Genomic DNA, 144,179 nt, shown 5'->3' on the forward strand with positions numbered 1-144,179 from the left:
TCTGGCTCTAGGTCAGTGATCACACCATCGTGATTATCTGGGTCGTGAAGATCTTTTTTGTACAGTTCTTCTGTGTATTCTTGCCATCTCTTCTTAATATCTTCTGCTTCTCTTAGGTCCATACCATTTCTGTCCTTTATTGTGCCCACCTTTGCATGAAATGTTCCTTTGGTATCTCTGATTTTCTTGAAGAGATTTCTAGTCTTTCCCATTCTGTTGTTTTCCTCTATTTCTTTGCATTGATCGCTGAAGAGGCTTTCTTATCTCTTCTTGCTATTCTTTGGAACTCTGCATTCAGATGCTTATATCTTTCCTTTCTCCTTTGCTTTTCACTTCTCTTCTTTTCACAGCCATTTGTAAGGCCTCCCCAGACAGCCATTTTGCTTTTTGCATTTCTTTTCCACGGGGATGATCTTGATCCCTGTCTCCTCTACAATGTCATGAACCTCATTCCATAGTTCATCAGGCACTCTATCTATCAGATCTAGGCCCTTAAATCTATTTCTCACTTCCACTGTATAATCATAAGGGATTTGATTTAGGTCATACCTGTATGGTCTAGAGGTTTTCCCTACTTTCTTCAATTTAAGTCTGAATTTGGCAATAAGGAGTTCATGATCTGAGCCACAGTTGGCTTCTGGTCTTATTTTTGCTGACTGTATAGAGCTTCTCCATCTTTGGCTGCAAAGAATATAATCAATCTGATTTCGGTGTTGACCATCTGGTGATGTCCATGTGTAGAATCTTCTCTTGTGTTGTTGGAAGAGGGTGTTTGTTATGATCAGTGCATTTTCTTGGCAAAACTCTATTAGTCTTTGCCCTGCTTCATTCCGTATTCCAAGGCCAAATTTGCCTGTTACTCCAGGTGTTTCTTGACTTCCTACTTTTGCATTCCAGTCCCCTACAATGAAAAGGACATCTTTTTTGGGTGTTAGTTCTAAAAGGTCTTGTAGATCTTTATAGAACCGTTCAACTTCAGCATCTTCAGCATTACTGGTTGGGGCATAGACTTGGATTACTGTGATATTGAATGGTTTGCCTTGGAAACGAACAGAGATCGTTCTGTCGTTTTTGAGATTGCATCCAAGTACTGCATTTTGGACTCTTTTGTTGACCATGATGGCTACTCCATTTCTTCTGAGGGATTCCTGCCCACACTAGTAGATATAATGGTCATCTGAGTTAAATTCACCCATTCCAGTCCATTTCAGTTCACTGATTCCTAGAATGTTGACATTCACTCTTGCCATCTCTTGTTTGACCACTTCCAATTTGCCTTGATTCATGGACCTGACATTCCAGGTTCCTATGCAATATTGCTCTTTACAGCATCATACCTTGCTTCTATCACCAGTCACATCCATTGCTGGGTACTGTTTTTGCTTTGGCTCCATCTCTTCATTCTTTCTGGAGTTATTTCTCCACTGATCTCCAGTAGCACATTGGGCACCTACTGACCTGGGGAGTTCCTCTTTCAGTATCCTATCATTTTGCCTTTTCATACTGTTCATTCCCCACACCCAAGGTAAGAAAAACCCAAGTAAGACGGTAGGTGTTGCAAGAGGGCATCAGAGGGCAGACACACTGAAACCATAATCACAGAAAACTAGTCAATCTAATCTCACTAGGACCACAGCCTTGTCTAACTCAATGAAACTAAGCCATGCCCATGGGGCAACCCAAGATGTGCGGGTCATGGTGGAGAAATCTGACAGAATTTGGTCCGCTGGAGAAGGGAATGGCAAACCACTTCAGTATTCTTGCCTTGAGAACCCCATGAACAGTATGAAAAGCCAAAAAGCTAGTACAAAGGATGAAAGATAAAAGTTATAAAAATAAACTATTACCACAATAAATAGTTAAAGAGTTACAGATAAAGATTCAATATATTACATCAAAAATATAAGATGTGGGGTGGTTTATATTATGATAAACATGTAGAGCTTTTAGAATGTGTTTGAATTTAATTTCAATCACTGTAAGATAAATGTAGTTAAATATTAGATATATCTGTATGGAGCTTCCCGGGTGGCTCAAGTGGTAAAAAATCTGCCTGCAATGCAGAAGACCCAGGTTCCATCCCTAGGTCAGGAAGATCCCATGGAGAAGGAAATGGCAACCCACTCCAGTATTCTTGCCTGGAGAATCCCAGGGACAGAGGAGCCTGGCAGGCTACAGTCCATGGGGATCACAAAGAGTCAAACAGGACTAAGCGACTAACATACACACACACACACACACACACACACACACATAAATACTATGGTAACTTAAAAAAAATAATAATGTACTATAGAACAACAACAAAAAAAAAACCACAAAAAACATAGGAGCACAAATATAACACTAAAGAAAATCATCAAGCCACAGTGGAAAAGACTAAAAGGAGAAGAAAAAGAATAGAAAACAACTATAGTAACAAGAAGAAAGCAAGTAACAAAATAGCAATAAATGCATAATTATCAATAATCACTTTAAATGTAGATGGACTAAATACTCAAATCAAGAGACCTATAGTGGCTGATTGGATAAAAATCAAGACCCACCCATATGCTGCCTATGAGAGATTCACTTAACTAAAGAAACACACAAGCTGAAAATGAGGGGATACAAAAAGATATTCTACGCAAGTGAAAATAAAGTTGGGGTAGCAATGTTCATATCAGACAAAATGGACTTTAAAGTAAAGTCCATAACAAAAGACAAGAAGGGCATTATATAATGAAAATGGGTTCAATCCGAGAGGACTGGGTTCAATTCAAATGGAATGGAAGGGCAGCACAGAGATGGAGGGGAAAGGAAGAAAGAAAAAAGTAGGCATCCCTTCACACAGCCCTGGGATATGGCTCCCTAGTATAGATGAGATGTAAATAAAATGGTATGGGGACCCAGGGAAATGCAGAGGAGGTGAAAGCTGATCAAGTAGAAGAATAAGCAAGCAAACCTGTTCTCTGTTTCGCCAAAGGACAAAACTTGGACCAGTAGTTAAGAAAGTACAATGAAGCAGACTTTGGGCTCAATACAAAGGGATTTTTTAACAGCTACCATTGTCCCAAAATAGACTAAACCAGCTGTCTGGAAAAAGTAGCAGGTCTGAATCACAGACCTGTGATTTATTCAGAGGCTGCACAATGGAGATCTGTCAGAGTACATCACAATAAGTGGTATGAAAAATGAAAAACACATGATTTACAAGGTCTCTTCCCTCCCCCAAATTCTGCTTTCTACTTCTAAGTTCTGTGTGCTTGTCCAAATCTGTCTTGTTACTTTATATTCATACTTTATAGATAGCTAAAATTCAGAGTATAGAACCCGCTGATGTTGATCAATTTTGGCTTCTGTGTAGAAGTAAATGAGATCAGATCAGTCACTCAGTCGTGTCCGACTCTTTGCGACCCCATGAATCGCAGCACGCCAGACCTCCTTGTTCATCACCAACTCCCCGGAGTTCACTCAGACTCACGTCCATCGAGTCAGTGATGCCATCCATCCATCTCATCCTCTGTCGTCCCCTTCTCCTCTTGCCCCCAATCCCTCCCAGCATCAGAGTTTTCCAATGAGTCAAGTCTTCGCATGAGGTGGCCAAAGTACTGGAGTTTCAGCTTCAGCATCATTCCTTCCAAAGAAATCCCAGAACTGATCTCCTTTAGAATGGACTGGTTGGATTTCCTTGCAGTCCAAGGGACTCTCAAGAGTCTTCTCCAACACCACAGTTCAAAAGCATCAATTCTTCAGCGCTCAGCCTTCTTCACAGTCCAACTCTCACATCCATACATGACCACAGGAAAAACCATAGCCTTGACTAGACGAACCTTTGTTGGCAAAATAATGTCTCTGCTTTTGAATATGCTATCTAGGTTGGTCATAACCTTCCTTCCAAGGAGTAAGCGTCTTTTAATTTCATGGCTGCAGTCACGATCTGTAGTGATTTTGGAGCCCAGAAAAATAAAGTCTGACACTGTTTCCACCGTTTCCCCATCTCTTTCCCGTGAAGTGATGGGACCAGATGCCATGATCTTCGTTTTCTGAATGTTGAGCTTTAAGCCAACTTTTTCACTCTCCACTTTCACCTTCCTCAAGAGGCTTTTGAGTTCCTCTTCACTTTCTGCCTTAAGGGTGGTGTCATCTGCATATCTGAGGTTATTGATATTTCTCCCAGCAATCTTGATTCCAGCTTCTGTTTCTTCCAGTCCAGCATTTCTCATGACGTACTCTGCATATAAGTTAAATAAACAGGGTGACAATATACAGCCTTGACCTACTCCTTTTCCTATTTGGAACCAGTCTGTTGCTCCATGTCCAGTTCTAACTGTTGCTTCCTGACCTGCACATAGATTTCTCAAGAGGCAGATCAGGTGGTCTGGTATTCCCATCTCTTTCAGAATTTTCCACAGTTTATTGTGATCCACACAGTCAAAGGCTTTGGTATAGTCAATAAAGCAGAAATAGATGTTTTTCTGGAACTCTCTTGCTTTTTCCATGCAGAGTTCCAAAGAATAGCAAGAAGAGATAAGAAAGCCTTCTTCAGCGATCAATGCAAAGAAATAGAGGAAAACAACAGAATGGGAAAGACTAGAAATCTCTTCAAGAAAATCAGAGATACCAAAGGAACATTTCATGCAAAGATGGGCTCAATAAAGGACAGAAATGGTATGGACCTAAGAGAAGCAGAAGATATTAAGAAGAGATGGCAAGAATACACAGAAGAACTGTACAAAATGATCTTCACGACCCAGATAATCACAATGGTGTGATCACTGACCTAGAGCCAGACATCCTGGAATGTGAAGTCAAGTGGGCCTTAGAAAGCATCACCACGAACAAAGCTAGTGGAGGTGATGGAATTCCAGTTGAGCTATTCCAAATCCTGAAAGATGATGCTGTGAAAGTGCTGCACTCAATATGCCAGCAAATTTGGAAAACTCAGCAGTGGTCACAGGACTGGAAAAGGATTGGATTTTCATTCCAATCCCAAAGAAAGGCAATGCCAAAGAATGCTCAAAGTACTGCACATTTGCACTCATCTTACATGCTAGTAAAGTAATGCTCAAAATTCTCCAAGCCAGGCTTCAGCAATATGTGAACCATGAACTTCCTGATGTTCAAGCTGGTTTTAGAAAAGGCAGAGGAACCAGAGATCAAATTGCCAACATCCGCTGGATCATGGAAGTAAATGAGATGAACATAAAAATGTCTGATAGAGCACTCAACAATTGTTCGTTGAATTTTGTAACATTTACTTATTTATTTGGCTGCATCAGGTCTCAGTTTCAGCATGCGGGATGGTTCGTTGCGGCACACGGACTCTCTTGCTGTGGTGCACAGGCTCAGTAGCTGCCGCACGTGGACTTGGTTGCTCTGAGGCTGATGCGTGTGGGATCTTAGTTCCCCAACCAGGGATCAGACCCGTGTCCCCGTATTGCAAGGTGAAATCTTAAACACTGGACCCACAGGGAAGTCCCACCAATTGTTAATTGAACTTGAATCAGTAAAAAATAAGCAAGGAAAAAGAAAAGCTTTGATGCCTTTTGGAAAGGCAGGGCATAGCAAATATCCGACCATCCAAATCTCATTCCTGTTTCCAGGCTTAATGGAGGGCTGAGAAATGAACTTAAATTTGTTTGCAAGAGATACTGTTTGAGGTGACTACCACCAAGCTTTCCATACCCTGGGCAGAGAAAATCCATAGTCCACTCAATAAAGTTACAATGTCTCCCTTAAAGAGTGATCACAGGCTCATTCAGAGAAATATGGGTAATTCAAGGAGGCCTGTGGAATGTGAAAGTTAATTTATAGACTTCCCTTGCATTAGTTAGCAATTTGACCAAGAGGGAAAGAAGATGATTCTGTTATTGACCAATTTAATTTTTGATACTGGCTTTGATTAAAGAATCCACTGGAAATCTAGGTAGAGATATTATTTTAAATGATACTTTTACTTATTACTCAGAAGTTTCATGATCCTTGCCTGCAGTCACAGCATTATTTATTGGTTAATAAAGACTTTGCTTTATAAAAGAAGTATAAGTGCTAATAAGGAATAAAACTAAGGAATAATAGTTATATTAATTAAGCACCTTCTATGTAATTTACTTATATTGTCTTTAACAAGATAGATTCTAACATTTCCACTACGCAGATTATCACCAAGATTCCATAGTTTGTAAATAACTCAGAACACATTTAAATCCAGGCAAGTTGGTAGGTTCAGAACTGGTCTAGAGATTCTCAGTGAGCTCTGAGGGGAGGTGGCTGGCTCCAACTGCAGGTGGCAATATGGTCTTAGACCATGGGGTACTTACCATCCTTTGTCATCAGTTTTGGGTTTATCTACAATTCTAGGAAGAAAGGAAAAATCTCATTTGACATAAGATTACACGTTGTCTGACATCCTTCCTTATATGAAAGTTTTAAACTGTCTTAATATGGTTAGCTTCATCAACCTTTTCCTTATGGCTTATCCTTTTAACTTCCCTGTAAGGATGATCCATTGTCCCAGAGTTATTTTTTGAGTAGTCTTTTCTTTCCCACTGATTTGTATTACTGCCTTTCAAGCTGCTTTTGACTGATAAACATTTGTTTTTTCTTTTTATAAGAATATACGTACATTGTCCCCTAAACTTAATTACATACCTGATATGTTGACGCGTCATAGTGAATTGTTCTGGTGAAGTTTCTTTGGAGCAGTGATTGTGTTCAGTGTTGCATGCTCAGTGTCTAGTATGGCACCTGGCACAGAGCTAACTATTTGGTGAATGAATGAATGAGTCTTGGATAAGATCTACCCAGCCATGAGTCTGTCCTGAGGTTCCGACTCCACACAACTCAACACAGTTTTTAATATATTTTATTATGACTGACAATATGGGTTTTTCTTTCTTGATAGCATGGGCTCCCTCTCGACTTACCTGAGGCAGACATTTCGAATTATCCTGCATCTCTCCTTTTTACTTGACCTTGGCATCTAGTGGGTCACTTCAGTTCATAATTTTTACTTTCTTAAAACTGAAGTATATTTTTCACCCTCACTATATCTGCATTTCAATTCAGACTTTTTTACTTCATTATCTTCTTAATGTCATGTATGGCATATGCACAAGAATGTGTGCAACACATGATCAATTATGACGTGATCAATTACACACATACCTAGGAATCCACCACCTCCCACGAGAGAAAACCGAGTCTGTCTGTTGCCTCTGCTTGGCTGCTGCTCCTGAAGCCACACTCTTGCCGCCACCTAAGGGGTAATCCCTATCCTGAAATTTGGGTTTCTTACCCTCTTGCTTTGGTTTTCTTTTCAAATATAGGTTTATTAAATATATGTTGTTTAGTTACTAAGTTGTGTCTGATTCTTTGCGCCTGCCAGGCTCCTCTGTCCTTGGAATTCTCCAGGCAAGAACACTGGCGTGGGTTGCCATTTCCTTCTCCAGGGGATTTTCGCAACCCAGGGATCAAACCCTAGTCTCTGGCATTAGCAGGTGGATTCTTTACCTCTTTAACACTGAGCCACCAGGGAAACCCTAATACATATGTATACAGTCCGAAAAATGCACCATGTAGATTTACTTGTTATTGGGTAAGCTTTATGAGAATATAATTTCATATTTAGTGAAGTCTGCAACTTCAATTTTTTATTCAACATTTATGCTTCTAAGACTCATCCATACTGTTGTGTGTGGCTCTGGTTCATTACATTCACTAATTAAGTTCATTGGTGAGGACAATGACATTACACTGTGTGATATGCCATGATTCGTCTATTTGGTATTTGTTTGGATTGTTTCCAGGTTTTCTGTGTCTCAGACAAGGTTTCTATAAACCTTGTCTATGTCTGTCTTGGTCCACACATGCAGTTTCTCTAGGCCTTGTACCAAAGAGTGGACTTTCTGGGTGACAGGATATGTAAGTGTTTTGCTTTAAAAGATAATGCCAAATCGATAAGGGATTAAGAGGTACAAACTACTATGTATAAAATAAGCTCAAAGATATATTGTATGGCACAGGGAAAGAGAGCCATTTCTTAATAACCAATTTTAAGTCACTGCATTGTACACCTGAAGCCAGTAGAATATTGTAAATTGACTGTATTTCAGGAAAAAAGAGAATGCCAAATTGCTTTTCAAAATGATCTTATACCCATGCCAGTAAAGTACAAAAGTGCCACTGATTCACATCCTTGCCAACACTTGGCATTGTAAGATCTATTAATTTTCCCCTTTTTAGATATAAAATTATATCACTTTTTGTATTTTTTCCAGTTTCGGGTTGCGAAAATCCCTTGGAGAAGGAAATGGTAACCCACGTCAGTGTTCTTGCCTGGAGATAATCATCATGAAGTGATTATCATAGTAAGTTCAATGAACATCCATGCTCTCATACAGATATAAAATTAAAGAAATAGAAAAAAAATTTCTTTCTTGGGATAAGAACTCTTTAGATTTACTCCTTTACCAACTTTCATATATAATGTACTGGAGCATTAATCATATTTATTGTGTTGTATATCACGTCTGTTGTACTTACTTATCTTATAACTGGAAGTTTGTACCATTTGACTGCCGTCATCCAAGTCTCCTTTCCACCACCCCCCTGTATCTCTTTTAATTGTAATTTGATTTCCCCAAGAAAGCATTTTGAGACTGTTTCCTATGCTTGTTGACCATTCACAATTCCATTTCAGTGACATGCCTGTTTGTTTTTCTCCCATTTTCCTGTTGGAGTTTTTCTCAATAAAGCTCTTCGAATATCTTGGATCCAAATTCTTTACAGGTTATAAGTATCATCAATATTTTCTCCCAGTGTGTAGCTTGCTTTCTTTCTGGTATCTTTATAAACAGAAGTTTTAATTGTAATGAAGCTGTGTTTATCAATCTTTTCTACTATATTAGAATTTTTAATATTGTTTGAAAAACATCCAGTTATATCAGTTGTATACTGACTTTACATTATTCTGTACTTTCTTTAAATGATTTAAAAGCTCTGTCTTTCATCTTTAAGATGCACATGGGATTTACTTTTGTGTGCTTCTATGAAATAAGGCTCCAATTTAATATTTTCTGTATGGATAAACAATTATCTTATAACAGCACTTATTTAATTTGAAATATATTCAGTATATATTGCTGTGAGAGGAAAACATAATATAACAATATGTGGTATTTAGAAAACATAATGCATACAGTGATTAGTATATATACAAAATTTTATAAAGATGTTGGAAAAGCATACACCTAAATAACAACGATAATTATCCTTGGCTGCTGGAATAATTGATAAGCTTTATTTATTTTTTGTTCTCATTATTCTCCAAATTCTTTCTCTGTATTGAGCATAAGTTCACAGATTTTTTAAACAGTGAGAAATATAGTAGTATCTATAGACAATAAGTTTCTATAGATGACCTAACAGAAACAGAAGATATTAAGAAGAGGTGGCAAGAATACACAGAAGAACTGTACAAAAAAGATCTTCACGACCAAGATAATCACTATGGTGTGATCACTCACCTAGAGCCACACATCCTGGAACGTGAAGTCAAGTGGGCCTTAGGAAGCATCACTACAAACAAAGCTACTGGAGGTGATGGAATTCCAGTTGAGCTATTTCACATCCTAAAAGATGATGCTGTGAAAGTGCTGCAGTCAATATGCCAGCAAATTTGGAAAACTCAGCAGTGGCCACAGGACTGGAAAATATCAGTTTTCATTCCAATCCCAAAGAAAGGCAATGCCAAATAATGCTCCAACTATCACACTATTGCACTCATCACACATGCTAACAAAGTAATGCTCAAAATTCTCCAAGCCAGGCTTCAGCAATATGTGAACCGTGATCTTCCAGGTTCACGGAAGGACAGGAACCAGAGATTAAATTGCCAACATCCGCTGGATCATATTAAAAGCAAGAGAGTTCCAGAAAAACATCTATTTCTGCTTTATTGACTATGCCAAAGCCTTTGACTGTGTGGATCACAAAAAACTGTGGGAAATTCTGAAAGAGATGGGAATACCAGACCACCTGACCTGCCTCTTGAGAAATCTGTGTGCAGGTCAGGAAGCAAAAGTTAAAACTGGACATGAAACAACAGACTGGTTCCAAATAGGAAAAGGAGTACGTCAAGGCTGTATATTGTCACCTTGCTTATTTAACTTATATGCAGAGTACATCATGAGAAATGCTGGGCTGGAGGAAGCACGAGCTGGAATCAAGATAGCTGGGAGAAATATAAATAACCTCAGATAATATGCAGATGACACCACCCTTATGGCAGAAAGCAAAGAACTAAAGAGCCTCTTGATGAAAGTGAAAGAGGAGAATGAAAAAGTTGGCCTAAACCTCAACATTCAGAAAACTAAGATCATGGCATCTGGTCCCATCACTTCATGGGAAATAGATGGGGAAACAGTGGAAAGAGTGACAGACTATCTTTTTGGGCTCCAAAATCACTGCAGATGGTGACTGCAGCCATGAAATTAAAAGACGCTTACTCCTTGGAAGGAAAGTTATGACCAACCTAGACAGCATATTAAAAAGCAGAGACATTACTTTGCCAACAAAAGTCTGTCTAATCAAGGCTATGGTTTTTCCAGCAGTCATGCATGTATGTGAGAGTTGTACTATAAAGAAAGCTGAGTGCCAAAGAATTGATGCTTTTGAACTGTGGTGTTGGAGAAGACTCTTGGGAGTCCCTTTGACTGCAAGGAGATCCAACCAGTCCATCCTAAAAGAGATTAGTCCTGAATGTTCATTTAAAGGACTGATGCTGAAGCTGAGACTCCATACTTTGGCCACCTGATGCGAAGAGCTGACTCATTTGAAAAGACCCTGATGCTGGGAAAGATTGAGAGCAGGAGAAGAAGGGGACGACAGAGAATGATTGTTAGATGGCATCACCGACTCAATGGACATGAGTTTGGGTAAACTCCGGGAGTTGGTGATGGACAGGGAGGCCTGGCGTGCTGCAGTCCATGCAGTCGCAAAGAGTCAGACACGACTTAGCAACTGAACTGAACTGAACTGAAAAATGACAACTGCAGGGATTCCCTGTCAGTTCAGTGGGTGGGACTTCTTGCTTCCACTGCAGGGAGCGAGGGTTCCAATCCTTTTTGAGAAACTAAAATCCTGCACGTCTTGTAGCAGAGCCAAAAATCTTTTTTTTACTTGTTTTTAATGAAAGCTACAGCTTTCAACACCAATGAGTTACTATTAGATCTATCTACACTAATAAGAAAGAGCTTAACTAAACTGTTGATGAGCTCTAAAGCCATTACTTGATTAATGCATGGAATCCCAAATCTGAGTCAACACAAAGGTATGTGTTTGTAGCACCGAAATCCAACAATGTGTATTTGGGAACCAGCAAAAAATCCAATCATGGTGATCTATAAACAGTCTCAAAGACAGGACTGTAATTGAGTTTTAGTTTAGAAAGCAGAAACCTTATCAGTTGTGCCATAACCTCCCTGAAAGCAAAAAAATTAAGTGAAGTGGGGAACTGGGCCACCATGACAGCTTCAGAAAAAAGGAGCTGTCTTCTAAATCCTTTTACACGAAAGAGGAAAATGAATTAATGAGAATTAATGAATTAAAGAGAATTTACAGTTTTGGACAAAGTTCTAACTAAAAAAATGTATCGTACTACGTAACTGACTCATTTAATAAATATGTTCCCATATTGATAAACACAACACTTGGTGTGTATGCTTTCCATAACTCAAAAACAAGGAAGAAGGATATGGTAGTAGGGAGGCAAGAGGAAGCTCTCTGGCTTATGGTCCAAATATGATACTAAATGGTGTGAGAATCCATTTCTTCCATGGAAGTCTTGTGATTTCAAAATTGATCAGTTTATTTCCTATTGCCATATGTGAAAGGAAAATCACTTCCATTTTTTTTTCTTTGCCATGAAAAGATGAGAAGAGTCAATAAGTGTTTTGTATGTATTCTTGAATAAGAGTTAGGATTCCTTAAAATAAAAGGTTTTGTCTTTTATATAATAAAAGAACACGGATTATACTTTAAAACATCATAAAGATAGCAGGAAGTATCATAAAAGATACGTTTTGCATGTGATTCTATCACAAAATACTGTTAAAGTACCAATGATTTGAAGAATTATTTCTTAGACTCGAGATAAATTCCTACCCCAAAGGTTACCTTTCAAGGTCGGTGACATCTACATTTCAGTTCTGTGTAGGAGAATCCAGTTTTTAATTGAAATCTACACATTCTCAAAATATTGCCAAGCTAAATTATGGGAATAGTTGTGTTTTAATACCCAGAAGTTTCCTATAGCCTTGTGTGTGTGTAAATCTTGTGTGGTATCACATCCAAGCTTCTTAATTTCACCATTGCTGTTGTTTCCTTCTATTAAATACATCATTGCCTGTGCCACACAAACTGATCTGTTTGTCCCTTGACTCCATAGTCATTACCATTGGCTTCCCTAATAAAAACCTTTCCTCTTTTTCCTTGCTTTTCCTTCCTTCAGCCTTAACCTCAAATATACTGCTTCCATGTGAGTATTTGCCTATTGAATAGGTTGACTCCTTTATAGTAATATTTCCTTGACTAGGATTCCCTTCTAGCCCAGCAATGGGAGATGATCTATATAGGTGTCAACCCTTATGGCTCAGGGAACCAGAGGAACTCCCTGAAGACAGAAAGGAGATACCCTGATTATAGATTACTAGTTAACAGATAAATCTGCCACCTGGGAAGCCCCAGCAGATAAATCACCCTGTGTTAAAAATTGGCTGAGCCAGGACAATACTCTAGTTGATGTTTACTTTTAAAACACAGCTGGACTACTGTTATAGCTTTTTCCAAAGTTAGTGCATTTTTAAAAGCAAAGCATTTCTTAAACATTTTAAATGAAAAAATCCAAAATAACTATGTTGGAGACATTATAAGATGAATGTATTCATGTTGTATGAATTTCATTCTTTTTTTTTTTCTTTCTAAATCCAAAGAGAAAATTACCAATTATATGTTTTTAATACAAACATTACAAGTGAATTAAAAGAAATTGAGCAAGATATCTCCAGCCTTCGTTATGAACTTTTGGAGGACAAGAGCCAGGCAACTGAGGAATTAGCCATTCTAATTCATAAGCTCAGTGGGAAACTGAACCCAGCACGCTGAGATGTGAATGAGTCAGTAACCTGGAATTACGGCTTTGACTAGAGCACAACTGTGGGCAATAATACTTCTAAGTATAAAGTACTTGAAAAACTGGTGTAAACTTTTAGTATTAACTACCTTTATCATGTGAATCTTTAAAAGTTAGGTCTTAATGATTTTATTGTTTTATCACATGCAATGGTCTTCATTTTAATGGCTTGCCTTGACATTACAAATAATGACATGCCATTGCATGTAAAGGCCCAATATTAATTACATTACTGACTTTTTTTGTCCATTTTAGAGTAAACACTATGTCTCTGTACTACCTGTTTGCCTACAAGCGACTGTAAGCTCCTTGGGGACAGGAACCATGTCTTATTCATCTTTATGTCTCCAGGATGCCTGGCACACAGTAGGTGCTCAATAAATGTTGTCAAAACCGACCAAACTGCCAATAAAATATAAATAAAAATTCAAAGGCCATCACTATGTAGCATACCTTTGCTTGTGCAAATGCTGAAGACTTTTTTTTTTTTATAGAAACAGAAAAAATTTATAAACAGCTATGACTTGGTCAGATTTTCTTAGACTTTTGGCATCACTGATACTTCTAGAACCTTTGAACCCTGAATGAAGAATTTCACAATGAAATGGGTTAACAGAAAATATAATTACATTACATATTTGTTTCATAGAATTGTTCAAAGCAACACATTATAGGTTTTTCTAAAGTATATGCTGTTTGCTTACTGTCTTAGATTTTCATTTGTTGTTTTTCAGTAATATGAATTTAGTCAGCAGGGTGGTGAATTTTTCTTGAAGCTGGGGGTTATGCAGGGTTGTTAGTTATGACCTCTTAATTTCTGCATCTGATGACTTAATGCTAATAAGTCATCAACAACTGGCTTCATATCTTGGCTGTTAGCTCCATTCTGAGTTTTGGAGGGCACACTATGGGAAGCAATGGAGCAATGGCCGTGTGCCTGCAAAGGCACAGCCAAGCATCACCAGGTATATTTCATTTCCCTTTGAGGCATCTCTTGCCGTTACTACTCACGCTGAGTAACATCTTTTTTTTAATCAAGGCATTTCAGTTACACGGAATAGATTGTGATATGTCTGTATCTGACTTACCATATAAGTGGGCTGAATAGTGGTAATATTGAGGCTTCTTGACTACTAGGAAAGGGGATACAGGCTGGTAAGCTCCCTCATCTCTTCATAGACAATAAAATATGCAAAGCATTTGTTTTTTGGCCAGCTAGGTTTAAATCTTTCATTATCATCCTGATTCTCTCCCATCTGTTCCTACCAAATCTATACCAGAATACAAATTATGGTCGTAGCTCAAAGATCGTTTTATAGGTTCTAAAAGTCAATTAAATATATAATATTTTAACAGTCACTACATCACACAGGAAGGCTTTCTAGATATGAAGACAAACAGGAACATTAAAGGAACTATGTAAAGCCCTTTAAAGATTATTTCTTAATTTCTACTTTGGAGACTTAATTAAATTAAGAAAAGAACTTTATACATTTTTGCTACCATTGTAGGATATTTCATTAATTTTTGTGCTATGCTAGTAGTATTTTGTCTTAAACATTTTTAAAACTTTATGTATTTTATGTTATGCCTCGGAACTGAATAAAATACTGAATTTTTTCATTGCTATATGTTACCATATTTTATATGAAAACAGTAAAGATACGAAGTTTCCATGATAGACAACACTTTGTCTTACATATAGTATTGTTTAGGCTTCCAAGTGTGAATATTTTTTATTACAGTTATGGAGCAGAATATTAAGTAATAGTTTTAACTGGGGGTGGAAAAATGGTGAATGTAAAAGTGTCAAATTCATCTAGTTTAGGATTCTTAGAGTCTTGAGTGAAGATGAAATTCATGTGAGTCCATACATCTTATATTTTAGTCCATACCTTTTGCAATTCTAGAACTCTCAACATAGGTTGTTTTTCCATTATTTATTATGTTTGTGTAAAACTAGCATTTTTTTCAGTGTTTACGAATTAATTTATTCAATCAATATTTATTGCATGTTAATAGGTGTTTAATAATGTTCAAGGGAAAAATCAGTGTAAATAGCAGACAAAAATCCCCAGTCTCCTGGAGCTTATATTATAGATTAATCACAGTCTAACATGAAAACAATATATAACAAACATTTATGTCACACAGAAGCAAAAGTTTCCGTGCTGTGGTCTTTGAGTCTCTTCTTGGGTCATCTCCCCAGGGGCTCCGATCTCAGCATCATGTGTAAAATAAGTATGTTATGATACTTCACATTTTTCCTCTCTCTACACTTTCTGGGTGAGCTTCAAGAGAAGGACGTGACACCAAGGCATGGTAGATGCTGCTGCTGCTACTATGGATGCCCCCCACCCAGATCCCTTTTAATGGACCAGTGCATGTGCCTCTGAGATCCCAAATGTCCTGTTCCCCAGGGAATTGCCATCAATGAAAGAAAGCAGCCTTGTCCTGGTCTGGTAGTCAACAACCAATTTCTGTGAAGACATGAAAAGCTGTTTTCTTGTGTCACGGCGGGGCCAACTCTTTTGGTCCAAGTCATGCTTCAGAACTCTGGAAAGGATTTAGGCCATGGCTAGATTCTAGCCAGGCTTCCATGGTGGCTCGGATGGTCAAGAATCCACCCACAATGAGGGAGACCTGGGTTTGATCCCTGGATTGGGAAGATCCTCTGGAGGAGAGCATGGCAACCCATTCCAGTTTTCTTGTCTGGAGAATCCCATGGACAGAGGGCCCTTGCAGGCTATAGTCCATGGGGTCTCAAAGAGCACAGCACTCAGCACAGCACAGACTCTAGCTGAGACCAACTCTATTTAGCTTCTTCCCTGTTATCACTTTCAATGGCTGCATAATGACCCACAAAGTGGATGCACTATTTCCCTATTTAGTGGATAGTTAGGTCTCTGTTTTAAATAATGTCTTGAGTATGGCTTCTAACCTATTTTTTGTGGTTTTCATAGACTAAATATCCAAAATTGGGGTTCTGAGTTAAAAATATAGCCACATAATTTTATTTTTTTAATATAAATTTATTTATTTTAATTGGAGGTTAATTACTTTACAATATTGTATTGGTTTTGCCATACATCAACATGAATCCACCACAGGTATACACGTGTTCCCCATCCTGAACCCCCCTCCCTCCTCCCTCATAATTTGTAGATTTGGATACATATTACTAAGTTGCTTTTGAAAATGGTTTTATTAGTAGTTTAAACTATCATGGTTGAGCTCATGTTCTCTCTACAGCATATATAGTGGTATCGTTTAAATGTTTTTCTCATTTGAAAGGCAAAAAAAATGTATCTTACTTTAGTATTATTGATTACAAGTGAAGGTAACACATTTTTACGTGGTTGTGCAGAAGCCATCTTCTTTGTGAATTGTCTGTTCATGTTTTTTTAATTGGAATAATTGTATTTCTTTTTAAAATATTTGTAAGAATTGTTTATAAGAATACTAACTGCACACATTTATCCCATTTGTTTTTATATTTTAAAATTCTGTGACATATGAAATGTCTAATCTTTATTTTTCATATTGTTTTCTCCTTTGTGGCTTCTTCTATTCCTTTTGTTGTTGTTGTTATAAAAATTTTGTTTTCTTTGACATCCGGTGGTCGCTTTCCAACTGCCAGAGCCCCTGCTTCCCCTCCCAACCCCTTCTCCCACATGTCCCCTGAGAGACAGCCATTGAACTCCTGCAGACCACCCTCCTTGGGCTTGGGGTCGTTCTATTTCTTTTAAGATGAGACAGATTTCTTTCTGTTATAGGCTGAATTATGTCCCCCCTGCTCCCCTCCTCATCTCCAAATTCATCTGTTAAAGTCCTAACCCCTAGTACTTCAGAATGTGACTGTTTTTGGAGAAAGGACCTTTAAAGAGATAATTAAGTTGAAATTAGGTCACTAGGGTGATTCTTTATCCTTCATGACTGGTGTCCTTATTAGAGGAGATTAGAACATGGAAGGACACAGAGGGAAGACCACGTGATGACACAGCAAGAAGACGCCAGCGTGTGCACCAAGGAGAAAAATGCCTTTGAGAACTGGTTTGGCTCCCTGCTGACACCTTGATTTGTACTCCTAGCCTGTGAGGCCTTACAGGAAAATAAGTTTCTGTTCTGTAAGCCACTCAGTTTGTGGTACTTTATTATGGAGGCCCTATTTAATATAACTTCCAACTCCCTACATTCCATAAAATTCTATAACTATTCTATTTCATCTTCTTCATGGCTTTATTTTTCTATTTACTTCTATAATGTATGTGTATTTTTATTGAGTCTAAATTTATATTTTCTCCAAATTGATATACAGCTAAACCATCTTCAAGCATTGTTGTATATTTCCATACAGAGTTGTTTTAGCCTCAGAAAAAAAGTTGTCCATAATACCCTGGGACCGAGGTAGAACCTTCTCAGATCTCTGTGTAGTAAATCATTTTTTTTTCTTAAGAAACTCTTCTCAAGGGATTAATTCCTGTTTCACAAACATTTCTGAACTCTCCCTTAGTAAGCCACAGAAATCATTTGTGAACCCTCTCCTCATAGACCACAGAGACCACTTATTTGTTTGCAGTATTTCTGCAGGCGGAGTATGATAGGCACAAAGGACAGACTGATGGAAGTCAGTCAAGGAAGGTCAGTGCTCAGATCCTGGGTCACCACTGTAGGCCAGCAGCAGTGTGAGGATCCCTTAGGCCTTTTCGGAGATCTGTAGTTTGAAGGTATTTTCATAATACTAAGATTCTATTTGCCTTTTCCACTGTGTTGACATTTGTACTGACTGTACAAAAACAAGGGTTAATACTGCTGGTACTTAAGCACGGATCAAGGCAAGGGCTTTAAACTGTTGTAGTCATTTTATTCTTCATCCCTTTGTTACCAACAGGAAACAATGCTTCATGTATTAATAAAAATGTCGTTTATGAAGCAGTGGAAATAGTTAATTTTAAGTCTCTATGCTGGATTATCTTTTTTAATATTCTGTGGGGTGACATGTGAAGTATGCACAAAGCATTTCTAGTGAATATAGAAGTACATTAGTTGTTTCAAGGGAAAACACTTGTAAGATTATTTGAGTTGCTGGCTGAATTCACTGATTTTTTTCATGGTACATTTTTTTTGAAAGCATGACTGACAGGCAAATTATGATTATTTAGACTTGGGTACTTGGCATATACTTCCTTGTTAATTAAAGAAGGGAAACTATCATTTAAAGGAAAATAATTGACATTTGTTGCCAATGCTTAAAATTCAAACTTTTAAGCACAAATTAGAATTTGCAAAAATTTGTGCCCATCATCTGAGGCTGACAACTTTCCAACACTTCAAATTTTTTCTGATGGAATCTTTGATAACATATACAACATCCTCAAAAATCTGTTTGTTAAATGAAGCCACATTCCACATTGCAACTAACTTTTCAAAAACTACCACTTGTTGAGTTTGGGCCTCATTTTCTTCATATACTTACAGTAACAACAACAACAGAAACTACATATACCAATAGATTGTATGCAGAAGTAGATCCGGGACTTCCTTGCTTATTCTTCAGGTGGGCAGTCAATAGATTTGCAAACAAAGCCAGTCTTTTTACTTTTATTTTGGAAAAGAATGATTTTTCATTAAAATATATACATAATGAGTTCATTATTTTTTCAACATTATTTTTAGAAATTTAGTTCTATTTGGAAAGTATCAACAGATAATTCATATAAACAAAGGTCTTTAGGGTCCTCAACAGTTTATAAGAGTTTTGTAAAGGGGTCCTTTACAAAATAGGAGAAGGAGTACGTCAAAGTTGTATATTGTCACCCTACTTATTTAACTTATATGCAGAGTACATCATGGGAAACGCTGGGCTGGAAGAAACAGAAGCTGGAATCAAGATTGCTGGGAAAATATCAACAACCTCCGATATGCAGATGACACCACCCTTATGGCAGAAAGCCATAGAAGAACTAAAGAGCCTCTTGATGAAAGTGAAAGTGGAGAGTGAAAAAGTTGGCTTAAACCTCAACATTCAGAAAACTAAGATCATGGCATCCAGTCCCATCACTTCTTGGGAAATAGATGGGGAAACAGTGGAAACAGTGTCAGACTTTACTTTTCTGGGCTCCAAAATCACTGCAGATGGTGATTGCAGCCATGAAATCAAAAGACGCTTACTCCTTGGAAGGAAAGTTATGACCAACCTAGACAGCATATTAAAAAGCAGAGACATTACTTTGCCAACAAAGGTCTGTCTAGTCAAGGCTATGGTTTTTCCTGTGGTCATGTATGGATGTGAGAGTTGGACTATAAAGAAGCTGAGCACTGAAGAATCAATGCTTTTGAACTGTGGTGTTGGAGAAGACTCTTGAGAGTCCCTTGGACTGCAAGGAGATCCAACCAGTCCATCCTAAAGGAGATCAGTCCCGGGTGTTCATTGGAAGGACTGATGTTGAAGCTGAAACTCCAATACTTTGGCCACCTCATGCGAAGAGCTGACTCATTTGAAAAGACTCTGATGCTGGGAGGGATTGGGGGCAGGAGGAGAAGGGGACCACAGAGGATGAGATGGTTGGATGGCATCACTGACTCGATGGACATGGGTTTGGGTGAACTCCGGGAATTGGTGATGGACAGGGAGGAGCCTTTCCAGTGGCGGTGAAAGAGGTCAGTGGCGGTAAAAGAGGTCAGAATCTACCCTGGCTTCAAGTCAGTGCTCCACACACAAAGACAAAGACTTGGGGCTCAGGGTAGTAGTGGCATCGTAGCTCTTCTGCGTCTTGGTCTCCCTGGAAACCACTCCTCTCAGGGCTCCTGAACCCCGCCCTCCTTCCCTCTCCGCCTCTCATTGGAGCGGGTTCAGTCAGTGGGCGGTCTGTCGGGAGGTGGGCGGGGCTTCACGCCCTCCAGAGCCAACTCGCAGGAACGTCCTGACGTCACTCAGGACGCCGCTGCCCTGACGCTTCGCCTTTGCAACCCCCACTGAACTCACAGTAGCTGGCGTTACCCCTCAAAGGCGTCGCTAGCAGTTTCCCCTGAGGCCTGGGATACCACACTCTTTGACCCACCTAGCCTGGCCTGGCGCTGTCCGCCGCCTCCGTGCCGCTGTTATGGATCTGAATCTAAACCGAGCGGATTATTTGCAGGTAAACCTGAGGGGTTGGGGCGGACGCTGCGCGAGATGAGCCCCGCTCTAAGAGAGGATTCGATCCTTCCACTGCCGTTTGTTGGGGTCTGTGGGAGCCGAGCGGCGAAGGAGTGGGTGTGAGTGGAGCCCTCCAGACGCCTTCCGCACAGGCTTGCCATCGGGGCTGGTCCGCCGGCATTTGGGAAGAAGGAGAACCGCCCCCCCGCCCCCTCCCCGACCCCGCCTCGGAGTGCCGGCGTCCTGAAGATGCTCCGAGTGTCCTGACGCGATCCGGGATTCCTCCCCAAGGCCCTTCTCCTCCCCTCTGGCTGCAGCTTCCTCCCCTCTGGCTGCAGCTACCTGTGGGCTTCAAACTCCTGACTCTCCTTCTCTACTCAGTCTCGTGTCCCTCGGGCCAGACACTTATTTCGTACTGTGAGCTGGACCTGGCTACCAGGATCGTAATAAAAGCAATGGTAGCCGTTTTCGAGGTCTGGTTTATTCTCAGTTTCCCTTTTGTGCATATATTGTATTGTTGTTCGTCGCTCAGTCGTGTCAGATTCTTTGGGACCCCATGGACTGCATGCAACACGCCAGGCTTCCCTGTCCTTCACTGTCTCCTAGAGCTTACTCAAACCCATGTCCCAACCATCTCATCCTCAGTCATCCCCTTCTCCTGCCCTCAGTTTTTCCCAGCATTAGGGTCTTTTCCAGTGAGTCAGCTCTTAGCATCAGGTGGCCAAAGTATTGGAACTTCAGATATATTTTCCTTCACAAAAATTCTCAAAGTCGCTACGTGACGATCAAAGGGATTCAAAGAAGGTAGTTTTCATAATAGCCAAACTGATGCAGTTCCTATTTGAAACAAAGTCTCTTAGCACTTAGCAGCAGCAGCAGCAGCAGCTCTTTCTGTTACACCACCCTGCCTCTCAGTATTTCAGCCCTAGACTTTCCCTCTTCTCCATCCCCTTTCCCAGTAATCCTCTTTTGGCTAATGGTACAAATGTTTATCCTGCCACTTTACTTGAGACTTATGCCAGATACTTCCCGTTCAGTTCAGCTCAGTCGTGTCTGACTCTTTGCGACCCCATGAATCGCAGCATGCCAGGCCTCCCTGTCCATCACCAACTCCTGGAGTTCACACAGACTCACGTGCATCGAGTCGGTGATGCCATCCAGCCATCTCATCCTCTGTCATCCCCTTCTCCTCCTGCCCCCAATCCCTCCCAGCATCAGGGTCTTTTCAAATGAGTCAGCTCTTCGCATGAGGTGGCCAAAGTATTGGAGTTTCAGCTTCAACATCAGTCCTTCCAGTGAACACCCAGGACTGGTCTCCTTTAGGATAAACTGGTTGGATCTCCTTGCAGTCCAAGGGACTCTCAAGAGTCTTCTCCAACACCACAGTTCAAAAACATCAATTCTTCAGCGCTCAGGTTTCTTCACAGTCCAACTCTCACATCCATACATGACCACTGGAAAAACCATAGCCTTGACTAGATGGACTTTTGTTGGCCAAGTAGTATTTCTGCTTTTTAATATGCTATCTAGGTTGGTCATAACTTTCCTTCCAAGGAGTGTCTTTTAATTTCATGGCTGCAATCACCATCTGCAGTGATTTTGGAGCCCCAAAAAATAAAGTCTGACACTGTTTCCACTGTTTCCCCATCTATTTCCCATGAAGTGATGGGACCAGATGCCATGATCTTAGGTTTCTGAATGTTGAGCTGTAAGCCAACTTTTTCACTCTCATCTTTCACTTTCATCAAGAGGCTTTTTAGTTCTTCTTCACTTTCTGCTGTAAGGGTGGTGTTATCTGCATATCTGAGGTTATTGATATTTCTCCCAGCAATCTTGATTCCAGCTTGTGTGTCTTCCATCCCAGTGTTTCTTATGATCCCACCTTAATATCTTCCATATCCATCTGGTCATCACATTTTGCTGTTTCTGTCTCTGAAGTATCTGTTGAATCTGTCACGTTTTCTCCCTCCATCTCTGTTATCCCCAGTTCAGTCCTCATCTCTTGGATAATAGCCTCCATCCTCCTCTCCCTCCAACCCATACTTCACAACACTGGCTAGACTGATGTTTCAAAAATACAAATCTAAGTAGATTAGTTTAAACTTTAACACTATTCCATAGAATACAGAATAACAGGATAGATCTGTATGTACAATATGTAAATTCTTTCATGGTCTATTGTCTCTATTTCTCTCCCTTTGGTCTCATTCTCTTCCCCCAACCATGCCTAACTACTGACATTTCTCTGCTGAGCAAACCATGCTGTTTTCATCTTCTGTACCTTTTGTAAAAAATCTTCATCATCAGTTAGATTGGATGTCATTGTCATCAGCATGTTGGTGTCTTAGCAAAAATCTTCTCTGTTCCATTTTCAATAATAATCTATTTCTAAAGATTTTTCATTACAAACTCTTCTTTAACAGCCGTATGAAGTTGTAAGAAAAGGCCTCTAGATATAATTTTTTTGTGTGAAGTACCTTGCCAGTAATGTCACATAATTATATTTGACTTGACAACTTTATAGCATGAATTTTACTGTTTTTGATTGTTTCCTATATTCTGACTTTTGTGGCATATTTCATTAGAAAATAAATTCACTGCTGATAACAATTATTTCATATCACTAATTGCAATTACAAAACTAAGGCTTACTATGATTAGAATCTGCTGGTCCTTTTAATCTTTGAGGTATAACTTCAAATTAATGTATTAGAAAACATTAACTAGGCAGCTGATGTGTTTCCTTAGGTGGGAGTGACCTCTCAGAAGACTATGAAGCTACTTCCTGCCTCAAAACATAGAGCCACACAAAAGGTAATGTAGAGATACTGATGCCTCCATATCTCTAGCTCTTACAGAGGAAAGGTTTATATGCCCTTCTTTATTAATAAGTTTTTTTTTTTTTTGGACTTCAGATTTTAATTCAAACTAACCAACTTATAAAGACATTTTTTTTTAAAAATCATAGAAATTTGAACACAGATTTATGATTAGACCATTTAAGAAATTATTACTTGTGATAATATATTGTGATTATGGTTTTCTTCAGGGGTACACATCTGAAATATTTAGAGGTGAAATGATCTGATGTCTGGGATTTGCTTTGGTCTAGTAGCTAAGACTCTGTGCTCCCAATGCAGGGGGCCTGTGTTCGATCCCTAGCTGGGGAACTGGATCGCACATGCTGCAACAAAGAGTCTTATGTCCCAATGAAGATTGAAGATCTTGTGTGCTGCAACTAAGACCTGGAGCAGCCAAATAAATAAATAAGTTTTTAAAATACTCCATGGGATATGACAAATCAAACACTATTGGGAAAACACTTGATAATTGGAAAACTGGGTGATGGGTTTTTATTTTAATTTCAAAGCTAAAGTGGAAATGGATTTCTGTTAATTTGAACAGAGGTTGGAATACCAAGGGACACTTATATACAGTAATTTTCTTGTACATTATAAGTATCATGTACAATCAGTAAATAGTATTAGCAAACTAGTTGAAAACTATGTTCCATTTTTCTGGGAATAATTTTCCCTGAGTGTACTTGTGCATACCAGATTGTATATATGAAAAAAGAAATATAAAACACAATATGCTGTAGAGAAAATACTTTTTAAAAACTTTGTCATATTTTAAGAGTAATTTTTATTTTAAACTTTATATTTAACAAACAATATTGATTATTTTTATAGAAATATTAATCCTGCAATTTCTGTAAGACAGTATAATTTCTTAGTATACTAATGGGGTTCTTTAATAGCTGCAAAATAAATACAGTATTATCATATAATACATTTTATCAAGATAAACCAACAGATTTTTGATAATCATTTATTGTATTCAGTCTACTAAAGCAACACTTTTCAAACTTTTTGGTCTTAGGACTCATTTATAATATTTTTAAGATCATTTTATTTTGTTTATTTTTTATTGAAATATAGTTGGTGTATAATATTATGTAAGTCACAGGTATGCAATATAGTGATTAATAATTTTTAAACATTATATTCCATTTATAGTTATTATAACATATTGGCTCTGTTCTCTGTGTTGTACAGTATATCCTTGTACCTAATTTTATACATACTGGTTTGTATCTCTTAATCCCTACTCCTGTGTTGCCCCTTCTCCTTCCCTCTCCCAACTGGCAACCCCTGGCAGTTTGTTTTCTATATTTGTGACTCTGCTACTTTTTGTTATATTCACTAATTTGTTGTGTTTTCTAGATTCCACATACAAATGATATATGGTTTGTTTTTCTCTGTCTGACTTATTTCACTTAACATCATGCCCTCTAAGTTCATCCATGTTATTTGCAAATGGGAAATTTCATTCTTTTTTATGACTGAATAGTATTCTTTATCCATTCATCTGTTAATGGGCATTTATGTTGTTTCTATATCTTGGCAATTATAAACAGTGCCATGAACATTGGGGTGCATATATCTTTTTGAATTCATGTTTTTGGTTTTTTCAGATATATGCCCAGGAGTGGCATTTCTGGGTCATATAGTAGTTTTATTTTTAGTTTTTTGAGAAACCTCAATATTATTTTCTACAGTGACTGCACCAATTTATATTCCCACCAACAGAGTACAAGAGTTCCTTTTCTCCACATCTTTGTCAGCATTTGTTATTTATGTTATTTTTGATGATTGCCATTCTGACAGGTGTGAGGTGATATCATTGTGGTTTTGATTTGTATTTCTCTGATGATTAGGGATGTTAAGCATCTTTTCATGTCCCTGTTGGCTATTTGCATTTCCTCTTTGGAAAAATGTTTATTCAGGTCTTCTGCCCATTTTTCAATCAGGTTGTGTTTCTAATATTAAGCTGTATGAGCTGTTTATATATTAACCCCTTATTGCTCATATTATTTGCAAATACTTTCTCCCATTTGATAGATTTTCTTTTCTTTTTTTCTATGATTCCCTTTGCTATGCAAAAGTTTTTGTTTAGGTAAATCAACTATATTCAATAAAAATTAAAAAACAAAAAAAGCTTTTAAATATATCAAATAGGTCTGTCACAAACTTACTTTCGTAATGCTTTAAAAATTAATCTTACAACATTCTTATGCCCTGGTGACGGGGAAAAAGTCACCCTTGCCATATCCATCTGTATTCTTTTGTTCTCTTTACCTTGTAGGAAACCAGCTACTTTTGTTAACAACTCCCACAGGCTTCTCTTTTTCCCTTTCCTATAATTCTTTAGTGAATATTTTTTTGTAGGGCTGTCTTTACTAGGTTTTCTGATCTCTGTTTTTAAAATTATAATTTCTATATTGTGGATCTTGTTTCCCCATATAAGTTAATAACGTGTAATTTTAGATTCTCTTCAATCTGTTACAGGTGGTTGTTGGAGATCATGATGGCATAGTTATGTGCTTTGGCATGAAGAAGGGAGAAGCAGTGGTATGTGTATGTTTTGAATACTCCCAGGTTAAGCTTTTTCTAAAGCACAATGAAAAATGGGTTAAAGGAAGTAGTGATATGAAGTATGAGACTTCAGGCAGCATAAGAGTCATTTGTTAGCTGTTTGTAAAACATCTTTGACATTCTAAGGTGATATATTAGTTTTTTCTGCTTTGTAACAAATTACCTCAAATTTAGGGGCTAACAATGAAACACGTTTATTATCTCGCAGAGGCAGGAATCCAGCCTTGAGGCCTCATGTGGCTGCAACATAGATGTTAGCCAGGCTCAATTTCTTTCTGGAGCTCAGGGTCCTATTCCATGAGGCCAAAACTTGGCTGTTTGAAGAATTCAATTCTTTATTATTATTGAACTGAGATCCCCACTTTATTGCTGTCTATAAGCCCAGGCCTGCTTTCATCATTTGAGGCCCCCACACTTCCTTGCTGTGTGGTCTTCTCACAGGCCCTCTCACAACATGGCAACCTGCTTCTTCAGGCCAATGGAAAAATCTGTCCAGTCTGCTAAGATAGAGTCTTACATAACAGAGTGCAACCTGGAAATGACCATCGCATCACCTTTACCACTTAATATAGCCTAGTCAAGGAAGTGATTATTATATTATCATATTCATAGACTATAATTTAAAAGTGATAAGTCTGAGATGTGAACTCTTATCTTCATTATACCTTATATGGAATTTGCAAAAAGATGAAGCAGGTAAAAACTATCAGAAACTCAGTGTTTCCATTATTCATATATTCTTCCAGATATTTTGTTCTCTGTGTATAAAGTCATTGAGGGTGAAGGAAGAAACTGATGCCAATAATAAAATAGAAAGTAAGGAAAAAGAAATTAATAATGCAAATACTTCCAATTAAATAAAGAGAGATATGAAGTTATACACTCAGGTTTTCAGTAGATTCTGTAGTCCTTTGTTTATACTACTAAAATTTCTAAAATTGTAAGGGAACCATGAGAAATTACTTTTAAAAAGATGATTAAAATACTGGGGGAGGTAGCCATTTTTTTCTCCAGGGGATCTTCCCAACCCAGGGATCATACCCAGGTCTCCTGCATTGCAGACAGATTCTTAGCCAGCTGAGTCACAGGGAAGCCCATAAAAAGATGATTAAAGTGTAAAAACATGTCCATTGGAACCAGATGGGGAGTCTTGGTAAAGTGCAGATTCTCATTCAGTAGATCTACAGTTGAGCCTGAGGGTCTGAATTTCTAATAAGGAAAGTGATGCTGTTTTGCTGCTTAGTGAGCCATACTTTGAGTTGCAAGAATTTAGATTTTAATGATGTTATTGAAATATGTGGGGGAATAAACATAAAGTTTGAAGATATTTAGCAAAAAAATCCACAAGACGGTTGAAGTAAGCACATTTGTATCTACAGGTGTTCCTATACAGTAAAACTATAAACTTTTGTAAATTTAAAAGCACCACATTTTGTATGGTAAAGGAATATATTTGTAGTAAGTTTGTGTACTTAATTTTTCCCTTAACAATTTTTGCAGACAGTGTTCAAGACTTTACCTGGGCAGAAGATTGCAAGATTGGAACTAGGAGGGGCTCTTAATACACCCCAGGAGAAAATTTTTATTGCTGCAGGATCTGAAATTAGAGGCTTCACAAAGAGAGGAAAACAGTTCCTCTCTTTTGAAACAAACCTCACTGAAAGCATTAAAGCTATGTATGTTTATTCTCTCTTTTATTTTTACATGTCCATTACAATATTTTGGATAGGTAACAAACATCTGATTAAGTATCATATCTTAATAGGTTATCTAGGAAACAACTAAAAATACTTTATGAGTCAGAAATTGAATTTGACCTGGAATCAATATATAATCAATTGGTTATTGAAATCTTTTCAAGACATTTATAGTATTTATATTCAGTTATGATTCATAACCAAAGTATAAAAGAAGTGAAAGAACTCCCCAGATATTTACATTCAAATAAATACCCTCTTTATGATCACAAGTGATGATAGCTATCTAGTGAAAATAATATATTAGTATATAATTTTTGTCAAATATTTTACCTCCCCCAATGAAAACTTGATTCATTCTAAGAATTAGAATATAATTATGATTATTTTCTAAATTTTATTAAATATAATTTTAAATGAACTTATTATTTCTTTTTTCAAGTTAAAATTCTAATGAAATCATTTTTTTCCACTATTTATTATTTAGTTTCAGGTAGATTCAATTTAGATAGCCTTATTCTATGTAGTGTGGTAGTAAGAAAGATATGGAGTAGGAAATGGCAACTCACTCACTCATTCCAGTATTCTTGCCTGGAAAGTTCCATGGACAGAGTAGCCTAGTGGGCTACAGTCCATGGGATTGCAAAGAGTCAGACACAACCGAATGGCTGAGCATGCAAGAAAGATAACTGGAGAGTTAAAGCTACCTGAGTTGCAATCCAGTCTACTGTCTACTGTGCATTTAGGCAAGTTACTTAACATTTTATTAATATTATTCCCCTTAAAAAGGGATAATTGTATAAACTAAGAATAATTGTTCCTAGTTTATAGAGTTATGAGGATTGAGCTAATATATTTAAGTCACTTAGGACAGTGCTTGGCACATAGTACACATTAAAAAAAAACCTACTTTTTGATATATTAATTGTCCAGGTGTAGACAGGTGAATTACCGTTATCCTATCTTTGTTTATAGTTTTTCTGAACTCAATTTTTGAGAAGTCCTGAGGCCTTAAGAACCTCATTTTCAGCTTTCAAAATCATGGCTATACCAAAAGGCTAGAATAAGTATGGGAAATGAAAACAAACAGTGTTCTCTGAGTCTATGATAAAATGATAGTAAACTGTAAATAAATAAACTTTTCATCTCTGAAAATAATTCAGGAGTTTCCTATGCTTATTTTTAAAAATGTGGATGTCTTAAATTACTTTTCATACTCTCAGGCACATATCTGGCTCAGACCTTTTTCTCAGTGCAAGTTACATCTATAACCATTATTGTGACTGCAAAGACCAACATTATTACCTTTCTGGGGACAAAATCAATGACGTCATCTGCCTTCCAGTGGAAAGACTACTTCGTGAAGTACCGGTGTTGGCCTGCCAGGACAGAGTACTCCGAGTTTTACAGGTTACTGTTATTTACATTTTTATAGTTTTTCATAATTTAGGTATGTAAATATTGATGAAGAATGTATAATTGAGATAAATTACTTTAGTGACCACTACCACTTTAAATATCTTAAAATTATATCTGAAAATTTTTTAGTGTTTTACTTGGACCTTATTTTTTTTTTTTTTACTTGAGGCAAATGTGTTGAAATCTTTAGCAAGTTTTTAGAGAGGCATATATGGAAAAAAGGACACTTTTCTCCCCTTCACCCCATACATGATATCTGAGTTAGTTTAATTAGAATGTAGTACTTTTGCTACATTTACTTCCCCACTTTTATTTTTTTTTTCCTGTCTATCACCCTCAGTTCAGGTCAGTCTCTCAGTCATCTTTGCGACCCCATGGACTGCAGCACACCAGGCTTCCCTGTCCATCACCAACTCCCGGAGCTTGCTCAAACTCATGTCCATCAAATCAGTGACGTCTTCTGTCATTCCCTTCTCCTCCTGCCTTCAATCTTGCCCAGTGTCAGAGTTTTTTCTAATGAGTCAGTTCTTTGCCTCAGGTGATCAAAGTATTGGAGTTTCAATTTCAGCATCAGTCCTTCTAGTGAATATTTAGGACTGATTTCCTTTAGGATGGACTAGCTTGATCTCCTTGCAGTCCAAGGGACTCCCAAGAGTCTTCACCAACACCACAGTTCGAAAGCATCAATTCTTTGGCACTCACCTTTCTTTATGGTTTGACTCTCACATCCATACATGACTACTAGAAAAACGATAGCTTTGACTATACGGACCTTTGTCAACAAAGTAATGTCTCTGCTTTTCAATATGTTGTCTAGGTTGTTCATAGCTTTTCTTCCAGGGAGCAAGCATCTTTTAATTTCATAGCTGCAGTCACCATCTGCAGTGATTTTGGAGCCCAAAAAAAATAAAGTCAGCCACTGTTTCACCATCTGTTTGCCATGAAGTGATGGGACCGGATGCCATGATCTTAATTTTCTGAATGTTTCTATCACCCTTCCCTCTCCCCAAAAATCAAACTAAAAGAGGAAGTTGGATTGGGGAGAAGGTGTTAGGCTTTAACAAGGGAGAGTTGAGATCAAGATTGTATCATTTGAGTTTATCCAGCATTTATGACAATATGTTGAACAGAATAAGCACTCAGTAAATATTTGAAAAATTATTTATTATCTTTATATTTCTATTAAAAACTGTGATTGGCTAAAGCAACTACTTAAGGCCATTGTTATTAATAATACTAGTTACAACTGTCTTCTTGAAAGTGACTTTTTTTTTTGACCCTGCTGTGCAGCTTGTGGGATGTTAGTTCCCCTGACCAAGGATTGAACTCAGACCCTTGGCAGTGAAAGTGCAATGTCCTAACCACTGGAGCACCAAAGAATTCCGAAAGTGACGTTCACACTCTCTCTCACACACACATACACACACACCCAGGACCCATAAAATAAAGTTCAAATGTAAATGACAAAAATATAATATAAGTTTAAATGTAAATGGATGAATTATTGTATCAAAATTTAGGATGATGATAGTGCAATTGAACAAAAAGTATAGCTATTTATTCTGTACTACCAGATGGCCATTTCTTAGCATCAGCCCCCCTTTTTTAAAATTAATTTTTATTGATGTTTATTTGCTTTATGATGTTGTGCTAGTTTCTGCTGTACAGCAAAATGAATCAGCTGTATGTTTAGACATCAGTTCTTTTTTTTCCCCTATGGGTGACTAAGGTAATGTTCGAGATTCTCTCTAGGAGCATGAATGATTGATCTCTCCCCTAGCCTGTGCTCCCCAGTATGAGTTGTTTGAGTAAGGCTTTTAATAGGAGCTGACTCACATCCATTTAGAAATTGACCTGACTGAATTCTAGGACCCTGCTTTGTTTAACCAGTGACACGTGTGCTTACTGTGGAAAGTAAAAACTTGAAGTCTTTCCTCTGACCTGCACACTTCTTACCTACTTCCCCTCTGCTTCTGTATGCAATCCATTACCCCAAAGGTAGCCTTTTTAAAACAGTTTGTGTTTATATAGTTATAGTTTTGTGTTTGTATAGTTAGATACAGATACCTGTGAATACTTAATGTTATTCTAAATAAAGTATAAAGCATATGACTCATATATTCTATATGTATTTAAAATTTTTAAACAAAATGGTATATCAGATTTACTGTAATTTTGCAAATGTTTCTTCATTGAGAGATTTATCGTATTTTTTCTATGTGAATTTAATACTTCTATCTCATTCTTTAACAGCTTCACAAATACCATGCACCAAATTAAAGCATTATAAGTGACAAAATTGAAAAAAAGACAGAATTTAACTTGTTTTCTTATCTAAATAGCAGGGAATTCTGCGTCTTACTAGAGTGGGTTTTGGAGATACAGAATTTTCCTTAGGAAGTAGCTTTGAGTCTGTTTGAATGTGCCCCAAGTTAGGACAGAAGAAAAAGCTTGTTCCTAGAAAGTTTTGATAGGGAAATTTACCAGTGTCAAGTTTTCATGCAAAGTACCTAAAATGAAAATTATTCAAAGTGGAGAATATTTGAAATACTTATTTCCTTGCTCTTTTATATTTATATATATATATATATATATTGGAGAAGGCAATGGCACCCCACTCCAGTACTCTTGCCTGGAAAATCCCATGGATGGAGGAACCTGGTAGGCTGCAGTCCATGGGGTCGCTAAGTCGGACATGCCTGAGCGACTTCACTTTCACCTTTTGCTTTCATGCATTGGAGAAGAAAATGGCAACCAGTCCAGTGTTCTTTCCTGGAGAATCCCAGGAATGGGGGAGCCTGGTGGGCTGCCATCTATGGGGTCGCCAAAGTCGGACATGACTGAAGTGACTTGGCAATATGTATATATATATATATATATATATATATATATGTATGTATGTATATATATGTAAAATGAGTCAACGTGCAAGTTTGCTAACAAAAGTTAATATTCACAATCTGTTTTTTTTCCCAATAGTTCTATTCTAGAGTTCTTTATATGAATATTGATGTTATCTATGAATCCTTTTATTATCAGTATTTCAATTTGTATTCTGTTTTAGTTTTAAAATACTTGTTCTCCTTCAGGGATCTGATGTGACGTATGAAATTGAAGTTCCTGGCCCACCTACTGTTTTAGCCCTACACAATGGAAATGGCGGTAATGAGGATTTAATTTTTGACAATCAAATAATGTTATGTTATTTAAGTTTAGATGTTTCAGGGTTTTAATCATTTAACTATATATTAAGTGAAAATGGGAAACTGTAAAAAGAACTTGAACTGAAATAGAGAAAGTTGTCTTCTAACTTGCCAGTAGCTAACAGTAATGAGTCACTGAACTTGACTTTTCAGTTTCCTCATCTCAAGATTACTTGATGAGGAAACCATCTCTTATAGTTATAAAATTCTGTGAATGTATAACCATCTTTCTAAAATAAGTAAATTAATTAAAATCTGTCTTTTCATTATATTTTAAATGAGATTTTATATGAAAGCCAATATATAGGAAAGTATTTTAATTTTAAAGGAATAGTGTGAGCTGTGAGATAACTATAATATGTTGACTTTAACTGTAACTAGGTGACTCTGGAGAAGACCTTTTGTTTGGAACGTCAGATGGAAAACTTGGGCTTATTCAGATCACTACATCCAAACCAATACACAAGTGGGAAATTCGAAATGAGAAAAAGAGGGGAGGTATGTTTTTTATGTAACTCAGATTCTGAATTTTAGTGATTATTGAATAAAATAGCCTGGGAATTCCGTGGCAGTCCAGTGGTTAGGACTCCATGCTTTCACTTCCAAGAGCATGAATTTGATCCTGGTCGGAGAACTAAGACCCTGCCTGCTGCATGGTGCTTGGCCACAGAGACAGATAGATAAATAGACCAACCTGCATTGTATAGTTCATCCTGTTTCCTTTATCCGTAAGGCAGAGCAGACCTAGCAATTTACAGAGCCACCTCATGTGTATTTACTATTTGTTTATTTAGCAGGTCTATCAGTTTTGCTGTAACTTTTTAAGGTAAGATGTACTAACGGGGCTTCCCAGGTGGCTCAGTGGTAAAGGATCCACCTGTGAATGCAGGAAACATAAGAGATACTGATTCAATCTGTGGATCAGGATGATCCCCTGGAGTAGGATGTGGCAACCCACTCTGGTATTCTTGCCTGGAAAATCCCATGGACAGAAGAGACTGGTGGGCTACAGTCCAAGGGGTCAGAAAGAGTCAGACACGACTACTGAGAACACACAGGATATACTAATAGTAATTTGGGATGGATAGGCTTTTATGGGCTAACGTTTATCTATAACATCAATCTCGGCTCAAATCCAGTTTTCATTGTTTGCTGTAGGGAATTAATTGGAATTTGGGAGTACTTGGTATGAGTCAAAGAAGTACAGTGAGATCAAAGAATATTCCTTTTTTGTAAGGAATTTATACCTTTCTAAGGGGAATTTTTATCTGACTTGGTAAATTTGGATGGCTCTTTATAAGTACAGCATGAAATCTGATTTATGAGAAAATATGTTAACAATGCAAAACATTTAAGGGAAAAAAATGTCTGGGAAGAGGGAAAAATAAAGGCAGAGAACTTGAGGCAGAGGTAAATTCTATTCATTTGAGGAGCAGAAGGAAGACCAGTGTGGCTAAATATGGCATGAAATGAAGTCAGAGGTAGGCTATGGCCAAGTCATGTAGGTCCTTGGGAGCCTTGGTAAAGGGTTTGAATTTTAGTCTAGGTGCAGTGGGGAGTCATTGGAAAACTGTAAGTGGTAATATGATGTGATCTAATTTACCAAAACTAAAACAAAAACACTCCATAGAGAGTGGATTTGCCAGGAAACAGGTTGAAATTAAGGACAGGGAATTGAATTAGGAAGTTATTGCCATAGTTGTAATTTACTGTTTTTTTTTTTTTCTCTACTCTGATATATAGATTTTTTTTCATTCATAGTATATTTGACTGCAATATCAGTATTATTGCTAATTTATCACTTACCTTTTTTTAAAGGTATTTTGTGTGTTGACAGCTTTGACATTGTGGGTGATGGGGTTAAAGATTTACTTGTTGGAAGAGATGATGGAATGGTGGAAGTATATGGTTTTGATAATGCCAATGAGCCTGTTCTACGATTTGATCATGTAAGTTCATTTTTAAGAAGACTATATATGTTTATCATTCATCAAACAATTATAGAAATGGCTGACAGTCTGTGTTTTATTAAATGATTATGTTAGAACCTTGTGTTTGGCTTAAAATATTGCTGCTTTGATATTATCAAAATCTTGTCTAGACTGCTCTTATGTTTGAATAATAGATATTGCCCTCAAGCTGAACAATGAATTACTTTTTAATTTGATTTCTAAATATTCTATATCTAAATTATTAAATATTTTACCTTAGTTTCTATAATGCATAATATATTATAGGAGTAACCTTTATATGTTTGGGTAACATAAATGAGATTGTGTTGTTTTAAAGTAATAAGATTTGGAGAATAAACTTCATATTGTTGAGATGATATAAAAAATATCCTTAAACAGAGAGAGCAAAGTAGCAATTTCACTTTTAGTCACCCAAGGTCTACTGTATAAGAAATACTAGATAAGAGTAATTTTTAGCTGACAAATTTTAAGCATAATTAGGCTTCTTTATCCCAAGGTATTGAGTCACATGGAGAAGCATTCTCGCATAAACTGAATCTTTCATTTTCATGAAGTGGTGTTCTCCTGTCCAGGGATTTCCCTCTTCTGCCTCATGCATGATGTGTTGAGGCTGTTTAAAAACAACAAATAGTCACAACTCAGTATCAACTTTTCTTTCGTTGTCTGGTTTCTCTAATTGTGGTAGAAGTTCTCCCAGTACCTACTTTAATTGCATGTCAGTAAATACAGATGTTTTGACGCACAGATAAAGTATAGTATTATATAGATAATATGGGGATAAAAACATTGTACAACATATTTTCTAGATATATTTCATATTCATCTTATATAAAAAGTCACCTTGTTAATGATGCAAATAACAGTTTAGGCTTAAACATACATAATTGTCCTATGTTGGAGATCTCTTAGTTTTTCTCATTAACCCCTGGGAAACTTTCCTATTTAGACCTCAAATCTCCTCTTTGACTTCTTTTCCAAATGCCAGTAATGACATAGCATGTGTCCCCTCTGCCAGGTGTGGCACTAAGGATTCCTGTCTTTCAAGTCTTTCTTCTGTTTGTTTGATGACAGAGGTACTGCTTTCACATTATGTTAAAGCTGCAGATTTGTTATCTTGTCTTCATTCCTGATGTCACTCACTTTGTTGTCTTTCTAATCAGGAGAAGTCGTCTTATTTGACACAGTCTGGATTGACAGTTGGTTAATCAAAAAAGTTAAGGAGCAGATCATAAAAAGATAATATACGTATACCTTAAACATTGCATTTAAAAATATTTTTTAGTTAATTTATTTTTGGCTGCACTGGGTCTTCGTCGCCATATGCAGGCTTTCTCCAGTTGCAGCGAGTGGGGGCTACTCTCTAGTTGGGGTGTGTGGGCTTCTCACTGTGGTGGCTTCCCTTGTTGCAGAACGTGGGTCTAAGTGTGCAGGCTTCAGTAGTTGTGGGGTGTGGGCTCAGGGATTGTGGCGCAAGGGCTTAGATGCTCCATAGCATGTGGAGTCCTCCTGGGGCAGGAATCAAACCTGTGTCCCCTGCATTGGCAGGTAGACTCACAACCACTGGACCACCTGGGGAATCCTAAACATCACATTTTAACTTAAATTTATGTATTTACTCACCAACATTTTGAACCATGACCAAGGTCTTTTTTTGTGAATTCCCCTAATTAGTATTCTATGTTGTTACTTACATAAAATATGTCTATACTGTATTGCCTAGGATCTCTTGTTTTATGGTTTGTGACTGGTTTTACAAAATATAAGTTGAATTAACTAATTCTACAACTCTAGGTCTTTTATAAAAAGATAACTTGAATTACATAAAGTAAATGAATTTCATTAAAATGTTGTATTGGCAAAAAAATGTAGAAATTACAGTTTTTTTAATTTTCTAACTGTTCCTGAGTACAGTAGGTTAAATAAGGTACTTCTAAGTGAGGAGAGAGTAAGTTATAATTAATAATCACTTGAGGGGGTTTCCCTGTTGCTCCAGTGGTTAACAATCCGCCTGCTAACGCGGGGGACATGTGTTCGATCCCTGCTCCAGGAAGACCTCATATGCCTCGGAGCAGCTCAGCCCATGAGCCGCAACTGCTGAAGCCGGTGTGCCTCCAGCCTGTGTGCCTCCAGCCTGTGCTCCGCAACAAGGGAAGCCCCTCCCCGCAGGGATAGCCCCCGCCCACCAACAAAGGGCAGCCCCCATTCTCCACAATTAGAGGAAGCCCACAAGCGGCAGCAGAGACCCAGCTGCCACCAAAAATAAACAGATAAAAGAAGAGAAGGGAGGGACGGCGGGAAGGTGGAAGGCAGAGAACAAAGGAAGATGGCTGAAAACAGTAACATAATGAAATAATAAAAATATAATCCTTATAATATTGGTGATAAGAGAATTTCCTAAGCAAGATAAAAAAACTTCAGAAGTCAGAAAGCAAAGACTAAAAGTTAAATAATTTAAATATAGTAATGATGAAAATCTGAAAGTTGAAAAATGTACACAGGAATGGATGCAGTTTTTTTTTTTTTCAGAATTAACTTTAGCAGGAACATGTACAAAAAAGTTCAAAGAGTTCTAGTGTATATATTAAGTACACTGGGACACTCATTAAAAATGCACTTAGACTTCCCTGGCAGTCCAGTGGTTAGGACTCTATGCTTCTATTGTGGGGGGCATGGGTTCAATCTCTGGTAAGCGAACTAAGATCCTACAAGCCATACAGCATGCCCAAAGGAAAAGAAAAATGCACTTATGAACCTAACTGTATGCAGATATTTAATCAAACCTCTGTTACTTGAATCCCTCAGGTAATTAGCTCAGGAACAGCTAAGATAGTCTGATTTGCGGAATAGCTCAGTGATTTGCCTTCTACAGGGAGGGTGAAGATGGCTAGCATTTTTAATGCTAGTGTCCATTCCCTCTACCTTCTCCTTTAGAACAATGGTTTTGGGCTTTGCCTAGTAAGAGTTACCTAGCAGAGCTGCTGGGTTGCCAGCCCATTTTTTTTCTTAATGAAAGAGAATAGATTAGAATATATCAGAGTACAATACTTAAGCCTTTTAAGTTATTCCTGTTGTTGTATATGTTCATATGTGAAGTATACCAGATTGCAGTATAAAACTTATTGATTACTTTTCAAATAGCTTGAAAGCCACTGACCTAGAGTATTTGTTAAAAACAGATTCCTGGTTGACTCATCCAAGTAATTATTGTCAGACAAGTTTGGGAAGTATTTCTTTAAAGAGATATAAACTCCTGAAAAACAGGGTTTCTCTCCATAATAGCAAATTCCCTAGAGGTCCCATGTTAGCTATCATTTTCTTTATTCTTCTAAGAAGCTGCTTGGAGAAAACACATGAGAGGTGGTCTGTGGAATTCAGATAATAAACTAAATGTGTTAAGAGTTTTGCTTATGTAATGTTTTTCTAAAAAGAATTTACTTCTTTATATAAATAAATGATCTTTGCTTATTAATAACTACTGCAGCTGAGTGGTACACACAGATATATGAGTCATTTTCAGTCTCCTTTCCTCATATTGAAAAACACTGGAATTTCTGGCCACTTGTGCAGGATTTTCACCTTTCCAATCTCAGAAGTATTCAATAAAAATATATTGAATGTTGGGAGATAGGAAAATAAGTTTTGTAGCTTATTTAACTTTGTGAAATTTTATTGATGAAGTGCTTGATTTAAATTCATTGTAGACGTTGTCTGAGAGTGTCACATCAATCCAGGGTGGTTGTGTAGGGAAAGATGGCTATGACGAAATCGTGGTATCCACATACTCAGGTAAGGTAAATGAAAATCGTAATAGCTAGTTGAAAGAATCAATCTAAAAAATATAAATTTGATAAATTGCTTTTAAAAATATATAAATTTGATAAAGTGCTTTTGATTTTTTTTTAAGTTTATTAGTAACTAACCCTTACCTATAGCATTAAAAGCTTTATTGGTTAAAAATAAGAAAGAAAGGAGTGTTATTGATTTATAAAATAATTTCTTTATTAATGCTTTTTAAAAGTGTTTAGTATATCTCTAGTATCTTTGAAAATTAAATGATATCCTTTGACTTAAAAATTATTATTTACTGAAATTTAGTTTGTTTTGTTACTATGTACATTTCTTATAAAACTTACTTTCTTTTGAGTTGGTCATTTTTGTATTTTCACAATAGTTATATGAGATTTTAACTTTCCATGAAAGTAATTTTTGAAAGACAACTCTTACTCATCAGCTCTTTTTTGCATTTGCTAGACTATGTTGACTTATTTCATCCCTGAAAACTAAAGTTATAAATTAAGAAGTAAAGGATTTCTTTAATTGCAGTATTACAGTATTTCAAGCAAAGCAAAAATGGTATCTGAAGTAATTTCCTTATAGTTTGAATATCTTCCAGCTTGATTTCTTTTTGTTTTGCTTATGCTTTTTTGAAAAATAATAAGTCCAAAACTAAATGAGGTTGATGTTGGTGGACAAAGGGGCATGCATTTTGGGTTTAACACTGGCAGCACTTAATGGTGTACGATTTAATTCATCTCTACAGGCTGGATTACAGGTCTGACCACAGAGCCTGTTCATAAGGAAAGTGGACCAGGAGAAGAACTAAAATTTAATCAGGAGATGCAGAATAAAATTTCTTCTTTACGGTAATTTTGGATTTTGGTTTGCCTTTTTTTTTTTTTCATTTCATGAAGTATGTGATTGTTGTTTTTTTTTCTTACTTATTGGTACCGTATATTTTACTGGAAGAAATTATATAATTAATTAGTTTATCACCTTTTTAAGTGAAAGTTTATCAGTTTGAGAACATTAGCAGTAAGTGCTGATTAATATTTGGAGTTAGAAATATACTTTTTATGTGTTTTTTTCTATGTTGATTTTTTCTTAGATCAAAAATCTAAGAAAAATCTAAGAATATGTTTTTGCATTTGTCTATTATAGTGTTTTTTTTAATAGACATTAGAAAGTAGCCAATATAGATGGCTCTATTCCTCATTAATTCTAATATTCACTGCTATTGTGGACCTTTCTGAATCTATAGCTTTGGCTTATAAGTTTTCTTACTGGAAATGAGTAATGTTAACTCCTTTAGACACAAGGATCACTTTCACGGCCTGTTCAGTTTGACAAGTCCTATGACAAGGGCCTCAAGGAAAATTGCTTCATACAGTGAAGAAGTAGGAGTTGCTGAAACTTTTTTTTTTAATTTTTTTACTTTACAATATTGTATTGGTTTTGCCATACATTGACATGAATCCACCACGGGTGTACATATGTTCCCCATCCTGAACCCCCTCCCACCTCCCTTCCCATCCCATCCCTCTGGGTCATCCCAGTGCACCAGCCCCAAGCACCCTATATCATCAAACCTGGACTGGTGATTCGTTTCACATGTGATAATTTACATGTTTCAATGCCATTCTCCCGTATCATCCCACCCTCGCCTTCTCCCAGAGTCCAAAAGACTGTTCTATACATCTGTGTCTCTTTTGCTGTCTCGCATACAGGCTTATCGTTACCATCTTTCTAAATTCCATATATATGCATTAGTATACTGTATTGGTGTTTTTCTTTCTGGCTTACTTCACTCTGTATAATAGGCTCCAGTTTCATCCACCTCATTAGAACTGATTCAAATGTATTCTTTTTAATGGCTGAGTAATACTCCATTGTGTATATGTATGACAGCTTTCTTATCCATTCATCTGGTGATGGACATCTAGGTTGCTTCCATGTCCTGGCCATTATAAACAGTGCTGCGATGAACATTGGGGTACACGTGTCTCTTTCAATTCTGGTTTCCTCAGTGTGTATGCCCAGCAGTGGGATCGCTGGGTCATATAGCAGTTCTATTTCCAGTTTTTTAAGGAATCTCCACACTGTTCTCCATAGTGGCTGTACTAGTTTGAATTCCCACCAACAGTGTAAGAGGGTTCCCTTTTCTCCACACCCTCTCCAGCATTTATTGCTTGTAGACTTTTGGATAGCAGCCATTCTGACTGGCGTGAGATGGTACCTCATCATGGTTTTGATTTGCATTTCTCTGGTAATGAGTGATGTTGAGCATCTTTTTCATGTGTTTGTTAGCCATCTGTATGTCGTCTTTGGAGAAATGTCTGTTTAGTTCTTTGGCCCACTTTTTGATTGGGTCATTTATTTTACTGGAATTGAGCTGCAGGAGTTGCTTGTATATTTTTGAGATTAATTTTTTGTCCGTTGCTTCATTTGCTATTATTTTCTCCTATTCTGAAGGCTGTCTTTTCACCTTGCTTATAGTTTCCTTTGTTGTGCAAGAAGCTTTTAATTTTAATTAGGTCCCATTTGTTTATTTTTGCTTTTATTTCCAATATTCTGGGAGGTGGGTCATAGAGGATCCTGCTGTGATTTATGTTGGAGAGTGTTTTACCTGGGTTTTCCTCTAGGAGCTTTATAGTTTCTGGTCTTACCTTTAGATCTTTAATCCATTTTGAGTTTATTTTTGTGTATGGTGTTAGAAAGTGATCTAGTTTCATTCTTTTACAAGTAGTTGACGAGTTTTCCCAGCACCGCTTGTTAAAGAGATTGTCTTTTCTCCATTGTATATTCTTGCCTCCTTTGTCAAAGATAAGGTGTCCATAGGTGGTGCAACTTTTAATGATTATTCTCCTTACTTCAGCCCTTGCCAACTTCTTGGGGGAGTGAAAATCAATCTGTTTTTGGTGGTAGTTGCTACAGAAGTTTTGAGGCAACAAATTGCCACAAGTACTAGTTCACTAAAGCCACACCACCAGTTCACCACAAACCAGTTCACCAGAGTCACTAGGAGAGAAAGCTCTAATGTTCTTCAGTAAGGATACCAAGTAGAGTTAATGAATTGCTATCTTATGCCCTCAGTACTATACCTTATATTTATAACTAAGTCAACCCCTTCCTGATTTCGCTGGAATGTATGCTTATGAGAAGGTTATGTCTGTTTTGTTCATAGAGTCACTCAGTAAATATTTCTTGAGTGAATGAATCTTTTCCTTGGTTAATTGCACAAATCTCTTCCAAGATTCTTCCCAGACTTTCCCTCTAAACTTGAGGTAGCTAAACCTCATATTGTGCTCTCCCAGTTACTGTTTCCTTCGTTTGCATTTGACCTTTCCCTTTAACTGGAGCAACTCAAAGCAGTGCCTGCACAGTTCAGTCTCCAGCACTTGGTGGAACTCAGCTGGCTTATGATTATCGTTGATACTCTGCAGTCTTTGTTGTCTGTCTACTCTAATGTTTTTCTGAAAGGTACATGTTTATTGATTTCACACATTTTGTTCCTTCTCATTAAATCTAAGTTATTCTACCCCAGAACAATCAGTTTGTCTTCTGATTAGTACTACATGTAACTGAAGCCAGACTCATGTGTATTTGCAGCTTGCCTTGATTCTTACAACTCTTTATTAATATTGCTGGTATGGGGCTGAGAAGATATTTTAGTTTTTAGATTATAGATAGATAATATGGAACCAGTTGGTCAGTGATAGAAGCAAAAATTTTGTTTCTATTTCTGTTACAGTTCAAATGCAACCAATTAAAAAATCCATTTTGCAGAAGTAAATGTCTGTCAAATTTTTGTAAACATTCTGAGGACCTCAAATGGTTATAGGTGACGAAGTTCTATATTTTCCTCTAGGAGTGAATTGGAACAGCTGCAGTATAAAGTGCTACAGGAGAGAGAGAAATATCAACAGTCTTCTCAGTCAAGCAAAGCAAAATCAGCAGTACCTTCATTTAGTGTAAATGACAAGTTTACATTAAATAAAGATGATGCCAGCTACAGCCTTATCTTAGAGGTGCAGACAGCGATAGATAATGTCTTAATACAGGTAAGTAAAATGCATAATTTCTTTGTTTTATGACTGGATCTATTTTAGTGTCCACTATTTATTTTGGACACTTTTAGTTTTAGACAGTGATTTTAAACATTTATCTTAATCTTCCATTAGATAATCAGTTTGCTTATAGATTATTTAAATTATATCTTTACTTTCACCCTATACATATTAAACAAAAGGCTGGTGAACTTACGTTTCAGAAAGATTGAGGAAGGACATTTAGGAGTTTGTTCTTTGGATAGCCTTTAGGAAAATTTTAACAGAGATGTGATTTGTAAAACTTCAGTATTTAATATCCTGAATAGGATCTTTAAGTTCCAAATACTAAAGTAAGAGTTTACAGTACAGACTGCTCATTAGCCGTCAGTTTCTAGATAGGTCAATAGGCAAAGCAGATGATTCCGAAGGGTGAAACCTAGAGATAATAATGTATAGCACCCTTTTTCAATTTATTTAATTATTTTTTTTCTTATACTAGAAGATAGAGAGTGGAAAAAGATGATAGAAAGATGAATGGAAAATAAGAGTAAAGAGGAAGAAGAAGACAAAGTTTGAAAAGATATGGGGGAGGGGGAGGATAATTAATTAAAACTGAAGGGCAGAAATTTCTCTTAAGTAGTGTTAGCTCAGGGACTGCTGCACTGAACAACTCTAGGTGCATCATTTATGTAGAGCACAGTGCAAACTCATTGTTCTAGAAGCTACTTCTCCAGAGTAGATTAAGAATTACCCTCTTTCTGTGTTACAGGTGGAATAAAAAATTATAAAAATGAACTGATATAAATAAACATGGGCTTCCCAGATGGCACTAGTGGTAAAGAACCTGACTGCCAGTACAAGAGATATAAGATACCCAGGTTCGATCCCTGGCTCAGGAAAATCCTCTGAAGAAGGGCATGGCAACCCACTCCAGTATTCTTGCCTGGAGAATCCCAGGGACAGAGGAGCCTGGCAGGATATAGTCCATGGGGTCACAAAGATAAACATGACCATATGTAGCCCATGGTAGCATTTTTAGTACTGACAGAAAAGTCTAAGAAGACTATATTTTAAAAAGAGCAGTGAGAGATTAAAATCTGTAATCTCTGATTAATCCAAATTAGAAAATAAGTCATAATATGACATTTATTCATATTATATTTATTTTCTAGAAGTAGGTATTATCAAATATAAGTTAAGAGAGTTCATACTCTCATATTTAGAGATTAACATAAACTAGAACCAAAGAAAACCCTAAGAGAAAATATGTGTTGGAAAATTTCTAGTTTTCTACCTGAACCTTTCTTTTCCTTTTAATATTGATTGTAGAGTGATGTTCCAATAGATTTACTTGATGTGGATAAAAATTCTGCTGTTGTCAGCTTTAGCAGCTGTGATTCTGAGGTGAGTAAAAAATATAAAGAATTCTTTAGATGCTTTCATTTTCATTATGCCATTTTGTATGAAACCTGTAAATGCTATTAGGGTCAATGTTCCTTCAATATTTCCTTCCATAACCTTTCCCTCAAAATCTGTTTGTATTCTCTTTCTCTGTATTCAGATAATCTAGAAACTGGAGTGTTGTCTTAAATTCTTTCCTTTTTTCTTATCTGTTTAATCCAGTTATAGTGGATCCCTCCCTCTTATCTGCTGGAGATACTGTGCATTCTAAAAGCCCCAGTGGATGCCTGAAATTATAAATACTACGGAACCCTTGAATAATACTGTGTTTTTTTTCAGTATCATTACTTTTGCACTTTGGAGCTATCATTAAGTAAAACATGGGTTACCTGAACACAACATGTCATCTGATAACAGAGATGGTTACTAAGTGACTAACGGGCAGGTAGCATATATGACGTGAATATGCAGGATAAAGGACTGATTCACGTCCCAGATGAGATGGAGTGGGATGTTACAAGTTCTCATCACACTACTCAGAATGGTGTGTGATTCTGTAAGCAAAACATGAGTTGCTTATTTCTGGCATTTTCTATTTAATATCTTCTGACCACAGTTGAGCATGGGTAACTGAAACCCCAAAAAGCAAAACCACAGATAAAGGGGAGACTACTGTAGTCACTGATTTCTGTCAGTTCTCGCTCCCTTGCTCTTAGCTGTCTACTTTGCTTCATTTCCACTTCTGTTAACCTTCCAGCTCTCACCATGCTTGCTTCAGCTACTCATCCACCAGTTTCTCTGCCTTCAGTATTGCCTGTCAATCACAGGAGATGCTGTGCACTTCCATCCAAGAGACCTTCCTAAAGTACAAACATCACTGTGTCATTTCTCTTCTCACCACCTTTTAAAACCTTTCCTGAGCTGCATGTAAGTCTAGACCTCTCACTGTAGCATAAAAGCTTTCCATAATTCAGCTCTGATTACAACTCCAACTTAATCTCTCACCAGCTGCTACCTTCCCTCCCAGGCACATGATTTCTGCCAAACTGAAGTTCTTAAAATTTCTTCAAAATGCTATATAGTTTCACACATTCCTACAGTTAAACATGATCTGTTCCATCTGCCTGCCTTTCCGCACTTTTTCTTGCTGACTCTTGCTTACCCTTCATTCAGTAGACATTTATCGAACACCTACTCTGTGCAGAGTACCCAGGATGAGCCCATATCTGAGCTTTCGGATGCATTTGCCGTTCACTTCCCTCTACGTGGTACTAGCCGGCTAGAAGTCTTGGCGCTAGGTGCAGGTCCTGAGGAGAAGTTGGGGTACAGAAAAGGTCTAGGGAAGGCAAGCCAGAGAAGAAAGTCTGACTGGAACTGGCATTAAAAAGAGAAGGATAAAAAGAATAGATAAAGAACAAAGTTGATAGTTATATTAGGGAATAATTTTCAAAATAATTTCAGAGTAAAACTTTTTTTTGATAAGAGATTTACCAAAAAGCAGTTGTATTGTTATCATATATGCCTTGCCATCCCTGTTTGAGAATAAGATACAAATGATTAAGACCTACGTTTTGATGATCATTAAAAAAAATCAAGTTAGTATGAACTTCAGATCTTTAATTCCTAAGTTACAGTGAAAAATTAGCCTGTTTATATCAATGCAGGATTCGAGTATTTTATACTAATTTAAAACCTGTTTTCTAGAATGATGACTTAAAAAATCTTATAGAGATTTCAAACATACACGAAAGGAGAAAGAATAGCACAACCTCCATGAACTCCTCACTAACTTTAACATATGGTCAGTCTTGTTTTCTGCTCTTTACCCTCTTCTCCCCATCCCAAACCTAACTCCAGACATTTTATCTCTTTTAATTAGTCATTTTATCTATAAGCACTGAGATGCATAACATTTGTTTTTAATTACACAAAAGCATATTTATTTTTAAGTTGACTTATCCTCTGTGTTTGCTGAGTTTAAAACATTTGAATTTTCTTTTAATAGTAGCGTTCCTTTTATTTCTTCAGGTATTTATTAAAAATAGGGAAATATCAGTACATGAAAATTGCATATCAAATAGTTCATGTTGTTTTGTCTGATTTTGCAATTCATGCACCCAGAAATACTTTTTTTTTTTGTTTTTAGTAGTTTATTATTCTATTTCAAGAAGTTATATTATATGAAGTAACCTCTCCAATTTTAGTCAACAAACATTTATTGAATGCCTATGGTCTACTTGACACTGTGCTATTTGCTGGAAATACATAGATGAGATATTTCTAAGTTGTCTGTATGTATGTGTGAAAATCAAATATGTTCAACACTGAACATTTATGTTTTTTGCCTTTATAATATAAACATAAGGGATTTGCACTATCAGTTAAATTTTTGGAAGGACAATTAATATTTTTAAATGTTATGGGAGAGATTCAAGATGGAAAGAGCACTGAGCTATAGGTATGAATTTGAATTCCAGTGTTATTACTTACTGGCTTTTAGGAAAGTTACCTAACTCTTCATGACCCCTTTTCTTCATCTGTTAAAGCTTCCCACATAGGGTTGTTTATAGGAATAAGCATAAAGCTCATAGCACAGTGCCACCCAAATGATAGGTGCTCAGTAAAATGATAACAGTTATTATTATTGATGCTGTTGTTATTCTTAAAGACATGGATTCATTCTTCTCCTCAACTTCTGAATTATTCCTAGTCAAATGACAATTTTCTCCTCGCCACTTACCGGTGCCAGGCAAATACCACAAGACTAGAGCTCAAGGTAAAAATGTTTGAAATTACCTTTACTTGAAAGTTCGAACTTTCTTTTTCCTTGGTAAATCTTGCAACATGTGATATCATTTATTTGCATTAAATTTCTCCCTGAAACAAGCATTTTGAATAATGTCTTTTGAATGACCTGTTTTTGAGAATCTGAGGTTTCTGTGCTGTGCTGTGCTTAGTTGCTCAGATGTATCCAACTCCTTGCAACCCCATGAACCGTAGTCTGCCAGGCTCTCTGACCATGGAATTCTCTGGGCAAGAATCTTGGAGTCAGTTGCCATTCCCTTCTCCAGGGGCATCTTTCCAACCCAGGGATTGAATCCAGGTCTCCTGCATTGCAGGTGGATTCTTTACCTATTTGATTTTAATTCAGCCCAAACCACTGTCTCTTCTATTAACACTCAACTAATTACATTCACTAAAATTTTTACCAATCCTAAATTTCCTCTAGCTGGAAATATTTTTTTCTAATTTTCTATTATGGAAAGTTTCAAACATACATAAGAGTAATGATTCCTGCTTAAGCAATGATCAATTCATAACAATCTTATTTATGCTGTCACTCTCTGTTCCAAATTATTTTGAAGCAGATACAGGATGTAATTTTTTTTGTAAGTATTTCAGGATATATGTTTAAAAGATAAGAACTCTTTTTAACCCTAATCACAATACTGTTATCAAACCAAATAAAAATTAATAATTCCTTAGTATCATCAAATGTTTAGTGTAGTGGTTTTTGCTTTTAATTTAACATTTGATTCAGCCATAGTCCAAATAAGGTAATTTGGTTACTGAAGTATCTGAGCATTTGCCCTGTATTTTCCTATTATTTGGATTTTTCTGATTGCATTCAGTGATGGCATTACTATCTATCTATTCCAGGGAAAATCTTTGAAGTTTCCTTTTGCAATGTACTAGGATAATCATTTTTATAATTAAATACTCTTTTTAGCACACATATATTTTAGTTTTTAGTGTGAGATTTAAAAAAAAAAATTGGTACATTTATAATCCCAAAATTAAGGACTATATAACTTTTTACTGGTGTTGCTGATGTTCTGAGACTCAAAGTAAGATTTTTTTCAAGAGAGATGCTATTACACAATAACTCTTTCACATCTGGTTAAGGAACTTCCAGTTTATGCTTGTCTAACAAATTGGCAAAAATTTAGAGAAAGCATCATCATTAGTGACAGGATGAGGAAAAGGACACTGTCAATCATAGCTGAAGTAAATAATTGTTAAAGCCACTTTGGTAAAATAGGCTATAGCCCTACTTGTTGGAATCTATTTCATAGCAATAAAGTCATAGTAGTGTACCCACAGATATATGTATAATTAACTGCAGCATTGTTTGTAGAAGCAGAAAGGTGGAATCAAAGTGAACACTCAGTATTTAATGTTTGAATAAGTAGCTGTTTATCCATTCCATAGAATATTGCACAGCTGCAATAAAGAATGAGCTGATCTATTCCTTTTAATGTAGAGCAAATTCCATGAAAAACGCAAAATGCAGATAAAAGTTCTATATATGTATATACATATTATCTATAATATGAAGAAATATATAAAAAGAATCATAGCTGTCTGATATGATAGGTCATACAATAGGGGGAAGGTTTGGGTGGGATGTGAGGGGGAGGGAGATGATAGTATTAGGAGAGGCAGAGATAAGGGAAGACATTAGAAATAAAAACAAAGCTGTCTATGATATAAATAGAATTTATTTATGTAAAATTATGCATTTATTTTTGTACATGTGCATAGAGAGATGTATGAAAGGTTGACTATCAAAATAGCAATAATGATCATCTCTAGGTGGTAGAATTTCAGATGACTCATATGTTAATCCTAATTTTTCTTCATTGTTTGGATTTTTAAAATAATGAATATGAAGTATATAATGAGAAAACATTATGACTTTTTAAAAACGTGAACAATTGTGTTCTTTTTTAAAAATTATACTGTTTATAGTTATTATAAAATATTGGCTATATTCCCTGTGTTATACTAATTACAACATTCAGAAAACAGATCATGGCATCTGGTCCCATCACTTCATGGCAAATAGATGGAGAAACAGTGGAAACAGTGGCTGACTTTATTTTTCTGGGCTCCAAAATCACTGCAGATGGTGACTGCAGCCATGAAATTAAAAGACGCTTACTCTTTGGAAGGGAAGTTATGACCAACCTAGACAGCATATTAAAAAGCAGAGACATTACTTTGTCAACAAGGGTCCATCTAGTCAAGGCTATGGTTTTTCCAGTGGTCATGTATGGATGTGAGTTGGACTATAAAGAAAGATGAGCACCAAAGAATTGATGCTTTTGAACTGTGGTGTTGGAGAAGACTATTGAGAGTCCCTTGGACTGCAAGGAGATCCAACCAGTCCATTCTAAAGGATGTCATCCCTGAATATTCATTGGAAGGACTGATGCTGAAGCTGAAACTCCAATATTTTGGCCACCTCATGTGAAGAGCTGACTCATTTGAAAAGACTCTGATACTGGGAAAGATTGAGGGCAGGAGGAGAAGGGGACGACAGAGGATGAGATGGTTGGATGGCACCACTGACTCAATGAACATGAGTTTGGGTAAACTCCGGGAGTTGGTGATGGACAGGGAGGCCTGGTGTGCTGCAGTTCATGGGGTCACAAAGAGTCGGACAAAACTGAGTGACTGAACTGAACTGATGCTAATTATGAATTTATGTGGAAAAATTTATGTACCAGTTTAAGCTTACCCCTTAAAAAGAAGCCCTAAAGATATAGCTTTATCAGATGGATTTTTTATTTTCCTTCTGTATTTTTATTCTTTATCCTTTCCTTATGTTTTCTGTCTTTGCATTCAGAGAAATATTTTTAGTGTAACATTTGCAAAAAATTCTTGCTTTAAATTTTTATTTATGTTTCCCATTTAGGTAAAACATTGATTTGTTTTCCCCTCCTCACATGCCACGGAAAGTATGAGTTGATATGTCAGTTAGATTAGAGAAGCTGCCTTTGTAATATAAGAGGTTCTGCAGTCCGTTTCATGAACTAGAGCAGGGAGGAGTTGAAAGGGGTGGCAGGAGAGAGAAGTTGGCTGCTGCTGCTGCTGCTAAGTCACTTCAGTCGTGTCCAACTCTGTGCAACCCCATAGATGGCAGCCCACAAGACTCCGCCATCCCTGGGATTCTCCAGGCAAGAACACTGGAGTGGGTTGCCATTTCCTTCCCCAATGCATGAAGCTGGACTGCTTTCTAATTCCTCTAAAATTATGTCTTCACAGTTATATGAATTAGAGTTTTCTATAAGTGTTTTAAATTCTCAGGATATCCAACTAAAAAGGTACAAAGAATTTCCTAATCCACATATGTCATAATTAGATTATGAGTATGCTTTTCTGTTTTCATAGAAAGTTAAGAATTAAGTTATTGGAAACATTTTTTTTTTCTGACAATAGATTTTTTAAAAAAATTTTTGGCTGCACAAGCTCCTCATTGCAGCATGAAGGTTTCTCTAGCTGCAGAGCGAGGGTTTCACTTGTTATGACACACAGGCTCTAGAGAGCTTGGACTCAGTAGCTGCAGCTCACAGGCTTAGTCCCTTTGTGGCATATGATATCTTAGTTCCCTGACTAGGATCAAACCCGTATCTCCTTCATTGGAAGGCAGACTCTTAACCACTGGACCGCCAGAGAAGGTCCCTTGCAATAGATTTTTATAATAGCCATATGCTGTAATGCCCCCATTTCTGAGAGAATGAAGTGTTTAGTTATTGACTCACTTATCCTTTCAACAAAAATGTCTAAATTTTTACCATTTTTTAATGTGACTCTTATACAGTGTATTATACACCTATGTTTTTAGATGTGATAAGGTGGTGTATGAGAATGTTTATCTTTTGGAATGACAAATCTATAAATTCTGTGGTAGGGATGACTTCAGCTCAGTTCAGTCACTCAGTCGGGTCCGACTCTTTGTGACCCCATGGACTGCAGCACACCAGTCTTCCCTGTCCATCACCAACTCCCAGAGTTTACTCAAACTCATGTCCATCGAGTCAGTAACACCATCCAACCATCTCATCTTCTGTCGTCCCCTTCTCCTCCTGCCTTCAGTCTTTCCCAGCATCAAGGTCTTTCCCAGTCAGTTCTTCACATCAGGTGGCCAAAGTATTGGAGTTTGAGCTTCAGCATCAGTCCTTCCACTGAATGTTCAGGACTGATTTTCTTTAGGATGGACTGGTTTGATCTCTTTGCAGTCCAAGGGACTCTCAAGTGTCTTCTCCAACACCAGTTTGAAAGCATCAATTCTTCGGCGCTCAGCTTTCTTTATAGTCCAACTCTCACATCCATACATGACCACTGAAAAAACAACAGCCTTGACTATATGGACCTTTGTTCACAAAGTAATGTCTCTGCTTTTTAATATGCTGTCTAGGTTGGTCATAGCTTTTCTTCCAAGGAGCAAGCATACCTCCTTGGAGTGTTTGAGTGTCTCCTGTGGAGGTTCAGGTCAGAGGGATGACTTACAGATGGATTAATTTTGCTTTTGATTGCTAAAATCTTTTAAAATCTTCTTTGACTATAGTGGTAAAAAGTTCCTGTTGAATAGAATGTCATTATTTCCATCAGTGTGTTACAGAAGAAATTAAAGCCTAAGTACTTGATTACTTGTGTTGAACATTTTAAAGATGGCATTATGTTGCTAGATTATTCTTATTTTCTTTCCTCTTTTGTGTTGAATCAGATTCGCTCAATTGAAGGCCAGTATGGCACACTTCAAGCATATGTGACTCCAAGAATTCAACCCAAAACATGTCAGGTCCGCCAGTACCATATCAAACCCCTTTCACTCCATCAAAGAACTCACTTTATTGATCATGACAGGTAGGACAAAGGGAGAGTTTATTTTCAGGATATTACATGATGCATATAAACTTGTTATTTTATTCTGGTAGCAAATTTGTACTTAAAAAAAATATTAAATGCTATGTACAGATTTCCCCCGCTATCTGAAAGTAGGGCATTTTAATGAAACCTTTCATATGCCAAAATAGCATAAAGCAGAGAAGCAGTTACCTTAGGACACATCTTGCTAATGGATGCTTAGACTCAATTGCGATAAAGCACAGATGCTCACAGAGTTCAGAGCTCTGCCGCCTGGTGCTCAGAGCTGAGTGTAGCTCCTGGAGGAGGAGCTTGGTGGGCCTTTCTCGGTGCTGCTGGGGTGCGGGCTACTTCTCTAACAGCTCGCTGCAGAACAGATGCTGAGGCTATTTTTGCTTTGTACCTTTTTTTGTAAAAGCAAAAATCCTCTTTGGATTTTTTTTTGGCTACTGAAAATAGGTACTCATGTAGGCCTTACATAAAATCAAAGTGGCATAAAGTGAGCTTTCAAAAAGCGGGGGATACCTGTGTTAATATTTTTAATAGAGATGAGTCTTTGTCTTCTTTTAGAGGCTGATTTGAGCTGGGCTGTCCTTGGATTATAGTCTTATATATGTTCCTACATGACATTATGGAAATAATTTAACTCTGTGGGTTTTGGTTGTTTTTTTTTTAATCTGAAAATAAGGTTGGTGTGGAGATCTCAAAAGTTTCTTCTATTCTGTATTCTCTTAAAATTCTTTCTGTACCTTTAATTCGATAAACTTGTATTTTCTTAACTATCCATTTGATTCATTTTACATTTAATTTTCTTTACAACCTTTTATGTATATGTGTGATTTGCAGGATAGAAATTTAATTCCATATCCTTGCAAAATAGAAGGTACCATTCCTTAACTTTCCTAGTGGCATGCAGCTAGTGTTTCAAACCTACATCTATCTGTCTTTAAAAAGCCCAGTTCTTTGCTGTCACATTATGCTGATTTTTTTCCTTACCTTGTGTAAGTATGTTTTGTAGTTTGTATAGTAAAAATACTAGATGAACTTATTAAAAATGGAATTGACCTAAATAAACTGAATTTTTATTTGTAAAGGCATGTTATAATGAAAACAAGCTATTTATGTCATTTAACTGTTAAAGTACAGGTATAGCAAAATGTTTATCTGATGGGTAAGATTAACCTGAGAAATTAATTTTTCAATTAAATGGCTGCTTTTATGTTTGTAACTACTATTGCAAAATCCTATTTTTTAATGTATTAAGTACATATAATACCTCTATGTATTCCCACACAAATATGTGCACTTCTATTAAATTGCAGACCCATGAATACATTGACTTTGACAGGCCAGTTCAGTTTTTCTGAACTTCACTCCTGGGTGGTTTTTTGCATGCCTGAAGTTCCTGAAAAACCTCCAGCAGGAGAATGTGTGACATTTTATTTTCAGAACACCTTCCTGGATACACAACTTGAAAGTACCTACAGGTGAATAAAACTTATTTGTGTTTCACACGTGTTTTTACATAAATGGAACTTCTAAATTTTCATATGTTTTAAGACAGTAATTTGCAAATAATATAATTTGAAAACTATACTGTTCAAGAGAATCTACTGAAAAGCAAGTGGGATTAAGAGAATAAAATGGCAACTCACTCCAGTATTCTTGCCTGGAGAATCCCAGGGACGGGGGAGCCTGGTGCACTGCTGTCTATGGGGTCGCACAGAGTCAGACACGACTGAAGCGACTTAGCAGCAGCAGCAGCAGCAATAAATATGAAAGATCAATATGTTTCCCATTCTCAACCCTAACCAGTTAGAAAATAAATTATTTTTTAAAAATGTTTCAGAGAAACAATAACAAAATATTCATAAAAATATGTGGGAATGCTCTTTTTTTAGAAATACATAGAACTTCATGAAGAAAACTTTAACATTTTATTGACATCAAAGATTTGATTAATGTGAAGACATTGTAAACATGCAAGTCCTTCCCAAACTGAAATGAACATTTATCCTAATTCCATTTTGAATTACAAGAAGAATGACCATTGAGTTTCTTTATGCAAAAATAAGAAATGGCTCAGAATTTGAAATCTTAGAACATGCAGGCTTTTGAAGCTACCACATCATGAAGTGAAGGTCATCATTCTCTAACACTCTTCCTCCAGCTCACAGTTGCCCTCCTGCCCTGTTCACTGTCACTCCCTCCCATAGGCCTCCCTACTTTCTGTTTCTGAATATAGTGGAGGCCAGAATTTTCTTCTCCTCTGTTCTTTTTCAGAATGTGTTGGATAAGGCTGATTTCTCTGTAATCTGCTTTGACTTTGTACCCTTATAATTTTTCTCATTCTCTCACAGCTATAGGTTGGTATTGTCTGTTTGATCTTTTGTTTTTATTTTAATTTTGTTGTTTGGAGGGGAGAGGGCTTCTTATCTTCCCTCTGTTTCTGTCTCTTGATTGTTTCCCTGAGCAGTTTACTGAGGTATTCTACTTCCTGCTTTCTAGCTGAGACTTTACCACACTAAGTTCAGCAAACAGCAGTGAACACGTAATTTTACCTTTGAATATAGCCTTTGGGACCAAGAACTCTACAGAAATCTAATTGGTTTTATTTTTTATATATATTTATTTCCCCAAATCTTGCTTATATAATTGGTTTTAGCATCAGTTCTGAGGGACCATTTCACTGTACCCTCCAGGGGATCTTATCTGTGTCTAAGCCTAGAATCATGACTTCTGTTTTGGAGTATGACAGCGAACCTCACACTTTAATCATAGTAGACAATTTGAGAGGCCCCTGGCATGTTATATATTTTTACAATAGCACATCTTTGCTTTTTATCATTCTGTATCCTTAAATATTCTTTTCTTAACAGTCAAAACTCTGCTTATCTTTGAAGGTCCAACTCAGTAGCTACAGTTTTGAAGTTTTCCTAGATGCTCTTTCTTCCTGTAGCATTTTATTCTTACCTGTCTTAGATTTTTATTGTTACTTGTTTGAAGTATGTAATAATTTTTATGCAAGCTAGCCTCTAAACCAGATTGTAAGCTTCTGGGCAGAGTTTATTTCTTTATTATTTTTGTTTGTATCCTCATGTGTCTAACACATGGCTTTGAGCAGAGTGTTGTTTAGTCGCTAAGTCATGTTCAACTCCTTTGCGACCCCATGGACTGCACTTGGCCAGCCTCCTCTGTCCATGGGGATTCTCCAGGCAAGAATACTGGAGTGGGTAGCCATGTCCTCCAGGGAATCATCCCAACCCAAGGATCTAACCCAGGTCTCCTGCATTGCAGGCAGATTCTTTACCACTGAGCCAGCTGGGAAGCCCCTTGGACATAGTGGTACACTCAATACATGTTTTTTGGGTACCTGGTTAAGAAATATATATTGAAGAAGTATAGAAGTATATACTTTGGAGACAGACATACTTAGGTTTGAATCTGAGTCTGTGACTTGCCAGCTATTCGACCTTAGCTATATTACTTTGTGAGTTTCAGTTTCTTTTCTGAGGAATGGAAATAATAGCACTTACTTCACTGAATTGTAATGCTTAAAGGAAGATAAACTGTGTAAGTCATTCTACAGTGCCAGGTACCATATATGTATTTAATGTGAAATTTCATTAAAGTTGAAGACTAGTGGGAAAAAATCTCATGATTTCTAAAATATAATTGGGATCAAAATAAGTGTGTATTATTAATCTTTCTAGAAAAAAAGAATTCGCATTTGTCTACAGTTAGTCAATATGAAACCAAATAAAAAGGCCACATTGAATACGTAAAGATAGTATATATTAATTAGGAAAATTTTGGTCATCATAAAAAGGAACCAAATGTAAGCAGGATTAACCAAATAAAAGGAATTTATCAGCTTGTATAACTAAGTAGTCTGCTTCAGACACAACTGGATCAGAAGCTTAACTGATCCCTTTAACCCTCTCCATTCTAAGACTTCATCACTTTTCATTGCTCAACTCTGATTCTGTCTGCTCTTGGTTTTCCTGTGTGGTGCCATGGGGGCCAACAACACCTCCATCCAGCCTTTTGTCTTTTCAGCTACCATAGCCTTGCTTTGCCACTAGTTCCAATAAAAGTCCCACGATTGATTATCATAGTTAAAACATGAACCACTGTGGTCATGAAGCACACTGGTAAAAGCTTCTTCCTGAAGTCCCAGAAATAGGGTTGAGGCCAATGAAACTATGAGGAGGGGAGAGAGAAAAAGAGAGAGAGAGGACAAAGGGGTTCCCTAAAGAAAAAGAAGGGTCCTGTGATTATAGATGTTACTCTTAGGTTTGATATTTAAGGATGAAGCATGGAGTCATGCTGTTAATCTATGTGTTACATAAGAACTTATATGAAAGTAAGCAGTTCTAAATGTATTTTATATATATAAGGTATTAGCTATTAGAAATTTTATTAGTGAAAATGAATAAAAAAGTTTTAAGTGAAGGACTTAAATTGTCATATCTTTAGGAGGCATATGTCTAACATCTTGTACTCAGTTTTACAAGTATGTTTAGAACTTGAATTACTACAACAGTAGTAGTTTATATGTTTAAATATGCTTTACATTAATAGTGAGATGTGTATATAAAGAAATTTAAAATTAAATGAAGTCTAAACACAAGGTTCTAGTCACAAAATATGTGTTTACGGGACATATTTATTGGATGTACTTCCTTCTAAAACTGTTTCTTTAAAAATATTAATTTTACAGAAAAGGCGAAGGAGTTTTTAAATCTGACAACATTTCTACTATATCCATCCTAAAAGATGTGCTCTCTAAAGAAGCTACAAAAAGGAAAATTAACCTCAACATATCTTATGGTAAAAGAAAAGCATAAAAAGAATCATTCTTTCTGTTTTGGGGGGGTTGTTGTTACAATAAGAATGTTCCTGATCAAAGTGACTTATCTAATTGTCCCTGCCTCAACTTCTTCTAGAGATAAATGAAGTATCAGTCAAACACACATTAAAGCTAATCCACCCAAAGCTGGAGTACCAGTTGCTTTTGGCTAAGAAAGTGCAGTTAATTGATGCTTTAAAAGTAAGTATGTCTGCCATGGATTCATGATTATTATTTTATTGTGATCAGATTTCTAAAATGGTGAAGAACTTAAATTTGTATACTTTAAGTCCACTTTACACTGGACTAAATTTTGAAATTAAGGTACTTTTATTTTTTATTTTAAATAAGGAATTGCAGGTTCATGAGGGAAACACAAACTTTCTGATACCAGAATATCGCTGTATTCTAGAAGAGGCAGATCACCTACAGGAAGAATACAAAAAGCAACCTGCACATCTTGAAAGACTCTATGGTTAGTGCACTATTCTACCATACCTTGTCATATTCTTTTCTATTGGCTGTTTGCAAAGGATCACATGAGGGAAGCTAGGCGGAAGGAGATAGGCAAAGATTACAGCAGTCATGACTGAAACAGTAACAGCCAATGTACTGCACAGTGTATTTTGTCGAGTTGGTTTTAATGTTTAATATTTTTACTTGATAATATACAAGTAAACATTAACAAATGAAGTAAATGTAATGCAATTAATTTATATATATGAAGAAACCTGGTATGATACCTTATGAAACATTATAATTTAGGCTATATTACATACACATAATTTTCAGTTTTCATTGCTATTTTGAAATATCAAAATACAGCATTTAATATTTTTATGCAAAATTGAATAAGGGTTATATATGTGTTGTGTCAATTTATAGTCTAAAATTCATTTTGCTTTGGTGGCAAGAAGTTGAGTGTTTCACAGTATATTGAAAAAGCAAGAGCAAGAGGGAGATGTGAGGAGGCAGAGAGAGAGGAAGGAAAGAACAGCTTAAGGAAATTTTTTTTTCAATCTTTACAGAAGACCTGATATGCATAGTATACCTATTTATTTATACATCTTTATAATCAGGTGGGATATTTAATCCTTACAACAGTGCTGCGAGATAGATGGTGCTGTCTCTGTTTTTCACATTTTTTAAAACTGAAATCTGAACTTAAGAATTTGCCACATAAGTAGCTAGTAGCAAAGCCTTCATTAGGACCTCCTTGCCCCAAGATGCATGCTTTTTGCACTGTGCCAAGTCTTCTATGGAGTCAATTGGTTTTATTTTATGCCCAAAGACTTGCTCACAAGCTATAACAATAATATCCGATATCTTAATATTTACCATGTGGCAAGCACATGATCTTTTATCCTCATAATAACCTAGAAGAAGGGTGGTACAGAACTGCCATCTCTTATCACCAATTTTGCAGTCCAGAAAGCTTTGAAATCAAAAGCATTTTTTGATAAATCATTTGGCAATAAATCTAACTTGATCTGAATTAATAACAGAACCTCACATAAACTGCTATGAGGTTTTTTTAAAATTCCACTTAGTGTGAATATTCATACATTTTGTTGCAGAAATGTTGTTTTGTTGTCAGATGCTGCCACTTACTTTCCATGAGTATTATGCCATACATATGGTATATTCCTTTTATTATCTTACTAAAATATGAAAAACTATGAAACACAACTTAGAGGCTTTAGATAAAGGCTTTGACAGCTTGAATTATTTCTACTGTACATATGTCCATATCTTTGAATCTAGAAATATTTGTCTTCAAGTCAAATCCTAAGAATTTTACTTCAAATAAAGCTGTAAGGAACAAAATCTGTCTACACTATGTCAAAATGGTCAAACTGGTGGGGAAAAAAAGAAAACCACTTGTAATTTTATATATACTGATAGGAATTCAAAACTGGCCAGCAGTTGATTGTCTGAACTAATAGCTTGTAACCAGTTGTTAAGAGAGTTATTAGCCAAATGATTTATATTTTGAAATTTGCTGTAAAATCCCCCCCAAATAAATATTTTTTAATGCACCAATCCTTTTAGTTGTGTATGTTAAACAATAGAAATTACAGGTGCTAAGAAATTCTCAAGCAGTCACTTTCATTAAATAAAGTGTGGTTAATAGAATTAATCAATGACAGAAAATTATCCTTTTTTCTTTGTAGGCATGATCACCGATCTTTTCATAGATAAGTTCAAGTTTAAAGGCACCAATGTAAAAACCAAAGTGCCTCTTTTACTGGAAATTCTGGACAGTTATGACCAAAATGCACTGATTGCTTTCTTTGATGCTGCATGAAATATAAACAAGGTAAAGTTCCATAGAAGTTGTCCATTTAAATAAAAATTGTTAAAATAGAATTACAAGCTAACTGTACATACTTTTATTTCAAGTGCTTTTTAATACTGTCTAAACATAAATGAAGTATGACTTGTTTTTTGTAGCGTTTTTTTTTTTTTGACAAATGTAATTTTTTTAAAGTAAAGAGAATTTTTATTTTTTTAAAAAATGGAATATTATAACAGATTTTAATGAATTTTTTTTTCAAGAGGCTGTTTTAACTTTCAAATCAAAAAATATTGTTTGGAAAATAGACACATTTAAATTTTTAACAAGCTAACACATATGTATAAACTGCTTTACAGTTTTCAAAATGTATGTACATATGTGACCTCAAGTGATCTTCACAGTATGTTGATTATTTTGTCAAATCATAGAAGAAAACTGATTCTCAGTGAGATTGTGTTTAAGAGGACATGCTGTTATTCCATGAATGTGGGACCCAAGTTCTGGTGCCTCAATTACGTTTTGGTTACTGTGTGTGTTGTCAACTAGGTGATATAACCTATAAAATTTTTTTCTAGGAATTGAGATTGATTTACAACTGATTTTGCTGTTGCTTGGTAATGTTTTGTGGCTCGTACTCAGTTTGTTAAATACTTGGGTTGGCTCAGTGCTTTAAATTGTGGCCAGGGAAATCAGACCTTGCACAGACTGGGGGGATTTTGTACTACATATGAATAGTACAGAAATAGTGATGGCTTCTTAGATTTTCCTGCACTAATAAATACTAATTTCCTTTTTTATCATATATGGAGGGAAATATAACTTTAAGACTATGGAAGTCATCAATCTTAATTCATATTTATTCTTATTCAGGTGAATATTATACTTAAGATTGTGCTATTTAAAGTGGCATAAGGATTATAATAGAAAATAAACTATTCTCTGTGTTTTCAAGAAGGGCACACTTATTTGTTGGAAAACAACAATGCTCCTCAATTATATACCATTATATTTATTAGTTATGTGCAAGCCTTGTTGTATATTAAATGTGAAAATTTGTTAAAGGCACGTATTTCTGTCAGTTTTATTTTAATAAGGTCATATTGTTTTTACTATATTTAAACAACCTTCATTTCTAAATGGAACACAATTATATCTGCTGCTGCTGCTGCTAAGTCGCTTCAGTCGTGTCCTACTCTGTTCGACCCCATAGACGGCAGCCCACCAGGCTCCCCTGTCCCTGGGATTCTCCAGGCAAGAATACTGGAGTGGGTTGCCATTTCCTTCCCCAATGCATGAAAGTGAAAAGTCAAAGTGAAGTCGCTCAGTTGTGTTCGACTCTTAGCGACCTCATGGACTGCAGCCTACCAGGCTCCTCCGTCCATGGGATTTTCCAGGCAAGAGTACTGGAGTGGGGTGCCATTGCCTTCGCAATTATATCTAGGTCACTGCAATTTCACTACCTGCTTTTTGTTGGCTGCCATACCTTGGGGGAAAAAAAAGAGATAAAAGTTAATGGCTGTCTAGTTGAATTTCTTGTATATTAGTTTGTTACGTATATCAACAGTAATTCAAGGTGGCGGTTTAATTGCATCTTCATGAAGAAAAAAAGGATAAGACTGAAGAAGCGTGAAAATGGTAAGCGGACACTATAAGTCATCCGCTTGAGTATCAATTACATAAGCAGAGTGTGAAATGATTAATGCACATTAATACTAATGAGAACTTATGACGTGTAGATATTATCACCCCAGTTAACCGATAGGAAAACTGAGAATCAGAACATTGAGTAACTTGAACAAGACCACCAGGCCAATATGGCCGGATCCGATTTTAGACCTTGAGAAACTTCAGTCAAGCTAACTGGAGGTCCTAAGGCTAAAGGCCGGGTGGTGATGGTGTGATCTTTAAGTGATGTTTGACTCTGGGACCCCATGGACTAACCCCATGGTCAGGCTCTATGTACGGCCCACTAATAATTGCTAAAGTGTAATTCACTTTGTACTAGCGGCCGCCCCTACCCTAAGACAGGAACCGCTTAGCTGCGGTATTTAAAGCCACCATAAGCCTAGGCCCCGCCTCCCCGCCCGGCGCAGGCGTCCTTCCTTCTGCCGCCGTTCGCTGTTTCTTCGTCCCGCTCCGCCCCTGTTCGGGTGCCTTCGCAGCCGCCTTCATTCGCCTGCGACCGCGGCGCCCCGAGTGACGTCACAAGGACTGGCCCCTTTCATTGGTTCATTTCAATAGTCGCGGGATACTTGAACTGCGGGAACAGCCGCAGCTCCGGCGGGCTGCTCGCTTCATTTCGGGGGCGTCCTTGTCCCTCCACGCCCAGCAGTTCCTGCCTCCGCCTTTCTCAGTCTTCTCGGTCCTACACGGTCCCGAGCGGACGGGCAGGCTGGCTCGGGCTGCGGCGGGCGGGTACGGCTGGAGTGTTCCTCGGCTGGTCGGCGGGACGCAGTGCACGCTGCTTGGCGCCGGGCTGATCCCGCCGCGCCCCCGGGAGCAGTGATGTTGGGCAGCTCCGCGCACGGGCCTGCGGCCCGCGAGGCGGGTTCGGCGGTAACATTGCAGCAGACGGCGTTCCAGGAGGACCAGGAGAACGTCAATCCCGAGAAGGCGGCGCCCGCCCAGCAGCCCCGGACCCGGGCTGGACTGGCGGTACTGAGGGCCGGAAACTCGCGGGGTCCAGCTCCCCAGAGGCCTAAGACGCGACGGGTAAAGCAATGAACGATATCCTCAGGAGGGAGGGCCGAGCCGGGGTTTTGCACGGGTTTAGCCGGCAGAGGAGAGTGGCGAGAAAGCATTCCCTGGGCTTTTCGCGGGAGGCTAGGATCTGGAGTCCCTTGATCCCTGGGTTTCTAGAGTGTAGGACGCCACATTACTCCCATTAGTTACTCTCCCATACTGTCCCTGACAGCGCTATGCGTTCATGCTGCCTCTCAGCTTTCCATTGGGAGTATTTTTCCATTGATAATGGGATCAAACCAAGCCCCACAACGTTGAGTATGATCTTTGCCCGCCTCCGCGCCTTTCTGCTTTAAACCCCAGGCACTATTCCGACCTTATTCGTCTTCCCCATATGGGTAAAGAAACTACCTCTACTTTGGGCAAAGGTATAAAAAATACTTTGCTTTTGGTCAATTCCGCCATCTTACTGAATTTGCTCTGTTGCTCCACCCTGGGGTGAAAAAGGAAAACCACTTTTGTTTTTTGCCATCTCTGTTAAATTTGGCATCTTTCGGCCTGCCACTCCAGGCATCTCTGGCCTAGTTTTGCAAAGTTCCATTTGGTGTGACTCTGAAATCTTTGGTGTCACAGGAATGCCTATGACAAATTGAAGCATCTCTTTTTTCTCCAGCTACTCAAATTTCCTTGCCTGAACTTTGCCCCCAAAAGTTTTAATTTTCCTGATAGAGGATTTGGGACTATACTCAGCAGTATAAGGGGATGAAAGTAAAATTCCACTTAATAGGCTCAAAGCAGTTAATTATTTCATTGTAGGTTGCACCTCTTAAGGATCTTCCTATAAATGATGAGTATGTCCCTGTTCCTCCCTGGAAAGCAAACAATAAACAGCCTGCATTTACCATACATGTGGATGAAGCAGAAGAAAATTCAAAAGAGGCCAACTGAATCTAAAAAATCAGAAAGTGAAGATGTCTTGGCCTTTAATTCAGCTGTTACTTTACCAGGACCAAGAAAGCCACTGGCACCTCTTGATTACCCAATGGATGGTAGTTTTGGTAAGTTTTAAAGAAAACTTGAATAAATATAATTATTAAATAGGTTGGATTAATATTTTCCTTCTAAGACATTTTACCTGAGCCTTACTACATTATGAGTTAGGCATAATATAACAAGTTTAGAAAGGGTGTGACTTATCTCAGGCCTCACAGCTAATCCGTGACCTGGTGACCTCCAAAAAGATTCTAATCCCATGCTCCTTCTGGTACACTGCTAGTCACATCAATTTCATTAGATCCCAAAGACTTAATTCAGAGAAGGCAATGGCACCCCACTCCAGTACTCTTGCCTGGAAAATCCCATGGATGGAGGAGTCTGGTAGGCTGCAGTCCATGGGGTCGAGAAGAGTCGGACACAACTGAGCGACTTCACTTTAACTTTTCACTTTCATGCATTGGAGAAGGAAATGGCAACCCACTCCAGTGTTCTTGCCTGGAGAATCCCAGGGATGGGGAGCCTGGTAGGCTGCCATCTATGGGGTCTCACAGAGTCGAACACGACTGAAGTGACTTAGCAAAAAAAAAAAGACTTAATTGACCCTTGAAATATTTGCTTGGTTGGGAGAATATATTTCAGTTAAGACTAACTTTGTTCATACCATTTCAGAGAATGCCATCTGAGGATGCAGCTTTAAATATTGAGATAGCCAACATCCCTTCCAGCTCTAAAATTTGTTTCTGTAAAACCTGAGTGATTGTCTGATATCAGAAAGAATTGTCTTCCTGTGAGTCAGAGTAACTGCTATGGACAGCTCTGTCTGCAGTTTGTGCTGCTTTACCATCAGGCTATGGGTTCACTGGACAGCTCACTGAATTCAGTATCAGTTTTAGTTGTATAAATGAGAGGTATAGCAGAGAAGTACTTTGGAAATACAGTAATTTGTGTATTATTTAAAATTTACAGCAAATTTTAACCTCAAAGTAAACTTTGAGCTGAAATAATAATGGATGACATTCATTGCCTCCAAAGATGAATTTACCAATCACCCATTGATTGTACCGTTAATATGTTTGAACTGCCCATGACAAATCTGATTTCCTCTTTAGCACACTTGTTAGCCCTGCTTCTAATTGTTGCCTGGATTATGCTTTGCAAATGTTAGACTTTGGGGTCTGCAAACTCTCTTGTGACAAATCCTAGATATTATCTCTTAAGAGTTTGGATTTTAACCTTGTTCTAACAGAACCAGTCTTCCTATCATGCGAGGTGAATGATGGTTTAACTTAATAACCTGCTTCTCAAATTCATTTTCCTGTTAATGGTCTAATGATATTTTAATTAAAATCATTCCAAAACTAAGTAGACAGAGGTACTAAAATGAGAGTTAAATCTTCTATGTATTTTGTTATAAAAAGCTCTTTTAGTCGGATGAAATAAGCTCATTGGTAGTATGGGACTCCTTACAAGGACAATCATTTTTAGCTCTTAAGTCAAAAACTAAGTGAACTTAACTGTACTTTTGATTTGTCCCAGAGTCTCCACATACTATGGAAATGTCAGTTGTATTGGAAGATGAAAAGCCAGTGAGTGTTAATGAAGTACCAGACTACCATGAGGACATTCACACGTACCTTAGGGAAATGGAGGTAACTGCTCCCTGAATCTACTCTTTACACTGCTGTTTATTTACTGTGGGGAAATGAAATTAAGATGATGTTTTTAAATTCTTTAACTGCCAGTTAATTACTGTAATTATAAGTTTCTGGCATGTAGCTAGTATCTGTTAATGATAGAATTTCTAACTGCAATTTTAACACTCAACAGGTTAAATGTAAGCCTAAAGTGGGTTACATGAAGAAACAGCCAGACATTACTAACAGTATGAGGGCTATCCTCGTGGACTGGTTAGTTGAAGTAGGAGAAGAATATAAACTGCAGAACGAGACCCTGCATTTGGCTGTGAACTACATTGATAGGTTTCTTTCATCCATGTCTGTGTTGAGAGGAAAACTTCAACTTGTGGGCACTGCTGCTATGCTTTTAGCCTCGTAAGTCCAACTTGGTTCACTGGGTTAAAAGTGATTAGTATTTTTCTGTGTAGGGAAGAAATTGTGATTTAAAATACATATATTTGCCAAGTGTGATGTTTTAACATATAACACAAACCAGGACTCACAACTACTTGAGGGGTGATAGTGTAGATGAAACTATAAATTTAGGACATTAATTTGCCTAAATCGGTCTTTCAGGGCACTAGAACCTACAGACTGGCAAGATTTTAATACACTAGGACTAGGTTACAAAGTATGGTTCCTTCCACAGAAAAGTACCTTCTGTTAAATAAGCAAAAGCTTACCTTTTCCCCATTAAGATATGAAAACTAAAATATAAACCATTTTTAAAGAAATTTCCTACATTTTCAATTATTTGATGACCTTGCTCCCATCTTGGGAAGTCAGTCTCTCATTTCCTTGGACTTCAGTGGAAGACATATATATATGGGGCTTTTAATTAGCATTTATCCAATTTCAGCTAAAAATGGTCAAGTATCAGTGGAAACAAGCAACTGGTTTCAAATTCATTCCATTGATTCTGCTTAAGGGATTTCAAGTTGGGATAAACAAGCTTGCTTTTCTTTTAGAAGGACTAATTACTTCTTTCATTGTAGAAAGTTTGAAGAGATATACCCGCCAGAAGTAGCAGAGTTTGTATACATTACAGATGACACTTATACCAAGAAACAAGTTCTAAGGATGGAGCACCTAGTCTTGAAAGTCCTGGCTTTTGACTTAGCTGCACCAACAATAAATCAGTTTCTTACCCAGTACTTTTTGCATCAGCAGCCTGCAAACTGCAAAGTTGAAAGTTTAGCAATGGTAAGTTCTTTTCATTCTGTTGAATGAAGATTCTGAGGTCACAAATGGGGCAAGCTCTAGTTTCATTATACAGTCTTGGCCAAGGAATATAGTATTCTAGGACAGATGAGTGCTGCAGCACATGAGAGCAAGCCCATCACTCGCAAAGGATAATGTAAACTGGGAAAGCATTGGGGACATGAGAATGGAAAATAAGTGGTAGCCAGAAGGGTTGTTCTAAAGGCTAGAGGAAAAATACAGGATGAGAATGAAGCAAAACAATGCAGTAGTGGATGTATTTAAAGATGTGACTGTGAAAATTTTTATATGGTTGCTATACAGCAGTCTTAAAAGACAGGAAAAAATTAGGTCAGAAAGGGAGGATTTGAGGTTTGAATTCCAGAGCTCTTATGATCATAAAGTTATTTACTTTTTCATTCCAGTTTTTGGGAGAGTTAAGTTTGATAGATGCTGACCCATATCTAAAGTATTTGCCGTCAGTTATCGCTGCAGCAGCCTTTCATTTAGCACTCTACACAGTCACAGGACAAAGCTGGGTATGTATTACAACATCTTCACACGTCTACTTTGTGATTTTAAATGCCTGTGCCAGATAAGTAACTGTCCTAGACAATTGATAGTTGTCTAAATGTACTGAACTGGAAGAGTTGTTCAACCATCTACTCTGTTTAAAGTGTCCTGTCTTAGAAAGCTTAGTTAATACTTGGATTTGAAAGATGTGCTTAAAGAATTTGGGCGACAAGGCCTGCCACTGGCAGGGAAAATTGTAAAAATTGAAGTCAGCAAAAAGGAGCTTAAGAAAACTGGAAAATGTTCAGTTTAGTTGCTTAGTCATGTCTGATTCCTTGTGACCCTGTGGCCTGCAGCATGCTAGGCTTCCCTGTTCACCATTGGAGGTGTTAGCTAGGCTTCCCTGTTCACCATTGGAGGTGTTAAATACTGAAGTTTAACAAAACTCAAGCTTAATGCCAACTACTAACTTGTGTTTAGTGTCTGTTACAAAAACAAAGTCCAGTGGTTTTCTCCTCCCTCCTGCAGCCTGAATCATTAGTACAGAAGACTGGATATACTCTGGAAACTCTAAAGCCTTGTCTCCTGGACCTTCACCAGACCTACCTCAGAGCACCACAGCACGCACAACAGTCAATAAGAGAGAAGTACAAAAATTCAAAGTAAGAATTAACAGCAGTAGATATTACACAAGTTTGCTTTTCCAGGCTGTCCCTACAGTTCAGAGTTCCTTAATATTTTAACTTTTATTATTTAAGCAACTGCTCTCTTAGCAGCCATGTGTTTTGAGCTTTCTGTCCTACATTTGAGGGAGAAGAGGGGAGAGGAACAGGGCATGCATGCATGTTTGGGGGACCAAACTGGCTTTGTAAATATTAAATCAAGTAGGCAGAAATTTGTGAGTTCCTGGTATGTGTATAATTCCATGATCTGCTTCACCCAATGAATGTTGACTAAAAATGGATTTTTTTTTTTCTACTTACAGGTATCATGGTGTTTCTCTCCTCAACCCACCAGAGACACTAAATGTGTAACAGTGAAAAGACTGCCTTTGTTTTCTAAGATGTAAATCACTCAAAGTATATGGTGTACAGATTTTATCTTAGGTTTTAATTTTACAATCATTTCTGAATACAGAAGCTTATGGTCCAGTACAAATTATGGTATCTATTACTTTTTAAATGGTTTTAATTTGTATATCTTTTGTAAATGTAACTATCTTAGATATTTGGCTAATTTTAAGTGGTTTCTGTTAAAGTATTAATGATGTCAGCTGTCAGGATAATAATTAATAAATTGATTTGGAAAATTTGGTTTGTAAGTCAAATTTAATTTGAAGTAAAAATTTGACTTCAGGATTTCACTCAGAAAAATTCATCAGGACTGGGAAGGCTTCTCCTTCCAACACACAGGTGCTGACATTCACTTCCTTAAGGAACTGGGCCAGCTGTGACTTGGGAATAATCTGAGACTCTGTCAGGCCTGTGTACACACTATGAAAACACTTCTTCATTCGTCAGCTTTTAGTACACTTGACCTACCAAAATGACAGCTATTTAAAACCTGTAGAGTTCTCTAAACATTTAAAGCGTAATGTAAAAAACTGTATAAAGAAGTAGATTTTATGATGGATTTGTGAATAAAATACTCGATTGTTAGCACTGAATAAATACCTTTTTAATAGTTATATACACAAATATACAACTATGTGAACTTTAATTGGCCGCTCTCTTCTTTTTTCTTTTCTTCACTGGCTTTTTACTTGGTGCTTTTACTTGTGTTGCACTGATGGTCTGTGTTCTGTGAACAAAGTAAATTAATGTTTCAAAAGTATTAGTACTATGAGCTGATTCCACAAATGGTTTTTACCAACCTTACTTCCTACACTGCCCCCTACTTTGGTGATCCAAACTTTACTTTTTCCAGTAGGTTGGATATTTACCAACTATGGCAAAAGAATACTGTAACCTTGAAAGGCACCCATGCAGATGTATAGAGAAACCATAGAAAGAACATCTGGATTGCTAATGAAAAAGGTGTCTGTTTAGAGGGTAAGATGACAATAAACCAGAGAGCAAGCCTCTAAAGAGTCTTGAGTACACATTTGAAATAAATCAGAAATTTGTTACCTTATTTTCTTTGGATTCTTATCTGGTTCTAAAATGATCATTTCTTCTTCTTCACTGTCTGAGAGCACTATAGGGGCATCTTTAAGAAAATGTTAGAGGAATTAGATTTCAGATAGAAGAGGCCCAGGTGGCATTTTGGCTGGAGGCTTACAGATCTGTTTGGTTCTTCCCTTCCCTGAGTTTATTCGTTGGAGTGCTGAAAAACCATGTGTGCTGCTTTCACAGAAAAGTTAGGGGGTAAATCTATCTATTTTACAGATACAGTGCATCTTTTATAGAACTAATCTGGAAACAAGTCAATATGCCAAATGAATTCCTTGTGCTTTTTAAAAGATTTTTGCCAAACTCCTCCAGAAACTGTCAATTTAAATTCCAAAAAACAGTATATGAAGAATCCATTTCCTACAAATCCATTTCTGATCCACGTAAGAGTTTTCCATTTCTTCCTTTGTTCGTATATGTGTGCTAAGTTGTGTCAATTGTGACCCTAGCTCCTCTGCCCCTGGGATTCTCCAAGCAAGAAAACTGGAGTGGGTTGCCACTTCCTCCTCCAGTGGATCTTCCCCACCCAGGGATGGAACCCAGGTCTCTTAGGTCTCCTGCATTGGCAGGCGGGCCACCTATATATATAAAGGCATATATAGTTTAAAAAAAAAAAAAAAGTATCAAGCTGAGTAAGGATCCCAATCAATGGGTAATTTTTTTTTTTTTTTTTTTTGGCCTTCCAAAATACCCAGTAGGTTCTCAGTAATATTTACAGGCAATAATCTTCCTCAAAGGCAGACAGGTATGTGCAACTATTTTCTCAGCCAGATTTAGTAACTGTCCTTTAGGTCTACTAACCTACTTTATGTCTACATAAATAATTCATGATAGAATTTGATTTTCCTTAAAATAGCCACAGGTGAGAACCATTTCTATAGTTCTGTTGCTTTCAGGATGCCAAGAACATCTAGGAATACCACTGTTCATACACATTTAGAATGTTGTGGGTTCTCATACAGCTCTATTATGGTAGCCCCATGTGGCTACTTAACTATATCAATAAAATTCAGTATTTGGTTACACAAGCCACATTTCACTGCTCAACAGCACTGGCCTAGGGGCTACTATGCTGGACAGTGTAGACAACATTTCTAACACTGCAGAAAATTGCATGGACAGCACTATTCTAATACATGTTATGATACTTCCTTTTTGTATTTGAGGCTTCCCAACTGACTCAGTGGTAAAGAATCCACCTGCCAATGCAGGAGACGGGGGTTTGATCCCTGGGATGGGAAGACTGCCTGGAAGAGGAAATGGCAACCCACTCCAGTATTCTTACCTGGGAAATCCCACAGACAGAGTCTGGCAGGCTACAGTCAATGGGGTCTTTAAGAGTCAGAAGCAACTTGGCGACTGAGCATGCACTAAAAACTATACAAAGAAAAAACAGCGTGCACGAATGGGGTTTAAGAAACTTATCCTTTTACAACTGGCCTGGATATATAATCAAAAAAAAAAAAAAAAAATTTTGTGCCACTCTCCTCACATATCAAAGAATACCACCATTCTACAAAGAAAAGTATATTCTTAGAAAAGAACTGGGAGTTAACATTGCAGTTAGCCTCAACAGTTGAAATTTAAATTAACATTTAGTCCCTCTAAATAAGTAAATGCTAATATAAAAATAAGATTCCTAAGATATATGTGTGTATATATATATATACACATTACATATAGCCATAAAGTGTCACATACCTTGGCTTCCAATATTAGAGACTTCTACTCCTGTGTCCATTTTCATACCATCAAGAATGATAGCTTCATCACTGCCACCTTCATCCTCGTCTTCCTTCTCAGAGTCTTCAAGATGACCCCAGGAGTTTTCTATTCCCTCTCCAATTTGGGCGGTCCCAGGAGTCCACAGCACAGGTTTAGAAACACTTAGCAAGTTAAGAAAACTAAATAACAAATACACTGCTATTTGATGCAGTGCTGAAAACAATTAGAATGAAAGTTCTTTTCTGTTAAGTCTGAAGTTCACCTCAAATTCTTACAAAAATTAATGGCTATACTATGGATGGCTGAAGAATGAAGAAAAAAATGTGTAACTCAGGTTAAGATTTTATGGACAGAATGGGTAAAAAATATCAAGACACACACACTGGCTTGGAACATTTCAGTTGTAGTAATAAATTTGGTAAATGAATTAACTTTAAGAACAATGTAATGGTGTGTATATAGTCTTTGACTATGTCACTGAGATTCAAGAATTTTTCCAAAAGGAAAATAAAACACTGAAAGTTGTTAGAATATAAAATTTTCTGATTTCTGAGGATAGTTGAAGGGAAGGTAGATGTTACACCATCAATTTACCTCAACACTATCTTGTCTTGTAAATGTTTTTTTCTAACAGTGTTTTCAGAAAAAAATTTCAGTATGCACGCACTTCACACAGCCCTAATCATGCCACAAGTATTATAAATCTTGTTTTTACTGAGAAAAAAAATCACCCAGTAAAGATACACTTCTGAAGGAGGTTCAGCTTCAGAAATGATTTCTTCTGCTTTCTCTTCCACATCAGAGGTATCAATAGGGGCCTTTTCCATTTTAAATGCTGTAATCCTTTGATTTGCCATAGATTCTGCAAAGCCAAACTTTCCACCTTCTTTCCTATGTGGATTTTTTTAGGGAGTGGGGAGGGAAAGGGAGATTGAGATGGAAGAGAAGACAGGAAGGAAAAAAAAGTTAACTATTTTATCCTTTTGATAGATGAGACATTGGATGAGAAATTATTTGACTAACTTAATCTCACCCATTTATTTGGCCTATCAAGTGAGATAATAGAAAGCTACTATAATTAACCATTTCTTAAACCACGTGCCAAGCATGTGCTATGTGCTTGAAGTATATTATTCTCCAAACCTCAAACCAGCCCCACCAGGTAGGCAGTAACCTCCCAGACCACAGAAGACACTGAAGTGCCAAGACACAGCTATTGCTTAATGTCACAAAGTAAGAAGAGATGGGCATCAACCCCAGCTTGTGTTCTGTTAGTATAAGTTACCAGATTCTCTTTTTCCTAAGAAATGTTATTTTTTTTTTTAAAGAAAAGCATTGTGTGGCCTTTCAGTACAGATTATGCTTGAATGGAATGCAATACAATAAACAGTTTGATCAACTTTCAAAAACATTAAGTACTATATTCAACTGAGACTATTAGATAAGGAAAGATTTGAGTGTAAAAATTGTATGGTTATGCTTGTGCAAGGAAAGTTGTTAACAGAAAAATTTATAACAAGACCATTCAATTCTAAAAAAAATTAAACTTACCTAACTTTCTGGTCGTTCTCCAAAGCTTTTTGTATTAGCTCTGTAATTTCCACTACTTTCACACCAGCTATTTTACTGCATCTCAAAACCTATTTATAAAAGTGAATGCTATTATTTAAAGACAACAAATCAAAGAGTTTTCTTTAGCAAAACTAAAAACATAAGATTAGTTTTTCTACCTTTGCAATTTAAGCCTTACTTTTTTTTCAAATTAGAAAATAATACAATATAAAAACACAAATTAAGGCAAGATGTAAGAGACTTTTAATTAAGGGAACTGACCAGAAACTTTTCTATGACAATGTAAGATACCACTAAAAAGGCCACATGTACACTCACTTCCTTTCTGTGAGTGATCCCTATCTCTGCTCAAGACAGAGCTGCAAAGTGTCCTCTCAGAAGCTTTCATAAAGCAGACTCCCAGGCCTCAGGGACCAGTGGTTCAGAATCTCTGGAAATAACATTTACATTTAATTTATACTACACAGTCCAAAGTATCCATATTGATCCTTACATTCTAACAAGAAGGTGCTGACATTAAGACTACTTCCTATTTTACAGATAAAGAGACTAAAGAACAAAAAGATGAAATAATCTGCCAAAGGTCAGTTAGTGTAAGGCAGAGCTGGAACTCCAACCAAGTAGCCTTTGTGCTCCTAACCAGCTGCACCATGTGCTACGCAGCAATCTATTTTCTAAAAGCCTCCACATGAACCTTATATGCAGCTGGATTTGAGAATTTCTGCCCACTGTACCCAAATCTCGAAAGTAAAATTTATACCTAAATCTACTTTATGACACTTAAAAAAAAATAGGGATATAAATCCCTTTCCTCACTGGGAAGAAGAGTATTCTTCTATGTAGAGGGGTTAGACTGTGGAGCACCACACACCGGGGAGGAAGGCAGGAAGGACCCCTTGTAGCATAAGGACAACAGAGCATAAGGATAGTCATGAAACCAGAGTCTAACAGAGCCTAGGATCAATCACGGAAAATACCTGTTGGATTTTACGCAAAAATCGAGAAAAAGCTTCTAAAACTAAGAGACCTATTCTTAATGGAACATCAATCAAAATACTGACTTGATCTTTTAGCAGCATTATCCCACCACTGGACTGGATGGTACAAATCTCTCGATGCTTATTCATGGCAATCACCAGCAAGCCATCCATTACACGTTCTTCTCGTTCACTGGGATCCACCAATAAATATGTTCTGAAATGAAAGTTAAATGTACCTGAACAAATGTGATACTGAGTGCTTGTCAATTTTTTTAAATTGGATAATTATTTACTGTGTTGGTTTCTACCATTTATCAACCATGTATCAGCCATAGGTATGCCTATGTCCCCTCCCTCCCACCTCCCAGCCCATCCCACCCCTCTAGATTGTCAGGGCACCAGATTTGAGCTCCCTGTGCCATACAGCAAGTGTCCACTGGCTGTCTAATTTTACGTATGGTTAAGTCTATGTTTCAAAGCCACTCTCAGTTTGTTACCTCCCTCCTTCCCTGTGTCCACAAGTCTGTTGTGTGTGTCTGCATCTCCATTACTGCCCTGCAGATAGGTTCATCAGTACCATCTTTCTGGATTCCATATGTATGTGTTAATATATGATATTTGCCTTTCTCTTTCTGACTTAGTTCACCCTGTATAATAGGCTCTAGGTTCATCCACCTCATTAGAATTGAGTTAAATGTTTTTCCTTTTTATGACTGAGTAATATTCCATTGTGTATATGTACCACAGCCTCTTTATCCATTCATCTGTCAATAATCATCCAGGTTGCTTCCATGTCCCGGCTATTGCAAATAGTGCTTTGATGACACTGGAGTACATAATGTCTTTTTCAATTATAGTTTTCTCAGGGTATACATATATATATATATATATATATATATGCCCAGTAATGGGATTGCTGGGTTATGCGGTGGTTTTATTCCTCATTTTTTAAGGAAATTCCATACTACAGTAGTTGTATCAATTTGCATTCCCACCACCAGTGCAAAAGGGTTCCCTCTTCTCCATATCTTTTCCAGCATTTATTGTCTTTAGATTTTTTCATGATGGCCATTCTGACTGGTGTGAGGTGATACCTCATTGTAGTTTTGATTTGCATTTCTCTGGTAATGAGCAATGTTGAGCATCTTTTCATGGGTTTATACGCTATGTGTATAGTAATGAGCAATGCTGAACATCTTTTTTTATGTGTTTATAAACCATGTGTATATCTTCTTTGGAGAAACATCTGTTAAGATTTTCTGCCAATGTTTTGATTGGGTTGTTTGTTTTTTTGGTATTGAGCTGAATGCTGCTGCTGCTGCTAAGTTGCTTCAGTCATGTCTGACTCTGCACAACCCCATAGACGGCAGCCCACTAGGCTCCTGCGTCCCTGGGATTCTCCAGGCAAGAACACTAGAGTGGGTTGTCATTTCCTTCTCCAATGCATGAAAGTGAAAAGTGAAAGTGAAGTTGCTTAGTCGTGTCCGACTCTTGGCAACCCCATGGACTGCAGCCCACCAGGCTCCTCCATCCATGGGATTTTCCAGGCAAGAGTACTGGAGTGAGGTGCCATTGCCTTCTCCATTGAGCTGAATGAGCCGCTTGTATAGTCTGGAAATTAATCATTTGTCAGGTTTGCTACTATTTCTCCCATTCTGTGTCAGTTTTAAGACAATGGATATTTTTAAAAGATTTGTTATTGTTCAGCCAAGTCATGTCTGACATGAGCTGTAGCCCACCCAGCTCCTCTGTTCATGGGATTTCCCAGACAAGAATACTAGAGTGGGTTGCCATTTCCTACTCCAGGGGAATCTTCTCAACCCAGGGACTGAACCCACATCTCCTGCACTGCAGGCACCTTCTTTACCACTGATCCACTCCGCCTGCCAATGCAGGAGGCATGGGTTCAATCCCTGGGTCAGGAAGAATCAGGAAGATCCCCTGGAGAAGGAAATGGCAACTCACTTCAGTATTTGTGCCTGGAAAATCCCATGGACAGAGAAGTATCAATCTAATCACACCATTTTTAAAAGCCAGCACTATAATAACATCAAGAGAGTGTATGCAGGTCTGAGCCTATGAATTTGAGTCACTTCAATGTGAAGAGACAACAGAATTATTAAAACATTAATTTGGTTAATTTTAAAGCTTCCCTAATATTCTGTACTTTGAAATTCTTTCAGATTCTGCTTATTGCTCATTAAAAAAATGCAAAATATCTCAGGAATAATTTTTAAGATACTGATCACATATTAAAATAATATTTTAGATACACTAAGTAAAATAAACTATATCAAAATTAATTTTACCTGTTTCTTTTTATTTTTAATGTGCTACTAAACCTACATATATGGCTTATGTAGTAACTCTACTGGACAGTGCTATTTCCCTTTAATAAAATTCAGTGACTGAAAGATGAAAGCTTTTCTCCAATTCTCAGTTATAAAATTGCTAAAATATTTATACCTTTGTTTCTAAAGGTATATTAAACTTAAGGCTCAAGTTTTCATTTAAAGGCACCTAAACACCATTTAAAGGACCTAAGATTTCAGGTTTTCTGTTGTAGGAGGAATTAGCAGTGAGTTGTGAAGAAACTGCTGGAGAGCTAAAGGAACCTAGATTTTTACCCATCTGTGAACCATTCCCCCTTGTGACCTGCTCTTATCCTATAACTATTCCATCTATTATGTTCCTCAAATATACTCCAAAGTCTTCTTCCATTAATCCATAGTAAGTCTCACCCACGCTCCAATTAGAACCTAATATCTGTATCTAGGAAAGATACACTAACATGCTGTGGTAAACTCATAAATTTCTAAGTAATCCATGAAAAGAAAAACGTCAAGTCTCTTCGTTTAGAGGAGAGTTTATCACTTCTGTTGAGGAAACTCTCAGTACTGAGCGTTTGTCAACTAATGCTCTTACAAAGAAAGAGAAGAATTATAAAGTACTTTAATATTAAAGGAAGGATTTGTTCATTTGCCTATGGCATATTTGAATGGAACAAAAAATTTCTAGCTTCATTAATAATTTTGGCCATGATGAGGATGAGACTTACCCTTGCTGGAAGAAGGCGAAACTGACACAAATGGGCATGTGATGGATGCTCAATGGTACAGGATCACGTTCTTCTAGTGTATACTGTTTGAAAATAAGTTTCAATAATTACAGTCCCTAAGTTATAAACATACAAAAAAATCATCTTGTACATCAAGTATTAAGGTAAAAGATGAAATCCCTTTAATCCTGAGTACCTAAATAACTTCTTTTGCAATTACCTGTTTGACTTTGCCATTCACCTTTCTTATAACTTTATGTATTTGTCAAAAAGGTTTATTGAGGTATAATTCACATACCATAAAGTCCACTAATTGTTAGTAAATAATCCACTTTCTAGTAAATATACCAGTTCAGTTCAATTCAGTTGCTCAGTTGTGTCCGACTCTTTGACCCCATGGACTGCAGCACGCCAGGCCTCCCTGTCCATCACCAACTCGCGGAGTTTACCCAAACTCATGTCCATTGAGTCAGTGATGCCATCCAACCATCTCATCCTCTGTCATCCCCTTCTCCTCCCGCTTTCAATCTTTCTCAGCATCAGAGTCTTTTCCAATGAGTCAGTTCTACGCATCAGGTAGCCAAAGTACTGAAGCTTCAACTTCAACATCATAGTTGTGTAATTATTACCAAAATCCAGTTTTTTTTCAAACATTCTCATTACTCACCTCAAATCCTTTTAGCATGTCTGAAGTTGATCACCCTCACTCCCAGGTCAAAGCAACCACTGATTTACTTTGTCTCTAGAAATCTGCCTTTTCTGGGCATTGCATGTAAGTGGAATCAATTTTCCATCTCCTGCATCTGCCTCCTTTCAACTGAGCCTGTTTCATCCACCTTGAAGTATACATGACATCAGCAGCTTGGTCCTTTTTGCTGTGAAATAATATTCCACTGTGTAGATATACCATACTTTGCTTTTCCATTCACTAGTTGGTGAACATTTGGACAGTTTCCAGTTTTTGGCTATAGCAAACAGTGTTGCTATGAACAGTCACATAGAAGTCTTTGAGTGAATGTATACTTTCATTCTCTTTGAGTACACTCTTAGGGACAGAATTGGTGGGCTGTATTAAGTTTACACTTAACTTTTTAAGAAACTGCCAAACTCTTCCAACATGGCTGTACCACTTTACCACCATCAATATCTGTTGAGTATCTTTTTTAATGAATAATTAATTTACTTAGTTTGGGCTGTGCTGGGTCTTTGTTGCTGTGTGGGCTTTTCGGGGGTTACTCTCTGGTTGTGTGGGCTTCTTGCTGTGATGGCTTCTCGTGTTGCAGAGCACAGGCTCTAGGCGAGCAAGCATCAGTAGCTGCAGCGTGTGGGCTCAGCAGCTGCAGCTTATTGGCCCCAGAGCGCTGGCTCAGTGTCTGTGGCTCGGGGGCTGAGGTGCTCCGTGGCCTGTGAGATCTTCATGGATCAGGGATCGAACCTGTGTCTCCTGCACTGGCAGGCAGATTCTTCACCACCCAGCCACCAGGGAAGTCATTTTTTAATAAGTGTCTTTTTTCCCTACTAATCATACTATACTCTCTTACTTCCTTATACCAACTCCCTTCTCTAAAGCAACATCTCCATTGTTAACAAAACTTTGTCTAACATCTCTGTCTTTCAAGAGTCTGCTCCAACTTAATTCCTAAAAATAGCATCATAAATGACAGCTTAGAGAATCTGGGCATCTGATGTTTCCTTTTGTAAATTCAAAAATCAAACTATCACCACAGCGCACTTTCACTGTCCTAGCACATAATTTATATAAATTGAAATTGAGATACTCTGTACACACAAAAAAGGACAATGGAAATAGTCTAAGTCCATGATTTTTGAAATGTGATCCTTATACCACCACTATCAGTATCACCTGGGAACACTGTTAGAAGTACAAAGTACATCCTATCCCATCCTACTCTGAGGGTGGACACTAGCAATATGTTTTAACAATCATTCCAGGTGCTTCTGATGGCTTTTGCCACAGAATAAGAAAAAGCATCTCCCTGTGAAAATACTGAGAACTGTATATTTCTCACACACCCCCTAAGCATAAGCCAGCCACTTTATCTAATGCTCAATCCAGTCTAGTTCTATTTTAGAACATCAAGACAGCCTGTACTTCCATCGACAAAACTTCTGTATAGGAGATTTAAGAGATTTCAAGGGCAATTATAAGCACATGTAGTTTTTGCCTTGTGAACAAATTTTAGAACATATCTAATTGCCATTTACAACAAAACTTCATTAAAAACAAGTTGTCCTGCACATCATTCATTCTTAAGAAGGAGCCTGGCTCACATCATGGGAGCTTACCAATGTTACTTCATCTCCTTGGACAGAGACATCAGGCCTTCGGAAGTGACATAAGGCTACAATTGCAGCAATGCTGGCAGCATCGATAATATTTCCATCATGATTTAATAAATGCAGGTCCACACGTATTTGCCAAACCTAAATGTGAATTTAAAACAAAAATAAATCCTAAATGGTCACAAGCACAGATTATTTATAAGGAAAGATAACACTGTGTGCAAATTTTTCTCTTGCTGTTAAAACATGCCTTTATTCCTTCCAATGTACCAGTAAAAACATATTTAGAAAAGTATTAATCCAGACCAACACCTGAAATACCAATAGTTCACCTTTCTATGAGTCATTTGACGACAGTAAAATATATACTCCAACTGAACAGAACCACCCTTATGTTTAGTACTAAGATTTCCCTAACTCCCAAGACTAACATATTTTTATTGTCTCCTAACTTAAAAAACTTAAACACTTAGGTTCCTGGACAATATTTATGACAACCTTACAAGTACAGGAAGTATAATATTCAAGTGTGCAATGTGGAAAGATTAAAGTGACTTCTCTGAAGCCAAAAAGATGGTTAAAATACCCTAATCAAGAATGAAGTTTTAATTTATTAAGCAGCACACTATGTTGACAGTAATATTTCCAATGTCAGACTACCAGTGACTCACTATGAGGCCTGTGTGGGTCAATGAACTTATCCAAATCAAGGATTTAATCAGATCTTTAGTTCTTCATCCATAAAAAAGGAGAGTCTTACCTGCTTCCATCAACTCACTTATAACATAAGAAAGAGACATGAGAATATGTAAAAACCACAAGTTCTTTGAATAAAGAATTTGTATACAAATCTAAGCTGCTATTTTCACCAATGTTTTTTGTCCCTCCAAAGAGAGATTCTATAGAAAGTTCTACAGACAGCACTCCGTAACATCTGAAGTGAACCAGAAAACTGAATTAACTGAAGCTCTGACAATGAAAGCACAGGTAGAGAGATCCACAAATCAACAGCACTTATCCCAAGATTAAGAATTTTGGGTATATTGCCCACCTTTTCACCAGCAACAACACAGAGAGATTCAGTATCTATACACTTCGAATTTCTTAAACATCTTTCCAAGAGGCGATTCAACTTCACCAAGAGATCTGACTGCCTGTGAAAACAGGAATGGGCTAATGTCATGAAATGTAATACCAGGCATTAAAACAATAGCTCATCCCTGTTAGGCTTTCCTCTGGTTAAAGTAGTTTTTTTAAAAAAGATTTAAATACCTGCCAGGTTCAAAAGCTGGGGCAGCCATCTGAGAGAGTTCAAGGTTAAAAAAAAGAATACCTTCTGTTGCCCTATTGAGTTTTGGAGAAACAAGTTCACAGGAAACCTGTCCAAGAACTCTGCAAATACAAAGTGCAAATCTGTTAACTAAATATTCAGTATGATATATCCCTATGGTTGAAGTTACAAAGTACAGTAGTAGAATACATACAGAAATAAAACATATATAGGCATACCCCGAAACATCTATTACAATATTTAGAATTCCACAGATTTTTAAGCGTCAATGACCATTACTCCTCTTTTCACAAATATTTAGTGATACAATCGGACATGCAACCTTGAGACACCTTAAGTTTTCATATGGCATAGTTCACCAACATTATCTGACCAATACCTCCACAATTTCCAAATGAACATTAAAAATCAAATTCTCATGTCACTCGGGAAAAGAAGGAAAGTAGGCCCTTCTCAATGACAACAAATGTAAGGAACAAATTCAGTGCAATCACTGCTGGCTGCATATATGATTCACAGAGATCAGAAACAACCATGTGTGGCTCGTGTTGACAGAAAATATATTCATGATTAAAAATGTAAAGTGTAGTTATAAAACTAAAGTCCTACATTTAGGAAAATATACTAATTTGGGGCAGCTAAACAAAATACTGTTCAGACTTCTTATCTGCTTTGTAAACTGAGCCAATAAAGTTCTTTTAAATTTCTCCCTATTGGGCTTATACCTAATTTGAATTGTTACCTTGTTTTCCCAAGCTCCACAATGCAGCACCCATAATCTGTTCCAAATGAAATCTTGATGTTCCTATAATCATAGGTTTGTCTGCCATCCAGCCGCTGTAAGCAGAACATTCATTCGTTTATTCCTAATACAAATATCTATTACTCTTTGCTAGGCAGGCCCCGGGCTAAGGACTTAGAGGTAAGTGTGATACTAACTACTCCACATAGGAGAATGGAAACTAAATGCCCGGGTACTGACAGTCGCTGGCATGACCCGAGCCTTGAAAAGACCCCACCTGAGCCATATAAATACTGGGGGCTTGGGGAAGCACTGGCGGCTCCTCCTGGGGCTCCCCGGGCCTACGAGAGCTAAGTCTAAGCATCCAGGCCGGAAGGCTGCGAGCCGCCTGCAACCCAACCGCTGACGCAGCGCTAAATTCCCAGTTTACCTTCTTCTCTTCAATGGCGCGGAGTAGAAAGCGGCGCTCGCAGTTTGACAGTGGCGTCTCCTTCATGCTGTCGAATCAGGAGACCAACAAGTACTGGAATCCGCAAGGAAAACAGAACTCGAACCTCTTCACGCGCGCCCAGCTCGCACCGCGGCGCAGAGAATTGACGTCATCAAAGCGCGGTGGCTGAAGCTGGGAAAGCAGAGGCTAGCGGGGCGTCGCTAATGCGCAGGCTCAAAGCAAAGTTATGCCATCCTGACTGAACTCTTCCTGCTGACTGGAGAAGCAAAAGGAGGTGGAATTCAGAGAAAACCGGAAAGATCTGTTTCTTTTAATACAAAGTAAGCGAGAAAAGGACCCCGACAAAACCACCAATGATAGAAATTAATATCAGTAGAGCACTCTCACACTTCTATCTTCAGTTCTAGCGGAGTAGACTAGAAGGTATTATTGCTACTTTACAGATGAGGAGGTTGAGATGTGGCTACTAAAAAGCTGCAGAGGCAGAGTTTGCTGCACATTCATTGGAGAAACACTGGAATTGGAGAAACGCCGTTAAGTAAAAAGTAGGGGAAGGAAGAAAGTTGAAATGGTGAATTAGGGTATTACCGGCTGACGGTGTAACCTCGTAAGCCTTGAAAAGCTGACAAGAATTGAGAATATTCGCAGTTTGTAACTAATCGTGTTATACCTACCATTGACTGAAACAAAATTTTCTGTTTATTTCTTACAGTCTCCCCAGTTATTTTAAGGTATTAACCTCCTTTTATAGCAGGCGTAGAGGACTTTTGTGTGTTCGTCTGCCAACCACTTGGCTTTTGGGGAGAGACAGAATCAAGAAGTACAGATCTTCCTCCACTTAGGGTAGAGTTATGTGCAGATAAAGCCATGTTAAGTCGAAAATACATTAATACACCTAACCTAAGAATGTCATGGCTTAGCCCAGCCTGCCTTAAACTTTGCTCAGAACACCTACATTAGCCTGCAGTTGTGCAAAGTCATCCAACACAAAGACTACTTTATAATAAAGTGTTAAATATTACGTATAATTTACTGAATATTGTCCTGAATGTGAAAAGCTGAATAGATGTATGGGTACAGAACGGTTGTATCAATTGTTTGGTGGTGGTTTAGTCACTTAGTCGTGCCCAAATCTTGTGACCCCATGGACAGTAGCCAGCCAAACTCATCTGTCTGTGGGATTACCCAGGCAAGAAAACTGGAGTGGATTGCCATTTCTTTTTCCAGGGGTTTTCCTGACCCAGGAATCAAACCCAGGTTTTCCTGCATTTCAGGTGGACTCCTGGATGGCCAAGGGAGCTGTGGTTGCCACCAGTATTCGACATGACCATGGAGTATCGGACTACATATCCATTGCCTGGGAAAAAGATCAAAACTCATAAGTATGGTTTCTACATATTGCTTTCAAGCCATGGAAAAACTGAAAGTGGAACCATTGTAGTCCAGGACCATCTGTAGTTAAAAGCAGGATTCTGACTGAGCCCAGATTCTGATTCTGCCCTTTAATTGTTCTGTGACCTTCACCAATGTAGCCTATATATTTCACTTTTACTCATCTGCAAAATAGCAATGATAAACTTACTGATTATGAGAAAAACAGTTTAGCACATGTCAAATGCTTGGAACAGGGCCTGGCTTGGAATTGGGCACTAGTATTCACGTATTACTGTTGTTTTCTTTGCTTTAGTAATAGGCAATGTAACTCCTACACAGGCTCCATTCCACTTCTGTCTCCTCTCAAGTGTGTTTCCCTAACAGTGATAGTCTCAATTTATACCACTTGTAATAGGTGTACTCAATTAATTACTTGTATTACTTGTGAGAGCTTCTTGTGTCCTAAGAATAATTCAAGAGCTGGGATAAACAGGGTGGACAATCTCCTGACCCTTAAAAAAATGTATATTCTCTTTGGAGGAGATAAACAATTAAAACATACACAAATAAAACAGTTCCACATACTAAATGTTATCTGAGGAGTCTGTTTTAATAGGGCTAGGTGCTGGAAGAGGTCACTATGTAGAGGTGACATCTGAGTTAAGTAAATCATTCATGATGAGAAAGATCAGCCAGAATATCATCTGCAGGAGAGAAAAAGTCTTTCAAGAAGAAGGACCCATGTGAAGCAAGACTGAGGTAAGGAAGAGCTTGACATTGTTTGGAGACAGAAATTGTGAAGAAGGGAATTGAACAGATCTTATATCTACACATTCAGATAGCTGACTGAGTTTTTAAAAGGGGCAAGACAATTGCAGGATATAGGTCCTTTAAGTTCTTTAACAACACAGTTCATGTTTATAGCTTTGCAACAGAACTCTTAGCTACTAAATATATCATTTAAATCTTTGGGTCATTTTAGTGGGCATTTGGTAATTTCTCTTTCTTGTCAGAAAGGATATAGGCCTTTACTGAAATAGTCTGTCCTTTCCTGGAAAACAACTTGGTTGTAGAAAAAGAATGGACTTTGACTTCAGATAATCTTCAGATCAAATGGACTCTAGGTGAATTAATAATCCTTCTGAGCTTCAGCTTCTGTGTCTTTAGGTTGGAAACAATTGCTTTGTGTTAAGTGGTCTGAATGAAAGCCTCTGACATGTTTTTGACATAATAGCTATTCAAATTGTTAGTTTCCTTCCTTTTTTGATTTGGCAAGGCTTTGCATGAAACTGCCCCAATACGCCATGTCTGATCGCTATTCTGAGATTGCTGCTTCAATACTTTGCCTATGCTTACCTACCTTTCCCCTGTGCACCTTCCACTTTTGTGTCATTTCCATCATTCCTTCCTTCTTTACTATTACAGGATTGTAATTTTAGCACTTGAGCATTTGCCTTTTATTGGAGTCAATCCAAAGGTGTATAAGCCATTTCCACCCCCATCCACATACCATAATAAAATATATTTACTTCATAACCTTGTTTTTAGTAAGAAATTTTTGAAATGCCCAAGGAATATATTTGTTTGCTTTCAGGGGGGAAATTCCTTTGTAATTTGAGAAGAGATTCAGATAATGTTGTACATTCTGCTCCTTAAAAAGAATCAGTTTGAGTCAGTATTTTGACCTAGATGATCCATCTAAATATAACCTGGTTTTCAACAAAATCTTTCAGTATAGATGTTCTCTCCTCTTTATTGGACATCTGTTGCTTTGTCTGATCAGCATTCTTCTGTTTCTTGGTAAAGTGCCTTTTCCTGACCCTACGTGATTCTGGTGTTATTGTTAAAAGCAGGCATGGGTGTGATCAGGCCCTGCTAATTGTGGAACCCCATCCGCTCTCTCCTCCTTGACTGTACACCCAGGCCGGGCCAAAAAAGTTCCTCTATCAGTCTTGAACATGTGAACTCTGAGAGACAGTAGGTCTTTCCTTCTCTAGGATTATAAATACTAAGGTTCATGAAAGTCTAGAACTATGAAGGGCCATCTTGCCACCACAGGGAGAGAACCTGTTTGAAGATATTCTCTAGAAGAGAGAGAAAAGTAGATCCTTTATGTAGAAGTAGCTTGTACCAATTTTTGGACTTACCAGTTGTGAGTCAATACATTTGACTTGGTCTTTTGTTAAATGTGTCCAAAAGAATACTGACCACATATACTTCTATTAGAAGTGTATAAAGATAGCCATGTTGTATTAACCTTTATAGCACCCACTGAGACTGGTGGAGTACCTTGTGAAGAAGTGGACGAAAGGCCTATTTCATAGCACATCTGGTGAAAGAAACCAATGGGCAGATCTCAGAATAAACAAATGGAAACTTACACTTTATTTACTGTATAATATAATACATCTGCTATGCAATCTGCCTATATAAAAATTGGTTTTCTATAAATTATCATGGAAAGAAATAATGCAAAGTGTTAAGATGATTATTTCTACATAATGGGATTTGGGGAAAATTTTTTTTTCCTTTTGAATTTTTTTCTTTGAATTTCCCAAATCTTCTGTAAGGCATGTGAGTAGCTTTTATGATCAGAAAGAGTTAAAAGCAATATATTTTCTTGTTCTGACACATTTTACTATTTCTTTATTTAAAGGAATTTTGCCTTTCAAACATTTTATCAGAGATATTTGTTTTGCTGTTTTTCAAGATTCAAACAGGAAGCTACATGATCAACATCTTAAAAGATGTTATGCCTTGACAACTACTATAGTGTGAATGTTTGTGTCTTGCCAGATTTATATGTTGAAATCCTAATCCCCAAAGTTGATAGTGGTTGAAGGTGGGGCCTTTGGGAGATGAGGTGAGGGTGGCACCCTCCTGAATGAAATTAGTGCCCTTATTACAGAGGTCCCACAAAGCTCCCTGGTTCCTTCAACCATGTGAGGATACTACAAGAACTCTGCAACTTGAAGGAGATGGTGGCACAACCATCAGGGTGGCATGGTGGCCATGGTGGCACAATGATCTCAGGCTTCCAGTCTCCTGAACTATGAAAAATAAATTTCTGTTGTTTATAAGCCACCCAGTCTGCAGTATTTTGGTTATAGCAGCTTGAATGGATTAAGACAACAACAGTTGAACACTAATAAGTCACATGTAGTATATGCTTTCCTTCCATATTTTTTTACTTCATGTAATAAAAACCTTGAGCTTATCAAGTTTTGTTCTCGTTTCTGTTGAATAATTGAAAGAGTTTCTGCTTCCATTATTATCGTTCACTATGCCAGGAATCTATCTCTTTTGTTATTATTAAGCTCTTCTATATGTTCAGAGGAATTAAGTCTTGACCTTGTCATAAATACAACAAAATGAGGGGGAAGAGATGCAGGGGACCTGTTGATTTTCAGTACACTCAGACTACTGTAATACATGGGTAATCCTAGGCCAAAGAAAATTATGCATATGGCTCTGTCTCAGGCATGTGACTGAAGTCCTCTGACTCATTCTCTTCTACAAAAATAAGATTCATAGTCGTTGATAAAAATCTGTAGGAAAATGCTTCTGGCTTTAAAGATTGAGGAGTGTGTGCAAACCAAGGAATGTGGGCAAGCCACTAGAAGCTGGAATAGGCAAGAAAATGGATTTTCCTCTAGAGCCTCCTTTCCAAAATGAAAGTGGCCTTGGGGACATACTTTAGATTTCTTACCTCCAAAACAACTTACAAAACTGTAAGATAATAAATTTTATGTTGCTTTGAGCCATTAAGTTTGTAATAATTTGTTAACAGCAGCAATAGGAAACTAACATAGATTGCCAGATAAAATACAGAATACTAAGTTACAATTGAATTTCAAATACACAATAGTTTTTTGGGTTTTTGTTTGTTTATTATGAAAAGGGAAAAGTGAAAGTCATGTCTGACTCTTTGCAACCCCATGGACTGTATAGCCTGCCAGGCTCCTCTCTCCATGGAATTCTCCAGGCAAGAATAATGGAGTGGGTAGCCATTCCATTTTCCAGGGAATCATTTCGACTCAAGGATCGAACCTGGATTTTTCACATTGCAGGCAGATTTTTTTTACCATCTGAACCACCAGGGAAGTGAAGTGAAGTCACTCAGTCGTGTCCGACTCTTTGTGACCCCATGGACTGTAGCCTACCAGGCTTCTCCGTCCATGGGATTCTCCGGGCAAGAATACTGGAGTGGGTTACCATTTCCTTCTCCAGGGGATCTTCCCGACCCAGGGATCAAACCTGGGTCTCCTGCATTGGGGGCAGATGCTTTAACCTCTGAGCCACCAGGGAAGCCCATGTCCAATTTGTTTTCCAAATATTTGTATAGGGCATACTTATACTGAAAAAAAAATTCTTTATTGTGTATCTGAAATCCAAATGTAACTGGGAATCCTATATTTTTAAACAAAATCTGGCTACCCTAAACTATTATAGTTTGCCTTATTTATTCACATATGTATTAATTTCTATCTCTAGTTTTATATGCCAAGTTTTCTTAAAGGAAGATGCTTACGTTCATCATAAGCTATATTGTTATGGGGAGTCATAGTATTCACAAAGCAATTTTTACCTGAATATTTTTCATTGCTGTGTGAAGATACATAGTTGCTGTTGTTGTTCAGTCTCCAAGTCCTGTCCAACTCTTTGCAATCCTATGGACTGCAGCACCCCAGGCTCCTCTGTCCTCTTCCTGGAGTTTTCTCAACTTCATGTTCATTGAGTCAATGACGCTATCTAATGATCTCATTCAAGCACATAGCTAAAAGTATTGGTTTAGAGCTAGAACAAATAATTTCACAATTTGTATGGAAAAACAAAAAACCTCGAATAGCCAAAGTGATCTTGAGAAAGAAGAATGGAACTGGAGGAATCAACCTACCTGACTTCAGGCTCTACTACAAAGCCACAGTTATCAAGACAGTATGGTACTGGCACAAAGACAGAAATATAGATCAATGGAATAAAATAGAAAGCCCAGGGATAAATCCACGCACATATGGACACCTTATCTTTGACAAAGGAGGCAAGAATATACAATGGATTAAAGACAATCTCTTTAACAAGTGGTGCTGGGAAATCTGGTCAACCACTTGTAAAAGAATGAAACTAGACCACTTTCTAACACCATACACAAAAATAAACTCAAAATGGATTAAAGATCTAAACGTAAGACCAGAAACTATAAAACTCCTAGAGGAGAACATAGGCAAAACACTCTCTGACATACATCACAGCAGGATCCTCTATGACCCACCTCCCAGAATATTGGAAATAAAAGCAAAAATAAACAAATTGGACCTGATTAACCTTAAAAGCTTCTGCACATCAAAGAAATCTATTAGCAAGGTGAAAAGACAGCCGTCAGAATGGGAGAAAATAATAGCAAATGAAGCAACTGACAAACAACTAATCTCAAAAATATACAAGCAACTCCTCCAGCTCAACTCCAGAAAAATAAATGACCCAATCAAAAAATGGGCCAAAGAACTAAATAGACATTTCTCCAAAGAAGATATACAGATGGCTAACAAACACATGAAAAGATGCTCAACATCACTCATTATCAGAGAAATGCAAATCAAAACCACTATGAGGTACCATTTCACACCAATCAGAATGGCTGTGATCCAAAAGTCTACAAATAATAAATGCTGGAGAGGGTGTGGAGAAAAGGGAACCCTCTTACACTGTTGGTGGGAATGCAAACTAGTACAGCCACTATGGAGAACAGTGTGGAGATTCCTTAAAAAACTGGAAACAGAACTGCCTTATGATCCAGCAATCCCACTGCTGGGCATACACACTGAGGAAACCAGAAGGGAAAGAGACACGTGTACCCCAATGTTCATCGCAGCACTGTTTATAATAGCCAGGACATGGAAGCAACCTAGATGCCCATCAGCAGATGAATGGATAAGAAAGCTGTGGTACATATACACAATGGAGTATTACTCAGCCATTAAAAAGAATACATTTGAATCAGTTCTAATGAGGTGGATGAAACTGGAGCCTATTATACAGAGTGAAGTAAGCCAGAAGGAAAAACATAAATACAGTATACTAATGCATATATATGGAATTTAGAAAGATGGTAACAATAACCCGGTGTACGAGACAGCAAAAGAGACACTGATGTATAGAACAGTCTTATGGACTCTGTGGGAGAGGGAGAGGGTGGGAAGATTTGGGAGAATGACATTGAAACATGTAAAATATCATGTAAGAAACGAGTTGCCAGTCCAGGTTCGATGCACGATACTGGATGCTTGGGGCTAGTGCACTGGGACGACCCAGAGGGATGGTATGGGGAGGGAGGAGGGAGGAGGGTTCAGGATGGGGAACACATGTATACCTGTGGTGGATTCATTTTGATATTTGGCAAAACTAATACAATTATGTAAAGTTTAAAAATAAAATTAAAAAAAATAAGTAAAAGTATTGGTTAGCAAAGGCTCTTTTTTGTATGTTTGTAGGAAGGAAAGTTATGACCAACCTAGATAGCATATTAAAAAGCAGAGACATTACTTTGCCAACAAAGGTCCATCTAGTCAAGGCTCTTGTTTTACCAGTGGTCATGTATGGATGTGAGAGTTGGACTGTGAAGAAAGCTGAGTGTTGAAGAATTGATGCTTTTGAACTGTGGTGTTGGAGAAGACTCTTGCGAGTCCCTTGGACTGCAAGGAGATCTAACCAGTCCTTTCTAAAGGAGATCGGTCCTGGGTGTTCATTGGAAGGACTGATGCTGAAAGCACTTTGGCCACCTCATGCAAAGAGTTGACTCGTTGGAAAAGACCCCAATGCTGGGAGGGATTGGGGGCAAGAGGAGAAGGGGACGACAGAGGATGAGGTGGCTGGATGGCATCACCGACTCTATGGACATGACTTTGAGTAAACTCTGGGAGTTGGTGATGGACAGGGAGGCCTGGCATGCTGTGATTCATGGGGTCGCAAAGAGTCGGACACACTGAGTGACTGAACTGAACTCAACTGAGAAACTTCTTCTCTGGGTACGATAGGAAAGCCTACAGATAGTATCTCATAATTTTAAAACTATAATGGGTCTGATCATTAAGTATAGGACTTGGAAAGTCAAATGATTTGCAGGTTATAAGTGAGTGAAGCTGGTCAGTTTGGGACTTAGGAAGTGATGGGGACTATGGTGACCTACACGGGACATGCCCTATCTAAATGTATCAAAAAATCATTAAAACTTTCTGAGAGCAAAACAAAACATGGGCTCTTAGTTTGCTTAGTCTCCCTCTCATAGTCTCCATCACCCTAGTCCATCCAAATAAGCTCTTATTCTAAGTAAATATAGTATATTTGCCAAGTAGATGCAGCCTTCTGAGCAGTTCTTTATTCCCTTTCAGCCAGATTGCTGGTCCCAAGCTCCACCTATATAAATTCCAGAACATCTACTGAGAAGATTTCATCTTTAAAAACCATCAAAATTCTTGTAACTTCTAAATGTGATCCACTGACTGGAGCATCAGTATCACCAGGGTGGCAGTTGACAATCCAAATTCTCAGGCCCCACTGCAGACTTACTGAATCAGAATCTTTGCAGAAGAGGCCCTGCAGTCTGTTGTAACAACTTCTCTAAGTGATTCCTACACGCACTAAAGTCAGAGAAGCCCTGATCTAAATGTCCTAGGGAAAAAAGGTACATCTGATTCTGGCACATAGCCCTGGGATTCCCAGTCTGTTTTGTGCAAAATGTGCCTGCAGGCGTCATCCACTCCCCTCTCCCCAGGGGACACTGCTAATGGAGGGCTTACAGATTTCTGGAGTGAGGTAGAGACAGAGAAGGTTTTATGGACCTCTTACTATTGGTGCCAGCAAAGTTGTGACTTCCTTAGGATGATTTCCAACTTGCTCTTTACTCAGGAGAACTTTAAGCCACAATCTAAACCTGAGCTGTTTTAACAGCATGAATTTTTAAAAACTTAATAGACACTGTTAAGAACACAGCAAGACTGAGTGGAAAATACAGAGTTCCTATATATCTCCCCTCTGAGTATACATACAACTTCCCCCACCGTCAACATCCCCTATCAGTGTGCTATATTTATTACAGATGAGGAATCTACATCAGTATCACCAAAAGTTCATAATTTATTTTATGGTTCACTTTTAACGTGCATTTTGTGGGTTTTCACAAATGTATAATGATATGTATGGGCTTCCCTGGTAGCTCAGCTGTCAAAGAGTCCGCCTGCAACGCAGGAGACCCCGGTTCGATTCCTGGGTCAGGAAGATCCTCTGGAGAAGGGATAGGCTACCCACTCCAGTATTCTTGGGCTTCCCTGGTGGCTCAGCTGGTAAACAATCCACCTGCAATCCAGGAGACCTGGATTCGATCCCTGGGTTAGGAAGATGCCCCGGAGAAGGGAATAGCTACTCACTCCAGTATTCTGGCCTGGAGGATTCCATAGGATATATGCCATAGGGTCACAGAGTGTCAGATAAGGACATGTATCCACTATTACCATATCATACAAAATAATTTTACTGCCCTAAAAGTTATTTGTGATCTGCCTAGTCATCTAGTCATCCTTCCTTCTCCCCTAATCCCTGGAAACAACTGATCTTTTTACTGACTCTTTTTTGCCTTTTCCAGAATGTCATATGATTAGAATCATACAGAATTTAGCCTTTCCAGGTTGGCTTCTTTAACTTTGCAATATGCATTTAAGGTTCTTCCATGTCTTTTTGTGGCTTGATAGTTCATTTCTTTTCATTACTAAATAATCCATTGTAAGGATGTTCCACATCTTGTCTATCCATCCACCTATTGAAGGATTTCTGCATTGGTTATACTTCCTTATTATTGAGTTCTTTGCATATTTTGGATGATAGAACTTTGGCAGATTTGTCTTTTGCATTATTTTCTCTCAGTCTGTGGCTTGTCTTCTCATTGGCAGTGTCTTTCACAGAGAAATTTTTAATTCTAACAAAATTCAGTTTATCAGAATTTATTTTGTGGATTGTTTCTATAGTGTTGTAGCTAAAAATTCACCTCCAATCCCAAGATTATCTAGATTGTCTCCTGTGTTCTGTGAGTTGTGTACTTTTTCTACTCGAGCCCTAGAGTATAAATGATAGTTATTTTAAATTCCTAGATTGATCATTCCAATATCCTTGCTATAACTGAGACCAGTTCTGATGTTTACTCTGTCTCTTCAAACTGTACTTTTTGTCTTTCAGTATGCCTTGTAATTTTTTTGTTGAAAGTTAGACATCATGGTTAGGATAAAAGGAACTGAGGTATATAAGTTCTTTGTGATGTGTTGGTAAGGTGTGTGGGAGAGGAGCATTCTATAATCTTACATTTTGGTCTCAGATTTTTAGCGAGCCAGCGTGACCTTTACAAGTGGTCCTTAGGTGATACCATAAAGCTGGGAGGGATGAAGTTGGGTCCTTCTCTTTCCCCAGATTAGTGAAGCTATGGTAAAATCCCAATCTATTGGGCTCTGCTTGCATGCTTGCTCCGTTGTATCAGTCGTATCTGACTCTGTGACCCTATGGACTGTAGCCCACCAGACTCCTCTGTCCGTGGGATTCTCCAGGCAAGAACACTGGAGTGGGTTGGCATTTCCTTCTGCAGGTGATCTACCCAACTCAGGAATCGAACCCATGTCTCCTGTAGTTTCTATTAATATAAGTTTCTAATAATAGAGTTTCTGCTCTAGTAAATTGTGATTTTCTGTATCTGCCTGGCTGCCTGGCCAAATTCTGTGGCAGTGGCTTATCCTGTGACCTCACTTCTATGATAAATTCTAAGAAAAGTTATTGACTTAGTTTGTTCAGCTTTCTTCTCATTGTGTGAACAGGGATGACATTTCTAAGCTGACTTTGTGTTGGACCAGAAACTGAGAGCTGTATAACATAAAAACTTAAATAGATTTTTTAAATTTGAGAAACATGAATATAACACTTACTATATCCCAGGCCCTGATTTAATGTGTTATAAATATTAATTCTAATAATTAACCTATGTTGTTGTTCAGTCACGTCCAACTCTTTGTGACCCCATGGACTGCAGCACACCAGGCTTCCCTGTTCCTCACCATCTCCCAGAGCTTGTTCAAACTCATGTCCATTGAGTTGATGATGCCATCCAACCATCTCTTCCTCTGTCATCCCCTTCTCCTCCTGCCTTCAGTCTTTCCCAGCATCAGAGTCTTTTCTAATGAGTCAGCTCTTCACATCAGGGGGCCAAAGTATTGGAGTTTCAGCTTCAGCATCAGTCCCTCCAATGAATATTCAGGATTGATTTCCTTTAGGATGGACTGGTTGGGTCTCCTTGCAGTCCAAGGGACTCTCAAGAGTTTCTCCAACACCACAGTTCAAAAGCATCAATTCTTCAGCGCTCAGCTTTCTTTATAGTCCAACTCTCACATCCATACATGACTACTGGAAAAACAAGTGATTTGACTATATAGATCTTTGTTGGCAAAGTAATGTCTCTGCTTTTTAATATGATATATAGGTTTGTCACAGCTTTTCTTCCAAGGACTAAGTGTCTTTTAATTTCATGGTTGCAGTCACCATCTGAAGTGATTTTGGAGCTCAAGAAAATAGAGTCTTTCAGTGTTTCCATTGTTTCCCCATCTATTTGTCATGAAGTAATGGGATTGGATGCCGTGATCTTGGTTTTTTGAATGTTGAGTTTTAAGCCAGCTTTTTCACTCTTTCCTCATTCACCTTCAACTAAAGATGTTCTTTCATCTTTCAACTAAAGATGCTCTTTAGTTCCTCTTGGCTTTCTGCCATAAGAGTGGTGGTATCTGCATATCTGAGGTTATTAATACTTCTCCTGGCAATCTTGATTCCAGCTTGTGCTTCATCCAGCCTGGCATTTCACATGATATAGTCTGCATATAAGTTAAATAAGCAGGGTGACAATATATAGCCTTGACATACTTCTTCCTCAATTTTAACCAGTTAATTGTTCCATGTCTGATTCTAACTGTTGCTTCTTGACCTGCATAAACGTTTCTCAGGAGGCAGGTAGTGTGATCTGGTATTCTCACGTCTTTATGAATTTTCCACAGTTTGTTGTGATCCACACAGTCAAAGGCTTTAATGTAGTCAATGAAGCAGAAGTAGGTCTTTTTCTGGAATTCTGTTGCTTTTTCTATGATCCAACACATGTTGGCAATTTGATCTCTGATCCCTCTGCCTTTTCTAAAACCAACTTGAACATCTGGAAGTTCTCAGTTCACATACTGTTGAAGCCTAGCTTGAAGCGTTTTAAGCATTACTTTACTAGCATGTGAAATGAATGCAATTGTGTGGTAGTTTGAACATTCTTTGGCAGTGCCTTTCTTTGGGACTGGAATGAAAACTGACCTTTTCCAGTCCTGTGGCCACTGCTGAGTTTTCCAAATCTGCTGGCATATTGAGTGCAGCACTTTAACATAAGGTAGGTAAAATTATCTGTTTTACAGATGGGGAAACCCAGGGCACAAGAGAAACTGAGTGATTTTTTCCCCTTAAGGTCACACAGCTAGTAAATCATACAACCAGCATTCATACCCAGTCTGTCTCAGAAGACTGTGTTCATAGCTGCTATACCATTGTGCTTCTTGTAAATGGGAATCCACATCTATGCTAAGTGTGTGAACCTCACCTTAACACCGAACCTACTTATTTTTTCTCTCTGTGAGGATCTTAACTTTCCGCACTTGATTACTTTGCCTTTGACATCTGTATAGATAAGAAAGGTACTACCATGGGCAGAGGAGCCTGGTGGGCTACAGTCCATGAGGTCTCAGAAGAATCCAGTGCAAATTAGTGACTGAACAGCAACAAAATTATTAGATTATCAAACTCAATTTTTTATGCTTAGATTTGACACATAGTTAGAAGTACAACCAAGAGTTATGGCTCATTAATGCAAAGAGACGTGAGCTCCAGCTGTAATCCCAAAGCTTGCATACAGGCAAGAATGATTAACAAGCCGTAGAAGAAGCTGCCGGAGAAGGCAGTGGCACCCCACTCAAGTACTCTTGCCTGGAAAATCCCATGGATGGAGGAGCCTGGTGGGCTGCAGTCCATGAGGTCGCGAAGAGTCGGACACGACTGAGCAACTTCACTTTCACTTTTCACTTTCATGCATTGGAGAAGGAAATGGCAACCCACTCCAGTGTTCTTGCCTGGAGAATCCCAGGGATGGGGAAGCCTGGTGGGCCGCCGTCTATGGGGTCACACAGAGTCGGACACGACTGAAGTGACTTAGCAGCAGCAGCAGCAGCAGAAGAAGCTGCATGTGCTGAAGTAGTGTCCGTTCTTGACCGAGAGCCTCTTATAGACTATATCATTTGTACGACATTCCCCTCTCTCCTTTAGCCCAAAGTTCAAGGATGCTGCACCTACATCATGACCAATTCTTCATTCAAATTTATGACTTCAGGGAAAAGTTTCTACCTTTTCTTGTTTTCACCCTGTTTTCCTCACCCTGTTTTCAATGCCTAGGGAGAAATGCTTAGCTTGTTTCATAAGCAGCAGTGTCAGCAGAAGTGGGAATACACCAGATGATGCCAACTCTCCAGTGAGGTAGTAGTGGACAACCAAGGCCAAAAGGTGGTATCAGGTGGCCTCGTGTCTTTCACAAGAAATATGGTTTTATCTTGAGATAGTACTTCAGTGGCAGACAGCTTTTAAGATGACCCCCAGTGATCCCCACCTGCTTGCATTCAGGGCCTGTGTAATCCTCTCCCTGTGAGTGACTTGCATCTGGCCAACAGAAAATCTCAGCACCAAGGGGATGACACTTCTGTGATTAGATGGACTGCAGTTTCCATTCTTCCAGCAGGTTCTCTCCAGTGTTGGTTTTGATGATGCAGATTTCTATGATGATGCAAAGTTCCATGTGGCAAGGAACTAAAGGTGTCCTCCAGCCAAGAGCCTAGTAGATACTGAGACCCATAATGCACAGCACAAGTAGAATTGAATACTTCTACTGAAAACCACATACGTGATTGTGGAAACAGATGCATCTCAGATTAAGCTTTCAGATGAGATCCCAGCCCTGGCCGACTCTTTTTTTTTTTTTTTTTTTTGCTGCACTGAGTCTTCATTGCTGCACTCAGGCTTTCTCTGGTTGCAACAGGTGGGACCTGCTCTCTAGCTGTGGTGCACAGGCTTCTTTGCGGTGGCTTCTCTTATCGGCAGGGTGTGGGCTTCACTGCCTTTGGCACACAGCTTAGCTGTGAGATCTTACCAGACCAGGGATTGAACTGATGGCCTCTGCACTGCAAGGTTGATTATTAACCACTGGACCACCAGGAAATTGCTCTGGCTGATATCTTGACTGCAGCCTTTAGAGAGAATTGTTAGCAGACCCAGCTGAGCTCTGTCTGTATTCCTGACTTCACAGAAACTGTGAGATAATAAATGTGTGTTGTTTAAGCTGCTAAGAAAGAATAGACAGCTGGTGTCATTTCTACCACAAATTCTTCTCAGTAAGCATTACTTTTGGATTTCAAATTCCATTGGCCTAGTCTCATCTTTGCCAACAAAGGTCCATCTAGTCAAGGCTATGGTTTTTCCAGTGGTCATGTATGGATGTGAGAGTTGGACTGTGAAGAAAGCTGAGTGCCAAAGAATTGATGTTTTTGAACTGTGGTGTTGGAGAAGACTCTTGAGAGTCCCTTGGACTGCAAGGAGATCCAACCAGTCCATATTAAAGGAGATCAGTCCTAGGTGTTCATTGGAAGGACTGATGCTGAAGCTGAAACTCCAATACTTTGGCCACCTCATGCGAAGGGTTGACTCATTGGAAAAGACCCTGATGCCGGGAGGGATTGGGGGCAGGAGGAGAAGGGGATGATAGAGGATGAGATGGCTGGATGGCATCACCAATTCGATGGACATGAGTTTGAGTGAACTCCAGGAGTTGGACAGGGAGGCCTGGCGTGCTGCAATTCATGGGGTCGCAAAGAGTCGGACATGACTGAGCAACTGACCTGAACTGAGTCTCATCTTTTGGAAAGAAAGAAATGCAAAGAAAACTCTATTTGATATTTTTTGCAACCTTCGAATCCATCAAAATGTTGCTAGAATATTTTATGAAGAAGTTTGTAAAACATAAAATGTCAGATCTATATCATTGACATGTGCTTTCTTTAGTGATTAGGAAAATTTTTAATGATCTTTAAGAGGTGGCATGAAAGGAAAACATAGTTTGCATTTCAGAAATCTTGTTTTAGCTAAATACTACTGGATTAGAACTATAATTTCTACCTCTGAAAATATAAAAGGCAGGGAAATGTGACTTCTAATGTGCAAATGGAAAATCTTTGACCAACTTTGCTTTTACTTAAGAAAACAAAAGTAAAACAAAACTGAGCCTGAAAGGGTAACTTATTGAAGGTCACTGACAAACAATTCATTCAGACTTGAATTTTTTATTTGATCTGATAATGTTATCTGAAAAAATGAAATCATATTGGAAACTCTGTTATGAGAGTGTGCAAGTGTTTGTGTGTGTGCACACTCAGCTGTGCCTGACTCTTTGCGACCCCATGAACAGTAGCCCACCAGGCTCCTGTGTCCATGGGATTTCCAAGGCAATGATACTGGAGTAGGTTGTGAAAGAAATAGTATCTGCTTATAAATAGGGTCTGGAAGGAAAGACTGAAATTTGTAGAAATTATATATTATATCTGATCATGGTAGTTTTATTCAGTCTTTGTTTCTGATACTACTAAGTTAGATTGTATAACAAACATATTTAAGAATTCAGTTATTTATAGAGATATTTTTTGTGAGCATATGACGCACCAGGGTTTATTCTAAATACTGGGATAATGTAGTAAAACAAAATACACAAATCCCTCGGAGCATTTATTATAGAGACTGGTGGACACTAAAGGAATCAACAAATAAGCAAATGAAAAATGCCTGGCAGGGGTGAGTGATAGAAAGAAAAGTATAGCCAAGCCAGGCATGGGTAAGGGAGAGTGGCTAGGAGGTAACTGTGAGGTCCGCGTCATCAGGAAGATGGCCTCCCCAGTGATGAGGTGTTTGAGGAAACCTGGAATGGGGGCAATGAATGATTAAGTTAGTGGACTTTAGCAATCAAAATAACCAAAGAGGCTATGAAGAGGCTTGCTGAAAACAAACAGGGTGACTTCTTTGAGATTCTTTTGCAAGTATTTAGTACCCTTGGATGTGGTTTCTTGAGATGGAGTTTAATAGATAAAGAGCTCCAATTACCTGGTTTGAATTCCAGATCTTCAACTTGCTTGCTAGGTGGTCCTGAGCAGGTTGTAAACCGCTCTGAAAACAAAAATGGGGCTCATAATACCCTAGTAAAGTGGTCATGAGGACTGAACGATATGTGAAAAGCATTTAGGACAGGCCTCAGTTCATATTTAACAGTAATAAACACTGCCTACGGCTCTTACTAAACTTCCTCTGTTACAATATTCTTTTTTTTTTATTTTATTGAAGTGTTATTGATTTACAATGTTGTGTTAATTTCTGCTGTACAGTAGAGTAAATCAATTGTATATATTCTTTTTCATTTTCACAGGATATTGAATATAGTTCCCTGAGCTATAGAGTAAAATCTTGTTTTTTATCAATCTTATGTATAATAGTTTACATCTACTGACTCCAAACCCCCAGTCCTTCTTTCCCCCACCCCTCCTTTGCAACCACAAGTATGTTCTCTATGTCCATGAGTCTGTTTCTGTTACATAGATATTTTCATTTGTGTCATATTTTAGATTCCACATATAAATGATATCATATGCTATTTGTCTCTTTCTGAATTGCTTCTCTTAGTATGATAATCTCTAGTTCCATCTATGAGAATGGCATTCTTTTATTCTTTTTAATGTCCAAGTAATATTCCATAGTGGAATAGGAAATGGCAACCCACTCCAGTATTCTTGCCTGGAGAATTCCATGGACAGAGGAGCCTGGAAGGCTAAAATCATGAGGTTGCAAAGAGTTGGACATGACTGAGCACACACACAATTTTCCATACAGTGTTTATTTTTTATTAAATTAGGTCAACACATGTGACTCCAGACATATAACCATATGCCTTTGATATATGAGGGCTGTAGCCTTCAAATTTGCAAACCCAATTTCCTCAATAGCTTTTCTGGCATCTGGGAAAGTTTCAGCACAAGATCCCAGAAATAGCTCCCCAAACAACTTAGATATAAAGTACATTGTTAGAACAAAGGTATAAAGAAGTGTATGGATATCAAGGATTCTTCAAAATCATTTAAGAATCCCACACATTTTAAAAAATATAAATTTTATGGTGGTTCAGGGCATGGGCTTTGATCTCAGTGTTGGATTTAGATCCTGGCTAGAGGAACTGTAGCATTTTGGATATGTCATCTTACTTCTCCAAAGTGGAGTTGTTACAGCTGACATTCATAGAATTTATTATGCACCAGATACTTTTTTAAGATGTGTACATACATTGGCTCATTTAATCTTCACAGCCCCTTTTGAAGGGAGTTACTATTATTATCATCATGTTACAGATGATCAACACAAGGCAGAGATCAAGTGACTTTTCAAGGTCACACAGCCATTTAAGTGATAGAGTCAGGATTTGAAAGGATGCTATCTGGCTTCGAGTCTGTTCACTTAAGCCATACACTCCACTGCCTCTTGGTAACAACAGTTTCTACCTCATAGGTTCAGTTCAGTTCAGTCCCTCAGTCATGTCTGACTCTTTGTGACACCATTGACTACAGCACACCAGGCTTCCCTGTCCATCACCAACTCCAGAGCTTCCTCAAACTCATGTCCATTGAGTTGGTGATGCCATTCAACCATCTCATCCTCTGTCATCTCCTTCTCCTCCTGCCTTCAATCTTTTGTAGCCTCAGGGTCTTTTCCAATGAGTCAGTTCTTTGCATCAAGTGGCCAAAGGATTGGAGTTTCAGCTTCAGCATCAGGTGAGTGAGTGAGTGAGTGAAGTCGTTCAGTTGTGTCTGACTCTTTGAGACCCCATGGACTGTAGCCTACCATGCTCCTCTGTCCATGGGATTTTCCCAGCAAGAGTACTGGAGTGGGTTGCCATTTCCTTCTCCAGAGGATCTTGCTGACCCAGGGATTGAATTGTGTTAAAACAAGTGGTGTATAAGCACTTAGCATGGTGCAAGACACAGAGTAAGTGCTCAGTAAATATTTGTCACAAGTCATAGTAAATTATATCATAGTGAGAAGAATACCTGCATGCGCTGTTACAGGTGGCTTCCCAGGTGGCTCTAGTGGTAAAGAACCCACCTGCCAATGTAGGAGATGTAAGAGACATGAGTTTGATCCCTGGATTGGGAAAATCCCCTGGAGAGGGAATGGCAACCCACTGCAGTATATTTGCCTGGAGAATCCCATGGACAGAGGAGGCTGGCAGGCTACAGTCCATAGGGTTGCAAAAAGTTGGACACGACTGAAGTGACTTAGCAAGCACACATGCTCTACTATGGCTGAATAGTTAAATTATTTTTACTTTTTAAGGTTCCTTTGTATGTGTTCCATCAGCTTTGCAAATCCATTAGTCTAGTAACCCTATTTTGTTAGAACATTGACTTAGCTAGTGAAATTTGTTTGTACTGAGCCCATGGTGGTTCCTGATGATCACCTCTTATATTTCTAAATGTTCACAGACCATCTGTTTGAGACTCTATTTTAGAATTTTGCTTGCAATCAGTGTCAAGCTCATAATTTACATATTTGCCTTTTTGCATTCTTTTGGAATTTGGGGGACCTCTAGCTCTCTTCAGGGTGAAAATCTAGTTTATGTTACTGGTATACTTCATTAGTGATGAAAACTGTTAGAAATTTTCTACATAATTTCAATTTTTTGTTAAAGTAATGAGATATCTATGTTGTTCTCAAAGAGCATTTGAATCATACAACTAGCAACTCTCCTATTTCAATCCCATGGCTGTATCAAACTGTGGGGCTGATCCAGCATAAAATAAGATTACTCATCTGTTAGAGGAAATTTTCCAGCAGGAACAGAAAAATTTAGGTAGGATATGAGTCATATGATCTGACATTCATCTGCCATCTAAATAAATCCTATTTCTTTTAACTAAACCATATGCTTTAAAGGAGTAAAAAAAAAAAAGAAAATGTAAAATTTTTATACATTGAATCCTTTGACCAATTAGAACTTTTAGACATTTGAATTTCTAAGTTATAGTTGGACTTCAAAAATGTGTCATTTGTCTTCTTTGTAGTAAACCTTTTCAACTGCGTGTTTTCCTTAATTTCTGATCATCTAAATATGGCAAAGGAATTAGGTATGTGTGTTTGTGTCTCTAAATGGTATTGTTTAGATCAAAAGCTAGCAGTAAAAGTTCTTAAATGTTAAAATGTATAGTCCAGGGTCTCCCTTCTTAAATTTTCCAAAGGTCAATTGAGTTATTAGAGGCAAAAATGGAAAGTCCTAACTTCAGTTGGTCAGGTCAGCATTTTATTAACACAATGTACTTTTGAAATGATAAGTGGCATCTGTTTCCATATCATAGCTGGAATCCAGGTACCACTGAAATGGATTATGCCTTGGTCACCAAACTTTAAGTTGCTCACCACCCCTGTTTTATCTTTTGGTCTGATAAAGGCTATAGGTAAGTTGCAGTGGAACTACAAAGGGTAGTTGTGGGAAGAGAAGAAAAACAAGACAGACCAGAGATGGTGGATCTTAGAAGAACCCTAACCTATTATTTGAGGATTTAAAGTCTGTGTGAGTATATGTATATACATGTAAGTGTGTGTGTGTGTGTGTGTGTGTGTATGAAATTTAGATTGACTTACACCTCCTTGCTGTTAAAACCAATGAAATCTGAAGTTTCTTACTTGGTTTTTCAATAACATTTGATGTCATTTGTCTTCTTGAGATACTTCTTTCCCATGACTTTTGTGACCTTCTTGAAATACTTTTTTCTCTTTGTTGTTGTTGTTTGAGTTGCCCAGTCATGTCCTACTCTGTGACCCCATGGTCTACAGCACGCCAGGCCTCCCTGTCCCTCACCATCTGCCGAAGTTTGCCCAAGTTCATGTCCATTGCATTGGTGATGCCATCCAGCCATCTCATCCTCTGATGCCCTCTTCTCCTTCTGCCCTCATTATTTCCCAGCATCAGGGACTTTTCCAGTGAGTCAGATGTTGTCATCAGATGACCAAAATACTGGAGTTTCAGCTTCAGCAACAGTCCTTCCAATGAGTATTCAGGGTTGATTTCCCTAAAGATTGACTGGTTGGATCTCCTTGCAGCCCAATGGGCTCTCAGGAGTCTTCTCCAACACGACAGTTCAAAGGCATCAATTCCTTGGTGCTCCGCCTGCTTTACTGTCCAGCTGTACACAACCATAGTGACTTCTAATTCATCTGATTTTTCTACCTGTTTGGCCATTCCTTTTCAATTCCTTGTGGGGATTCCTCTTCCTCAGTTCATTTGTTAAGTGTCTATGTGTCATGGGATTCTGTCCCAGAGAATGTCTCCATTTGTATACTCTGTTTTCCCACTTCCATGGTTTCATTGACCAGCTATCTGCTGCTTATTCCCAAATATACTGTGCCACCTCTGACCTCTTCTGGACTCTGAAGGTCTCTAAATGTTCTATGGACATTTGAAATTTATTTTGTCCACAAATGAACTCATTATCTTTCTTCCCAACCTTTTTCTTCCTTATAGTCTCTCTAGCAAATGCCAACACCCCGGTTGCTGGTGAACCAGAGTGGCATTCTCATATCCTTTCTCGCTACACCCACCTCTCTCATAGATCACTAATTCCAGTTGTTGACATCTGCTTGAACACCTAATCCATTTGTTTTTTTTGATGCTATCATCATGACCAAAATTCAGGTTGCTGTTTTCTTTTGCATAAATTATTGTACCAGCCACAAACATGGCCTCCTGGTCTCCAGTCTTTCTTCTTCAAGTTCATTTTCTACATTATGATGCTTCCCAAACACAATGCTAACCATGCTGTTTTACATAACAACCAATGACTTCCCATTGGTTTTAAGATAAATTCCAAACTCTACACCATGGTTTCCAGTGCCTTTTATAATTTTTGTTTGTTTGTTTATTCAGTTGCTCAGTCACGTCTGACTCTTTGCAACCCCATGGACTGAAGCATGCCAGGCTTCCCTGTCCCTCACCATCTCCTGGAGCTTGCTCAAACTCATGTCCATTGGGTCAGTGATGCCATCCAACCATCTCATCCTCTGTCGTCCCCTTCTCCTCCTGCCTTCAACCTCCCCAGCATCAGGGTCTTTTCCAGTGAGTTGACTCTTTGCATCATGTAGCCAAGGTATTGGAGCTTCAGCCTCAGCATCAGTGCCTCCAGTGAATATTCAGGATTGATTTCCTTTAGGATTGACTGTTTTGATCTCCTTGCGGTCCAGGGGATGCTCAAGAGTCTTTTCCAACACCACAGTTCAAAAGCATCAATTCTTCAACCCTCAGCCTTCTTTATGGTCCAACTCTCACATCCATACATGACTACTGGAAAAACCATAGCTTTGAGTATACAGACCTTTGTCAACAAAGTAATGTCTCTGCTTTTTAATATGCTGTCTGGGTTGGTCATAGCTTTTCTTCCAAGGAGCAAGCGTCTTTTAATTTCATGGCTGCAGTCACCATCTGCAGTGATTTTGGAGCCCCAGAAGATAACGTCTGTCACTGTTTTGTTTCCTCATCTATTTGCCATGAAGTGATGGGACCAAATGCCAAGATCTTGGTTTTTTGAATGTTGAGTTTTAAGCCAGCTTTTTCACTCTCCTCTTTCACCTTTATCAAGAGGCTCTGCAGTTCCTCTTAGCTTTCTGTCATAAGGGTGGTGTCATCTGCATATCTGAGGTTATTGATATTTCTCCCCACAGTCTTGATTCCAACTTGTGCTTCATGCAGCCTGTCATTTTGTATGATGTGCTATGCATATAAGTTAAATAAGCAGGATGACAATATACAGCTGTTTATAATTTAGTTCCTATTTATTGCCCCAGTCTCTTCTGTGAACTCTTCTGTCTTTATCTAGTCCTCAGCTATATTGAATTATTTTCAGTTACTCAAAGGCACCAAATTCTCTCTCACCTCCAAGCAGTTGCATTGAAGTTCCCTCTGCATGAGTACTTTACCTCACTTTTTTTGTTTTCTGGCCAACTTCTAACCATTCTTCACTCCTCAGCTCAGAGAAAGGAAAAAGTATTTCATGAAAACCCAGACTGGATGAGCCCCTTCTTTGTGTTCCTAGAGCATTCAAGGCATACATTTTAAGTGGTCTGTTTGTCTGGCTGTGTCTCTCACTTATCACCCGCTGGAGGGCCTGTTTCATTCACTTTTCTATTGTTAGCACCTGAGCCTGAGACCTGGTAGGTACTTAGTAAATGCTGAGTAAGTGAGAGAAGAGCAAGAATAGGATGGAGATGGGAACGTATTTACTGGGATCCACGAGGCCTGCACTGCGCTACCAGCAAAAGCAATCTTCAGTTACTTTTGCCTTACTACTGTGGTCCAGGCACTGTTCAGAGCAACTGCCTTATATTTAATTTTCCCAACAACCCTGAGTAGAAGAGGATTTTAATGCTTAGATAAATAAGGTAACTTACACAAAATCAGACATCTTTAATTTGAGGCTTTCTCCTCTTTGGTAGAGGAGCTGTGTGTTCACCAAGTCTAACAAGGCAGATTACTAACAGTATTTTGCATGAAAGTACCACCAACAGGATTATGATAGACTTAATAAACACATATTCTTCAAATTAGAAAACATAATTTCATTTTAAATAGCCATACATCCTTGTTATGAGAAAACTGTTGACTATTTTTAAGAACCTTTGCCAACACTGTATAAATTAAGTAAAATTTCAATGAAACTACCCTCTTTCAAAATAGTTTTAAAACCTTCTCAAGAAGAATGGATGGTGTTTTCGTCATAAACAATAGTATGGACTATACCAAAGCCAGTGAGGTGAGCCAAAGCACCACATACCTTTCAACCAGGCTATCGATTTAAGATGTATAAATAAATTGGTTCAGTAGTGAGAAACTTCACAGAATTAAAAAAAAAAAAACACCACATATTTAGCCACCTAAAATGTATTTCACCAGCTGCTTAGTACATTCTATTTTTCTGTAAGAGATTAGTCAATATTTTGGTAATCAGGACTTGGAAGGCTGTTTGAAATTCTGCTTTTCACAGAGAAAGTGATCAGTATATATTTTCCTGAAGTGATTTTAAATGGCAATACTCTCAATTTTATCACGAAGGAACTACAAGCTAGTTGATTAACTTTGTGTGAAAATAAATCCATAGCAATAAGCACTGGAAAGAGTTATAGAAGACTTAAACTAGTGAATGTGTTAGAGTGCTGGAATGTTTTCTCCCATAATTTGACAGATGCTGTGTTTGCCATCAATAAAAGTCAGAGACAAGTACAAGTTCTGCCAGCAGTGTATGCCTGGGCAGCCTCTTGTATCTGGCTTACATCTACCTAAGCTCTTATTAAGCAGCCCTGTGGACTGGAAGTAGGTGGCTTCAACCTGTAATCACTCTGCTCAGGCTATGATGTCTATTTTGGCTCAAGACTCATGACACCAAGTAACAAGATTCATTCTGTTCCAAAGTGCAAAGCAAATTGTACTGATTAGCCCAAACTCTGCGCCCTATGCTCAGTAACTCACGGTTGTGTCAGGTACTTAAGAGCTTTCAGTGGACCCAAGGATAGAAACAGCGATGCTGGCGGTTGATTTCTCCCCTATTCCTTACTGTAGGCGTCACATGGGTGGCTGGGGAAAAAATAGGGGAACAGCTGGAGCGAAGCAGGGCCCTTGGCAGCAGAGCAGGGTGTCAGAACCCAATTTGGCTAAGCAGAGTGCCGCTGGTAGTTGCATCAGAAGTGCCAGATCCTTTCAGGCTGCCAAGAGAGAGCAACTGTTGGTGGGTGGGTAGAACAAAGAGGCAAAGGGAAGAACGCGAGCCTGTTTCCAAGGAAGGGTGGGAAATAAGCAATGGAGAAGATGCCTTCAGAGATGCAACATGTTAGAGGCTATTTTCTGTGTGTATGTGAGGAGGTCAGGGGTCATAATCTATATTAAGGGAATTACATATAAGGTAAGGTCGGTGTGTGTAAGGAGATGATACACAGTGAAGAACTTCCAGTGAAGCCAAGATGGGCTTTGTTCATGGGCTCACTCTGACTCTACCCAAGAGGTTTAGAGACCAGTACAGGGCTCTGAGCATCTCTATGACAGAGTGTGCTTGGCACAAGAATTAACCCATTAGAACTGTGAGGCTCTCGTGTGACTCCTGGTCCAGAAGAGGGCTTCTTGGGTTTCAAGGAGACCTGATATTAGAACCCCAGGAATCCACCAGGCTTGCCAAAGCAGAGTAAGTAGTCCAGTTTACCAGGTATGATCCCTTGAAAATAATGTGTCTAACATATGAATGAGTGACCTCTGGGTAGGATTAATGAAATATTAATATTTGGCCTATTGATTGCTTATCTGTAGTTCATTTAATACAGATTTTGACCTTCTACAAAGAAACACCTCCCCTCTCTGCAGGCATCTCCCCCATTGCTAATTACCCACCACTCCTTGGTAATTTGACCTATCTGCCTTTTTGTTCTGCACCCTCCCCCTCTCCCTCCCCCACCCTTCAGACCTTCTTTCTTAGCAGCTCAATAAATAAGCAATGGGTCCAAAGGAAATCAACTAGAAAATCTTAAAATAAATGTTTATGTCAGTTTTATCTTACTATTTCCACCTCAGTCTGCTTGTTTATATCACTTTGATATACACTATATTAAATTATAATGCTCTTTTCCATATTCTGCCCTATAATTGTTTTCTACTTTTTAAAATTTCTGAATGTAGTTTCTTCTTATGCAGAAAATAACAATTGCTGAAAGTTGAGTATGCATTTTTGTTGTTTGGTGTTCTATCTAATGCATAAGGATTGAAGTGTTGATGATGCAGATATAACGTTAATACCAAGTGTTTTTAATTCTTTACTTAGTACCTGAAACAGTAGATGTGCAATTAGACCTTTAAAACCCTTTTGTCAATTAACTCGATGGCTCTTAAATGTGTTTTTAAGAGTGAATCTCTCTTGGATAAACTATTTGACATCTTACAGCATAGTTTTATTAATATGCTTCCCAGATCTAGATTTTTATGATATAATAATAAAGCCAACCCACTCCAAATCACTACTTTATTATGTTTTTTTCTAAAATATTCTGAAATATAACAACAAAGTATATTTGGCTGAAGAATATTGACATTATTAACTTTTAAGATGATTATAAATGACTCTCTGGACTTAAAGTATATTCATCTTTGAAAATAAGTCAGGAAACTCTACTCATCTCTTCACATTGTTGGAATTGAATTTGTGCACTTTGCAAGAAAGTACTTTGTTCTAAATTGGAGAAGGTAGTTGGGATCAAATTAGATAATGTATATGAAAGTGCCCTGTTAATTCCTCTGTAGATAGTCATTAGTATCATTAATGATGATGATAGTTGTGGAACAGCTGAGAATACATTTAGGCACATTTGGAACTAGAACCTCACTGGGTGGGGCTGTCACCCATGAGATTCAAAAATCTGGAGTCTAGCCTGGGTGTCTTCATTTACAAAAAGCTTCCAGGTGATGCCAACACTGCTGATCCAAAGAAAAGACCTCAATCAGCAAGGTTGTAACCCTTCATAAAAGTTTGCTTAATAGAAAAAGAAAAAAATATTTGGCAGAATGAAGCCAAGCCTATGTTCTCTGGAGTGCGGACCACATGTAATCCATTCTCACAGCAAATTTATGAAAACAGGCAGAGAAAGAATCTTTATATCCTATTTTGCCTTTGTTTTAAATTGTAAATATTTTATTTTCAATTCAATTGATCTCAAAAATATTTACTGAGCAACTCTTGGGATAGTGGGCTCAAATTACATAACTTTTGTACCTGACACCCTTAAACACAAACACACAAACACACACACCCTCGAAGTACCTGAATAATTCCAGCTGAGTATGAGAATGGAGGAGGTGGTGGTGGTAGTGTTAAAAAATTGCATTCTAGGATTCTTTATTTTTCTTTTTTGGTCATACCACAGGCCAAAAAAGAAAAGAGGAAACATGTGAGATCTCAGTTCCCTGACCAGGGGTTGAACCTATGTTCCCTGTAGTAAAAGCATAGGTTCCTAACCACTGGACCACCAGGGAAGTCCCTGATGGTCCTAAGATTCTTTTTAGAATATTTTTTATTACCGTCCCTCTAAAAGCTACTTGAAAAACTCTCTTTCCTGAAAACATTTAAAATGGACATCTAAAAAATTTCATTATAAGTGTATAGTACTAAAGTATGTTGTTTAATACACATTGCAAATATCTATTTTTTTAAAGCAAACTATCACTCTTCAGTGGAAATAAAAGTACCACAGTGATTTGAACTTGACACCATCCATTTAAAACACTAAAACAAGCTCCTCTCAGTCAGAAATTTCATATTGCCTCTTTTTCTCCTTCAGCTTCCATTTCTATTACATTTCTCCCATAGATTTTAAACCAAGGCTTTTACATGCCATGTAGGGCCACCCAAGATGGACGGATCATGGCGGAGAGTTCTGACAAAATGTGGTCCACTGAAGAAGGGAATGGCAAGCCACTTCAGTGTTTTTGTCCTGAGAACCCCATGAACAGTATGAAAAGGCAAAAAGATATGACAGTGAAACAAACTCCCCAGGTTGGTAGGTTTCCAGTATGCCACTGGAGAAAAATGGAGAAATAACTCCAGAAAGAATGAAGAGATGGAGCCAAAGCTAAAACAATGCCCAGTTGTGAATGTGACTGGTGATGGAAGTAAAGTCCAATGCTGTAAAGAGCAATATTGCATAGGAACCTAGAATGTTATGTCCATAAATCAAGGTAAATTAGAAGTAGTCAAACAGGAGATAGGAAGAGTGAACATCAACATTTTAAGAATCAGTGAACTAAAATGGACTGGAATGGGTGAATTTAATTCAGATAACCATTATATCTACTACTGTGGGCAAGAATCCCTTAGAAGAAATGGAGTAGCCCTCGTAGTCAACAAAAAGAGTCTAAAATGCAGTACTTGGGTACAATCTCAAAAATGACAGAATGATCTCTATTTGTTGCCAAGGCAAAACATTCAATATCACAGTAATCCAAGTCTATGCCCCAACCAGTAATGCTGAAGAAGCCAAAGTTGAGCAATTCTGTGAAGACCCACAAGACCTTCTAGAACTAACACGCAAAAAAGATGTCATTTTCATCACAGGGGACTGGGATACAAAAGTAGGAAGCCAAGTAATACCTGAAGTAACAGGCAAATTTGACCGTGGAGTACAGAATGAAACAGGGCAAAAGCTAACAGTTTTGCCAAGAGAATGCACTGGTCATACCAAATACCCTCTTTGAATAACACAAGAGAAGGCTCTACATATGGACATCACTAGATGGTCAATACTGGAATCAGATTGATTATATTCTTTGCAACCGAAGATGAAGAAACTCTATACAATCAGCAAAAAAACGAGACCAGGAGATGACTGTGGCTCGGATAGTGAACTCCTTATTGTCAAATTCAAACTTAAATTGAAGAAAGTAGGGAAAACCACTAGACCGTTCAGGTATGATCTAAATCAAATCCCTTACACTTATACAATGGAAGTGATAAATAGGTTCAAGGGATTAGATTTGATAGAGTGCCTGAAGAACTATGGATGGAGGTTCGTGACACTGTACAGGAGGCAATGATCAGGACCATTCTCAAGAAAAAGAAATGCAAAAAGGCAAAATGGTTGCCTGAGGAGGCCTTAGAAATATATGAGAAAAAAAGAGAAGCTGAAGGCAAAGGAGAAAAGGAAACATATACCCATTTGACTGCAGAGTTCCAAAGAATAGCAAGGAGAGATAAGAAAGCCTTCCTCAGAGATCAGTACAAAGAAATAGAGGAAAACAATAGAATGAGAAAGAGTAGAGATCTCTTCAAGAAAATTAGAGAAACCAAGGGAACAGTTCATGCAAAGATGGGCACAATAGAGGACGGAAATAGAGGACGGAAATAAGGAAATGGCATGGACCTAACAGAAGCAGAAGATATTAATAAGAGGTGTCAAGAATACACAGAAGAACTGTACAAAAAAGATCTTCATGACACAGATAACCACGATGGTGTTATCACTCACCTAGAGCCAGACATACTGGAATGTGGAAGTCAAGTGGGCCTTAGGAAGCATCACTGCGAACAAAGCTAGTGGAGGTGATGGAATTCCAGTTGAGCTATTTCAAATCCCAAAAGATGATGCTGTGAAAGTGCTGCACTTAATATGCCAGTAAATTTGGAAAATTTAGCAGTGGCCACAGGACTGGAAAAGGTCAATTTTCATTCCAATCCCAAAGAAAGGCAATCCCAAAGAATGTTCAAACTACCACACAATTGCACTCATCTCTGACGCTAGCAAAGTAATTCTCAAAATTCTCCAAGCAAGGCTTCAACAGTACATGAACCATGAACTTCCAGATGTTCAATCTGGATTTAGAAAAGGCAGAGGAACCAGAGATCAAATTGCCAACATCTGTTGCATCATTGAAAAAGCAAGAGAATTCCAGAAAAACATCTACTTCTGCTTTGTTAACTATGCCAAAGCCTTTGACTGTGTAGATCACAACAAACTGTGGAAAATTCTTCAAGAGATGAGAATACCAGACTACCTTACATGCCTCTTGAGAAATCTGTATGCAGGTCAAGAAGCAACAATTAGTACTGGACACGGAACAACAGACTGGTTCCAATTGGGAAAGAGTATGTCAAGGCTGTATATCGTCACCCTGCTTATTTAACTTATATGCAGAGTACATCATGAGAAACGCTGGGCTGGATGAAGCACAAGCTGGGATCAAGATTGCCAGGAGAAATATCAGTAACCTCAGATATGCAGATGACACCACCCTTATGGCAGAAACTGAGGAGGAACTCAAGAACCTCTTGATGAAAGTGAAAGTGGAGAATGAAAAAGTTGGCTTAAAACTCAACATTCAGAAAACTAAGATCATGGCATCTGGTCCCATCACTTAATGGGAAAGAGATGGGGAAACAATGGAAACAGTGGGAGACTTTATTTTCTTAGGCTCTAAAATCACCGCAGATGGTGACTGCAGCCATGAAATTAAAAGACACTTGCTCCTTAGAAGAAAAGCTATGACCGACCTAGACAGCATAATAAAAAGCAGAGACAGAAGCAGGTGCCACCTTCACCCTGAATCCTCACTGGGGCAGGGCTGCCACAGGCAAAAAAAAAAAAATCTTGCTTCTATGCACTCAGGGTCACTTCTGTTGTCTCCAATTCTTTGTGACCCTCTGGACTGGCTTGCCAGTCCTCTCTGTCAGGGGGCTTCTCCAGGCAAGAATACTGGAAGGTATTGACCAATGGGTTGCCATACCCTTCTAGAGCACTATATTTCCTACTGTCCTAGCTGCCAACTCCCCTGAGTATCTGGTGGCTGCCAGAACCCCTGTGACCCAAGAAGCCACACCAGCTCCATACCTCACCCTCACTTGGGCAGACTGAAGCCCTCCAGGGAGCCTCAGGAGCAAACCCAAGTATGTGGGATGACCCACGAGATGGAAATAAAACCACAATTGAAAGCCAGGGGCAGTGTGGCTAAGGAAGACCCAAAACCTTCCCACCAGTTGCACAAGCTGCAGATTATATCCACATGATCAACTAGGCAGGCTCTATGTCTATGGAATATATGAAAGGACATTGACAGCTCCTACAAAAGAAAATGTACTAGTTCTGATAGCTGTGGACACTGGAAGCAAGAACACACAGGAGCAGGACCAGTTTAGAACTGAGCTCACCCCACAGCAGTTTCAGAGACCAGCACAGTGTTGGAGGGCATCCTAGGGAGAGATCAATTCCTGAGCCTTTGGAGTGGGATCACTAACTCCAAGACCCTAGACTACCAGAGAACTAACCCTAGGAAGTTTCAGATAGTGAGGACTCACACAAAGAAAACCACTTGAATACAAGACCTGGCATCACCCAACCATCAGTAGCAGCCTGTGCAGGACGCCTCATCTAAATAACAAACAAAACAAAAATACAAACCCAATCATCAACAGACAGGATTACCACATCACTTAGCCTTGCCCATCAGAGGAAAAACAACAACAACAAAAACTCAGCACAAATCTCACCGTATAAGTAGTTTACACAAACCACTGGACCAACCTTCAGAGGACAGAAATCAAAAGAAGAAAGAATTCAACCTTGAAGCCTGGGAAAAGGAGACCTCAAACACAATAAGTTTAAAAAAATAATGAAAAGGCAGATAAATACTACACAGATGAAGGAACAAACTAGAAGCACAGAAGTCCAAGTAAATGAAGAGGAAATAGGGAAACTACCTGCAAAAGAATTCAGAATAGTGATAGTAAGGATGATCAAAAACCTTGAAAACAGAATGGAGAAAATGCAAGAATAATTTAATAAAGACCTACAAGAATTAAAGAATAAAGCATATACAGACAAACAGCACAATTACTGAAATTAAAAATACTCTAGAAGGACTCAATAGCAGAATATCTGAAGCAGAAGAATGATTCAGTGCGCTGGAAAATAAAATGGTGGAAATAAAGTCTGAAGAACAGAAAAAGGAAATAGAATGAAAAGAACTGAGGATAGTCTCAGAGACCTCTGGGACAATATCAAATGCACCAACATTCAAACTATAGGGGTCCCAGAAGAAGAGAAAAAGAAAGGATACAAGAAAGGTTTTGAAGAGATGATAGTTGAAAATTTCCCCAACATGGAAAAGAAAATAGTCAATCAAATCCAAGAGGAATAAAGAGTCCCATACAGGATAAACCCAAGGAGAAACACACACAGACAAACACACCAAGACATACTAGTCAAACTAACAAAGATTAGACACAAAGAAAGAATATTACAAGCAGCAAGGGAGAAGCAATAAGTAACATACAAGGGAAACCCCATACGTTTAACAGCTGATCTTTCAGCCGGAAACCCTGCAGGCCAGAAGGAGATGACAGGATATATTTAAAGTATTGAAAGTGAAAAATAAACAACCAAGATTACTGTACCCAGCAAGGGTCTCTTTCAAAATTAATGGAGAAACCAAAAGCTTTTCAGACAAGCAAAAGTTAAGAGAATTCAGTACCACCACCATTCAGTTCCACCAGCTTTACAACAAATGTTAAAGGGACTTACATAGTCAAGAAATATAAGAGTAGAAAAAGATCTTCAAAATCAAACCCCAAGCAGTTAAGAAAATGGCAATAGGAACATATATATCAATAATTACTTTAAATGTAAATGGATTAAAGGCTCCAACCAAAAGACACAAACTGGCTGAATGGATATAAAAACAAGAAATGCACTTCAGACCTAAAGACACATATAGACTGAAAGTGAGAGGATGGAAAAATATATTCCATGCAAATGGGAAGCAAAAGAAAGCTGGAGTAGCAATCCTCATATCAGACAAAATGACCTTAAAATATAGAATATTACAAGACATAAGAAAGGACACTACATAATGATCAAGGGATCAGTCCAAGAGGAAGACATAACAATTATAAGTATCTATGCACCCAAATATGAGCACCTCAGTACATAAGACAAACACTAACAGACAAAAAAGGAGAAACTGACAGTACCACAATAATAGGAGGAGACTTTAACACCCCACTCACACCAATGGACAGATCATCAGAACAGACAATAAGGAAACACAGGTCTTAAATAATACATTAAATGAGATGGATCTCATTGATATCTTCAGGACATTCCATCCAAATGAAGAAGAATACACCTTCTTATCAAGTGCACATGAAACATTCTCCAGGATAGAATACATCTTGGGTCACAAATCAAATCAGTAAATTTAAGAAAATTGAAATTGTATCAAGAATCTTCTCTGACCACAACACTATGAAAGTAGATATCAATTACAAGAAAAAAAAAGCTTTAAGAAACACAAGCACATGGAGATTAAGCAATACATTTCCAAATAACCAACAGGTTACTGAAGAAATCAAAAGGTAAATAAAAAAAATTTATAGAAACAAATAACAATGAAAACATGACAACTCAATGCCTATGGGATGCGGGAAAAGCAGTTCTAAGAGGGAAGTTTATAGCAATACAATCCTGCATCAAAAAACAAGAAAAACATCGATTTGACAAGCTAACTTTACACTTAAAACAACTGGAAAAAGAAGAACAAAACACCCCAAAATTAGTATAAGGAAAGAAATCATAAAGATCTGAGCAGAAATAACTGTAAAAGAAATGATAGAAACAATAGTAAAGATTAATAAAACTAAAAGCTGATTTTTGGAGAAGATAAACAAAATGGACAAACCTTTAGCCAAACTCATCAAGAAAAAGGGAAAAGAATCAAACCAACAAAATTAAAATGAAAAAGGAGAGGTTACAACAGACAATGCAGAAATACAAAGGACTATGAGACTATTATGAAACAACTATATGGCAATAAAAGTGGATAACCTGGAATAAATGGACAGATTCTTAGAAAAGTTCAATCTTTCAAGACTGAACCAGGAAGTAATAGAAATTTGAACAACCCACTTACAAAGCACTGAAATTGATGCTGTGATCAAAAATTTCCCCAAAAAACAAAAGGCCAGGGCCATATGGCTTCACAGGAGAATTCTGTCAAACATTTAGAGAAGAGCTAATGCCTATCCTTCTAAAACTCTTTCAAAAAAAATTGCAGAGGAAGGAACACTTCAAAACTCATTCTACAAGGCTGCCATCACCCTGATACCAAAACCAGACAAAGACAACACACAAAAAGAAAACTACAGGCCAGTATCACTGATGAAGATACATGCAAAAATCCTCAAAAAATTTTTAGCAAACAGAATTCAGCAACACATCGAAAAGCTCATACACCATAATCAAGTTGGGTTTATTCCAGGAATGCAAGGATTCTTCAATATATGTGAATCAATTAATGTGATACACCATATTAACAAATTGAAAAATAATAACCATATAGTCATCTCAATAGATGCAGAAAAAGCCTTTGACAAAATTCAGCACCCATTTATGATTAAAGCTCTTCAAAAAATGGGCATAGAAGGAACCTACCTCAATGTAGTAAAGGCCATATATGATAAGCCTACAGCAAACATTATTCTCAATAGTGAAAAACTGAAAGCATCAAAGAGGGTAACAATGACCCTATATGCGAGACAGAAAAAGAGACACAGATGTATAGAACAGTCTTTTGGACTCTATGGGAGAAGGCAAGGGTGGGATGATCTGAGAGAGTAGCATTGAAACATGTATATTGTCATATGTGAAACAGATCACCAGTGCAGGTTTGACGCATGAGAAAGGGTGCTCAGGGCTAGTGCACTGGGATGACCCAAAGGGATGGGATGGGGAGAGAGGTGGGAGGGGGTTAAGGATGGGGAACACATGTAAACCCATGGCTGATTTGTATCAATGTATGGCAAAAACCACTACAATATTGTAAAGTAATTAGCCTCCAACTAAAATAAATTAATTTTAAAAAAGAAAGAAAACTGAGTATTAAAAAAAAAAAACTGAAAGCATCGCCCCTAAGATTAGGAACAAGCCAAGGGTGTCCACTCTCACCACTATTATTCAACTTAGTTCTGGAAGTCCTAGCTATAGCAATCAGAGAAGAAAAAGAAATAAAAGGAATCTAGATTGGAGAATAAGAAGTAAAGCTCTCACTGTTTGCAGATGGCATGATACTGTACATAGAAAACCCTAAAGATAGTATCAGAACATTACTAGAGCTAATCAGTGAATTTAACAAAGTCACAGGATACAAAATCAATACACAGAAATCACTTGTATTTATATGTACTAACAATGAAAAAGCAGAAAGAGAAATTAAGGAATCAATCCCATTCACCATTGCAACAAAAAGAATAAAATATCTAGGAATAAACTTACCTAAGGAGACAAAAGAACTGTACACAGAAAATTATGACACTGGTGAAAAAAATCAAAGTTGACATAAACAGATGGAGAGATATTCCATGTTCCTGGATAGCAAGAAACAATATTATGAAAATGACTGTACTACCAAATGCAATCTACAGATTCAGTGTGGTCCATATCAAATTATCAGTGTCATTTTTCACAGAAGTAGAACAAAAAATGTCACAGTTCATATGGAAACACAAAAGACCCTGAATAGCCAAAGCAATCTTGAGAAAGAAGAATGGAGCTGGAGGAATCAAACATCCTGACTTCAGATTATACTGCAATGCTACAGTCATCAAGTCAGTGTGGTACTGGCACAAAAACAGAAATATATACCAATGGAACAAGACAGAAAGCCCAGAAATAAACCCATGCACCTATGGGTACCTTATTTTTGACAAAGGAGGCAAGAATATACAATGGGGCAAAGACAGCCTCTTCAATAAATGGTGCTGGGAAAACTGAACAGCTACATGTAAAAGAATGAAATTAGAACACTTCCTAACACCATACATAAAGATAAACTCAAAATGGATTAAAGACCTAAATGTAAGATCAGAAACTATAAAACTCTTAGAGGAAAATATAGGCAGAACACTCAATGACATAAATCAAAACAAGATCCTCTATGACCTACCTCCTAGAGTAATGGAAATAAAAACAAAAGTAAACAGGTGGGATCTGATTAAGCTTAACCTAAGGAAGCTTAAGTTTCCTTCTCACAGCAAAGGAAACTATAAGCAAGGTGAAAAGACAACCCTCAGAATGGGAGAAAATAATAGCAAATGAAGCAACTGACAAAGGATTAATTTCCAAAATATATAAGCAGCTCATACAACTCAATATCAGAAAAACAACCCAATCAAAAAGTGGGGAAAAGACCTAAACAGGCATTTCTCCAAAGAAGACATACAGATGGTTAACAAACACATGAAAAGATGCTCAACATTGCTTATTATTAGAAAAATACAAATCAAAACTACGAGATATCACCTCACACCAGTCAGAATTGCCACCATCAAAAACATCTACAAACAATAAATGCTGGAGAGAGTTTGGAGAAAAGGGAACACTCTTGCACTGTTGGTGGGAATGTAAATATACATTTACAGCCACTATAGAAGATGGTATGGAGATTCCTTAAAAAACTAGGAATAAAACCACATCATATGACCCAGCAATCCCATTCCTAAGCGTATACCCTGAGGAAACCAAAATGGAAAAAGACACATGTATCCCATTGTTCATTTCCACACTATTTACAATAGCTAGAACATGGAAACAACCTAGATGTCCATCAACAGATGAATGGATAAAGAAATTGTGGTACATATATACAATGGAATATTACTCAGCCATAAAAAGGAATACATTTGAGTTAGTTCTAATGAGGTGGATGAACCTAGAGCCTATTATACAGAGTGAAGTAAGTCAGAAAGAGAAAGAGAAATATCATATTCTAATGTATATATATGGAATCTAGAAAAATGGTACTGAAGAACTTATTTGCAGGGCAGCAATGGAGAAACAGGCATAGAGAATAGACTTATGGACATGGGGAGAGGGGAGGAGAGGGTGAGATGTGTGGAGAGAGTGACATAGAAACTTACATTACCATGTGTAATATAGATAGCCAACAGGAATTTGCTATCTGTCTCAGAAGACTCAAACAGGGGCTCTGTATCAACCTAGAGGGGTGGAGTGGGGTGGTAGGTGGGAGGGAGGTTCAAAAGGTGAGGGATATATGTATACCTATGGCTGATTCATGTTGGTGTTTGACACAAAACAACAAAATTCTGTAAAGCAAAGTACTACTTTGCCAACAAAGGTCTGTCTCGTCAAAGCTATGGTTTTTCCAGTAGTCATGTATGGGTGTGAGAGTTGGACTATAAAGAAAGCGGAGCACCAAAGAATTGATGCTTTTGAACTGTGGAGTTGGAGAAGACTCTTGAGAGCCCCTTGGTCTGAAAGGATATCAAAGCAGCCAATGCTAAAGGTAATCATTCCTGAGTATTTATTGGAAGGACTGATGCTGAAGATGAAACTCCAATACTTTGGCCACCTGATGCAAAGAACTGAGTCACTGGAAAAGACCCTGATGCTGGGCAAAATTGAAGGCAGGAGGAGAAGGGGACGACAGAGGATGAGATGGTTGGATGGCATCACTGACTTGACAAAGATGAGTTTGAGCAGGCTCTGGGAGTTGTTGATGGACAGGGAAGCCTGGTGTGCTGTGGTCCATGGGGTCGCAAAGAGTTGGACACAACTGAGTGCCTGAACTGAACTGAATAGGCTTTTCTATTGAATTTGCTTTATTGGCATTCATACCATGCTGCTTTCACCTCATATATGTATTCTATGATAAACATAGTAATACACATTTGATTAGAACATCATAAATTATGAATTCTGATAAACAATTATTTGATGACTTTTAGTTGGCACTAATATCCCCAAACAACACACACAGGAGGTATGCAGCAAGGCTTAATGGCAAGTCTTACATATAAGTCACAGCAGAAGAGCACACAGGATTTCTCCATCTCTCATCTTGCCATTAGAGGCATTTAGACCTAGGACCCCACGTATGTAAAATTATGGCACTGAGAATGGACAGAAAGCATTTGTTTAACTGTAACACAGGGGCTTCCTAGAGGTGAGATGACTTTCTTAGAAAAGAGAAGTAGTTGGAGCTTAGTTATGCTGACCTCAGCTAGAAGCTACCTCCCAATATTTTTAGCTGAATCATTGCTAGGCTGTCTAATGGGGCGGGGAGATAGAGCCACTGAAGCCTTTCAGCAAACAAAGGGTATGTTCCTTGTCACCTAAATAGTAAAATTTACTGGAAATGTATTTCTTAATGAGATGTACAGGGGAGAATGTGTTATCATGTCTTCATTAAAGGAGTTGTTTCAAGGATTATTCATTTGGCAAAGTACAGTATTAAGATTAGGACTAGGTAGGATATATGACTTTCTTGTTGAAATAGGAAGAAATTTGGAAAGAGGAGTATGAGAAAAGACTCTTGACATTGACAGGTGAAAGAAAGCGATCTTAAAAAGCTACATGCTGTATGTTTCCAACTATGACATTCTGGAGAACACAAAACTGTAAAGACTAAAAAGATTAGTAATTGCCAGGGAAAAGGTGGGAGAGAGAGGAATAAACAGGCAGAACACATAGGATTTTTAGGGCAGTGAAACTATTCTGTATGATAGTATCATGGTGAATACATGTCATTATTTTTGTCAAAATCCACTGAATGACCTGTATGCAGGTTAGGAAGCAACAGTTAGAACTGGACAAGGAACAACAGACTGGTTCCAAATAGGAAAAGGAGTACGTCAAGGCTGTATATTGTCACCCTGCTTATTTAACTTATATGCAGAGTACATCATGAGAAACGCTGCACTGGAAGAAGCACAAGCTGGAATCAAGATTGCCGGGAGAAATATCAATAACCTCAGATATGCAGATGACACCACCCTTATGGCAGAAAGTGAAGAAGAACTAAAGAGCCTCTTGATGAAAGTGAAAGAGGAGAGTGAAAAAGTTGGCTTAAAGCTCAGCATTCAGAAAACTAAGATTATGGCATCTGGTCCCATTACTTCATGGCAAATAGATGGAGAAACAGTGGAAACAGTGTCAGACTTGATTTTTTCAGGGCTCCAAAATCACTGCAGATGGTGACTGCAGCCATGAAATTAAAAGACTCTTACTCCTTGGAAGGAAAGTTATGACCAACCTAGACAGCATATTAAAAAGCAGAGACATTACTTTGTCAACAAAGGTCCATCAAGTCAAGGCTATGGTTTTTCCAGTAGTCATGTATGAATGTGAGAGTTGAACTATGAAGAAAGCTGAGTGCCGAAGAATTGATGCTTTTGAACTGTGGTGTTGGAGAAGACTCTTGAGAGTCCCTTGGACTGCAAGGAGATCCAACCAGTCCATCCTAAAGGAGATCAGTCCTGGGTGTTCATTGGAAGGACTTATGTTGAAGCTGAAACTCCAATATTTTGGCTACCTGATGTGAAGAGCTGACTCATTTGAAAAGACACTGATGTTGGTAAAGATTGAAGGCAGGAGGAGAAGGGGATGACAGAGGATGAGATGGTTGGATGGCATCACTGACTCAGTGGACATGAGTTTGGGTAAATTCTGGGAGTTAATGATGGACAGGGAGGCCAGGTGTGCTGTGGTTCATGGGGTCACGGAGAGTCAGACACGACTGAGCGACTACACTGCAACTGTGTTGAATGTCCAATGTTAAGAGTGAACTTTAGTGTAAACTATGGACCATGGGTGATAATGTGTCCCTGCATATTAAGCACTTGTAACAAAGGTAGCACTCTGGTAGAGGGTACTGATGGTGGGGCATGCTGTGCATGTGTTGTGGCCAAGGGTGCATGGGACTCTACTTTCTAGTCAGTTTTACTTTGTATTCGAAACTGCTCTTAAAAACAGTCTACTTCTTAAAAGAGAGAAAGAGAAAGATCCTTGGTGACTGGCGTCTTCCTAGGCAAATGATTTTGGGAAAGTGGAAGTGGAAGTTGAAGATCTGTATATGACCACCAAAACCATCCATGCTTATGTGCCATTGAGTATCCTCAAGCGTAACTGAAACCTAGTTTGAAGATTTGGTTTAAGATTATGGGAGATGAATAGACACAGAAAAGTAGTATGAAAAAAAAAATGAGGTATTCATTGAACAAATGGTTTTGGGAAAACAACGTAGTCATATGGAAAAAATATGGGTGGATCTCTACCTTGCACTTCACCAAAAATTAAATTCTGGATGTATTAACAGTTTATAAACATCAGGAGAAAAAGCTATAAATGTAATAGCAAAACATGACCTGGAGACACTGCCAGATGTGATTAGTGAGGTAGACAGTGAATCACATAGCAGTTTATGTCTTCACAGATCAGCACTGTCGCTGCTGTATTACCATCCTGATATGTGAAATAGTAATGAGAATAATAGTTAATTTTTATGGGCACTTACCAATTTTTGGGCAGTGTTCTAAGCTCTTAATGAATCTTGCCTGGTGGCTCAGATGGTAAAGCGTCTGTCTACAGTGTGGGAGACCTGGGTTCGATCCCTAGGTTGGGAAGATCCCCTGGAGAAGGAAATGGCAACCCCCTCCAGTACTCTTGCCTGGAAAATCCCATGGACGGAGGAGCCTGGTGTCCATGGGGTCGCAAACAGTTGAACACGACTGAGCGACTTCACTTTAAGCTCTTAATACGTATTAGTCCACAACCCAAAGATGAGAGTATCATTTCCTCCTCCATTTTACAGACGAGGCAACTAAGTCACAGAGTTGAAGTCACATGCTGGTCAGGGAAGCCAAGACTTATTAATTCAAACAGCCTGGCTCTAGAACCCAGGCGTTTAATCACCATACTCGATTATGAAGCAATGCTTAATTCTATGTGCTTTTAAAACACGCTAGATACATAGATTAGTATTAAATTTTGACCAAGTTGTATCTACAGCAGTAAGTTTAAACAATTTGTACATTTACTTTCCTTTAGGAAAGCTTTGGAAAAAGAGTGTTTTACATTAAAAAGAGAGTTATTTTATCCCTTATGTATGTCAGTAACTGGCGAGGATAATTTTGACATCTTTGCAAGGTTTATTTCACAATTTAATTTCATGGTATTTATTTTTAAAAAATCACAGTATGTAAACTTGTTTTAGAAACACACTGCCATTAATCATGAACTGTTTAACAAACATGATTATCAATAGTTTGATGAGCAAACTATTGTCCTTTAATTTAATATTCTGCTTGTGTTGAAGTGAAGTGCAAATGTTGTCCCATTATTTCCTTGGTAGGGTAAACCTCACTGGAAAAGCATGAATACCAAATAGCACCCCAAATACACTAGCTTTATAATACTGTCATTAAATGATTATTGTAATGTTAAAGACAATGTATTAATATAATAATGGACTGTCAACTGCTTAATAACAAAAACACTCAATACTCTTTATTATTGAATAATCTTTAAGATGAGATCTATTTTGGTTCAAAATTAGATAAAAACTAATAAAGCCTTTTTCTTTAGGGTGCTGGGTATTTAGAAAGCTTCATTTTTAAGCCTGTACAATGGAATTTTACTCATTCTAATCTGAAAGAGAAGAGACACAGTGCCTGCAATTGCATTGACGTGAAGTCCTATCCTCAGCATCTTACCTGGGAGGTCGTCTTAATATAATAATCTTTCTCACACATACTTTCTTATTTGGAAATTATTTGGGCTTGATCAGAGAGGAGAGTTACATGTAATACTCTTGGAAAAAAAATATCTTCTTGGCAGCTGATTGGAGAATTCCTGTGGGCAGGAACTTTATTTAAAAGAGAATTTGATAAACTTACAGTTAGAAGCTAGCTCAGATTGGTGCTCAGGTTTCCTGCTTAACAAAGAAAGCAAGTAGGGAAAATAATGACTCTGGGAAAGACAAGGGTTGAAAGGTGCACTCCTGAGTTGTCCAGCAGTCCACCAGGGCCTCTGGGAGCAACAGAAATGTCCAGTGCATGTCTGTTGGCTCCGCAGTCTAAATTCTTCCTTCAGTAGGTTTCTGTTGTTCAGTGATGCTTTGTAGCATGATTTCCCTTTAGAGGGAACCCCTGCTGTGCTGAGTCCTGCACATAGTGAAAAAAGTGACTGCTTTGGGGAGCCACTGACCTGTTGGTTACATGTGAAAAGCTCTGCTTCCTTAAAGTTAAAAGGAAAAATGTCATGGTGGGAGTTGAGCAATGAGTAGTGGTTCACTAACGTCTCCTGTTAATGTGTCAGAGGCCCTTCCCAGAGCAAATTGCTTTCCTGACGGAAGGCACTCTGGGTTCCAAGCCTACCCCATCATCATGGCAACTGGGAGCAATTCACTTTGATAATTTCACTCTTCCACCACCCCTGGTTTGGGCAGTAAAAATGATAAGTCATTTGAATTTTGGAACCAGAAGGGACATGGCTATCGTTATGTTCAAGTCCCCTAATTTAGGAAGCAGAAGCATAGAGAAGTTAAAGACATGCCCAGTGTTACATGGCTCTGCAAGCATGGGATGGTTAGCCAGGCCTTTTGTTTCCCACCAGTGTTCTTTCCACAACAACAGAAAAGTTGAAGAAATGTGGAAAAGGAGGAGGAAAATCATACTGGCCAAGTATAGCTAAGGCATCAGCAAAAATGACAAAGCTGATAAATGGCTGTTTTCTTCTAGGACCAGACTTTTTCATCTGAAGAAATATACAAAATAGAAGAAAACATGAAGAACCAAAAAATATATTGGTAGCAGGTGCTGAGTTTTGTATAATGAGTTGTGTGTTCTTCACTTCTCATAGGTGAGAAGAGGGTGGGTGGGGAAGCGCAATTCTTGGTGGTGTCAAGTGACAGTCAGAGCCCGCCTGCTCAGCCATACACCACATGAAGAGACCATGATTAGGAAGGCCACACGGAAGAACCAGGTGTGCAACAGCCAACAAGGAGTATATATTTTTTCCAGATGTCACAGAGCTTCGTTTTCATTATTGAGTAATCACGGTAATCACATCACTTAGTTCAAGCAACAGTATCCGCAGCAGCAAAAGAAAACCTCATGATGGTATCAGTAGTCTAGTGCCACCAGTTTCACACACATCCTGAGCTTTCTCTTTTTACAGTGTCTCACAGGTCATAGGAAACGATGGGATGATCTCTATATTGCTGAAGTTATCATCTATAACATTTACATTCTTGAAAATGTGCCTTAAAGGTTGCTGTCTCCAGGATGTTCATCCTCTTGGTGTTTAGGCACTCAGTTCCTTAAGTTAAAAGAAAGTGAGTGAAGTGATACAGAGGCTTTGCCTGTCCCAAGCCAGCAGTGTCCTGTCTGAAGTAACAGTTTCTATGGGTGGGTGGCAGAGGAGGTTAGCCACCCAATCCTCGGACTGATTCACAGATGATGCAAAAGCCAGAGGGAAGCTTGGGTAAGCAGTCATTTGTTGCCTGGTTTATGATGATGATTACAAAAGGAATATCCAGGTATATTTCCTAGTGAAGGCCTTAGTCTCTCACCAAGAGTTTCTGTTGTAGATTCCAACCAGCATTTATGATAGCAGGCCTTCTAATATGACATATCACAGAGGCAATAATACCAGGCTATACCTTAGCCACTGTGGAATTGGCCTCTCTAAATACAGAAAACCCCGAGGAGAATTATTTTTCACATATACTAAATAGCAGTGTGATTTTCTGCATTAAGAATATTCAACTCCTCAGGAAACAGTTCTTTAGGAAGGATATTTACATGCCTTCCTATAACCTGCAGTCAAAGTAGATTATTTAAATACTTTAGATCATGTGGTAAAGCTGTTGTTTTACTCAGAATAAAGCATATTTATATGGGTGGTAAACACATAGAATGATATATGTATTAGTCAAAGATCTCCGGAGAAACAGCAGAAAATAGGATACCTAGTGAGATAGAGACAGATAGATATGGTTTATTATAATGAATTGGCTCATGTCATTATGGAGGCTGAGAAGGTCCACAGTCAGTGAGCTAGAGACCCAGAAGAGCTGAAGGTGTAGTTCCACTTTGAAAAACAGCAGGATTCTTTTGATAAGAAAGAGATATGAGGTGCTTGGTAGGCAACCAGGGATGTCCAAGGTCACCCAGTTAGCAAGAAACGAAGCCAGGCTACGTGTCCAAGCCCATCAGGCTGGAAACACTGCACAGTGTATAGTACAGGGACAAGCATACTGGACTGGGACCCAAGTCTGTCACTGCCAGTCTGCACACCTGTGTCTGTGTGCCTGGAGGACAGCTTGGATCCCCAGGCCTGGGAATGCAGGCCCTACTTATTGGGTCGTCAGAGCTCACAAGGTGGCATTTCACTAAGGGAGTATGCATGACAACAAATTCTACTTTTTCCTAATTCTTTTTTCCCTTGGGGCAATCCAGTTTTAGCCTCATGTATGTACATTATTCTGCAAGCCCACAGCTATGATCATTATCAGCTCACATAGAAGCTTGCAGACTTTCCATTAGTGGTGACAGTTTTACCACTGTCATTATTAAAGTTGTGCTTAACAAAGGACATGTTGCTTTCTCTAATGCTCAGGTGTTTCATTTTGCCACATGGCATGGTAATGATCAAGTCTAGGGTCAGCCACAGTTACATCAACTTTCTCCAATGTTCCTGTTAACTTGCTGGAAAGAGTCTAAATTAAAGAAATAGCATTTGGATGTTACCACATCTGTCACTTAATATTTTTCTTTTTTAATATTGGACAGACATGGGTATCTTCCTTTGTGTTTTAAGACATTTGAAGCAAAGGACGGGATCTAGAGTTGCTGTTGTCATTATTTCCATAGAATTATTCTTAGTGGTGAATCCTGGATTCATGGTCTACCACATAGATGATCTCCTACATCCCCCTCAAATAAATTTCTCCCATAGATTTCCTTCCTTCCCTTCTACCCTTCCTTCCTCCCCTCCTTCCGACTCACTGAAATTTCTGAATGTTTATATCAGATTTAAGCAGCCTGTCATGCACATTTTATTTATTTCCTTATAGCTCATTTTGTCAGCATTGCATAACAGCCCAGCTCATTCTTTTTGGGGTGGAATGGGGGAAGAGGTGAGGGTGTTGGAATGTTACAGCAACTGTTGATTAACTTTAGATGACTCGCCATGATAGAACAACTCACTTTTCTCTCCTACAGTAGTAAACATTCTCATAGATTTTCTAATTCTGATTCTGAGGGTTTTAGGGATGATAAATATGTAAAAGGCAATTTCAGGGAGGCCCAAATGAATATGGTATTATATCTGTACATGAGGCAGGAGCAAGGGAGACGAGGCATCAAAGGAACATGGATAGTTTGGAGCCATTCAGAGTTGCCAGGATCACTAGGACGGATTCAGGCCCTGACTAGCTAGGACAGAGCTGCTTAGGGCCTGGAAACTTCCCTAGAGCATGGACCTCATTCCCAGCACACACACGGGCACTTTAAAAGACATTCCATCTAAGCAGAAACCAATGACCCAATTTGTATGGTCCACAGTATCTGTTACTTGACCCAGTGTTACTAATCATGATCAATACTACATTTTGAGGCCATGGTACAAAATCTTTTTTTCATTTCCTTTGGATTTATTTCAGGCCAAATTGAGTCAGCCTTGTGAAGCTACCTGCAAATCTCTTTTTCTCCAGTCTCCTACTCTTATCCTGCCTTTGTATTAAGGAAGTTGCTTCTATCTAGCAGATACCCCCAGTAGGTAGGTCCCGTCCTGGGATCTTGACAGATTTTTACAGCCCTTTCTGAGTGTCTTCTTAGGGCTCCAGGCTCTTTAGAGACACACAGTTACAAGGCAACCTCTTCTGTTACTGTTAATCACTTCTCATAAACACCTTTGGTGCTCCTTATGATAGAAGACCCCCCTTGCTTTTGGAGGTAAGGGTAAGGAAGAACAAAGGAGGCAAAGGGATGGAGAGCCCCATCCTGCTACACACCAAGGATGTCCACAGGCAGGGACTTGGAGCAGTTGTTTTGAGACTCATGAAGAGGGGATGGAGGAGTTGGAAGTGTGCCTCTGAGTGGTGGATGAGGCTTGCTGTGTTATTAAAGTATATGCAGGGTCCCCTCTGTGGGCAGTGCTATTCCACCTTACCAGTGTGTGCACCAGGGCTTTCTCTTTAAATGATGGAACTGGCCAGGCTCTTAGCTACAGCGAGTGTCCTTTCTGGCTTTTAAAATTCATGGATTTGCTTTGTAAGGATTTCTACTGAATGCATATTTAGGCGGAGAAAGATGGTGTCTTATTCCTATGGAGTCATTTGTAATAATGTGAACTGAAATTCAGACCTTATGAGATATATAAATATGACCAGAGGCTAAAAAACATTGGAAGCATCTAATAAATGTAATATGTTATTTTTGTGGCAGCAATATTATTTTAAATACAAATTTTATTGAGAGTGAATATGAGGATTTATTAGTCAATATTTATAAATTCATTTAAGCTTCTGAGATAAATGGATAATCTAAATAGTTATGGTTAGGAAGGCTGAAGTGGATTGGAGTTTGGTGACATAAAATCCTCATTTCTTGGCCTCTTTCCTCGGCATTCTGTAGGGAAACACTGGTTCATTTGAAACTTCAACCTTCAAGATTTCAAAGGAAGGAGCCAAGATGTATGTAAGCAGAAGGTATGTGTCTTTTTATTTCTTTCAAGTTTGACACTCAAAAAGAAAAAAACAGTCATTGATTTAACAGTCAAAGACAAGGAAAGAGCACATGAAATAATATAAGGGTTGAGAATGCAGGTCACTTAACCTCTGTGTGCCTCAATGTTCATCCTTTAACAAAGCTTGGCTACCCAGATGGCAATGTGCCAAGTGGCATATGCCTTTTCTACCAAATACCTTGTTGATTATGAGTGCTTAACATATGCAAAGTGTGTAAGTCACACCTCCTTTTTCAGTCAGTATTCTCACCTGCAAGCTGTCATTAACCACTAATGGTTTTCTGCAATAAATAGATTTACTGGAAAGCCAGTGGGGGCTTCACAGAATAGGAAAGAGGCAGTTTAGAAAAAGGGCAGGAGGAATCAAGGATGCCACAGAAGCAGCAGCAAGAGCCACGCCTGTCACTCCGGGAACTGGTCTGGCCTAGGAGCCCCTCTGCCACTTAATGCATCTGACCTCCAAACATTTTGTCCTGTTCCATCTGCTCCCAAACTTCAGACTCCTGGAAACAGGGATACATGGGTGAGTTTCTGGCATGGCTCTTCCTGCCCTCCCTGCACTGTATCAAGAGTGGGTAGAAGATGTATCTGACCCCCTCGGTTTCCACAGTGGGAGGTGGCAATGGAGAGCAGTCACTGGGATCTGTCCTTTTGCCAACAGTACATAAAATAGAGAATTCTACCGGGAGGAATATGTGGTGCCTAGAGCAGAGGTGTGTGGATTCTGGGTAGTCAAAGCAAAACAAAACAAAAATCACAACTATCTGCTTTACTCATGTAAGGCTTCAGATTTTCCTCAGTAGCTCTGTGAGCAGTGATATGCTGCTAAGTGTTTAACAACTGGTTCTCTGGCCTTGATTTGTAGCAATTGTACATTTCCACAGGGCAAATGCTCCTGCTGCTCCTTCTGCTGCTAAGTCGCTTCAGTCGTGTCTGACTCTGTGCGACCCCATAGACGGCAGCCCACCAGGCTCCCCTGTCCCTGGGATTCTCCAGGCAAGAAGACTGGAATGGGGTGCCATTGCCTTCTCCAATTCATGTGGCCAATTTCAAGCTACCCCCATGACATCAGGGCAGATGGAGATACACAGTAGTGTACTGCTGTGTAACATTTCAGCTATATAGCCCGGCCAGATGCGAATCACCTCCAGTGCATGGATGACAGTAAAGTGTGGCGAAATAATTAGGGAGTGATGAGTTTTGAGTATTTGTTACCTTTGTTAACATAATTTATTTAACTGTAAGTTTATACAATAAGGAAATGACCAGGTGGCTCAACTGGTAAAGAATCTGCCTGCCAGTGCAGGAGACACGGGTTTGATCCCTGGGTTGGGAAAATCCCCTGGAGGAGGAAATGGCAATCCTCTCCAGTATTCTTGCCTGGACAATCCCATGGACAGAGGAGCCTGGCGGGCTACACTCCATGGGATCACAAAGAGTAGGACATGATTGACCACTCATGCATGCACTTAAACGATTTCATTTTTAATGATAGCTGTATTTTAGCACATGGTTTGCAAAATTTTTCAGAAAATCTTTGAGCCAGTTCCAGCATTCTATTGCCCATGAAGTGGGTCAGTAATGCTATTGAGAGAAACAGATCGAGAGATTTGAGAGATTCCTTACACAGTAAGATGCTTGGTGGAGAGGCCTAGGGCCTGGGGATTTTCCACAGAGGTCTATAACAATGGGGACTATCAGCAACAGAATAATAATCAGTTCAGTTCAGTCGCTCAGTCATGTCCAACTCTTTGCGACCCCATGAATCACAGCACGCCAGGCCTCCCTGTTCATCACAAACTCCCGGAGTTCACTCAGACTCAAGTCCATCGAGTCAGTGATGCCATCCAGACATCTCATCCTCTGTCATTCCCCTTCTCCTCCTGCCCTCAATACCTCCCAGCATCAGAGTCTTTTCCAATGAGTCAGCTCTTCACATGAGGTGGCCAAAGTACTGGAGTTTCAGCTTCAGCATCATTCCCTCCAAAGAAATCCCAGGGCTGATCTCCATCAGAATGGACTGGTTGGATCTCCTTGCAGGCCAAGGGACTCTCAAGAGTCTTCTCCAACACCACAGTTCAAAAGCATCAATTCTTCAGCATTCAGCCTTCTTCACAGTCCAACTCTCACATCCATACATGACCACAGGAAAAACCATAGCCTTGACTAGACGGACCTCTGTTGGCAAAGTAATGTCTCTGCTTTTGAATATGCTGTCTAGGTTGGTCATAACTTTCCTTCCAAGGAGTAAGCGTCTTTTAATTTCATGGCTGCTATCACCATCTGCAGTGATTTTGGAGCCCCCAAAAATAAAGTCTGACACTGTTTCCACTGTTTCCCCATCTATTTGCCATGAAGTGGTGGGACCAGATGCCATGATCTTCGTTTTCTGAATGTTGAGCTTTAAGCCAACTTTTTCACTCTCCACTTTCACTTTCATCAAGAGGCTTTTAGTTCCTCTTCACTTTCTGCCATAAGGGTGGTGTCATCTGCATATCTGAGGTTATTGATATTTCTCCCGGCAATCTTGATTCCAGCTTGTGTTTTTTCCAGTCCAGCATTTCTTATGATGTACTCTGCATATAAGTTAAATAAGCAGGGTGACAATATACAGCCTTGACGTACTCCTTTTCCTATTTGGAACCAGTCTATTGTTCCATGTCCAGTTCTAACTGTTGCTTCCTGACCTGCATACAAATTTCTCAAGAGGCAGATCAGGTGGTCTGGTATTCCCATCTCTTTCAGAATTTTCCAGTTTATTGTGATCCACGCAGTCAAAGGCTTTGGCATAGTCAATAAAGCAGAAATAGATGTTTTTCTGGAACTCTCTTGCTTTTTCCATGATCCAGCAGATGTTGGCAATTTGATCTCTGGTTCCTCTGCCTTTTCTAAAACCAGCTTGAACATCAGGAAGTTCACGATTAATAATAGTGTCTGTCATTTACTTAGTAAACCACATTCTTACTCAACATTCCACTCATTTTTGATCCTCACAACAAACTCAAGAAAAAGGGAAGCAAGCTATGCAACAGGTAAGGGGATGGAGAGTCAGAGAGCTGAAGTGACCCCTGACATGTGGAGCTGACACTAGAATTGGGACTTTGAGATTTCCAGTTCACAGCTTGTCCCATGCCATCCTATTTCTTTGAACCCCCTGCCTTCACTGGGAGAGCCACTTACATAGTCTGGGATGTTCTACATCAGCCCTTATTCCCCAAATTCATTTCAGGGGCCTCTCTTGTATCTTCACAAATAATGAAATAAAGTTGGAGGCTCATAGAATGGGCAATGATGACCCATTGTGTTAGCAGCTTTGATAGCTGCACCCAACGTTGGCCACCAATGATCCTTACCCCCTGGTATTCATGTCCTCGGACCCCTACATAGAAGTGGGCTGACCTGTGCGACTGAGTCAGTACTGCAGGAGTGACCGCGTATGCCCTCTGAAGCCAACTGTTAATGGCGCTGCAGCTTCTGCCTCCTTTCGAATCCCTGGGGGAAGTGCCCTCAGCTCTTATGCTTTGCAGGTTGCCAGCAGAGGGCTGTGCAAACACCCAAGCAGCCCTGTGGGGAAGCCCACACTTAAGGAACTGACAGCCCCGACAGCCGGCACCACTTGCTAGCGTGAAAGTGAGCCACCTCGGAAGTGGACTCTCCAGCCACCACCAAGCCTTCAGAGGACTACCTCTTGGGCTAACATCTGACGATAGGCTCATGAGAAACCCCAAGTCAGAATCACCCAGCAAAGTGCTCCCAAATTATTGACCCACAGAAACTGTGAGCTATGACCAATGTTTATGTTTGTTACACAGTGGTAGATAAACTGGATTTTTTTTTTCAGAGCTGTACCATATGGGCTGTGGGTAATCTTAACTACAGAGAGGTGTTAGGGGCTTAAGGAAGCATTTTAAGTAAATTGTTTTTTGTGTTGTTTTTGTTTTCCACCAAAGAAATCGGATTCTCAGTTCGACCTTAGAGGGTTTTGTACAGTTTAACTAGAAATGCATTTTCTCTTTAATGCTTTTCTAAATGAGTGCCGCTCTATACTGAGAACATTTGCAAGTCTGAAGAGCAAGGCTCGTGAACTGGCACTCACTCAGGCACCCTTAAGTCATCTCACAGCCCTTTGGACCCCCGCCTTCATTGTCCCTTTTGGGTCTCTGGGCCATGGCTTTGCCTGCCCTTTGGAAAAGCCTGAACAAGGGGAAATAACGAAACAAATCTACTAGGAAGGGGAAAGGATAGAGACCCCACTAGATGTTGGAAGTGGAAATCTTAAAATCATTTGCAAAACATCATCCCCAACACCCGCTGGGAGGCTGAGCCGTCACCTCTTCTCCCTGTGTCTCCACCCACTGAAGTTCGCTCCTAGAAAAATCTGCTCATGTCCCCAAGAGCTCTGGAGAGGATCTTGGCGTAGAGAGGCTGTTGTGCCTACTGGGAGGGTGGGAGCCAGGGTTATACCGGCTCCTTGGCGCGTTTTCTCTGAGCTGGACGAGGCTGCGTGTGGACCTCCGAACCGTGGCCCGAGACGAGGCGCCCTTGCGCTGGCGGGAGGAGCCTGGAGGTGGGACCCTGAAGGCGCGCCTCGCCGGCAAAGGCAACCCGCGCGGAGCGCGCACGGCCACTGAGCGCCGGCGCCTCCAGCATGGAGTGGGAGCTCAACTTTCTGCTCTACCTGGCGCTCTTCTTCTTTCTGCTCTTCTTACTTTTCCTCCTGCTCTTCGTGGTCATCAAACAGCTGAAGAACTCGGTGGCCAATACGGCCGGGGCGCTCCAGCCCGGGCGCCTCTCCCTGCACCGGGAGCCCTTGGGGCTTCTCCCGCGAGCAAGCGGTGTGACGGCCGCCGCGCGGACACTGGCGGGAGGGCATGGAACTGTGCGGGCACCGGGCTGGGGCTCGGCCTCGATTCTCTGGCCGCACGGCAGCCCGGGTTCTAGGGCCAGGCTCGGCTGCCTCGCTGGCAGGTCCGTTTGGGCATGGGAGCTGTTGGCAAATGGGCGAGTTTCTCTGCTCCTCCGGGAAGCTAGGGGCTCACGGCGCGCTGGGATGTCAGGGATGACGGATGCCTGGGGTCTGGGCTGGTGGTGTGCTTTTAGGGAGGGACCCTAAGCTTTTCCGGGGCGGGGAGAAATACAGAAAAGAGAGAAGGTTAGCTTTTGAAGCCGGAATGGCTCTGAGCACCTGCAAGCTCTTCTTTCCAGTCCAACAGCATTTTTATCTTGTACCCCAGGGATCCAAAAGTAAATCATTCAGATGATTCAGTCCAGGCACTTTCAAACAAAATCGAATGTCAACCTAACCTTTGGGATAAGAGACAGGAGAAAACAAGGCACACTCGGAGTATTCCACATACTGCTTTGAATGTCTGTGCTGTGGTAGACCTATGTGGGATTCAAGTGGCAGTGCGCGGGAGAGAGGACTGAGTGCCCCATTTGTTATGAGGTTTCTCCCCTTCCTCCCGATCCCTGCTCCTATTCTAGACTCCGACCCTGGAGGTGCCTGCGGATTGCAGTGGCGGGTAGGTTTAGAATCAGCAGGAGGGTGAGCGTTAGAGTGGGAGTCACTGGGAGATTTCTTGGGGTTGCCATGGAGGGCTGAAGAAATGAGGCCATTTACGCGTGGTAGGGCAACAGGGATGGATAACAGGGGAAGATAGAGGCTGACATTTCTGCCAGGCTGTCCTAGGTAATTAGAATGATTAGATTGATGGGCTGAAGTAACTTCTCATCCGTGTGCCCTAAGTACCCTCCGGGCAATGTTAGTTCGGGAAATAACTTCATCTTCCAGGTGCTCTTTCCTCAGTCTTTGCCATCTCAGGTTCTGGAGCGGAGCTGCTGCCCTGGGCTGGTGTGTGGAGGACGGTGGAATTACGGGCCGGTAACCAGGCGGGAGTAACCAGAGACAGACGACTTCTGCGATGGTAAGCAGGGACCACCCTTGGTTTTGCTTTGTCCCTGGGTAAACATCTAAAGACCCAGGCCCTTACAAAAGTGAGGGTTCAAGATGAAGGAAATGGGTGCAGTGACATAAAGGCCTTCTCTCCTACTCAGAGCCAGTGAGCTTTTACAGGAACCAAGGAGCCAAACCAATTCCCAACCTAGTACAGCATCTAGGTAGAGGATCATAAAAATTAGAATGGGATGTGAGAAATGATTGCGATTGATAAATATGCCTTATTGGAAAATAGAACAGGGGTTCTTGAAGTTGAAATATGTAATGCAGATATAGTTTGTCTTTTCAGTAAGGGAAGATTTGGGTTCAGCCATGTTTGGGGTAAAATAAGCCATCCATATCATGACTGTAACACTGAAAACACTTATTAATTTTAGGCACAAAGACAGACCATGTAGAAAGGCTAAAAACAACAAAATGCTAAGTATTAACCTAAATTGAGAATATGAAAGTGAAGTGGAAGACAATTATTTTAATAATTCAGTAGAAGGAAAAATAGTCTCAGTACTTATGGGGAAAGTTTTGGTCTGAGACATTCAAATAACTTCCTACATTCAAATAACTTCCTATTTCACTTTACTGTAATGGTGCTATTGTGAATAAAGTAAGCAGTTTATTTTAAATATAAGGTCATAAATAAATTCATATATATACATTCACATATATATCGGAGAAGGCAATGGCACCCCACTCCAGTACTCTTGCCTGGAAAATCCATGGACAGAGGAGCCTGGTGGGCTGCAGTCCATAGGGTCGCTAAGAATAGGGAACGACTGAGCGACTTCACTTTCACTTTTCACTTTCATGCATTGGAGAAGGAAATGGCAACCCACTCCAGTGTTCTTGCCTGGAGAATCCCAGGGACGGGGAAGCCTGGTGGGCTGCCGTCTCTGGGGTCGCATAGAGTCGGACACGACTGAATCGACTTAGCAGCAGCAGCATATACATATATATGAATTCATATATATATGTATGAATTTAAAATATGTCATAAGTAAATTCATACATACATATATATATATGAATTCATATATATGTATGTATACACACACACAAACCTCTCTTTATGGGAGGTGTAATAAGACTTTATTTGAATTCCCAGTTTGAATCCCAGAATCAACTACAGTGATTCTAAACTGCACTTTGAACAGTAGTTCTCTAATTGGTTGACACCCCTACAGTGACATTTAGTTATACAGTTGTATGAGTGTGGGAGTAGTTAATAAGTAGTAATAGTTTAGAAGGATGAAAACAATCACTTCCTACTTTATAAATAATCAGAATGCAAATTATTTTAACCACATGTTTGACTTGATTTTATAATCCTTTATTCTTCCTAGTAATGCCACTGGTGTCCAAAGGTTTAAACCACCCCTGACTCTTCTAGACAGGAGACTAGAGAACTCAGGGTGAGTAGTTTGCTGCTATCCCAGTTTTAAGTCAATCTCTTTGCTGGTTCTATTAACTCAACTTCCTACGAAAGGAGTGGTTGTCTTTCTCTTTTGTAGCCAGTGCCATTTTTACGACCTCCTCAGAATCTAATTCATGAGTTACTAAGTTCCCATTTCTACAGGCAAAAATGAATACTTACTCCTATTGTCCAATCTGTGCCTTGAGCCTGCCCTAAACCCTGGGAATTAAAGATTCTCATACTGCCTTGTTCTATTCATTTATTCAGTCGTTTTTCAAAACCCAACATAGACATCTCTCACATTAGAACTACTTTTGAACTCAAATTTTTTCCTACCTGTATACATTCTTTTTTTTAAAAAAAAAAATTTATTTACTTGGTTGTGCCCTTATTGTCATGTGAGTTGCAGCATATCTTAATTGTGGCATGCAGTGTATAGTTCCCTGACCAGGGATTGAACCCAAGCCCCCTGCATTGGGAGCTCAGAGTCTTAGTCGCTGGACCACCAGGGAAGTCCTAACCTGTATACATTCTTGATCTAGTGCTCCAGCATCCACAATGGTTTAGGTCATAGGCTTGTAGATATTGATTGTTCCATCCACTGACCACACCCTGGTCCTGACAGTTACTACACTAAGTCTGTTTTTGAAGACCGTGTACATATGAGCTAGACATTAAAACATTTGAAAAGTCAGGAACATTTAAAATAACTGCTCATTATATAACTTAATTATTAAAAATTGCTATATTTTATTTTCAGTAAGAGGTTTTTAGTGATTCTTCAGCAATGTTAGAAGCTGAGTTGACTTTCTTACATCATAAGGAAATTGGCCATAATTCAGTTGTTATATTAATATTGTTTCAACTGTTCTTATTTCATTGTTGTTTCTAAATTTCAGCTATTTTAAATGACTCAAATTTTATTAGGATGATCTTGATTGTTTCACTGATTTCCAAACTTGAAAATGCAATGAACCTGCAGTTCTACTTGAAAAGATAAACATTATAAGTTGGCTAAGAATGACATCACAGTCACACCTGAAATCTAAAATGTCTAATAAAGTCGATTCCTGTGTCTGAACTTCAGTTTTAAGCACAGCTGTAGACGCAGGACTGATGCCATCTGGTATGATTCCACAAAATAAGAGAAAGTTTTCCCAGAGTGTGCCATGCACTGGCTTTTCTGGGAATGACAAGGTGCCAGGATTTGTTTTTGGTTCACTTGCAGGGGTGGAAACTTGGAACTAGGTGAGTAAAAAAAAAAAATGCAATATCCCATTTTTAGCTTGACATTTCATGTTTCCAATTTTGCCTATAGTTTCAAAATAAGTGCAATAGAGTCAAACATTTTTAATGGCCAAAATTCTGAACATTGTCAATGGTAAAACCATTTAGGATAGTGGTAAATGCTTTTTTTTTCCCCTAATCCATACCTACTAATATAGGGACTTGCAGAATACTAAGGGTATACTGATGTAATATGAAGAAAGTACTTCCAGAATACTGTACTCTGTTTTTAATGTTTGTAACTCCTCTAAGGTACCTGTGCTTATTTAAGCTAAATGCACAATTAATTAAAACTCTGAAACCATTAGGAAACTGCTGTCAGATGTCTATGTTACATACAAGGGAGAATTAAAAATTGAGTTGTAGGTTGTTGATATTGATATTTCTTTTGGGGGGGTTTGAATTAAGGAAATCAATGATAAATTCTTCATTTTTTACTTTGTCTATACAAAATAAAGTTATATATGAAATAATGATCTGGTTAAGTATTGAGTAGTTAGCATCTTACCATATAAGAATTAGGATAAGCAGAAGGGTAGACCTGTGTTCAGAAGAGTAATCACAACATAATGCACTCAAAAAAAACACTTCCTGATGGATCAATCTAAAAATCCTCTTATTTTCCTTAATAGCAGCTATTTTACACAATAAACCTGCTCATTTCCTCCACCTCTGGTCTGTTGAGGATTTGGTGGGTTCAAATAAACTTTTGTTCTATTAATATGACTCTGCTGCTGCTAAGTCGCTTCAGTCGTGTCCGACTCTGTGTGACCCCATAGACGGCAGCCCACCAGGCTCCCCTGTCCCTGGGATTCTCCAGGCAAGAACACTGGAGTGGGTTGCCATTTCCTTCTCCAATGCATGAAAGTGAAAATTGAAAGTGAAGTCACCCAGTCGTGTCCAACTCTTCACGACCCCATGGACTGCAGCCCACCAGGCTCCCCTGTCCATGGGATTCTCCAGGCAAGAGTACTGGAGCGAGTTGCCATTGCCCTCTCCTAATATGATTCTGTGAAGTTACTTAAACTTACTGAATATGCACATATTCTTCAGGCAAGATATTTTTTACTTTCAGATGAAAATTTTCTTTTTGATAGGGGTTTCTTTTTGTTCTCATGTAGCATGGAGGTTGGGGGCTCAGCTACTGCTGGTACTGCCTGCTTCAGCAGCTCACAGACATCAGGGTCAGAGTGGCCCTGAGGTTCCCATGGCTTTCCCCCTAGGTTCCAAGGTGGTTGTTTCGGTTCCCAGCAAGAAGACGGAGGAAGCCCAAGAGGAAAACAGGGCATGCCAGAGTGAGGCTACCTCTTCTTAAAGAGCTTTCTCAGAAGTCCAACAACTTTTGCTCACATCTCATTGGCCAAATGGTGTCATTGGCCCCTGCTATCTCTAAAGTTGCCTGAGAAATGTAGTTTTTGTAGGTGGACATGTAACTACCTTCAACAAAAATCTGAGTTCTCTTCATAAGGAAGAAGGTAACAGTGTATCTTGGGTGAACAACTTGTAGTCTGTGCCCCAAATACAAAATACAGTGGTAAAGAAGCATAACGCTCGAGACAGTTCAGAACGGCAGCTCCTTCACAACAGCAGCACGCCAAGCAGACTGCTGTGATCCGAGAGTGACTAGAGTGAAGACAGGCCAGGTTTTCTCATGAAACGCTTACCAGGACTGACTGCTGTCTCAGCCGATACACCTGTCCCCATCAGGCTTCTCTAGACGAGGACCCTGGGAACGCTTGGACTTTCTCGGAAGATGTGCTTGCTTCTTGGAGGCTTGAAACGAGATGAGGAATGTTTTACCTTGCTGCTTCCACATCTGCGTTATCTTTTCTCTCATTTTCCTAAAAAAAATTTGGTGTAGTCTAGTTGTGTATTTGATCCCCATAAAAGGATCGTTCTTTTCTTGTACAGGGGAGGGAAATCTATGTAAAGAAAGGCTACTTTACTCCCTTCTGTGTCTCCACCACCTCATCTAGGAATATCATGGAAGAATTGCTTCTCGGAGCTGCCTCCATAAACAGCCTACATCCTGGCTAAGCAAAGAGAGAAGAAACACTTCCCACATCCAGGGCTGTCCAAAAGAACTTTCTGTGATGACAGAAATGTTCCATATTTGCAGTGTCTGATACAGTAGCCACTAGCCACATGGCTAGTGAACAATTGAAATGTTGCTACTGTGATTGAGGAAGTAAATTTTAATGTTATTTAATTTTAAATACTTTAAATGTAAATAGCCACATGTGGCTAGTGACTAGTGTTGTGGACAAACCTTTCTCTTTCTTGTGTTTTACACCTTGCTGGGTGTGTATGTGGGTGGGGGGTGTTGAATAAGTTGTATGCTTGACATTCCATGGTCTTTACTATTCCACCTTGCCATCGAACTTGTCTCCCAGAGGAAAGGGAAAAATGGTATTTTGGAACTAAATTCAGATGTTAACTTGACATTTACACATTGAACATATGTATTTGTATGTGTTTCTGTGTGAATAGAATGGTTTTCTGGGAATAGGTCCTGTGGTGATTTCAGTGATAACTGATGATGGGAAAGTGGTGGTGCTGGTCACTTGACTTTCCTAGTGAACATTATGTGTTCCTTGTCATAGTCAGTAGAGATTCTGTTGTGCAGTTCATTCTGTTACTTTATTTTTGTACTCTTGTGGCTGCTAAATGATTATTCCGTGTCTGTTTTTCAAAATACTTTGTGGTTTATATTTTTTAAAAGGCTATGAAATAAAACATAGTAGCTCAGCCTGTGTGTAAGTGAATTATTATTACCCATACCCTCTGAAGTGTTAATTAGGATGAGATAAATGGGTGGAAGAAAATATTTATTTTTGTATCAGATTTTCTTTATAATGGGTGTGTCTATATGCCAGTTAATGTTACCTTTTAAAAATATTTAATGACTCTTTCATTGTATACAGAGTTTGGGTAAACCGTTGAGGGGCAATGGTATCGAGTTAACTCTTTCTTCAAGTCTCTAGATGTTTTTCTACGCTGAGCATCACTTGACTCTTGTTTACCTGGGTTGTTTGGGTTTGTTTGTCTTTTATTATTGAGTTATTCTTAAAAATATCCTGGACACTGTTTCTTTATCTAGTGTGTGCTTTTTTTCCCTAGTCTGTGGATAGCCTATTCATTTTCTTAACATATCTTTAAAAGAGAAATTTTTATATGGCTGATTCATGTTGATATATGGCAGAAACCAACACAATATTGTAAAGCAGTTATCCTTCAATTAAAAATAAATAAATTTTTTTAAAAGAGGGATTTTTAAATTTAAATCTCTCTACTTTTTTGTGTGTTATTGCTTTCTATGTACTCTTTAACAGAATTCTTCCTTTCTTTTGAGTCACAGAAATATACTCCAGTACTTTCTTCTAGACTGGAAGTGTTACAGTTTTAATGTTTACTATGTCTGTTATCCACCTCAGTGTAAATTTTTGTGTATGCTATGAGGTAAGGATTGGGTTCTTTCTCCCCTCGCCTCATATTTTTCCCCCTTTTATTGAAAAGGCTTTCCTTTCCCTTTTGGATTACTTTGGCCTCTGTCAAAAATCAAATGACCATATAAATGTGGGACTATCTCTGGGCTCTCCTTTCTGTTCCATAAAGTGAAAGTGAAGTCGTTCAGTCATGTCCAACTCTTTGCGACCCCATGGACTGTAGCATACCAGGCTCCTCTGTCCATGGGATTTCCCAGGCAAGAGTACTGGAGTGGATTGCCATTTCCTTCTCCAGGAGATCTTCCTGACCGAGGGATCAAACCCGGGTCTCCTGCATTGTAGACAGACGCTTTACCGTCTGAGCATCTTAAACTACTGCCTCACTGTCTTCCTTACTGCATTTTCACAGTAAGTCTTGGTATTTACCACAATGTTATCAATCCTAACTTTTGTAATAAACTTCTACTGAAAAGTTAGTCTGTGTGCATAAAGACATTTGAATAATTTCAGTTGAAAATATTTATTTATTTATTTATTTTTTACTGTGGGATGATTTGGGAGAATGGCATTGAAACATGTATAATATCATATATGAAATGAGTCACCAGTCCAGGTTCGATGCACAATACTGGATTACTGGATGCTTGGGGCTGGTGCACTGGGACAACCCAGAGGGATGGTATGGGGAGGGAGGAGGGAGGAGGGAGGAGGGTTCAGGATGGGGAACAATTGTATACCTGTGGCGGATTCATTTTGATATATGGCAAAACCAATACAATATTGTAAAGTTAAAAAATAAAATAAAATTAAAAAAAAGAAAATATTTAAATTCAATAAGAAACCTCCACCTGATACCATGCTTCCTTTATTCTAGCTTGTAGCTCCACCTGTAATCTAAATCTAGATCTGGAATAGAACATGGTCAAAAAACTCGTCATAGGTAGAGAATATCCTTTTTCTTCCCCCTGTTACTACAGTTGAGAGAAAACTGTAAAGTGATACAAAACAAAACAACAAGCATGGAAGCTCATGAGTTGTTAGGGTCCCAGCTTCTCTACCAGCAGAAGTCTGGCCACAGATGGATTGCCTAGCTCAAGTATCAGGACATTCATTTGGATGTTTTCCACTTGTCTGCATGGTGTCTTGACCTTTGAGTAATTGGATCATGCTTTTTAGAAATTTGGCTGAGGTAGTTTGATTGGCACCAAATCATGTCTCATACCCCCTTTTATTTGCATTCAGTAAAGGACATGTTCTTGTCCTTTACATGTCTCAGCTGGGGCCTCATTGGGAAGTGTCTTCTCATTATAGAGACAGTAAAGGGACATTCATCTCCTACAACTATAATCTCACTATGTTCCTTGCAGCTAACAGTTCTTAACAGTTTGCTATGTATCTTTTGAGATGATTTCCTGTGTATTTTCATGGTCTTACCATGTGACTTTGACATTGAGAGGCAAGGTCTGTGTCCCTTCCCCTTGAATCTGGGCAGGCTCGTGACAGTAGAAATTTTCAGAAGCAATACTGTCTTGTGAAGGTAGATCAGGAGAGGCAGTGCAGTCTCTCCATTGTTTGATGGAATATCTAATTTTGGAGCCCTGAGTCACCATGTAATATGGGAATGTTCTGAAGCTATCATCATTTTTTCTGAAGAACCCCAGGCCCAGGTTCCATGTAGGTGCTGTAGTTGAATGTTCCCACAGACAAATAACTCAATGAATGATGAGTCCTCCCAGTTGAGCTTCCAGGCTTCCTGGAGCAGAGACCAGGCGGTCTCACCATGCCCTGTCTGACTTTTGGTGGTTGTCCTAAGTCACTAAGTTTGGGAGAGTTTGTTATAGCAATAGTAACTGGATAATATGTCTCAGAACGTTGTATAGAGTACTCAGCAATGTAACAAGTATATGCTGTTTGAACATTAAATTTGTTGCCAGTTTTGTACAGATTTTATTTATACAAGTGTGATTGCTGGGTCAGTTGGCTTAGAAATCTCAAAAGTTGGTAGATACTGACAATCTCCATACTAAATGACTATGCCAGTATATACCTATCCATGTTCCTACACTATTTGACATTATGGATCTTTTAAAAATTTTATGTTGTAGTGAATAAAAAATAATAAGACCTCATTGGTTGGATTTGAAAGATTATGAGGGAACTTGTCCCTCTTGTTTTATATTTATTGGTAATTTTAATTTCCTCAAATCTAAGTGCCTATTCATATATTTTACCTATTTTTCTATAGGTTATCTTTTAATAAGTAATTTATATATAGTAGAGATATATAATGGCTACATATATAATATATTCATATACATAAGATGATACATATATAATGACCATATGTTGTCATTGTTGTTTCATTGCTAAGTTGTGTTTGACTCTTTTGCAACCCCATAGACTGTAGCCCCCCAGGCTCCTTTGTCCATGGAATTCTCCAGGCAAGAATACTGGAGTGGGTTGCCATTTCCTTCTCCAGGGGATCCTCCCAACCCAGGAACTGAACCTGCATCTCCTGCATTGCAAGCGGATTCTTTACCACTGAGCCACCAGGGAAGACTGTTATAATGATCATGTATGGTATATAAAATCACTAAATGCATATGCATATATACATACAATCATTAATCATTCATCAGCTAGAAGTTGAAAATATTTTCTCCTGGTCAGTTGTCTGTGTTCCCTTTACTCTGCATTTTGAAGATCTTTTTAATTTATAAATTTGATAGGTAAAAATGTGATTATTTGTTGTTTTTATTAGGAGTCATTCTATTATTAGTTTGAGTATTGATCATTTCTCCTTCTTGTTTTGTGAGTTGCTTACTCATATCTTGTCCGTTTTTTCTATTGGTGCATTTTTTAGTTCCTTATTGAATTCTTTGTGGATATTTATTTTTCTTTTCTTAAAGAATTTTATTTATAAATGTGAACACAATGAAGTTAAGTCTTCTGCCTCTCCATAATTACCAGTTTCCATTTCGTCTTCTTGGATACCAGATTCTTATGTATTTTTGTAGACTTATAAAATATATTTATTATATTCATTCATAAGTATTTATATCTTTTAAATTTACATAAATTAAGTCACACTATATGCACACTGTTCTATTCCTTGCTTTAAAAAATGTAATGATTATTCCTTACTTATTTATCCAGCAAATGTTTATTGAGCGCTCATCATGTGTTAGGCACAATCCAAGTTATTTGGGACTTGAAAGTGAAAGTGAAAGTAGCTCGGTCGTGTCTGACTCTTTGCGACCCCGTGGACTAAACTGTCTGTGGAATTCTCCAGGCCAGAATACTGGAGTAAACAAAAAAACAATAAGAAGGGAAAGGGTAGCCTTTCCCTTCTCCAAGGGATCTTCCCAACCCAGGAATCGAACTGGGGTTTCCTGCATTGCAGGTGGACTCTTTGATTTACCAGTGGAAAAAAAAAAGACAATGGACTCCTTCCGTCATGGAGCTTATGTACATTCTACAAATGAGGCTGCTGCTTTTTAACTATAGTATTCCATGCACTGTAGTATTCCATGAGTAAAGGAAGCACCATGTACTTATCTATTTCTTTTGTAATGGGTATTTAATTGTTCCCAGGCATTTGTTATTTCTAAAAATACTACATAACCCTTTGACATAAATCTTTAACAAATGTTTCCATATATTTATAAGAATAAAATCCTAAATGTGGAATCTCTAGACATGTACATTGTGTAAATTTTTTGTTATAGAAATTTAAAAGATATATAAATGAGGGAATATTGCTATAAATTTTTATTCTTATTGATTATTTAAACATTTTATTAATTTTTATTTGTTTGTTTTGAATAATATTCCATTGTCTGAGTGTACCACAAATTGTTTATCCACTTACCTATTGAAGGATGTCTACTTTCACGTTTGAGTAATAATGAATAATTATTAAAGAAATAATAATAATATAAAAATAAATAATAATGAAACCTGAAACAAACTTCCGTATACAGGTTTTCATGTGGACATAGTGTTCAATCCATTTGGGTGGAAAGAAGCACAATTGCGGATCATATGGTAAGAATATATTTAATTTTGTAAGAAACTGCCAAAGAGGATTTATAGATGAGATAAGGTGTTTTGTGGAAGTATCTGTTTAGATCTTTTGCTCACTTTTAAGTTGGGTTGTTTTCTTACTGTTGAGTTTGAAGGATTCTTTATGCATTTGGATAGCAGACCTTTATTTGCAGATATGTCTTGTAAATATTTTGTCCCAGTTTGTGGCTTGTCCTTTTGTTCTCTTAACAGTTTTTTTTTTTGCAGAGCAGATGTTTTTAATTTTAATACAGTTTATTGTATCAACTTTTTTCTTTTATGGGTCATGATTTTGGTGTTGTATCTAGATTTTCTCCTATGTTACCATCTAGGAGCTTTATAATTTTGCAGTTTATGCTTAGGCCTATGATCCATTTTGAGGTGATTTTTGTGAAAGGAATAAGATCTGTGTCTAGATTCTTTTTTTTTTTTTTTGCATGTAGATGTCTAGCACAATTTGTTGAAAAGACTTACTGATTTTTTGAAAAGTAAAGTATGTCAGTGGAAGATGAAGCATCTCTTCATGCTGCAAAGTTTTACTCATTAAGTTGCCTGCCTGTTTTTATCTGTTTTACCAAATAGAAATGATTGACATATTCTGAATTTAATGGATTATCAAGCCCTTTCTGGATTAGACTACTGGTCCTCCCTATTTTCCTATTGCCTTTTGGTTGCAAGTGAGAGAAATCCAAACTCAAACTGGTATAAACAAACAAAGAAAATTTATTGTCTTAGTAAGTGAATGACCTCGGGGTAGATTTTGCTGAGGTACAGATATTCAAACAATGTCATTAAAATCCAATTTTTCCCTCAACTTTTAGCTCTATTTTCAGCTATTTACCAAGGCAATGGCACCCCACTCCAGTACTCTTGCCTGGAAAATCCCATGGATGGAGGAGCCTGGTGGGCTACAGTCCATGGGGTCGCTAAGAGTTGGACACAACTGAGCGACTTCACTTTCACTTTTCACTTTCATGCATTGAAGAAGGAAATGGCAAACCACTCCAATGTTCTTGCCTTGAGAATGCCAGGGACAGCGGAGCCTGGTGGGCTGCCGTCTATGGGGTTGCACAGAGTCAGACACGACTGAACTGACTTAGCAGCAGCAGCAGCATGTCTATTAACTAATTCTGGGAGATAGTGAAGGACAAGGAAGCCTGGTGTGCTGCAGTCCATGGGGTCGCAAACAGCTGGTCATGACTAAGAGTACATCATGAGAAACGGTGGGCTGGAAGAAGCACAAGCTGGAATCAAGATTGCCGGGAGAAATAATAACCTCAGATATGCAGATGACACCACCCTTATGGCAGAAAGTGAAAAGGAGCTAAAAAGCCTCTTGATGAAAGTGAAAGAGGAGAGTGAAAAAGTTGGCTTAAAGCTCAACATTCAGAAAACGAAGATCATGGCATCTTGTCCCATCACTTCATGGCAAATAGATGGGGAAACAGTGGAAACAATGTCAGACTTTATTTGGGGGGACTCCAAAATCACTGCAGGTGGTGACTGCAGCCATGAAATTAAAAGACACTTACTCCTTGGAAGGAAAGTTATGACCAACCTAGAGAGCATATTGAAAAGCAGAGACATTACTTTGCCAACAAAGGTCCATCTAGTCAAGGCTATGGTTTTTCCAGTAGTCATGTATGAATGTGAGAGTTGGACTGTGAAGAAAGCTGAGCGCCAAAGAATTGATACTTTTGAACTGTGGTGTTGGAGAAGACTCTTGAGAGTCCCTTGAACTTCAAGGAGATCCAACCAGTCCATTCTGAAGGAGATCAGTCCTGGGTGTTCTTTGGAAGGAATGATGCTGAAGCTGAAACTCCAGTACTTTGGCCACCTCATGCAAAGAGTTGACTCATTGGAAAAGACTCTGATTCTGGGAGGGATGGGGGGCAGGAGGAAAAGGGGACAGCAGAGGATGAGATGGCTGGATGACATCACCAACTTGATGGATGTGGGTTTGAGTGAACTCTGAGAGTTGGTGATGGACAGGGAGGCTTGGCGTGCTGCAATTCATGGGGTCACAAAGAGTTGGACATGACTGAGCGACTGAACTGAACTGAAACGACTGAACAACAACAACAACATACATATCAAGTGCTACATCTATTCTGTAGCACTGCTTTAGATGCTTCAGAAGCAGTGGAAATAAGAAAGGAAATTCCCTACTTTTATTGGGTTTGAAAGTGAAAGTGAAGTCGCTCAGTCGTGTCCAACTCTTTGCGACCCCATGGACAGTAGTCTACCAGGCTGTGCTGTCCATGGGATTTTCCAGGCAAGAATACTGGAGTGGGTTGCCATTTCCTTCTCCAGGGGATCTTCCCAACCCAGGGATCAAACCTGGGTCTCCTGCATTGCAGACAGACACTTTACTGTCTGAGCCACCAGGGAAGCAGTAAGTTTCAAGACTCAGTCTGATTGGACTAGCTCAGATCATGTACTCACCTGATGAACCAGTCACTTGGCCAGCTGTGGGCTGATCTGACCTAAACCTGGGTAATATATTCCATCCCTAGGACTAGGGATGGGTCTGGACCACATGGACTATGAGTGGGATGGGGCTAAGTACCCAAATGAAGACCAGAGATGATGTTGAGAAAAGGCAGAATGGATGCTGGGAGACAAGTGATAAATGTCTTTTTAAATTATGTTTTCGAGAGATTGACTAAGAAAATTCTTCAAGAAGATATTTCTTTAACCATAATTCTTTAAGATTTAGAATGTGTTAGGACAAACTGGCAAGCTTTTACAACATTCGTGTTTCTTGGGCCTCTGTGAACCTGATTTTATCCAGAGTTGTACATTTGAGACTCCCTTGCCAATGAATTAAAGGCTCACATTGCTGGACAGTGTTCTCTCTTTAAAAGGAGAAAGTGCTCGGGCAGACCCTGTGGCCCTTTCTGCCTTTCTT

At 38.5% G+C, this 144,179-nt stretch overlaps 4 protein-coding genes and 1 long non-coding RNA gene across 6 annotated transcripts; 4 read left to right on the forward strand and 1 right to left on the reverse strand.

The window, feature by feature from the left end:
- The first annotated feature begins 20,159 nt into the window (after positions 1-20,159).
- On the forward strand, positions 20,160-59,138 carry BBS7 (Bardet-Biedl syndrome 7). Its single transcript, NM_001191346.3, has 19 exons — positions 20,160-20,313; positions 23,061-23,126; positions 25,664-25,726; positions 27,251-27,426; positions 28,671-28,857; positions 31,956-32,028; positions 32,451-32,567; positions 33,888-34,018; positions 37,744-37,828; positions 38,583-38,685; positions 41,688-41,880; positions 43,198-43,272; positions 45,980-46,045; positions 50,783-50,922; positions 52,245-52,409; positions 55,646-55,755; positions 55,872-55,975; positions 56,126-56,249; positions 57,949-59,138. Exons 1-19 carry the CDS (start codon positions 20,278-20,280, stop codon positions 58,080-58,082), a joined length of 2,148 nt encoding a protein of 715 aa, NP_001178275.2. The 5' UTR covers positions 20,160-20,277; the 3' UTR covers positions 58,083-59,138.
- A 1,167-nt stretch (positions 59,139-60,305) lies between these two features.
- On the forward strand, positions 60,306-66,857 carry CCNA2 (cyclin A2). The gene is given in 9 exon segments (NM_001075123.2): positions 60,306-60,785; positions 61,572-61,681; positions 61,683-61,813; positions 63,288-63,400; positions 63,579-63,802; positions 64,423-64,630; positions 65,053-65,166; positions 65,669-65,802; positions 66,126-66,857. Coding segments are annotated over 9 exon segments (1,290 nt in total). The 5' UTR covers positions 60,306-60,578; the 3' UTR covers positions 66,175-66,857.
- On the reverse strand, positions 66,793-79,578 carry EXOSC9 (exosome component 9). Of its 2 annotated transcripts, NM_001035053.1 has the most exon segments (12): positions 66,796-66,940; positions 67,270-67,348; positions 69,013-69,197; positions 69,781-69,927; positions 70,588-70,676; positions 71,670-71,802; positions 74,647-74,729; positions 76,954-77,091; positions 78,002-78,104; positions 78,223-78,342; positions 78,984-79,078; positions 79,414-79,550. In NM_001035053.1, coding segments are annotated over 12 exon segments (1,323 nt in total). In that variant the 5' UTR covers positions 79,480-79,550; the 3' UTR covers positions 66,796-66,855.
- Positions 79,579-79,606: 28 nt separating this feature from the next.
- On the forward strand, positions 79,607-81,397 carry LOC112447027 (uncharacterized). The gene is made up of 2 exons (XR_003035046.1): positions 79,607-79,754; positions 80,709-81,397. It is a non-coding gene; the product is annotated as an uncharacterized lncRNA (long non-coding RNA).
- A 48,166-nt stretch (positions 81,398-129,563) lies between these two features.
- SMIM43 (small integral membrane protein 43) lies at positions 129,564-137,679 on the forward strand. Its single transcript, NM_001384273.1, is given in 5 exon segments — positions 129,564-129,914; positions 129,916-130,071; positions 130,925-131,027; positions 132,400-132,468; positions 134,981-137,679. Coding segments are annotated over 2 exon segments (192 nt in total). The 5' UTR covers positions 129,564-129,751; the 3' UTR covers positions 129,945-130,071; positions 130,925-131,027; positions 132,400-132,468; positions 134,981-137,679.
- Positions 137,680-144,179: the final 6,500 nt, after the last annotated feature.

This window comes from Bos taurus, chromosome 6 (assembly GCF_002263795.3).
Source record: "Bos taurus isolate L1 Dominette 01449 registration number 42190680 breed Hereford chromosome 6, ARS-UCD2.0, whole genome shotgun sequence".
Taxonomy (NCBI): Eukaryota; Metazoa; Chordata; class Mammalia; order Artiodactyla; family Bovidae; genus Bos; species Bos taurus.

Coding starts and splice junctions, on each gene's coding strand:
- BBS7 (NM_001191346.3), top strand. CDS start 20,278: ATGGATCTGAATCTAAACCGAGCGGATTATTTGCAG. Junction 32,568..33,887: donor AAATGAGAAAAAGAGGGGAG/GTATGTTTTTTA, acceptor CTTTTTTTAAAG/GTATTTTGTGTGTTGACAGC. Junction 46,046..50,782: donor CCACAAGACTAGAGCTCAAG/GTAAAAATGTTT, acceptor GTGTTGAATCAG/ATTCGCTCAATTGAAGGCCA.
- EXOSC9 (XM_010805859.4), bottom strand. CDS start 79,479: ATGAAGGAGACGCCACTGTCAAACTGCGAGCGCCGCTTTCTACTCCGC. Junction 77,092..78,001: donor GTGTTGTTGCTGGTGAAAAG/GTGGGCAATATA, acceptor ATTCACATTTAG/GTTTGGCAAATACGTGTGGA. Junction 71,803..74,646: donor TTCGCCTTCTTCCAGCAAGG/GTAAGTCTCATC, acceptor CTTTCATTTCAG/AACATATTTATTGGTGGATC.